The 135,302-nt window shown below is 40.7% G+C and overlaps 2 protein-coding genes across 5 annotated transcripts; both read right to left on the reverse strand.

Moving 5' to 3' along the window:
* Positions 1-16,626: 16,626 nt before the first annotated feature.
* LRRK1 (leucine rich repeat kinase 1) lies at positions 16,627-90,469 on the reverse strand. 4 transcript variants are annotated; one of them, XM_007423553.4, is made up of 34 exons: positions 90,206-90,469; positions 78,151-78,361; positions 68,183-68,346; positions 66,539-66,710; positions 64,154-64,333; positions 63,071-63,219; positions 61,931-62,157; positions 60,207-60,334; positions 59,524-59,687; positions 58,997-59,134; positions 56,612-56,724; positions 56,453-56,481; positions 55,594-55,723; positions 54,681-54,793; positions 53,548-53,762; positions 52,120-52,284; positions 51,189-51,361; positions 48,863-48,983; positions 47,543-47,702; positions 45,678-45,954; positions 41,751-41,922; positions 39,119-39,282; positions 37,524-37,663; positions 34,114-34,363; positions 32,740-32,906; positions 30,635-30,832; positions 29,924-30,201; positions 28,934-29,128; positions 28,110-28,258; positions 24,339-24,456; positions 23,527-23,643; positions 20,160-20,977; positions 19,312-19,413; positions 16,627-18,531 (listed from the first exon to the last, which is right to left on the reverse strand). In XM_007423553.4, exons 2-34 carry the CDS (start codon positions 78,215-78,217, stop codon positions 18,354-18,356), a joined length of 5,931 nt encoding a protein of 1,976 aa, XP_007423615.2. In that variant the 5' UTR covers positions 78,218-78,361; positions 90,206-90,469; the 3' UTR covers positions 16,627-18,353. The 4 variants fall into 4 exon arrangements, 3 of the variants coding, with proteins under 3 accessions (XP_007423615.2, XP_007423614.2, XP_025019385.1); XM_007423552.4 differs by having other exon boundaries at positions 56,453-56,529; XR_015795345.1 differs by lacking the exon at positions 16,627-18,531 and having other exon boundaries at positions 19,314-19,413; positions 20,160-20,339; positions 20,447-20,977; positions 56,453-56,529.
* Positions 90,470-96,082: 5,613 nt separating this feature from the next.
* On the reverse strand, positions 96,083-134,157 carry ALDH1A3 (aldehyde dehydrogenase 1 family member A3). Its single transcript, XM_007423551.4, has 13 exons — positions 133,480-134,157; positions 121,487-121,591; positions 115,361-115,501; positions 113,688-113,817; positions 111,566-111,627; positions 107,876-108,004; positions 105,353-105,466; positions 102,024-102,126; positions 100,815-100,999; positions 99,725-99,889; positions 99,261-99,418; positions 98,813-98,887; positions 96,083-97,448 (listed from the first exon to the last, which is right to left on the reverse strand). The coding sequence occupies exons 1-13, from the start codon at positions 133,579-133,581 to the stop codon at positions 97,376-97,378; spliced, it is 1,542 nt and encodes a 513-aa protein (XP_007423613.1). The 5' UTR covers positions 133,582-134,157; the 3' UTR covers positions 96,083-97,375.
* Positions 134,158-135,302: the final 1,145 nt, after the last annotated feature.

Consider the following 135,302-nt stretch of genomic DNA (forward strand, 5'->3'; position numbering starts at 1 on the left):
ACTTCTGCAAACCTTCAAATTCAGTGACTGAACTTATTAGACAACTGGAAAAACGAGATGTAATTTAACTCATTGGACGTCAACATGATGTGAAATTTTATTTTTGACCTGGAGCTATCCTTGATTTGGGGGGAGTGTGGACTCTGACAAAGTCCAAATGCAGCCCTCACTCTAGGAAAGGATGTGAAGCCCTGCTTTCAAAGTGTCTCGCTGTCTGGTTAAAAGACCAGGAACTGTAAAAACCGGGGCAAATAGTAGATGCTTTGCAATCCTCAGCAATGCCGTCTACCTGGAGGAATCTACCTCTCTTTGGGGAGATCTATTGTGTTCCTTTTTCAGTTAGATTATGGATTGCTACATCTAAATCTAGATGCAGATCCTTTTTGCTTGGCTTTCTGTACAGCCCTTTAGGGGTGCACCATTGGCTCAGGCTAACATCACGTTGTAAGACTGGCTGTTAAACAGCATGGAATTAAAATAACATGCTGTTTATTCCAGAAAAGGAAAAACCTTCTGAGGTGTAAATGTGAAGAAAAGCACCAGCTGGTGCTTCCCTTTGAATTCGGTAGGATCATGGGAGGGGCCATAGAAGTCATCTACTCCAGCCCCCAGCTCAGTGCAGGATTTGTGAGAGCACCTCTGACAATGGACCCTCCAGCCTCTGTCTGAAGCCCTTGAGCAAAGGAGAATTCACCACGTCATGTGGCAGCCCGTGCTTCACCCAGAATATACCTTAGATACCCAAAGGCTGTCTTCAAAGGGTATCCTCATATGAAAGGGTCAGGTTGAGCTCTCTTGTTGTTGTTCTGCAAATTGCAGCTGTTTCTAGTTTCCAGTTGGGATAGGGGAAATATTATGAAATGCATTGGGGCTCCTGTTGCTGGTTATGGATTGATGGATGAATCCTGCAGATATACACAATTTGGAGAGAGTTTAAACGCCTCTCTGTTTTCTTTTAAAGTAGCCCTCTTCGAAGCAAACAATTTGCAATTAACAGCAGAAAACATAAAACTTGCAAACCACAGGCTGTCACAGTTATACATTTTATACATTGATTCCTGTTGGAATGGCCACAATGTGGCTTTTGAGATCCTACCCCTCTTCTCCCCAAATGATTTTTCTCCTTCGATTGCAAAATGCTCTGGAATCAGCATTTTTGATGCACGCCATTTATTAAAAGGGCTCAGTTTGGCAGGTTAAAGTGACATCCACTCACACACTAAGGGAGTGGTAGCTCTGGAACCCCAACATTCTGGGTTCCATTCCAACCCAGATACTAGATTTTTTTTGGCCCAAGGAAAATCCCTGAAAGTAAAGCCACATATGGAGTTTGGAGGTTGCCCCTACCGTCAAAGATTAGCAGCTGCCCAGAATCACGATAGTGAGATGGGCAGCCCTATAAATTGTTTAAACACAAACACACAAATAAATAAATATTATACCACGGCGGTTGTTTTTAATTTGGGTCTTGGAGGAGCTACACTACTGGAATGGGTTTCTAATGGGAAGATGCAGCCCAGAAATGTATAAATAAAGAAGAAAGAGCTTTTGAGTATTTACAGAGGACTCTCTTTGCAACAGAATGACTAATCCTTTCTAACTGGAATAGCCCCCATTTCCTGGTACCTATCCATGAGAAATTAAAAATATTTGAAAAGGGACATCTTTTCAAAAAGAATGACCTGGTGCATATGTGTTTGCTAGGGAGTACGTCCCTGCCATCCCAATCTCCTAGGTATGCTTTTCAAAACGAAAAATACTGCTGGCTGCATTTCAATTCTAGCTGTTTTTTCTTAATTAGAACCAGATCCAATGTAGATTAAGCATTGCATTAATTTTTTAATTCTTTTTTTTTTTTAAAGAAAACTTTTAGCTCAGTTCAATTACATGCCTCCTTCAGAAGCCCCTGAAACTATTGAAGGGTAAACCATCAGCCAAAAAGCAATCATCATCTCCAGCAACATGCACTATGGCTGACCTAAGAATGACGTATTTATTATTCACAGTCCAGGCCTAGGACACATGCAGGCAATTCCTGCTGTGGTCACCAGTTTCTCCCACTGAAAGACCAGCAAGTGGTGAACATGAAAGCCTTTGTCACAGGCCTCTGCCTCCCACCTGCCTTCTCTCTGGAGGCTTTAACTCCCAGAATTCTCAGCAACAGCCAGGCTGGTTGGGGAATTCTGGGAGTAGAAATTGACATCCTTGGCAGTATCCAGGTTAAGAAAAAATGGACCATAGAACAGAGATGATGGCATTAATAAACAGGCACAGTCTGCCGGGTTGAAGGCAGGATTTTATAATTCTGCGTGGAAATGTGTATATTATTGAAAGCTCCCTGATTTCTTTGGGTGAAGAGGGAAAAGGTGGGCATAAGGACTATCACCCTTGCATTATAATCCACCTGGAAGAGAGGTGCTAGTAGTAACTATCAAGCCACTACATCAAGGCAGGAAGCACTGTTGCCGTATGCAGACTTCCCTCTGGAGGCCTGGTGTCAGAGTCTGCACAATTTCCCAAGTTCAGTAAATCCTCTGGACTCGAATTAGTTCCATTAAAGATTTCTTTATTGAGAGAAGTATACAGCGTCTATAGACTGTTGAGTCTAACCATTCCCAGGCAAAACCTTTCCTTTTAACACCCTTCCCCCCCCCCTTTGCCGCTTGAAATTCCTCGTGCCTTTCTCCTGGTCTCACGGTTGCTTGACCTTGTTGGCACCTCTAGCCAAGATAACGGTAGCACCTGGCGTAGGCATCTTCCTCCCCCTTCTCTCCTAACTTTGATGGCAGGAACAAGCAAGCGGGCCTCCAATTAGCCATTCTAACATTTAACCCTGTCAACTATGCATCACTAGTCTACATTTAATTAAGCTTTGATTTCTGGCTTGCACAGATCCTGACACCTGGACTTTAACTCCCAGAAATCTCAGCAATGGTCAGGCTGGTTGGGGAATTCTGGGAGTAGAAATTGACATTCTGGGATTCAGGGAGAGGAGGTTTGAGATCTCCAAATGTTCATTCTACAGGCTCAGCTATGCTGTTCTACTCCCTTTTAGGTCAATTATGAAAGAATGTCTTCTGTGTCCTGCTGTCTACTCAGCTATGCCACTTACTGGTTAACCTTAAATCAATGTGAGGCTAACTTAAAGGAGTGAGAAAAAGTATCTTTTCCTCTCTGAAAAACATAATGACATCAATGAACGCATTATTCAATCACCTGTAGACGTTTCCTGGTGATCCTGTAGGGTTTATTTCCATCAGCTTTGCCAATTTATACGAGTTGCCTTTAAAAGTCTTAGGAACAGATATGGGTAGTCATACTGTACTTGACTTTACCCTTGCTCTTCTCTTTCTTTTGTTTTTAAAGATTATCCTTGGAGGTTGGGGTAAGTTAAGGCAATCTTGCAGACTCGGTTTCAGAGTCAACTGTTGTACACAGTGGAGGGAGAGGAGAGAGAATATGGCCAAAACTATTTCAGGAAGGGTGGGGTAGGTCAGTGAACTGTTTCTGAAGGGAACTGATTCTACCTGACAGAATTAAAGGATTAAATTGATTATTGATGGGATTCAGCCAGGTGGAAAGCTACATTAACTGTTTTGCTGGTAGGTATGGTCTTATGTTTTGCATGAACCCAGTTTCGATAGGTGATGCAATCACAATCTTCAAATGCAATCTCAGTACAGGACATGTGGCAAGGCAGCCCCTTAAAAATCTGGACAGGATGGTCATCTCATCTCATCCCACTATGTTTCCTGTTCTCCAAGACTCAACCTATTTAATTCTTTAAATTTTTAATTACAGCCTTTTTGCCTAAAAAAAAAAAAAAAGCTAAATCTCTTGAAGTCTATCAGGAAGCAGAAGTTCTGAAAACTTCCAATTAAGGACAATGTGTCTCCTAACATCTCATCAGCTTGGGAATCCATTTTCAGTAGCAAAAATCAAGTCCAAGTATTTGCTTTGTTTTAGCAGCCAACCTGTTGTAATGATTGGATTAAGACTGCAAAGACCCAAGTTCACCTCACAAGGCTGTTGTGAGTAACAAATGGGGGAGGAGAACCTTGAGTGCCACCTCCTGGAGGAGCGTATCAATGCAATAAACAACCACATGAACTTATCTGCATCTATCTATATTTTTAAAAGAAAAATATTTATTTTATAATTCGTATAATTCCTATCTTTGGTATGGTGAGTCACCCAGATAATTCCTAGATAAGTTGCTGTGTCCACCTACCATGTTAAGGATTGGGTATCCTGAAAATCTCCCAATTTTCTGGCTGTCATGGTTATGTGGAAAACTTTTGGATACCTCTATCCAATACAGTAGCTATAAATGGAGCCACTGTTACACAGAAGTAGATAAACTCAGTCTAAATAACAGGCTTGGGCTCCAGACAGCAGTGGAATCCAGTTGTTTGCTTCCTTCTTTGGGGGAAAAAACATGAGAGATTAACATGGCTCTCCTACAGCTTATTTAGCAACCATAATACTAAGCTATCTCTGACATGGCTTAGTCCTGCAAGGCTATTCTTAATCATGACTTGTCCCTTCCCCTTCCTTATCTGAAAAGATCATACTCATTGGAAAGACAGTGAAGAGGAGCATAGATTAATAAGATTATATCTGTAATATTAAGCAAGTAGATGCAGGACACAGAATTAAGAAGCTGGGCGGAGAAATGCTTCAGTGCAGAGCATTCCAAAGGCATATTAAAAACTAAAGAGAACCCCCTTCTCCATGGATATTAAGATGCTTGTCTTTATTAGCAGGCCTAATAAAGGATGTTACTCTGTGCATTATTTGCGGGCATTAATCTGATTTCATTACCCAGTGGCTGAATCCAACTGTCCTGTTTCCAGGGAGCTTTAAAGAAACACTGGGGCTTTTGTTTGTCACCTATACTTGATCTGAGCAATTTGGGGGGATCCCTCAGAAAAGTTAAAGACTGATGAAAAGAAATTTCAGGCTGGGTATCAGCCTTACGCTGTCCTCAGATAATTCTCCTACTGCACTATTGCATATTAATTCATTCTCAGGGACTGGCAAATATATTGCAACTAATATGTATGCAGAGCTAACATTCATTTCAAGGACCAGAGATTTGGACTTAAAGCACATCTTTTCACTCTGTGATTGGCTGTTACAGTTATAAGGGGGGTGAGTGGAATAAGAATGTAAAAACAGCTGTGATGGGTCAGGTCGAGGCCCATCTTACTCCAGCATTTACTTTTTCACAGCAGCCAAATTGTATCTCCAGGGTATTCCCAGCAGGAGATCCTCTTGTTCCATTGTTCCCCCATAGCTGGTATTAGGAAACACTTTTTCTCCAACTTGGCATAATAATGAGTCTTCAAGACTAAAAGCCCTTGACAAACCTGTCTTCTTGATGAGTTTATCCAAGTTAATAGCCACCACCACATTTGCAGCAATATATTCCACAGGCTAATTATGTCTGGTGGAAAGATATGCTTTCTGTTGTCTGTTCTGAACCTTCTTCCAAACAGCTTCACAGGATGATCCTTGATCTTAATGCTTGGGCAGAGGGAGAAAAACTTCTCCTTGTCCATGTTCTCCATGCCATGTGTGATTTTACAAACCTCAAACATATCCTCATTCAGTCATCCTTTTTCTAAGCTAAGGAGTCCCAAATGTTCTAGCCATTTCTCATAAGGAAGAGGGTTGAGCCCCCTGATAATTTCAGTTGTCCTTTTCTGTACCTTTTTCACCTCTGCTATATCCTTTTTTTAGTGTTGTGACCAGAACTGTGCAAAATATTCCAAAAGCGGATGTACTATAAATTTGCATTAAGGTTCTTTCACTCTTGGCAGTATTACTTTCATCTCTTGCCTAATGATCCCTAGCGTGTAATTTTTTCCCCCCCAGTTATCACCCACTGAATCAACTTCTTCACTGAGTTATCCACTATGACTTTAGTTACAGTCAGCTCAGACCCCATCAGTGTATATGCAAAATTAGGGGGATTGTTCCAACATTTATTTAAATTAATGACGTTTGCTATTTGGTTGACTGCTCAGCCAGTTAACAGAGATCCTTTTGGAAGCCCTCACAATGCTGGATGGACCAACATGAAGACCAGAGAAAATAACGTTCTTATTTTCTAGGGAAATTTTCTATGGCTTTCTTCCCACATTTTGTACCTTCCAGATGTACTACAACTAGCAGAATTTGAGGCCCATAGGAGTCTCAGTTGCCAACCAACATGTTCCAACACATCCAGAAGGTACCCTGTTGGGAAAAGCTGAGACAAGCTTAATTTACGATCATGCACTGCAGAGTTCTTATGTGTTTTATTTCATTTTGGCTTAATATACCATGCAAATCCAGCCATTGTAGTCTGTAAAAAAATTGGACCTTTTTTTTTTTTTATGGGAAGGGGGAAACATGGGAGACTTAAACCATACGGAGGCATGGTAGCTCCCCACTTCTGCCTTTACAACCCCCCAAGTGGAAAACATTAGCTGAGGTTGGTGGATTTTAAGGTTTTAAAAAGGGTCTCTGGGTAATGTCCATTGCTCCACCCCCCCACCCCCCATTCATGATTCCCAAGAAAAAGGCTTCAAAACTCAGTTGGCTCGGATCCAACTTCTTAGCATAACGGCCCTGTGTAGAACTCTTCCAAACAGCCTTCCAGCCGGCTGCATTCCAGCCTCCACCCTGAAGCACAAAGGCCTGTTGTTCTCTTGGGTGATGCAAGTTAACCATTTTACGGCTCTAGTAGCCAATCGATATGCCAGGCTCACAAAGGCTCTTCTCTGAAACATCTGCCGGCAGTGGGGGAGATGAGTGGGAGAGGGAGGAAGTGGCTGGGGTGTAAAAAAAAAAAGGGGGGGAGTGCCATTCTCAGGAGTCAAGGAATGGGACCCCAGACAGTTCCTAGCTGCCACCCATCTTCCTTTCTCATCATTCATGGGAAGCAGCCGTGGTCGTGGTCCAGCTGCCAGGAAATCTCTGGCTTGAAATGAAAGCCATTCGGGAAGGGCTTTTCAGCTGGCCTAACCTGTGATAAAGGACGAGGAGCAGGAAACGAAAATAGAGAGTGAGAGAGAGAGCTTTGGGGCCTTGGACTGTATCCTGTGAAACAAGGCATGCAGGGAGGCGCGGGATAATTTTCCAGTTGGAGGAGCTGAGGGGGCTGATGCCAAGGTGGTGGTGAGATAATCACCTGTCTGGATCAAGCTGTTCTAGTAGCTCCCACAGTCGTCTGGTGTTCAGTTCCACAGAGTCAGGTTGTACAATCTTTCCTGCTTCCTAGCACAGCTGTTATCTTCTTACTGGCTGCATGTCAAGCAGAAATTCAATTGGCACAGGATTTTTTTTTTTTTAGGGTCAATTAAAATTATTTATACTATACTGAGTTCAGCCCTCCAATTTTTTTCCCCTCCTGCTAAAGAAGGTTCTGGTTTTCTACTTCATTCTTGGGTTGTTTTAGAATTTATTTTGAGAATGCTTACGGGTTTGTTTTTCTTCTAAGGCAGTAGCTAATGCTGTTGTTTTTAGTTTTGTGACATGGATCTCTATCACTTTGCATCCTCCCTGATTGCTCACTTTTTCTTCTCTGAAAAGGCTCCATAGGAGATGTTCCCTTGTGATGTCTTCCATTAGGGTTGAATGGGAGTGTGAGAAGCCAGGAAAACTGCAAAATATGAGATGTAAATATAATGGCCAAGAGCCCCAAATAGAATATTAGATGGAAATCTAATTGGATTAGATTGGATAATGAATGAGAAGATATCTACACATACCCACTTGGCCACCACATCACTAAACTAATGCAAGAGCACTCTACAACATTCAGAAGAAGTTCACCAAAATTCTCTTTTCCTTTGAAAGAAAGTTTAAAAGCTGTTGCTCTTCCATCTAACTGATTTTTTTAAAAAGCTGACAGAACACAAACGATGGCAAACAATACTTGAAAAAGTTGACAAGGTTTGCCTGCTGAATTTGAAGTGCAGGTATTTTTAAAAGGAGCCCTAAGTGATTTGGGAATGATAGGAGTTCCAACGTCTGGATGACGTATCATGAAGACTGTTTTCAGCTCTTAAGTAAAGACTTTGTTCAATGTCCTGCTGTTTATGTTTATCAGCTGGTCAACCATAATCAACAGGGCCTTCTCAGTGGTGGCCCCATTTTGTCAGCCTCTCTTCCTACTGTTGGATTTCAAAGTACGTCAAAGACTAACTTGCTCTAGATTGCTTCTTTTTTTAAGGCTTGTATGTACAATTTTCGTAACTGGTGTAGTCAGCTCTGAATTGTTTATTATTTATTTTTATGTATAGTTTTATTTTTATGCACTGTCTACATAGCAATGTCCAACTTTTCTTTGAAACTTTGTTTATATTTTATTAGAATTGGCTTTCAGCCTTCTTGTTTATAATGTTGCTTTTATTAGATGTTTTGTGCTAAGATACCTTGTAAGGTCTAGGCCCCCAAAATCCCTTGACTAATTTTTTCCTGTCAGACCCAGCCCAAAAACAACAGTGAAACAGTCCAGTTGAGTTAAGTTCCTTTATTAGGAACTTATATAAACAGAATCATTGCCAGACTAAATCTATACTACTGCAACTAGTGGACATAGCCTGGGAGATTCTAGGGAGTGGCTACCCTGAACCTCTTTCGCTTCCCATGCATATAATTCCCTGTGGACTGTGATGTCTTTTGTCTCCTTTCCCTTCCTGGAATGTAACCCCTCCTTCCTGATAGCCTTGCTTTCTGTTGCTATCCACCACATCACCCTCCTCTTCGTAGATACACTTTTTCTTTTTAAATAAATGTTCTGCCCAGCAATCAGATGTATTAAAAGCGCTATCTGGTCTCCAAGCACAGGCACCACAGTGAAGGTTTCTCATGCTCCCCTCTCCAGTTCCCTATCCCGCCCCCCTTCTCAATTTACTATTATCCCCTTTTTTCCCTGAGGAGGTGGGATCCTCCCAAAGAAATCCTTGGACTGCTTCTTCTTATTCTTTTAACAATGCCAAGAGGCTTCTCTGGGGCCATGAGGCATTCTTGAAAATAAAGGTGAGTTTAGCAGTTCTTCACTTGGTAAGCAGGCCACCTTCCCATGTTCTTCTTTTCAGTTAAAAAGGATTGAACCAAAGTAAATCAAGTGATGCAGGAAGGTCAACAAGTACTAAGGGAATAGTCGGCGAGCACATTGGTGCCCATCAGTAGCCTTCTTTCCAGGCCTCATGGGCACTTCTAGCCCTTCCTCTTGCTCCAAAGAAGAGGCTTAGTTGAACAGAGAACTTGTGATCTCCAGCAGTAGGCTTGAGCTGGTTGCGTTTGCACCCTCTCTACCTGAGCCCTTGATGACTGCTTCTTCTACTGTACAGCCATGGTTCCTGTTGGTGCTGTGGCTTGCAAACAAAACTAGGTTGATTCCCTGCATGGTAAATAGCCAGAATGAGAGTTCAGGCTAAGGGAGCCACTTGCCTAATTGAGATAACACCTTGTAGGTATTTCACCAACCTCACCTGCTGTTTCTCTAGGAACTTCTTGTACAGAAGGCTGGAAGTGAATGCATTAACTCCTGCTTTTCTAGTGCCTTTGTCTTGCAAACCAGCACTTCAGCTTCATTTTAGCTTCATGTTCTGCTTCGTTTCCCACAAAAACCATTAATGTGATTATGTTTTCATTATCTCTTGTGTTACGTTAGATCATCTCAATTTGAAATAGTAAGAGATGAGGATGAGGATGATGACAACAGCAACAACAACCATAATATTAATAGAAAGGACCATTTGATTCTTACTGATTGTTTTGCCAAGACTGGGAGAGTTAATCTGCAGAAACAGAACAGTTTGGTCTCCTTCATGCCAGTGAGACTCCAGAGATACAACAGAAGAACTTCTGGTTCTTTAAACAGAAAATGCCAAAGTCTGGAAAAACTGTATAATGAAATATTATAAACATTAATTATACAAAGTGAAGGGGCGGAAAGAAATTGTTATTTAGTTAATCAGCTATTCCTTGTCCCAAGGAGTTTGCATCACTGAGCACTTGTGAAAAGATTGGATATAAATGCTTTTAATTAACTTTGGGTTCTGTAATCTTCTGCAGAACAGGAGTGCTTTCATTAACCAAAGGGTGATAGCAAAAGGGTAAAAAGCAAATAAATTCCCAGCAGTGAGGAGGAGATAGACAGGAACCTTGTGTTACAAAAGAGCAGGAAGAACAGGAAGCTTCAGTAATGCCAACTGAGTCTTTCCAAATCACCTTACAGCCTGGTATGATGTGTGAACTCTTCTCCTGCCAATTATTTTAAGACACTCTATATGATCACTCTGCTAAGACAACAATGTCCAAAGTATATATTCCCATGAATTGGAACAGATGTTTAATGCAACATTTCTTGAATGAAAGGTATTAATAAATATCACTCACAAAGGTTGTCTATTACCTTGATTTGAGTTAAATGGAAATTTAGTGATTGACTGATTGCCATCAAGTTGGTGTCAACTCTTAGCAACCACATAGATTTTCTCCATGACGATCAGTCCCCAACTTGGCCCTTCACGTCTTCCAACAGTACTACTGTGATTACATTCATCCACTTTGCCACTGGTTCTCTCCCTGTTTCTCCCCCTCTTTCCTTACACCTTTTCTAGCATTATACACTTTTCAAGAAATGAAAATTTTATACATTTTGACTATTTCGTACTGTGCTCCCTTATATGCTTTATTTTACCTAATAAACAAGACAACTCCTAGGTTTCAGTTTTTGACTCATTCAACTTTTCCCTGTTCAACATGCTAATTTTCTGATTAAGGTTCTGATAGACATTTACGAAAAATGTTTGGTTTTGAAAGGTTTTTTTTTTTTTTTTTACCATCTTTGAGTCAATTTTTGACTCCTGGCGACTGCCTGGGCAAGTCCCTGCAGTTTTCTTGGCAAGATTTCAGAAGTGGTTTGCCATGGCCTCCTTCCTAGGGCTGAGAGAAGGTGACTGACCCATGGTCACCCAGCTGGCTTTGTACTAAGGCAGAACTAGAACTCACTGTTTCTCGGTTTCTAATCTGATGCCTGCATTTATTACATTTTGGGGAAATTGTGTTCATGGGGTTGCTGGATTAGGAATGAATGCCCATCCATTCCTAAATTTTAGCTCCCTAAATATCTGTCAGCAGGTTTGGAAGTACAACTGTTCTATGCCTGTTGCTCTCTACAGAAGTTGCTAATATACTTAAAATCAGGTTACTGGGTTTCTGTGCTGGTTTGGGTATCCAAAAATACTTGGCCCAGCTATCCACCTGTCTGCAACATAACACAGAATTCCAAAATAACACCAATAAAACTACTTCAATTTAGTCAACAGTTGATTCTGTACAATAGCAACTGCAGTTTGCCCAAAATCGGGACCCGTTTTTGGAGCAGCTGAATCCCAATCATTTAAAAGAATGCTGTAGTAACAATGCAGAAGACATTGCCCTAGCAAGGAGGCTCAGTGGGTGTGCATCAATTACCTCTGTGTGTTAAACCTTTTTATTGAGGCTTTAGATGGTCTTTTAAAAAGTCACCGCATATTCTCCACTTTCTCACTGACTGGCATCTGGTGAATTTCTATTTCCCAGCATCACTTTAAACCAGACATGCACTTGTCAGATCTCAAGGTCAGCCGCCTGGAAAAAAAAGCAGATGTGAACTGGCACTGACTGTAGAGGAATGTTCCTGATGGTTGATCAGTAAATGTAAGCCATAGCAATGCCTGATCAGAGAGTTTGGGAACTTTCTCAGAGGCAGAACTTCAGCGTAGGTTGGATCCCAGCACGTGCTGCACACCAGCTGACCGAATGAAAAGTTGTCTGCTGTCGTTCTCCAAGTAGGACAAGATGGGGTTCTACAGCTGCATGGATGTAAGACTTCACCTTTTGCTCTGTGTTATTTTTAACACTGTCCTTTTAAATATTTATGTTATTTGCTTGGGCTTAGTCAACCAATCACTTTTGCTTTCACCTCAAGGGTGTGGTTGTTGGCTTTGAATTCCAGGACCTGCTGCTGCTGATTTACTGCCCATGATTGATTTCTAATACTTCATTTTCACATGGGCAAATGTGTTTCAGTGGATCGATATTACTCTGTCTTCCCTCTAACAAGGATGGAAGCTGAACATGAGAATGTCCCAATGTGAAAACATGTCTCTTGTTCATACCTAGGAACTCCTAAAGACATTGGGAGGGGGGCAGTAAAATGTGTTCATAAGCTACCCGTCCATAAGTAAATGGGCATCAAATTCAGATCCTCTAGAAATTCATTATCTATAACAAGTTTAAAAGACAATTTAGCACTACCCAAACCCAGCCTCCTTAAAAAAAGGTAAATTTGCACAACTCCACTTCTTCCTGCCAGAGATGTCCTTGAAGCAGATTGAAATTTGTCTTGTAACACCTGAGGTGCTACACCACCCACACAAATTAAATAAAGCCATTAGTTTAATAAGTGAACAGTAATTAAATAAGAGAAACCTTGCTCAGTTGTAACCAGATCTGACCTCCAAATCTAAGGCAGCATTTGATAGACATTTGAAGAACTGCGAAGATAGCCCTTCAGAATTTTGTTTGCACCACTTCTAAAGGTCCACAGACTTTGTAGGCACGCAGTGGATCCCATACGTCATCATGCTGCTTTAGTGTTTGAATTGAAGATGATATATGGTGTCCTCTGCTCGTCTGGAAAGAGCAAAGGATAGCTTTGCTCTTGTGGACAATACTTCTCTGGACGATGTGTAAGAGAAATTCTTTGTCCTTTAAAGTATCATCATCGTCATTGTCATCATCATCATGCCTTTTCTTCAGCAGCAAAGACAGCACATACAGCTCTTTTTTCTCTTTCGCTTTCCTGTAACAGCCGCCCAGTAAAATAGAAGAGTGTGATAATGACTGGCCCAAAGTTACCCCCTTTTCAGGCTGGGGGGGGGTTGAGATTGGATATTCCTAGTCCCAAATACCATACCTTAAGCAGCATGACCTCACAACCTGTTAAGAAAGCCTAACCAACATGAATGCAATCAAGTTTAGTATGTTGGATGAATTTATGTGCTTGGCCTTCCCCTGATCACGTTTAATGTGCTGTGTGAAGATAGCCATGTTCTTTCTGGTACTTTTGTTTTTAGAGGATGAGTATCTTAAAAAAAAAAAAAAGGATTTCCTCTAATGTTTCATGCAGGAGGGAAATGCCTCTTCTGCAAAGGGGCTCATCCCCTGAGATTTTAGGAGATCTATTAAAAAGAATGCTATGACACGTCTTCCCTCTGTGAACTGAAGCCCAGACTTGAAACAGGCACTGATTGCTCATAAGCAATTCACTCTGTTAATATTTAGACTCTTCTTTTTGTTTTCAATCATTCCAAAACATTAAACCTCCTTGTTGCCTTGGCATAAAGGTAGTAAATCAACGTAGGCAAGCGATGGGTGAAGAAATAAAACAAGAAGCCAATTCATATATTCTGAACACATTTGGCTGGGATAGACATATGAACAATACTTACAATTAACAATCTGATACATTTTTTTAAATGGCAAGAGTTGTGCTACTTTTCAATACTTGCGTTTTTATTTATTTTACTAAAACAAAACTGCGTACATCTGCAAAACTAGCAAAAGGTAACATCTTCAAGAGGAGGTCAAACTCCTGGTGTCTTCATATTAGTATCTACTATATAATTCTTGAAACGATTCAGTCTTGGCTTGAGTGGATGGGGAAGCAGTGATGTCTCCATGCAGAAGTACTTTAGGGCAGTTTGAGAGGTATTGAATTCATATACTATGTTAAGCCATTGTTTGTTGAATAAGTCATTGAAGATGAGTTCACACTATACTCAAACAAAACCAAAGCAGTCATTGTGGCTTAGAAATGTCATCAGTCAACTTCATCAGTTCATTAACATCAGTTAAAGGCAAAAGGTTTGCATTGTTTCATCTGGTGGTTTTCTTTCAGTTGTTCTGTAGGTATCCAGCTGCTAATGGAATTGGAGTTTTTTCATTACTCTGTAGATCAGACTCCCCCTAGTGTCTTGATTTAGGGGTGTTACAAACTTAAGCAATTGTCTCCAAGCTGGTGCCCCAGAGAGGACAAGGACATCTGGATTTTGCAGTCCCTACACATCTGGATGGCACTAGCTTGGGGAAGACTGGCCATCTGGATGGAACACATCTGGATGGCACTAGCGTGGGGAAGACTGGTTCATCTTTCTGCTCCAGGAGTAACAGCTTTTTTTTTTTTTTTTTTTTAAGATTTTGTAAGATTGGTGCTTTAGCTTACCAGGATTCCTAAAACCCAATGTCTTAACTTAGTTCAATATAGGTTCTCATAATAGACTGAATTGTAAGCTAACAAAACAGGCAGCCTTGCAGAACACGGCCTAAGCAACAAAACACCCATAAGGCTTAACATTTAAACAAATTAATAAAAAGAGAAGCTAGAGACAAGGCCTTTTCAGTGATGGCCCTGCACTGAGGAACGTGCTGTCCATGAAGACATGCAGGGTTCCTACCTTTCTGATCTTTCCAAAAGCATTTAAAACTATTTTTTTAATGGACTGATGACTAGATTAGTCTGTACAATTTAGACAGTCTATGAATATTGTAAAGAAAATAAGAATCAATTAAAAAATGAATCCAACCAGGAAGGGTGTGCAGCTGTATCAGTCTGGTTAAGTGTGGCGGGAACCCAGCTGTGAATATCTTGGAGATTTATCTTCTGCCTTGTGTAGGGAATGTCACTTTGCCCTGCACTCTATTTCTCCGGTGTGGAAAACATCTGTTCCAACTGGAGTCCTGACTGCATAATATGCATTCTTCATGATTAACACAGGCTCACTCATCAAGAAAAGCACACAGGAGTCTACCAGTATAATCACTTCTGTTTCTACAGTCCCGGGAAAAAGGAAATTCTGCTTGAAATAAGCCACTGTTAGTCTGCAATGAGTTTGTTGTGTTATTTTAACTCCTTTACTAGTTGGGAATCAAATACTGGCAAGCTACAATTTGCCTTGATTGATTTAATTATGTACCAGCAAGTTGGAGTCCACTCTTAGTGACCACAGAGATGGGTTTTCTTCAGGAGGATCTGTTGTCAATCTGGTTCTTCAGGTCTTCCAACAATGCACCCATCACTGTTGTAATTGAGTCCATCCACTTTACTGCTGGTCATATTCTCTTTCCCAGCATTATATACTTTTCTAGAGAGCGAGATTTTCACGTGTGTCCAAAGTATGATAATTTGAGCCTGGTCATTTGTGCCTCAGATGAGAACTCTGGATTGATTTACAGTATTCAGTAATCCATTTGTTTGACATCTTGGCTATTCTCAGATTGCTTAATTATAATATATTCTGAAGAAGCCACTAAAAGCATGGATCACACATACCCATAGGCCATAGTTCGCAAACCTCAACTGTTATGGTCATGTAACATATTAAGCCAAGAAGCAGAGTGCATTTTGGCTGAGTACGTTGTGTTAAACCCTGCTGCTTTCCTACACACTTTTCTCAATCCCCAACACTTCTTCATAGAGCCTTGTTCCTTCATAAGCTCAAGATGAGTGAAACTAACATGGAGATCCCACTATCAACTTGAATTTTGTCTTTCTTTTACCAGGCAGGTGGTGTAAGATGGTGTTTTCCTTAGATGTCTGCCCCACTCTGTTTTGCAACCTACCAGCTTCCATGCAGGACTGCTGCTTTAATTAAAAGAATTTACAAATATTATAAACACATTGGAGAGAAAGCTGGGGAGCAACCCACTGCCATCTCACCTGGTTTGAGGAACAGCAGTCTACTTCCCCTGAAAGCCATAAGCTGGGTTGAAATTTGGTCCATTTAAATCAATGAGGCACATAATTAACAAGTTCTGTTCATTTCAGTCAGTCAACGAATGCGTCCAAGTTGTTTTATTGGTGACAATAGAGGAGTGGTTTACTATTATTGTCTTCCAGCATGTTTTGCTAACTTTTCAGTCTAGCTTACAATGCAAGGATGTCCTGGTTGCATCCTGCTATATTTGGTTATCAACAGAAGGATAATATCTGTGTAATGCTAATATCTAAAACTGATAATTTGTTGAAGTATAGAGAGAACAGTGAAATAATTTCCCATGCTACTGTCAGAAGTTTCTTCTCATTCTTAGAAACATCTAGAAGGGTTTTTTTTTTTAAATTGTCATGTTATTTGTTTTATTACTCCAGCACCAATCACACCATCCATTAAAGCTGCTGGAATTTTAGTACCTTATTTACCAATTATCTTCCTTCAAAATGGGCATGTACTTGTTCACATTTTTTTAAAAAAATGTGCAAATGTCAAAGAAATGGCAAGGCTGCTTTGCTTTCAAGCCAACAGCTTGCTGATAAAGCTCATTTCAGCCTCCTGTGACAAATCTCAAGTTGAGCTAGAAAGTGCCATGACACCTTCAGCAGATGGTAGCATCACCTACCAACTAAATGTCTGAGTTACGTCCTGCAATTCTTGGGTGAAGTACTCTGTTTTGAGAAACATGTTGTTTTGGAATAAGGTAACTGAAAAGCAGGCAGCACCTAAAGTCTAACAATAAGCTCCCAAATGCTATATATACCACACAGAACTCCAAATTTTCAGTAAGGTCTCAAAACACTGACACTGCAATAAACATTTTTTTAATTAGGATGGCTTTAAAAAAAAACATCGATCCATGCATTCACAAAAAGGTTCATTTTATATTTGCCAAAACATAGCCCTGGTGGCTTTTATATGAACATATTTCAAAGGGTTACATAAAATATGGTAATATGTATAAAGCCAGCAACGATCTCTATTTGTGGGTTGCAGAAGGACACCAAGAGTTAGTGCAAATACATAGTTTGAATAATGCTCAGGGCTACCTCAAAGAACAGCAGCCCTGCATCACGTTCTCTGTCTCTGTGACATTTTCTCCCCAGGGACAGATGGCCATTCTGAACTGGGAATGGTAGTTCAACAATCTGGAGGGCCATTGTTTTCCCCAACTGTGGACTACAGGAATGGTAAGAAGAGCATTCATGATGAGGCCTATTTAGCTTGGTTCCTACACTTTAGCAAGAGAAACACTCCATGGTGCTCCGTTTTTAATTACTGCTTTTAAGAGAGACGGTTTAGGAGGAAAATATGACCAGGAACTGTCTGAAGGAAAATTGATCTGTCTGCCCTATCTTTCTTCCTAAGCTTCTGCAGCCATATAAGGAGTTGGATGAAGCCAGATGAAGGTATGAAACCAGGCTTCTATGAATGTTGCAACAGAGCAGTTAAATATGAAAATTACTTTTTTCTCCCAGTCAAAATAGGAGTTGAGAGTTAACTAAGAATGGTGAGTTAGGGACTGTTAAGAGCTTCATAGTAAAACTGCAGTAGGAATCAGAAGAGCTAACATATAACAAACAACCCACAGTTAGATCAGAATGCATTTTCTAACTTAAAAAAAAATCCTTCTGTTGGAAAAATGATCTCAAAAAGACTCTTTCCAATTGTCAATATGTTCATAAAATATACATGATATGCTTCTTTTGTGTGCTGGCCGGGCCTGGTAATGCTGAAATGATGACGATAAAGTAATAACAACACAAAAAAACCTGCCTGGGTTCTCAAGACATTGGGCCATAATATATATATAAAAAAAGAGGGCTATATTTAAGGACCTCTGAAATCAATGAAACACATTAGTCACAATTAAGTCCCTGATCCCTAAATGATTTAAAATTACCTTGTATTCATTTGGGACCAACCTCAAAACTTTACGGACACTTTGCTTCTGTGGAATTGAGAGCTTGCACGTTTTGTAAGTGTATTCTCAAATATACTGGGTTTAACATAGAAGAGTAAGAAACATGAAGCCCCTTTCCACCAGAATAAGACATTCGTCATACAACCTCATTTAACCTGGTATAGTTCTATTCATACTGTAAGCTGGAGAATTTCATACAGAAATGACCTGCAACCATAATTGGACTCCAGTCCTCCCTGTCTTCCCCTGCAGTCTTTCGCTAGAATGGAAGCTGAGATGCACTTGTTGGTCATATTCTCTCCTAGAAGATAACACTTCTAAAGGGCTGTGTTAGCAACAGGCTACAAAACAAAACAGCATTACAGTGACCCTGCAGAGCTGGCATTGGTTGGCTTTGCACATTGCACCTGATTGGAAGAAGGGTGTGGACATTTGTTTGACAATTATGTGGCTGAGAATTCAGATGCATGAAGGGGAACAAGCCCACCTAGGTTTCCTTTAGCAGCAGAACCAAGGAGCAACCACTCCCTTTTTATAAACATTCTAGTTTGGATATTTTAAAGAAATAAAACGGTGTCAGTTTTCTGGCTGTTGCCTCTGATCGACAGGCACTACCTTCTCTTGCGCAGGCAAATTTCAAGCCTCCCCAAATCTTCTTGGGATTGGTAGAAAAGGTCAAAGTCTTTGGCTCCCCAACTCCTCCAGAGAGCCAAGCACCATTCCATCAACTCATTTCTGAAGCAACATACAACCCTGTCTTTGGCCAGAACAGCAGCATCAACCAGCGACCTGAAAAATAAAACACTGATTGAGTGATTGATTGATTTATAAATGAAAATTTCTTTGTAATAGTAGCTATTGCATAGAAATAGGCCTGCTTTAATGTCTAAATGGCACATCTTTGCATCTCATGATGATTAACTAATTTACAGTATATTCCTGGAATAAGCAACCTGATATCCTCAAAAAGGTTTAGATAATTCCCATAAATTGCAGCTCCACAGGAATTGATGGGGTCTTACGGTCCAAACATCCAAATGTCCATTGTTGCCTACTCCTAAATTATACCAATTTAAAAATCCAGAATAAATTATGCAGAGTGATAACAATAAACAACTTGCATAATGTATCTAGCTCTCAGATTACTTTCCTTGGCATAGAACTGAATCAACTGTGTTTAGAAATGTACTGTTTTTAGTATGGATATGCAAAATTTGTCAGTCTAGGAATGGACCATTTCAGAGAACCCTAGAATGTTCTGTTTTCTTCTGGACCATGTCAAGCCTCCTCCAAATCTTGCATCATGCTGTATGAGGGGGGTGAGGAGAGGTGGTGGGTTTCTGGAAGTAAATTCTCCAAACCAGAAGGAGTTCAAGTTGTTCCAAGTTTTTAGCATGATATATACATTTTCTATCATAACTTGCTATGAAGTTAAGTTTAGCTTAAGTTTTGACTTGGGTGCAGAACATGATCCTTGTTGAACAGCCTTTTCCTTTACCTGCCTAAAATTAATTGTTTTACTGTGGACCAGTCACTCCCAACATCACTTTCTTTTCAATTCCCCCTTACCCATAGGAGGCCAACTCAACAGCCTTCAGCACAGCGATGACTCTCCCCCGCTGAGAGATGGATTCCTTCTCCAGGCCAATCACAATGATATCACCACCTTGCCTAGAATGGAGAAACAAGCTGGCTGTGGACTTTGGGACACATCCGAAGGAAACTAGGCGGGAAGAGTCAAAGCTAGTGAGTTTGTAAAAGAGTCAAGATTTTAACTGGGAATTTCCAGTTTCATGGTTTATCTTTTTCTCTTCTCCAATGATTAACTCAACCATTAATAATGGAAGGATCAGATCAAGACTCCATTTACTCTACCATCTTGTTCCCCAAAGTGAGCAACTAGATACTTATACAGGACCCAAAAGTGGGGCATGAAAGAATAGCCTTTTCCCATGGATGTTCTCCAACAATCAGGATTCAGTAGTCATTGAGAGAAAGAACCATAGATTTATATAATCTTTTTAAAGAATTTGCCTAATCTGGATCACTGGCCACGGCCATATTTTGTGGCACAAAACCTTGAATATTAGTATTGCTCTGCTCCTTGGTCTGTGAGAATGTCAGGATGGGAATTTGAAAACAATATCACCGCATTAAAACCTTTACATAGTGAAGGAAGGGGATAGGCAGTTTTTCAATTAAATTTCCCTGTGATTCCCAACACAATTATCTGAGAATATGAGGACTTTCAAGTAACTGCTATGGCTCGAAATGCAATTTAGCTGTGTGTTGAAACTTTCACATGATTTCCCAATGCAATTTATCTGGAAGCATGAGAACATCTAAACAACTAGCACAGCTCCCAATTCAAGTGAGCTCTAAAAACTGTGCTCACAGTGGCTCCCAACACAATTTACCTGGGAATCCACAGGAGATCTTTCACAGGCAGGATCTGCACAGCTTGGAGACCCATTTCAGACTTCTCAGAGGGAAGGCTTGGCTCCTCAAGCTTGTTGGACTCCTCGTAATCAGTCAAGAAAGGTGTGCTGGAGGAACTCGCGGGCGAGCTTGGGAAGCTTGAAGAAGATCTCAGCATTCTGTTGGGAGATGACGGCGAGTAAGAGGACATAGAGCAGTAGTCTGTCAGGGAGTCCTGATTGTTTAGTATTTGAGTGCCGAGCTCCTGGCTCTGCAGGATGCTCACATTGGCCAAAGAGGTGCTTTCAGGAGTCACATCCCTGTTTGCAGTTAGTGTTGTAGGAATCAAGGCTGAGGGTTGTTGAATCGTAAACATGTCCCTCAGGGGGCTACGATCCCCACAGAAGTACCGGGCACAGAGCTGGTAGGTAGAGGTGTAGTACATCACCAGGAAGTTGGTGGTATCATCTAAACACCAGGCCACTTCTTCCCCATTGCAATCTGAGCTGCAGACAATGGATACCACCGTGGATGGTGGACTGTAGGGCTCCAGTCGCCTGGTGATTTCCATGGCTGCAGTGTCTACGATGAGGACGCCAGGGCCATTGCTGTACCAGACCTCTGTCCCATTGTTAACCAATTCCATTGCTTTCACAGAGTAAGGATTCTGGCGGGTGTCCTCATCGCTGATATTGAACAAGGAACGGTTTGCCGTGTGGGAGCAAAGATAGCAGCAGTTGTCCTCGAGGACGCCGCTTGTGACTTGGAAAACTGCAATCAACCCGTCAGATAAGCCAGCCAGGACCTGGTAGGAGTTCTAAAGGTAGACAGAGATAAACACTAGATGAATGTTTTGGTGGTCAGAGCCCTACACACTCAACCCTAAAGTTCTGAGCAGAGCAAATGAGATAAGTGGACACCTAGTGCTATCTTCCTAAAGTAGTTGCCAATTCCTGGTTTCTTCTTAATAATTCCTTAACATAGGTAACATAATATTACATAAATAAACAAAATAGCCTTCCTCTATCTGCTACCATCCAAATGTGCTAGGAAGAAAATTCAGGGAGCTGTAATCCAAACAGGAGGTATGTTTGCAGGTCTTGCCTTTTTGTCAACCCAGAATCCTGAATACGGTGGATCTTGATGCAAGGGATATTGTTTCCCTTGCCTATATGTAATTTGTATAATGATGCGGTTACACAAATGATGCAAAATGATGTCATTTGCATAATGACATCTTGGCAGATGATATGTTCTCTGATTAAACAACCAGCAATAATAGGCACAGATCTCTCGATCTGTTAAAGCTAAGTTTCACTGTATGAACCTTTGACAAGGCAAACAATTCTGGAGTAGTACACACAAAAACAGATGGAAATCAAGGAAAAACAGTTGTCAGAGTTTTCAGGATGAAAGCTAAAAAGAAGAGAAAGCTTGAATTTGAGTAATCTTTACTTTCATGTTATTTTTGTATAATCAGAATATAACTTAAGTATTATATAGCAAGTCATTAATCTTGCTATGTATCATTATAGTGCTATCATTTCAATATACTTTTAAATATGCCTTCCTGTTGTTTCACTGATTAATATCAACTGCTTTGAGAGGACAATTTATCCTGCTGAAAAGGAGTTTAAACATTCACCACATAGATAAAATGAATTAAAAGTGTGAAAAGACGATAAAAGTAGGCTCTGGTCACAAAAATAATCCATGAACCTCCATATAAAAACTCTGTGACAAATTGCCAGTGAAGAAAGGAGAGAGAATATACACAGTTGTAAGATCTGGAGTGGAAAAATAATTACCTTTGAGGCAGAATTTCCACATTTTCCACCCACCTCTGCATGATCCATACAGGAAAACAAATACAAGCCTTGAATAAACTGTGACTGCTGGGTGTTTAAACAGCTTTAACATTCCTAGTGAAGTCCAGCTGGTCAAATCTTTTTAGTTCCAAAGACATTTTTAAGTAAGATATTGTTCCAAAGATGCCTTCAAGAATTGTTTTGGAGAAAAAGGAGAAATGAAACTGGGACTGTTAAGATCTCTCTTTTTCTTTTCCTAATTCTGTTCACAGTTGGTGAACTAACAAAGGAAAAATGGGGAGAGACTGTTTGCTTAGAAAGCCCCAAGGGAGATACGCTCACTGCAAATTCATAAGACCAGGTTGTTAGCTGAGACAGAAGATATGGGAATTAGCGTGAAAACTGATACTTACTTACTTAATTTGTATGGCTGCCCATCTTAAAACACAACTCTGGGTGGTTCACAACCACAATAAAACCCAGAATTATAAAAACCACAAACCATAAAACCAAGTAGTTACTACTAGTAGTAGTAGATGATGATGATAATAATAATGATGATGATGATGATGATGATGATGATGATGATAACATCATCAAACAACATCTGCCTATCCCTGGTCCTTGGAAAGGACTCGACAGGTGGATAAAAATGCCAAATCCGGTCTAAACATCTGGCTGACTGTGCGACCAGCCATCATCATCATCATCATCATCATCATCATCATCATCATCATCATCATCATCATCATCTGATTCTGCTGATATTTTGGCAAGGTGTCAGCCAGGCCATGCATTATAGAGCTAAAAGATGCCTCTTCTGACCCATAGCAATTTGAGTTTCCATCAAGAATTACATTTTTAATTAATCAAGATTTAACTGTAAAATCCTGAGTGGGGCAAAATGATAAGGACACTATTAGATATTTATTTATTATATAGTTAAGTCTTTGAATAAACTACCAGCGTAACCAATCCAAAGAGAAATTGCTCATTGTGTAATACTGTAAACCAAGCTTTGAGTATTGCAAAGAATACTTGTTTTTCAGATGTGCAGGAGATCCATTATAGTGCACGGGTCTCTTCTTGTGTAACAGGAAACTAGGCTAGGGTCTCTAGAGGCTTTATCAAAGTAATAATTTCTGGTCAAAGTAGGTGAATCCTGATTCTAATACACAGAAATACATTTAAAGGAATTTCACCATGTGGCTTATTGATACATTTCAACATTACAATATCTTGTAGTCTATAGCTCCATTATGTCATACCCACAGCTATCCCAAACATGCTAGCACCACACTCAGATCTTGCCCTGACTTAATTCCAAAATATATATCTGAGATAAATTAACAGCACTAAATGAGCATTGAAATACGAGGCTTAATTATTCCTAAACCCATCAGCAGGTGGAGGTATTGCTTTAAGTCTGCCATTCAACTGACAGCCATTCTGATAGCTTCAGCTACTCTAAGACAAAAATAAATAACAACCTAAAACTTTATTTTTGGCACGCATGGAAGTTATGCATGCCTTGTATTTGAAATCTCTTTTCCTTTACCTTTTTCACAACAGGCACTGCAAGAAAACATGTGACAACAGCTGGAGTGTCTATGCCTTTCTGTGGAACCTTCAGAGGACACATTCCTTGTAAACTGTATATATAAATCTTCTGGTCCTGTATGAGATCAAAAGAAAGCGAAGTTCCAATAGTAATGGTGTTTAAGCTATCACTTTTCCTAGAATCAAAACATGGAGTAACAGTTTGCAAGAAGGAAGAGTTATGTACAGTATCTAAATATTGACAAAATCAAAATTTTAATGTGTACCCATTTCTTAAATTGCACTGAATATAATTTTAGGGAAATAACTCTTCCAGCACTTAGAATCTCTTAACAAGTCAGTGTTAAATAGAAAATATCAGCACTGATTAATGTAAAGAGGTCATTTTAAACTGTGAAAAGAATCACGTAGCATTCCACCTTACCCTCTTTAAAAATGATTTTCTGCAATTAGAATCAACAAATAGCACTGTGATGGGGAAACACAGCAAATGGGATGGTGTCAGGATGGGCTTTAGCATTCCACAGAGGAGGAAGGACATTGATACAATAAAAAGTCATCTGGAAACACCAAGAGAAGTCGCCATTTTTTTTCCCCTTTACCATCTCTTGTTTAGAAGAGAATGCGGGGAGAAAAGCAGCCTTGAACGTTGAGCTTCGTATCTGAAACTTCTGTTGGCCTACAGTACATTCAATCGTATTGTCTGACCAACCCGAGAAACAGGTTAGCAAGTTTCATGGCCGAAGCAATCCAAGCCTTCTGACAGAGAAGAAAAGAGTTCAAATCCAGGACGCTTGGGATAAGACATACCTCTGTTGCAGTCCATAGAGAATTCTGAAATTTCAGCTGGCAGCATAGCTTCATTCCTGGACAACTCATTTTGGCAACCTCTATGAATCCTTTCTCTGTATTTACTACAGTGTAGTTCCTAAAACCAGGAAGGGGAATTCAGTCAAAAGGCAGCATCAACTGCAGGCTAGTATCAGTGAGCGGCAAAGAAGAATCTCAACCGTGTGTGGGTTTGGATCTTTTTCCTAATAAAAAGGTCTCGTCATAGTTTATTTATTTATCAGATTTCTACCCTGCCTTTTCTCCCAGGAGATGACATAGGATTCTCTCCTCTCATTTTTCCATGCATCATTTCTATGAGGTAGGTTGTGCTGAAATAAGAATAAATGGCCCAGTGAACTTTCATGGCTGAGGGTGGTCTTAAACTTGGTTCTCCCCATCCTTAGTCCAACACCTTAACCACCATGCCACACCAGCCCCTATAGTTGCCATTAAGTTCTTAGTATTCCTCCTCCTGATATAAGAACACAATTCCCTCACTTTGGAGAGAAGAGGGAGGACATGTAATTTAACAAGCTAATTGTGGATAATGTGGTGCAGTGGTGAAATTTTCAGAGTAGAACCAGAATGATCCAAGTTCAAACCTGTCATTTAAGCCACTGAAACTGTGGGTCAGGCACTTGCTCAGCTTAATTTACCTTACAGGATGGTTCTGAGGAGAAAATAGGATCTGAGTTCGGACAAGGTGTGGGTTCCTTATGTGAGGGATTTTACAGATTTTTAATATAGGTTTATTCCACTGGTATGACCATCTTTCTGTTTATGTTTGCTGCTCTATGCTTTTATATGTAATTCTGTACACCGCCCAGTGTTGTCCATGAGTTGGACAGCCTTAAAAATGTGAATTATAACAAAACAGCAAACAAAGGAGAAGAACCATATATACCGTTCTGAAAAAAAAACCCTACATTTTACTGGCAAACGATATCATCTTGGCTGGCCAGTGCACTGAATGATATTGAATTGTTGAATGAGATGAGACAATTTACTATGTCTGTTTTGTGTTTCCTTCAAAAAGCAGCATGGGGGACTTCTGGATGAGTATGGCGAACTGAAGATGGCTCTGAGAAAGTGGAGCTGACACCTGTGGCAAAGACCAAGGAACTAGTGAGTATATGCTCACATGTGCTCTGGATAGCTGCTCCTTGCGAGGAGACCACAGGATAGGAGTTTTCCACAGGTTTGAGGGAGATGATGGGATTAGCCATCTTGCCTGCAACCATGCTGAAGACTTTTAAAGGACACTAAGCTTGCAAAGTTTACTTTCTAATCACTTTTGGAAATTGTCTATTAACCACTTTAAACCTATTAGAGACCTTCAGAATGACAAGTTTGAAAAGTCTTCATCAGGTGAGTTCAACTCTGAACAAAAGAAAAATTAATTATAAGCTTAAGAATTTAAAGAATCTGAAATAAACAGCAAAAAAGCTAAAAAGATTTTGATCTTAGAAAGTTATAAATGGACTAAGGGTCCAGATAAAATTGGAATATTGAAGGTTTTGGAATTAATTATAAAGAACGAACAGCTTCTCATGGGAAATAGATTCTGTTTTGGTTTTTACAAGACAAAACAAAGATAAGGAATTTCATGATTTCAAAAACTGGACACTAGAGGGGACTAAAGATTTTAGAGGACAGATTTGCAAGCCTGTAAAATGTTACAAAGTGTTATAACAATAAAAATACTGAAGAAGACTTTTGAAGAATGGAATCAGAAAATAGTAGCCACAATATCAACAATGTCAGTAATGATATCAGCTTCTATGGATTGACTATGTCCAAAAGATGTTATTGAAGAAAAGACAGATGTAGAACAACTTTTATCTGACGAGGTAGAGATGGTATCGAAAGTGGATTTGCAACTGACAGGCCAAGAGAATGACTTAGAAAAGGATGTTTCACTGGATCTACAAAAGAAACTAGTTGAAGTTTCAAAATTTAAAAGGGAAATACAAATGACAAACAAAGAGAGCGACCTGGATAATTTTTTCCTACTGGATTTACAAAAGAAGTTGTTAAAGCCTTGAAGAACTCTGTGCGATGGGACAAAGAAGTGAAGAGAAATCAAATCCTATGACAATGTTTGAACAAACTAAACATTAAGACTGTTAGAAGTAAAAGGAAGTTGGTTTATTTCATCAAGGCTAATACAAGATGTTGTTACTTCTAGTAACCCTTTATGGACTTTATGCTGACACTAGGACTGAAAAGATGAGATGGGATATGGGATGAAGAGATGTTTGTAGCCGTAGAGGGGATGAAAAGTCACTAAATTTGTTTATACTTGTGATGAAGGTTGGAAGTCACTTCTTTATATATATTTTGTTCTCTTGATTATATTCTTACTTTTCTTTTTTTCTCTTCTTTCTTCTTTCTTGCACTTTTTACTCCTTTTTCTATTCTTTTTTTCTTTAAGTTTAGTTTGTATTCGATTTTATTATAATCAAAATTCTTAATAAAAATGTTATGTATATATAATTATATATATATATATATGTGTGTGTGTGTGTGTGTGTGTGTGTATAATTTTTATTAAGAATTTTGATTATATATATAGCCCTTTCAAGTAATGATCTCTTAGCTCCTTCACATTATGCTTTGCATCTTTGGCCCCAGTGTGAACACCAAATCTTTGTTCTGTTGACTCAGGGGACTTGCCCCAGCAAATCTAGTATCATGCACTGAAATTCTGTACTATCCCAACTTTGATTCTTGTCCTGCTGCACGTCTCCCTTGCCTCCAATTTATGTTTGTAAATTAACACGAAGTTAAGTCAGACTATCCATAATTGGGTTGGAATGTTGCTAGACCCATCTTCAAACAATGTACCAAGAGAGCTTTTCCAAAGAGGAACAAAGAGTTTGTTTTTTCCATTATCCACAAGACGATACTGCTTATGTTTGCAGGGAAAAACCACAGAGTACTCATAAATTTAATCACTGAATACTGGACATCTTTAAAAGACTGGATACAAAAAAGACATTATGCAGCTAAAGATCTGAATCAGATGTGCTGTTTTGGTTTATTGCCCTGCCTGAAAACATACAAATGCAAGCACTGCAAAACAACCAAGAATGGGGATTGTTGAAACTAATTGAAAATGAATGATCCACTATCTTCAACCTGGTCAACTTACCTTAGTATATAATGGTCATTTTGTTAGCAGAGTTATATATCTCATACACAGAGCACTGATCTCAGGGCCTTTGTAATGAATTTATACAAGGCTAAGAAACCCTTTTCTGGATATCGCAAGTTGCAAAATATGGAAGGTTCAAACTCTGAACACTTTAGTCTTAATTCAAGACCATCTGGCTACCTAGATGGTTCTTTTTTTAATGGCCCAGTAGACCATGTTCTTCTACTAATGGAAACCAAATGGACCATTGACTTCTTTCCTATTTGGGCACATCCCAACAGATTTCAAATATTGCATCAGCTACTCCGAGTCGGATGCTCTCCAAATGGGCTGGGCAACAATACACATAATTTCCAGTCAGCTCAATATCATGTTATCTAGGACTTACAGCCAGTGTAGTCCAATCAATTACCATTTTCAGTCTTTGAGAATGACAGCAAAACAAACCACAGGGTTTGTGACAAGAAAGAGTGTAAAGGAAACCTTTGTACAGTACTTGAGGAGAGCATCATTATCAACAGCTTAAGAAACACTGAGCAAGTAATCTATTTATACTGCACAGGACACACTGAAAGGTTTTTTTTTATACAAACCTGCTCTCTTCCTTCTCATCCCAGAATACTACTGTGTACTCCTGTCCTCGAGAAGAGAAGAAGGACTGCTTCCCACATGGTAGCCAGTACATGAATGTGGCAAAGGAGGGACTTTTCATTTGTCCTACCACTGAGATGGCCAGTGGCCGCTATATAAAAGAAATGACAGACTTGGAGAATGATGTTTCTATAAAAATCTACTGATCCCTAATCAGAACTCTGTGTGCATCTACAGGCTGGATTTACACAAAATGCTAAGCCATAAACCATGGTTTGCACTCTCCAATGGCTGTGGCTTGCCTAATAAACCATTGTTTAAAGAAACCATTATGTAGCATGACATGTGCACCCAGCTTATGAAACAACCAAGTACCTTAAAAAGACCGAAGCATCCATTAATTTACAATATGAGTGCTGTAGCAACAACCAGAAAAAAATGGATTTAAATTAGCTTTCTGTAACTTAACATCTTGTAGATGTACTGAGCCACAATTCCAGTGTCTCATTCAGAAGGGCCAAATAGTTGACTGGGAACATGAGGCTTGTTATCTGACATGTTTGGATAGCTTCATCTTGGGCAGGACTAATTTTGGGGGTCCCCACTTGTTATGCTCTGTTTCTTGGTCTCAGAGATTGGAGCCCAACATTCAAGTTCAAAGCAGATATGATTCCACCTACCTATACTTTTTCTTTATGGCTTCCCCCTGAGCATTCAGTTGGTCATTGTTAGAAATAGGAGGCTGGCCAAGATAGACTCTTTCAGTTTCTTTAGCTCAGAAAGATATCAACAGGACTCTCTGCCCAAACACCCCATTCTCCTGTACCTTTTCTGGCTTGGTGTCCCAACACTCCATCATGAGTGCCTGCAATCGGTGGAACTGCACTTCTTCTGGCTGACCCAGGACAGGCCGGATCCCCTTGGAGAGTTTCTTTGAAATTTGAAGCTGGTGCTGTCCCAGGATGGGGCGTTGCCCTGACAGCAGCTCATACAACACCATGCCATATGAAAACATGTCCACCTAAGGTCAACGCAGAATGATAGAGAAACTGTGATTCAGCGACACTGCAATGGGGCAGGCAAGGAAGTGATTATCAAGTCTGCAGAGCCTTCAAATCCCATCAGCCTCAACCAGCGTGCGATTGTGGGAATTGTATTTCACTAAGTTGCTTGTCTTTTCCTTTACACATCACTGTTTGGCTTTTCTTTTATTCCCAAAGTCTGGAATAACAACCAATGCAAAAACTAATAGGGGAAAAACAGTATTAAGATGTAAAATTAAGAGATGCTGGGGAAAAACATTGCGTCACATTTCAGCGCTGAAATGGATGCCGATCTCATCTAAGATTGAATGGAATCTAAGTCAGACGCAACTGTGTTTTGTATATCTATGTGCCCTAACCTTTCATTCAGGGACAAGAAATATTGCTGTAAGAAGTAGCTTGCAAAGAGATTGAATAATCAAGAACGTATTGTTACGTTTGATGTCATGTGGTCGTGATGATGAAATTGACAGCCATATAAGTTAAAACAAATAAACTAATAAATAAAGTTAATGGAGCCCTAACCAACTTGTTCAGCTGGAAGGAAAGACCAGGAAATCTGAGTGTCCAATTTGGTCAGTTTGCCACTACAGTTCAGCATCATGATATAGTAGAGAAATATATTCTAAAGTATATATATTAATATACTTTAAATATAGTCTAATGTTTAGAATAGCAGCCCTGGGGAACGGAATTATGATTCTGGCTACTGTATGGGCCATGAATTGCATTTTGAATGCCAGTGGCGGCCACAGCACCTTTTCCACATGTACCTTTTCATCATAGACGATGCGAGGCCGTATCTCTGGAGCCTGATAGCCAGGAGTGCCCTCCACTCCCAAAGCTCCTTCATGGAAGGATTGCCGAGAAATCCCATAGTCAGACAGTTTGATATTGATGCTTTCCTTCACATCTAAAGACCACACGAGGATGTTGTCGGACTTCAGGTCACAGAAAATGATGTTCTTCTTGTGGAGGTACGCCAGGCCTGCTGCAATCTGATATGCAATTTTGAAGGTCAACATGTGCCCCAATGGTACATAGGAAGCGCCTAGAGCAAGAGACAGGAGAAAAGACCATCAGACTCTACACTGATATCCTGCTCTTCCTCTGGTAGCATCAATAGCACTTCCCATCTGACTGAATCTTCACAACAACCCTCTGAAGTATATTTTGAGCGTGATATTGTGACTGGCTCAGAGTCACCTAAACACCTGCAATAGCCTAGCATAGCTTAAAATGGTCTCCTCTGCTCCTAGTTTGATAGTGACCATCACACACCACTTGGGTCTCTAACTAAATGCCATAAGAATGGATGCCAATGTTTGCTTCCCCCGCCCTTTTCCCTCCCCATCTCATTTTCCCTGTAGGCTAGGTCTTTTAAATGATAAACCTGAGATCAGGGACTGTCTTAACTCAGTATGAATCCTTTTTGGCTATAGACCGCAGGGTGGGCATGTTTGGGCAGAAGATTTTTCCTTTACCTTTAGAATTTTCCGACAGTACAGTGGTGAGGCTGCCCAAAGGAGCCAATTCTAAGGCCAAGCTGAGTGGGTGGATGCTGATCCCAATCAAGGAGACCACACATGGGTATTGCAGTGAGTGGAGCATGCTGGCCTCCTGGCGGAACTCCGAGAAGCTTTTCATGGCATCCATTGCCTGCAGGTGCCTCAGCATCGTGTCTAAGCAAAGAAAAACAGGTGCGTATATAAGGACAACCCCATTGGATCATATCCAGAGCCCATGAAACCCTACATTCTCACAGGGGATGTCCAGATGCTTCTTGCAAGCTGGTGGGCCCAAGAGTTTCTTTCTGCAGCATGAATTTGTAAACAGCAGTCATCTCATGACTGTTGCCACCTTTGCACTGCACCACTTTGAGACATAACGGAGTCCAGATGTGTATTTGGGAACTGCACATCTGCCTGTTACTAGTGAGCAAGCCATCATATGGGGACCAGACTGATGGAGCAGTTGTACATCTCTTCTCCCTTCTGCTTTCACTTATAGTAGCTACAAGCAAGTGAAAGATGGTAGGAGAAAGGCAATGGAGCTGGCTTTTTGCAGAACTGACGGTGGTTCTGCCTCCCATCCCATCACATATGCATGCCCAGGCAACAGCAGAGCAAAGCACCTGTGCACGTAGATGGTGACTAGGAAAGCTGTCCAGAAGAGGCAGTTCTCAAGCCTTCAGGGAGAGACATTTGGCTTCTGCCAATGTGCTTTGCAAAGTGCCCATTCAAATGCTTGGCATAGCAGTACCAACAGTTCTATACATCACCTCCCACTTCTTTTTGAATTGTTAAATAAGCTGACTTTATGTTAATAAATGAATTGTGTAATAAGGTATCGATCCAGATGTACGACTAGTTTTGTTTAATAGATAGGTGAAGGATCTTTTTCTTCTTTTTTTTACCCTAAACTAAAAAAAAATACTATTATTTGCCTGCTGCCTTTTGACCATTACTGTTCTCAATGCACTTATCAACTCCAGTTGCACCTTCCTTGGGCTTGCAACACTGTTCCAAGGTTTCAAATAAAAGGACTTTCCCAGTCCTTGTATCTAGGAGCTTCCAGACACATTCTACACAACCTGGAAATGCAAGGGACTCAGTCTAACATTTTATACAGGCAAAGCAGAAGTTTTTGCTTCTCAACCTCATTCTCTGAATATTTTCAGATTTCTTTTTCTTTGTGAAACTCCTTATCTGAGTTTATTTTATTGTTGGTAGGAGGTTGCTGGCATTGACTTTTCTTCCCTGTTGAATGACCCTCTATCATTCTGCAGCCTTCCTGACAACCACACTTCCCATCCCAAAAATGGGAATTCCCAAAAATCCTATGGGAAGTGTTCTCTTACATCATCTTCCCTTGGGATTAATCATGGAAACCAGGAAGGCTGCAGGCCACTGGAGGGAGGATTATGAAATGAGAGATAGGACATTCACACATATTCCTTCAGTGCCTTGTAACTAAATATGTGTGAGAACACTCTACTTCATCCACAAGAATTTAACCAATGTTTCCTTTTCCTTTTCCTTTTCCTTTTCCCCAGAGCAGGATCTTTCAGCATTGCCAAATATTTCAGTGTTACTTTTTGCATCAATTACTGGTCTTGCATTCTGTCTTTTAATTATACTCAAACGCCTTCAATACACAACTAAGGAGAAAGGCAAGATAGAACTCAAATTACTTAATAAATTGTTTCCATTAAACTGAGTAAGAACAGATGAAACTTTTGCAGAAGAAAGCTTCAGCCCGGCAGAGGCACACATTCTTTCACACATCTCTGCATTCAAAACCGTTTTTCCAATCCACACCTCCACACCACATTTTTTTCCTTATTTCTCATTCTGCAGCAAGCGAGTTTGAGGTATCTGCTTTTAATTCCGAGTTGCACGCTTCCATAAACAGGGTTAAAGCAGCCAAAACTCTTATTCCTCTTTCCCATAATGCAGATCGTTTCTAGATAAGCTATAAAGGCTATATTTAAACAGGGGCTGTTGATACTGGGACGAGGTAACAACTGCCTACATGTGGAAGGAGAAAAGGACGGCTCTTCCATACCACTCAAATCTGGGCGTATTACCTGCTGCTGAATTGGCAGAACTCTTGTATTTTTTAATCTGAAAACGTTTGACAGCTACCGGTTTTCCTTGGTATTGTGCCCGATATATAACTGTTCCACTTCCTCCTTGGCCGAGAATGCTGTTTTCATTTTCTATGTATTCCAGTTTGCTATTTTCCAAGAATAATCTGCCAAGCATACAGAATGGAGTGAAGAGAGAAATGGGATTATTAAGCGATGCAGGTCAATTGAAGCCAAGATTTAAGATCGCCCATCTCTCCTCCTCCTAATCTCCCAGAACAGACAGTGCCCACTTCCCCTGGCCAAGATGATGCTTCCTCTCCAGCCATCTGCTGACTAGAAGATTATCAAGCAGAGAACATATTTCGTAATTACCATCATTTATAGTCAGGCTGCTTAACTGGCAGCATCTAATGTATCTTTTGACCGATAGCATCACTTCAAAGCGCAGGTAGGCTCCTCCATTAGGGAACCAAAGAAACATTCTTGGCACATACAAGATGATCATTTAGTTTTTTCCCCACCTTTTCCTGGGACAGCATGTCTGCTTACAGCAGAGACGCACAATTTTCTCCAGGCTGAGCTTCACACCCGGCCTTTACAAAGAGTGCAGAAGATGCTTTCCAAAAAATAGTGAGTGAGGCTAGGGTAGAAATTATATGAGATTTCATTTCATTTCTATTTAGAGGTCATTAAAGGCATTGTTAACCTTGTGTAGGTCACCATTTCCTCCAGCAGGGGATAGCCAACCTGGGCTGATGCCAAAAAAACCTAAGCGGGGTTAGATGTGGCTAGTACTTGGATAGGAGACCACTAGGAACACCCAGGTTGTAAGCTAGACTGTGAAGTTAAAAAAAAAAATCCCAGAAAGAAATGATAAGCCAATTCTGAACTGCTGACAAGAAAACTATGTGGATGTATTCATGGCGTCACCAGTAGTCAAGCTTTTTTACTTCTCTTCTATCACACTAAAAACTGCAATTTGGTAACAATTTTAGGTGGTCATCTACAACTTGGGAAGGTGGGACAGGTGGGACCAAGCTACCCATGATTACCCATGATTAAGTGTAACATAGAACTAGGTCACTCTTTCCAAACCTGACACCACCAGATGTATTGAAAATGTAACTCCGCAAACTCTTCTGGTGGAAATTCTGGAAGCTGAAGTTCTAACATACCTGAAGAGCACCAGGCTGGAGAAGCCTCCCCGGGTAGACTAAGGTAGGCAGAAATGTAAGGAATTTGCTGCAAGCATCTCCCCAGCATATATACTTGTTCATAATTTGTGATTGAAAAATGGTTATAGTAGGAAAGCCCAGGGAATGAGACTCAGATGCTATAATTTTGGGAGAAAGAATGGGAGAGCCTTATTACCTGGCTGGAAAATCCGTCATGAAAAGTTCGGGCACCAACTCCTGTAAAGGGACAGGTAGATCTGGATGCTGGGCACAGGTGATGCTGTCCTGCTCAATGGCCCTGAGAAAACAGTCTTCCATATTGAAGTACTGTACATCTTCTTTTTTCAGGCCGTCTTTCCCATCATGGGGCTTTGCAGCTGAACAGACGGGGCAAGGTGCATACTGCTCCATCAGTAGAGTTCCATCACTCTCGGTGGCGGTGAGGGCTGGAAAAATAACACAAACAGTTCATACTGAAGATACCTCTTTCGAAAGAGGGTTGCCCAAGACTGGACAAGGAGGAGAGGGGTTAGCACCAGCTTTCTGTTCCAGGAAGGAACAAGGACATGTATCAGTCTGCATGTACCCCCCACAATTCATTGAAAAAATGGACAGCCAAGGCCATAGAACTCCCACAGAGAGCCCAGAGCATTGCTTGATGGATATCAAAGGAGTGTGCGGTGGGGGTTGAAGAGAACCAGACAGCTGCGAATCTGCACTTGAATCCAAATAAGATCCTGTACTAGAACTGGTATTGTAGGAGGGGAGCCGTGCAGGTCTACGGTATCCAAAAACCAGAAGGAATCTGGCAACCCTTTTTCAGACTAACAAATGTATTAAAAGGTTCCTGCTGCCAGAAAATTCAAACCCTTGCTGAAGAGGTACTAGCTCCCATGCCAAATTCTCTTCAAGGTCTGAAAGGGCCACTGAAAAGAAAACTCTCCTCCTGCATGCTTTGAAAAGCTTGCTAGAAACCCTACTTACTTAAAAATACATCCCCTTGTAGGAAATTCTAAATCGCAGGAAGTTACATCTAACTCTATCCCAGAGTAGAGTTAGAGATGGCAGCTTAGAGACTTATTTATCAAAATCATTGATTTCAGGCCCTTTTTAAAATTCAAGCTGGGTTGTGCAACTTTCTTCAGGTGAAGAGTCATAATTTGCCTTCGACGTGTCATGCCACGGACTACATTCTCCAAAGTCTTCAGACTCAAGGGAAAAGCTAAATTTGATTTAATTTAACTGATGTCACAGTTACATTATATTAAATTAGTTAATACAGTTAATACAATTATTTTTCCCTTCTAGCCCACAAAAGCCAAAGACAATTTGGTTGTAACTTCTGACAGGGCTCTAGGGAGTTCCCCCAAGGCTCCTGGGGATGACAGATAGGTCTGGGCTTCTGGTTGTGCTCCTCTGCAGTAGAAATGAAGAACTCTGCTGGATCAAGCCAAGGCCCATCCTGGTCCTCCAGTCTGTGTATCACAGTAGCTAACCAGATATTTCTGGACGCTTTGCAAACAGATGAACATATGTTCCCTGGTATCTGGAGGCATGTTGGCCTAACTAGGAGATAACATTGAGTCTTCAAGACTAACAGTACTTAATAGACTGTCCTCCAAGAATTTATCTGATCCTTTTTAAAGCCATCCAAGTAAATGCTCAGCTCCACATCTTGTGGTGATGAATTCCATCACATGCGTGAAGAAGTACTTTCTTGTGTCTGCTCTGAATCTCCTTCCAAACAGCTTCACTGGATGACCCTGGACTTAGTGTTTCAAAAGAGGGAGGAAAAATGTGTCCTTGGCCACTTTCTCCATACCATGCATGATTTTATCCACCTCAATCATGCTTTCCGCCAGTCTCCTTGGCTGCCCTCTTCTGCACTGCCTTTATATTATATCCTTTTCCAAATACGGCAGCCAGAGCCTATTTACTCTGATGTAAGCAGACCATAAACACACTAATGCAACATGGGCATGTACCAGTGCCCAAAGGAGCACCCAAAGATGTTTATGTGCAAAAAAGAAAGTGAATGGATATCACTTTCCCTGAAATCAAAAGAGCAACTCCACCTAGCTATGATAAACCTTCTCCAAACTGTTGCCTGCTAGATATCTTGACTATCAGGTCTACCTTTCCCAAGACCATAGCTTGGGACTTGTAGTAGCCCATATCTGGAAGGCAGTAGATCAGGGAAGATTTCCCCAGGTGATACAGCATGCTACTGACAGATCTGAAAGAAACATGCATGCATTTTGCAAAATATTATGCTGCTTTTTAAATGAAGGAATTGCAACCAAAAATTTGCAGAACAATCTTTTCTTCATACCCCCACTTCCCAGTTTTCTGAGAGCTCAACCTCAGAGGGAGCACTGTGTTACACATCTTGACATCTGAATGCCAGTAAAGAAAATCAGCATCTTTTCCTTCTTTTTTCAACAGGCTGTTGCCGGGGTCACATAATCATGAAAAAAATGATGTAACTCTTAGTTCTGTATCTTTAGCACTTAGCTTCTTTATCCGTTCAAATATCCCAAACTTATTCTGATCAGAATTTGAATTTGGTTTTAAAAATGCCTTTCCTTTCTTCTTTTTCATGCATTACTAACATTTGGAAATGATCAAAGTGTTCGCCTAATTAATGGAATAATATTACTGTCAGTGATTAGTAGATGAATCAATTACTGTGGCTGTTAAGTGATCTGAATCTGCATTCAAACAAAAATAACATTCTGAAACTAAAAACACCGTATTCTTTGATTTTAAATGATACATGCATATTTCATAACTGACATTTTACAAAAGGGAGGAAATGCCTCTTTAAAATGCATTCTCGGGTTTTTTTTAGCCCACTAGTTCTTTTTGAGTACATGAGCAGAGGCGTGCACACACACACCCCACTTTGTATTAGATTATCATCCTCACATTTATGAACTTTGAGTGATCACGTTAATATAATATGACACGAGATGAAAACATTTATGCATTTTTCACAAACCCTTCTGAAGCAGTCAGTGCAATCTTTACAAATTATAGCTGACATAGACCATCTGATAGTGGGGTTGTACACATACCCCTGTTGGGTTATGGTTTCTTAAATAAATCATAATGGACTAACTGGGTTCACACCATATTGTAAGCCATAAATTATGGCCTATGTCCATAACATCTGTTAAACACCTGGCTCTTCCCACAAGTATTGGGCCAGAAATTTAAGTGAGCTCATTTAAATAGTTTATGTGATTACTTTACTACAGGGTTTATTAGTTGTGAATGACCTCTGATGTGGTACGTTTTAATTGTTTCATTATACTTTTTGTTTTTAGCTGATCGTTAGCCACCAAGAGTTGCATGGCGGATAGGCGGCCATATAAACTGAATGAACGAACAAATACATAAATGAATGAATGAGTTGGATTCATACAGCACAAGAAACCAAAACAGAACACATCACACCATAGCTTCTTCTAATGTGTGAATCCAATCAGACAACCCAAAACATCATCCAGGATGCTACATCCTTAAGGAGAACATAAAATAATATTTCAAGCTGGGGCCACTTCACCCCCACTATAGCAGAAATGACACGTCAATCCTTCTTACCTGGAAACCACTGGTCTATCAAAGAATTCACATGATCGGTGATAAAAGCCATGGCTGAAAAATCCCTCACATCTGACTGGCAGATGATTTTAATGCCACCACTTTTCTTCTTCTTCCAGTTCACATCAGAGGACTCCACACTGCCGGAACCAAAGCCAGGAGAAAGAAGGTTGAGAAACTGATCACAAGGAAGGAGAATTGGGTATATTTCTAACAGCTTTTCCAATGAGTCTCAGCTGCTAAGAAATCTGGTCACCTCTATTGTTCACTGTTCCTGATTTATTTTTATTTATTTCTTAGATCTACGGCTTTCATTCAGATGTACAGAATGCTGCCTCCTCCCACGTCATGTAGCATGTAGCCCAGGATTGTCACACTCTGTTAGACTCACTATCTCCCACCCTTTCACTCCTGGCAATACAATTTACTTGGAATTATTCCTAAGAATTAAACACTCCGGTTTAATCTCCAGTTCAGAAAGACAACAGGGTTCTTTTTACAAACAGAAAGGAGAAAAGGTCGGTAGTTGGAAATAAAACAGTGGGAGGTTATATATACAACTCTCTGTCTGAATCCACAGCATGAATTCTGAAATTGCTCTTCATTGTTTTAGGGTCAAAGACATTTAACATTTGCATTTGTGCAGTGAAAGACCATGTCTGGAAGGCAATGCAGATGAGCTCCAAGGACTGCACTGTAATCCTTCAAACTTGCAGGATCTTCTTTGCTTTCACTAGACCCACATATTTCTTCCAAACAGAACCAGATTCAAAATAGTACCTATGGGGGGGGAGGGCAATTCACAATGAGGATTAAGACGTTAGGAGAAAATTGCTCAGTCTGGGCAGTTTTTCCAGCATCAGAATAGAACTCATAGCTCAAAAAACTGTCGATCTCCAAGACCAAAAAACAAAGGAAAAAATGACAGTGCCACTAGCTGCCACAAGATGAAAGTTGTAAGCAGGAGAACACAAATATCTATTTTGGCCTCCAAGCTTCCTAGCCTGAAAAAATGTTCTGCCTTCATCATTTCCAAATCTGAGAACGTTTTTAGGAAACCTATAACCCAAAATGAGTTTCGAAGTACAAAGCTGGCCTTTAGAAAAATGTAAAAAAGAAGAGGAGGAGGAGGAAGAGATGGAAGCTGGCCTTGGGAAAAAACATGTGTCATTATCTGTGGTGATTTCATTCTTTTCCAGTGGGTCTTCAGAGAAGATGTTAGCTTCCTGCTTGTCCCGGTCGATGCAGTGGCAAGAAATAAAACGTTTTCAGTCCTAAGAATCAACGGATCAACATTTCTTTGGGTCTTTTAGACTGCAATTGGATTCACAGTTATTGGAGAGAAATCTCCACTGAGCACCGTAGATTTAAAACTAACAGCACAGAATTGATCTTGGCAACCTTAGTCAAAACTAAGCAGCTGGTGACACAGGGCCTGAGCCATCTTATATGGCTCTGTCATGGCGCTAACAATTAAGCTCATATCTCTACTTATCAAGAAATATAAAGGATGGGAGGCATTTCTAAAGGTCCATCCCACTTTGGGGTTTGGTAGGCAGTACCTCAGGACTACAACCACCTTCCTTAACATTTACCTTAAATAGCCTCCGTCAAAGGAGACAAACAGTCCTTCTTGCCAATAAATTGTGTGATTTCTTTTAACCCGGAATGTACTGCATCTGTTTCTCTGTGTGCCTGTGAAGCTGTAGATGGCAGACCTTTTAGTTCTATTCTTGGTCATCTTCTTGTTTTCAAAGAACTAGAAGAGAAAAAAATGGGCACATTGTAAAAAGAATTGTACCAGATAAGTACAGTCAAGAATTCTGTCTTCTTCATAGCCAACTAGATGCCTGCTAGTAGAATATGAAAATAGTAACAGCCATCTTGCTCGGCTCTTGGGCAAGTGGTTTTCAGAAGAAAATATAAAGCCATCATGAATACAGAATCCTAGAGATGGAAGAGGCCATTCCTACTTAGTGTAGGGATCCAATTAAAACATCTCCAAAAGTCTCTTCCTGAAGACATTCCACGAGAGAGAGACGATCACATTTCTCTGGGTGACTCATTCTCCTACTGAACTGCTCTTATCATTAGAGACTTTCCCCTAACTTTAAATTGGAAACTGCCTTCCTGTATCTTAAGGCCATTTTCCACGTCCTGCTCTCTGGGATGATAGACTCTGATCTCTATGTAATTTGCTTGCAAGTACTTGAACAGTATTCTCATGTCCCCTCTCAGTCCTCCCTTCTGAAGGCTAAACATAGCCATTTCCCTCAATCTCTTCCAATAACACAACTTCCTATCTCCTAATCATTTTCACACTTTTCTTTATGCCTATTCCAGTTTCTCTGAATCATCTGCAAAAGCGTGGACCTCCGAACACCATGCTTGAGGTGGAGTCTGTCTAGTTCAGAGAACAGTGAAATTATGATAGTTTCCCAGTTTTTGGAAACTATATTGCTACTGATGGTGTATTTCACTCTTTTTCCAGCAGTCAATCAGTCTTCCTGCAACTGAAGACCACTGTTTTGCATCCTTTGCTCTGGGATGGTACAGAACAGGCCGTGGCCACCATTGTCATTTAGATCCCGTTGCCACTGAGTGCTTTCTTCTCCAAGAATTCTATCTTCTCTTTTTTAAAACATCCAAGCTGGTAGTTTTTAACTGTCTCTCTCACGTAGCAAGTTCTACAGTTTATGTGTTGGGGGAAGAAGTCCTTCCTTTGTCCAGTAACTCCCACTTTTTGTTTATTGGATTCTAGGAAAACATTTCCCTCTGTGCTTTCTCCACATAATGGAGAATTTATACCTATTGATCACCTTCCCAGTGCAGTGCAAATCACGTACCTCCTGATTACAAAACATCACCAAACTTCATCATATAATCCTGGCCAGCATAGGGCAACCTTCTTTCTTGGTATTAACATTGTTTGGCAAAGATAAGCATCAAAGATACTCAACCTTATGGCTACCACCTACTGTCTCCCCTAAATACTGAAATGTTGGTCTAACAGTGCAGCTGGATTGCCCATCCTAGGAATACACAATGTTACCAGGAAATACTTTTAATTTTTTCCCCCCAAAATTGTATGTTCATAAGGAGCCTACTATGTCCCTGAGGTCCTGCAGAATTATTCCCAGCATCGGTGCTGATACAAATCAACTGAACGGTTTGATGTGATGACAGGATAATAACAAGATAACAAGATTGGGTGGGTAATTACACAGATTGCCCATGAAGTTAATGCCAATGTAATCAAGTGCTTAGAATTAACTAGTGCCAAGTGTATTTCTATTATGTCTTCAGCAAAACACACACTCTGATTACAGGCATGCTTGAATCACTTTTGCTTTGAAGAGAAACAAAGCTCTACTCTATAATTGTGCAGGACGATTTTGGTGCTTCTTGATGCCATCAAAATACCCTCTTTGGGATCTGACCAAAGTAAAAAACGTGGCAGGGAAAAAGCATGTATAGTGTAAAGGACTGAATCCAGTGGGATCTCCATCAGCAAACCCAAATTTGGCTTTCCCTCCAACACTATTCCTGAAAACCCTGGTTTCTGTCCTCTGGACCACAGCCATTGGGCAAATGGGAAAATATCGAAGTAGACTGTAGTGATGTGATCCTACCAACTCTAATTTCCCAGAGATTTCTTCTCCACAAGTACTGCTGATTGCAGACAACTAAACAGAGCTATTGAGAACTGTGCCTATAGCTAATTCTATGATAGGTCTGGTTCATGCTAGAAAGTGACCAATGTCTGTAAACTATTATGTTGTGATTATCATTTAATGCTGGATTCTGAATCTCAAAATTCCCAAGAGTTCTTGGCATTTTGCTCCCAGCTTTAGGCTGCCCTGCCCTTCTGTAGAATCAGAGACAATCAACATTCAACATGCCCAGTCTGCACCCTGCAAATGCGTTAATATTAATATGATCTCATTATAAGGCAGTTCTTGCACATAACTGAAATTGAAAGAAGGTTCATTTTCCAAGGATTCTGAGTGAGGCTGTGAGGGGATTGGAACTTAGGCCTCACTAATGAACATGTATTTTGACTATCTTTGGCCCACAACAAAGGAACAGATCATAAGATATTCACAGTAATGCTGATGCTTCATTTACATTCCATTCTAGACAAAGAAATGGCATTTGCAAGCAAAGTTTGTTGCTCAACCTTTCATCTCACGCTGAAGTTCTTTCCCAAGTCTTTCATCCACATACCTGAAGATCCATCTCCGCAAGACTGATCAGCATCCGGGCGATAAACCGTTGCCAAAAGCCAACAGGGACAAAACTCATCTTGAATACTCTTTGGATGGTGTTTGTTGTCTGGTGGCGTAAGCCATGAACATCAAAGGCTGGCTTGGCAGGAAGCAGGTGGGGCAGAAGATAACTGAAACCCAGTTAAACATTCCGATTATATAAGATGAAGTTTTTGAAAGCAGAACTTTATTTCCCTCTGCTGGATGAAACCTCTATGTATACAGGGGGTTATATCCCATTACCGTCTTGAATACTTCACTTTTGGAACACATATGTTCCAACTTATCCTCCTTCCTATTTTTTCCCCCCCAAAATCTAGATTCTTTCCCAACCACTTTTATTTATTTTTTTAAGGCAGTTGTGGCTTGTGTACCTTGCAGTATTTATGTTTCATCAAAATCAAACTGGGTATTTTCTCTGAGCATTTAGAAATTGACTAGAAGGGACTGAAACTGACTATATTGGAATTACTAATAGGAACTTTTCCTGAAAATGAGCAGAGCTGGGGCAAGAACACCAGGCACACTCTTAACTATGCTTTCCCCAAAGGATCAGTGGACAGGAAAGGATTCATTTAAAAAAACCTTTGATTGTTCCAACTTTTGCAGATAGAAAATTACACTCATAAAGTGCTCTACAGCAATCAAAGCACTAGTCACCTCAAATACGTGCCCTTTCCAGGACCTCCTATTTATCCCATATATGTGAAATATATATCTGTGAAATATGTGTCTTGTGCTCCAATCTGAAGCACAGTAGACACTGTCTAGCTATTTTGTTACCACGTTCCTACAGAAGTTGTGATAATTTGCCACTGCAGTGTCTTACACATCAAAAGGGCTTCCAATAAAGATCCTGTCTTGGTTTCACAATGAGAAGTTCAAAAATATAGAACATTATATGTCTTTAAAATTATAAATATTATTTAAAAAGCATTACAATTGAATGCTAGCAGATCTTGCTTTCTTTTAAATCCAGGAACTCCTTCCGGAAAAAGATATGCTGATGAAAAATTGCATTATACATTATACTGAATGATTAAACTGCTACTGTCAGAATCTCGGTGAATTGTGGTCAATGGTCCTGTATAATGCATTTCCAGCTATAGCCAAATTCCACTCCATATGAGACTAACAAAAGGAAACAGTCTCAGAATACCCCTTAAACTTGATTAAGAACATTCCAAAATACATTTTTTGGCTGATAAAACAATTATTTTTCTACCCAACCACAGGGTCGCAAACCACTTGTCCGACAATCCAGACTAATTGCTGATGATCCATCAGAAAGAGCTAATCGTAATAACAGTGTCAATAAATAGCAGCATAGTTTGAACAAATTTTTTTAAAATTTTAATGTTTTATGTATTTATACGTATTTATGGTTTTTAATGTTTTGTGTGAACCACCCAGAGTCCCCCACTGGGGGGAGATGGGCGGGAAGAAATTAAATAAATAAATAAAGTAAACAAATAAATAAAAAGGCTCTGAAAAAGGCTAAGAAAGGAGGACATAATGATGTGCTTCTTTGCTGTGATTGGTTTGGCAAGAAAAGAAAGGAAGGAGGAAAGAACAAATGTGAGGAAAAAAATCTGGTTTCTTAAGCTCCCAAACTGAGCAGCTTCTGACTCATAATTCAGAGAAGCTCATGATGGCAACACTGAAGAATCCATTTCCTTAAGACAAGTCCAACACAAATCTCTCCAAATTCCTTCCGGGGAATGCAAAGACCTGACACCCTATCTCCTTGGCAGAAAGATCTGCTAACGTGTCAGCTTCATGTGCAAAGTTTATTGTGATTATTTTTAGGCACTCCCTGACAGCCAGATGTAATAAATTGGGTTGAAAGGAAGAGAAACAGGCCTTTGCAATAATGACAGTGTCTATGAGTATTCTCCAGAAAGCGTTGGACTGCAGTTCCTATCAACCCCAGCCAGAACGGCCAGAGGCAAGGGATTGTGGTGTCCAACACCCAGAAGCAACTAGGTTCCCCATGCTTCCTGCGTTTCTTTTATGGTGTGATGCAAACAGGAGCCACAAAGAATTAGAGGAGTAATTAGAGGAGTAATTAGAGTCAATCCAGAGTGCCTCCCACCACCATGAAGGCCTTCCCATTGCAAATGACAGTGAGGCAGGGCAACGTGGTACCAAATGTATATCTTCCCTGCTCTGCTCCTGGAGAATGTTAATACTTTGCACCATTTTGCCTCCTTTATCCATCGCAATGGGCATGTCTGTGCTCCAAAAGGAGGAACATCCCTAAGTTTCCAACTTCTAGAAAACTTTTGTAAACAACTGCTTGAAGGTATTTGGAGGAAAAGCAAGAAGAAAGGGCTATCATTCCCCCCTGCCCACTTCAGAATCCCAGATATTATTGTTCCTTCTCCTCTATGCACAATACATTTTCAGTTGTAGCTTTGTCCCTAGAATAAATTATTCTTCAGGAAGGTAAGAACTGGAGTTGAATAGGAAAGTGTAAATGTGTGTCAGAAAATAAAGTGCAAATGGCTTTGAAAAGTGCAAGTATAATGTGGTAATGGCCCACTAGTCTGGTTTGCCCACACACAAGTCTAGGTCAGGGTTTTTAAAATAAGTCTGTTGAATAAACCATAGTGGCCTTGTTTACGCATAAAGCTAAGCCATTATGAACGGGTGAGCACATCATGCTGCATGAAAACCAACCCATGTTATGTCTTAGCCACCTTGTCAGAGTGTTTTTTGTGTGTCTAAGCTGGTTCCCTTCAAATGTAATGATTTTATGGTGACTTGTTCCTTTTAAAAGTAACATTTTATTTTTAAAGTTGAGCGCAACTTCTGATGACTACATGGACATGTCCAGATAGTTTTCTTGGAAACAATAAGGAAGCAACTTTGCCACCAATTTCTTCTCAGATGATTTTTCTAATTCTAGCTACATCCCTATAATTTTCTGGAGGTCTCCCACCTAAGTACTGACCAAGCCTGACCCAGCTTATCTTTTCAGCCCAAACAAGGTTAGCTAAGTGACAAACATCTTGAGATCTTATTCCTCTTGGCTCTAGTTGTTTGCAAAAGCGGTGGGAAACAGATGAACAGGAACACTGACCCCATCATAGCTAATAAACCACAAATATGACTCTGGTTTTAACCACTGCTTGTTATGTTTGAGCTCAGAACACTGGGCTCTTTTTGTTTTTTAGCCCCATGTGGATATAGGAAGGTGAAATGGAAGGAAAATAATCCAGGAACTGGCTGAATGAGCCATGAATACATGATTTATCAGACTGCCTCTGGGTTGGTCAATGAAGCATAGCTGAAATAAATTTTGGCCATGCGACGGTCTTGAAGAAAAATTCCCTTGCATTTTTCTTCTAGTTTTCATTCCATTTGATGAAAAAGACCTTCCTTTAGACATTCTTCCAAAGGAGAAATTTTGGGGGAAACTTTAATGGATGGAATTTATTTAGAGATAAGATGGCCAAGAAGAGCATGAATGTTCTATTTTTCATCATCCCTGCAACCTCTCTGGCTTCCTATCCTACCAGTGAAGTGTAAAGGGAAAATAACAAGTGTGGATTTCTGTCATGGAGCTTTTTCAGTTGTAGTGCTACTATCGCTCCTAAGAGAGAATCCTTCTTTTGGGAAATGTTGGGGCATTTCTCCTTCCCTGGAAAGAGTTTGGAGAAACTGTCCACCTAATTTGTCTCCACAAATATGCTGGAGAATTTCAGAAGGCTCTTTGTGCCTTTTGAGTCTGGCGTTTGGAGAAATTGTCCACTTAATTTGTCTCCACGAATAACCAAATCAGAGAGGAAGGAAAAGGGGGGAGTCTGGAGTGACTTCTTTTCATGCCCTTTTGGTTCCCTTAATCTCAGTGACTCCACTCTGATGACAATTACCAATGTACCTGTTGTTAGCTATCGGTAATGCAATTTCAAACTTGGCAAGGAATTGGAAATACTGCTCTTCTGTCTCTTTGGTGAAACCTGTCCCAACCATCAGCATCCGGAGGTCCTCTGCTTTGATCACACCATTCTTGGCAACTGACTTTGAACTTTTGATGTTGAAGATTCTCTGCAGACATTCAGACAACCACACTGGGTCAAGGAAATAGAGATTCCTCAGCCCATGGCTTGTGTCTGGGAAATGCATCAGTGTTCCTGTTTCTATTAGGAAATTGATGGCTGTGGGGAAAGGAAGATATCACAGTTAGGCTAGGGGTGCAACCACTTTTTAATTACTCCTATCCCTTCTTTTCAGATTGCCATTTAGAGATTGGTACTATATCTTTAAATTCCTCTGCACCAGGGACTTTTCCACTCCACTCATTCTCTTCAGTTTTCCATGCACAAACAGTCTGCTGTAGCAGAAAGAGTGCCAGGCCCACACACGGGATCGGAGGGAGGGGATGTGTATATTCACATTACTGAAAAAATACAAAAGTAAGACAGATACAAAGCTCCACAATGCAATCTGGACTGGAGCCAAATGCATTGTTTCCAAATATATTCCTCAACCACGAAATACAGTCCTCATAGAGTTGCAAAGGTCCATTTCCACTTTCAATTTATTTATCTGAAATACATCTTTCTGCTTTTAAAAGTCTTTAATTGTTCGTATCAGTCCCTTATTCAAATTCTAATAAGACTGGAACTAGGCTGTGTTTCCCTTGGGGCTGGATTAAGACTTCGTCATCTCAGATTTTAGCTCAAGCAACTCGATTGGGGTCCATCTAATATTTCTAGACAGGTTCTCCTCCACTCTAAGAAGACACATGAATGATGATTTGGCATACTGCAGTCTTTCCGTGCCAGCATTATCTGCTTTGGGTCTTAATAAAAATCTGGTTGAACTGGAGCAGAGGATTTGGGATTTAGATATCCACAATGATAGAGCCAATATTTCCCTTCCCCTTTATAACACAACTCCCTTTCTCCTTGGACTTTTCCTAGATATTTCTTCAAAATTCTATATGCCCCTCATAGGAGACTATTTGCTGTTGCCCAAATTGGGGCATTAGCTATTAGGGCAACATCTGGCAGATATGTAAGTCTCCCCTATGAAAGCCGTACTTGTTTTTGTTCAAAGAGACAGAATGTGTTTCACATGTGTTATTAAAATATCCATTGTACATCCAATGGCAGTCAATATTTCCAGTTGTTAACAACTTCAGTTGCCATTGTGACCAAGAGGCCAACGCCATTCTGAAACCTCTAAGAAGGTTGAAAAATTGATATCAACAGCTATAGTTCTTAGAAGCTATCTGATTCCTCCCTCATGCTATTAACTATTAGCTGTTAATTGTTTCAGAATTTTCTTGGATTTTTAAACATTCTTTTATTCTATTGTATTGTTGGTCTTTTTCTTGTGTTGGGTCTTAGAGTATAAATAAACTTTGATTGTTCATATTTTGTTTTAGGTGGTTAGCCCTCTTGAGTTTCCCACGGGTGGAAAAGCAGGTATAAATGGGCATCACCACTGTTATTTTCCCTGCCATTTATAATATTCATTGTTTCCTGAAATACTCAGAATGCCCCATGCAAATCACCCCAGGAATTCCTTATGATGCTATGGCCAACCTTGCTGTTCCCGCTCAGGGAGTCTGCAGCTATGATACAATTGCAGCTTAATCTTTTGGGTTTCATGAACACCAGAAAAACCTTGCCACCGCAACTTTGCACACACACACGAAGTTTGTGCGCAGAATATACTTGTACACTGCCAAGCATACCGTATGTCTAGCCTCTGAAAAATTATTCCATGAATATATACCAGACTGCATGTCTTCATAGTCCTTGATGTCATTGGCTGGAGTTTTCTCAATGATTTCTTGTATTTCCTTGTCAGTGAGATATTGCACGTTATCATTTTGGCTTCTCCTCTGTTGCTCAATTATGACAGATACTTGAAGGCTCAAATAGCTCCTTGGGACCTGTTACATGATACTGCAAATCAATCACTTGATCAAAGCAATGTATCTGTTCAGTTTTATATAGCACATTCTGGTTACTGAGACTAAGAAGGAATGAAATTGAGGATGTTGTTGTTATGAAAGGGGTATCCTTTTCTCCTCATGTATTACCTGGAATTTAGGATCAGCCAATAAAAGGGCCTTGGTTCTGGATGCAAAAAGTAAGATATACTTTGTCGAAGTTTTCATCAAAGGCTGATCAAGTATGCTAATTAACTGTTCAAAGATGTGGTGATGGTCGTTGATTTAGAGGGGTTCAAACTAGTCTCACACAAATTGGTCCTCTCCAAGCAGCTCCAAGAATTCTAGAAGCTGCCATTCCAATAAACCACTCCTGGAGGTAATTGGGTTGGATCAGACAAACTCATGGAGGATGGTTCTACTGCTGGCTATGAGAGCAGACATGAAGCCAACATGTCTAGAGGCAATATATCTTTTAAAACCAGATGCTGAGTATTTGAATGAAAGGGAAAGGCCATCAATCTCATGCCCTTCTTTCAAACAATTAAAATACATCTCACAAATCTATAATCCTATTTCAGGATTGTCTAAATAAGCAACTGTTGCTGAGATCATAGTAGGGCACTGACCCACCAAAATTGGAGGGGGGCGGGCTGGAGAAACAGAATGTAGAACTGGAGAAGAGCAACCGGAATGGTTTCAGACTACCCCAGATGTTAGTGAAAGATAACTCCCAGCTTCCCTCATCAACCGGCTGCAGTTTTTAGAAGCTATGGTTCACCAACATCTAGAGAACCAAAAATTCTCCCCACTTGATAACGAAGGCTAAGGAGATAAGGCTAGAGAAGTTATTCCCTGCTGCTGTTATTCAGTCAGAATTCCCACATGAGATTAGATGAAATTAGTTGGAACTATAGCCATACTCAGAAGTCACACCCAGTCACAAAGTAAATGTACATTGTGCAGACTAATCTGTCCCACCCTCCAACATCTGCATGTTCTGGGCACACAACTGCAGCTAAGGAGTCTTAATGTGTACAAAGCAGTGCCATGTTTACAATACTTCTCAGTAGGGCTTACGTGTCCCTTAAAAGTTACAAAGCTGAGAAACCCCTAACTGCCCAAAGCGACATAGCTGTCCCCTCTAGGAAATTACACACCAGTCTCCCAACAAGCCTCTGCGAGCCGATGGAACTTCCAACATCCTTCATGTTTGCACTGATGTGAAAGATCAACTGTCGCAACCCATCCAAGCCTTCCAGTGTTTTGCACGAGAGTTCACTGCAAAGAAAAATGGCAAGAAAAACCATCTTTTATTTACTTATGATTAAATTTATACGCCGCCCATCTCCCCCAGAGGGTGACCCCGGGCGACTTACAATTAAAAACCAAGACAATAAAAACAATAAAAATATAAATACCCCCCAATTAAAACACAAATAACAAATCTATAAAAGCAATATACAGATCAAGAAGATTTGTATGTAAATATGTAATGCTTTAAATATGTCAATAGGTAAATGCTTTGCCACTGCTGTCCTTCTGATTTCATAATATAGCCTACAGCCCTAGATTTCCACTGGTCTCCCACCCATGGACTAATGAGGTCTGACCATGCTCAGCTTTTTGATATAAGCCAAGATCAACTCAGCGTTCCTTGTTACATTTGCTCTTTAACCGATGGCATTACTTGTTGAAAATGGAAGGGAAAATATTTTGTCCATATTACACACACACACACAAACACATTTTGCTAGGTACCCAACCCTGTCCCTTGTTAGCAAAACAGGCTTGCTACCTTTACAGCCAAGACCAGGTTGCTACTCTAAGCCGTAAGGCTGTCTTTCTAATGATGCACCACTGTCTTGGGCACCAGGAAATGCAATTAATAAACAGACAAGGGACTCTGAAGTCATGTGTCCTGAAGAAGCCAGACAATCAGCTACTGTTGACCTCTAATTCCTTCTCCACCGAGAAAGCTAAAATCTCACATTCAAATGTCATGCTAGGCTTGGCTAACCAAGCCATAGATGGTTCATTACCCACACATTTTTGTGGGCAGTGACTGTATCTGCCTGAAAGCTTAAGCATGACATGGAAATGCTATCTTGTGCTCTGCTTGTGGTACATGTTGGATTGAGCTGTAGAATTAAAATGTTAGAGCTAGGCTTTGCTTTGTGGAAAAGAGTGTGACCAGCTCTCTGGAGTACAATTTTGTGAGGCAACAGAAGGGTTTAGGCCCTAATCTCAGACACTAAAAAAAAAATCTCTTGCTGTTTAAGAACTGCTTTTACTGTATTGCACTCCCCTCGGTCTTCACGTTATGAGGAGTAATTTTTTTTCTGTGCCTCACCACCAAGTCTTTTCTTACTCATCCTCCACATATTCTGTAGGCTGCAAGGGAAGGAAACTAAAGGGTATTTCTTCAGAAACAGTATCTTCTGTTGCTAAAATCCAGTCACCATTGACCAGGGTGGGGGGAAGGAAGGAGACCACCGCACAGTGACAGGATATAATGGAGCTTCTGTCTGCAGCATACTATAGTTTTCCTGCAGAGCACAAATCACCAAACAGCACACTGCTTATCCTGGCCTCACCATTCAGTAGCAATAGGTGAAGGAGTCTGAGTAAGAGGAACTGTCTGAGGGGGAAAAGGTTGACTGGAAAAGTCTGTTATAATATTCCCCCAGCTGAAAGGAAATTCGTGAGAAGATGGAATTGGAAAAAGAGCAAGGATTGCTGGGAGATGAACCAGGTTTTTAGGGAAAGGTTGTGAAAGAAGCATCAGCAGGGTTTGCAGACTACCGCAGCAGCCAGAAAGATGGGAATACCATGCCTTGTGTTATGGGGGTCATGAGGAAGGATGGGGAGCAGCCTCTGAAAAAGAGTTTTCCAAAACAGAACGAAAAGAAAACCGCCCCCAGCAATCAATGGAAACCAGACGTTTTCTTCTTTTAAAAAAGGAACAACAAAAATAAATGAAATGATACAGACAGGCGGAACTCTGTCAACAGATCTACCAGCATGGCATCAAGGCATTCTGTTACCTTTCAGGTCTGTGGACTAGGATTAGTCCATTCTGATCAGCTGTCCATTTTCAGACAGAGATTTCCAGTCTGGTTCATCAATCAATCAGTACGGAAAGTTTGCCAGATGTATGCAGGATGCATTGACTTTACAAACCTTAAGAGGTGAAGGAGTGGTCCTGTCTATTTTTTAAATGCCTAGAGAACTTAGGCTGTGTTTGGCCCTTAGAAGAAGAATGGCCACTTCCTTAGTGCTTCCTGGAAGGCCATGCGAATGCACAACTTTCCAGGAAGAACGTTTCACAGCAGTACGTCTGCTGCAGCAAAACTTCTCAGTTTGCTCACAGCTAGATCTGTGATGCATCTCTTTATTCCTGAGTCATATCTGAGTAGCTGAAAGGCAAACAGTTGGAAGTAAGGCCTTGCTACTGTGAGTTGTTGCACCCAATATCCAACTTACTGTAAATGCTTCAAGGTGATGTCTGGAAAACCAGTGGCTCTTGAACCTGAGGGAGATCGACAGATGGCTAGGACGTAGGCTCTTAGAGTGGCGATCCTCTCAACACGGAATTTTGTTTCAATCAAATCCAGATGAGTCCCTACCACCAGCACAACTGAATTTGGAGCCTTGGCCTGGAAAGAGAGATTGGCACTAAGACATGGTTTATTTCAACCACAGTTGGTTGGCAGAGCCAGAGCAAACTAGATTTGGTCTGGCAGGTAAATGAAGTGACCGTATCCTAGTTGGCTAATGAATGTTTTTTTTTCAAAGCTGCTCTTTCCTGGCATCTCTGTGGAAGTCTTAGGTAGGACAGACCAACAAACCAGGATAAGCTAGGAAATACAAGTGTCTACAACTGCCACCATTTCCTTAACACGCAATGGCGTATCACTCAGCATGCTGAGCATGGCATTAACTACAGTTTTTCAAACAACCCACAAAGCTTCCATTCAGACATCATACTTTGAGGTGAGGTAGATACCGGTATCCCATTAAGAGGACTGAAAAAAGGTTCTACTACAAGTCCTATCAGCTTTTGTACCTGGATCAGGAAAGGAAATTGTTTTATTCTTCCACTTGGGCTACAAAACAGCTTGGCCCTTTATCCTGAGGAACTGTTGAACTGGAATCTAACATATCTGGAGGATGACAGGACAGGGGAGCCTAGATTAGATGTTCACAAATGTGTTTCTGGAATAAACATTAGGAACGGATAAGAACAGAGGCACTTTGTTGTGGGGAGGAAGGTATAAGGGAGATGTCAACTCTGAAGAATTTCAAGTGAAGCTGTTAGTAATGAACAATGGCTTTTGCCAAATGTGTCTAAACCTGTCTGTACTCCCACTGGGGCACTGAAATTCTGCAAACCAGCCCATGGCTTTGCCCCTACCTCAATACTGAGTAACCAGAACTGAAGATTTGCCACAGCTTCTTCCCCCAGTGCTAAGTTCCAGATGACAATGTACAATGCTTTATCTGTGAAGAAGCATTGGTTGACTGTTGACATGCTGGCGGGGCCTCCGATATCCCAGACGTTAAACTCGACGGCATCAACCTAATTGGACAAAGAGCTACATTGAAGGGCCCGAACACCCCCCGTTAGCAAATGAGAGAGAGATAATGGTGAATGCATAATCAGCTTGCAACCTCCAATATCTTCATAATGTACGGCACCTAGGCATCAATGGGTATCAATGTTCAAATTGAAGAAAGAGCACTTGTCAAGGGGGATGATCCCTTCCCCACAGGAAATGTACATTAATTGCTTGCTTTTAAAGCAGCCACACATTCTCAGGGCTAAGATTTAGAGTGGAAGCCAGCTCTGGCAGAGAAGAGGCATCATGGTCAAATTCCACATCAGTCCAACCAGTTAATCTGCTGCTGAATTTGCAAAACAGTCCATGAAACAGAACAAAGGCTTCTTATTAGAATCCCACTGAAAACGTATGAGGCCCAGGTGTGAAAGGCCCCATATGGAAAAGGAATGGGTGGACACAAACAAATCTATTGTGAAATACACTGGGATCTATTCTGTAGTCACTAAATTCATCCCCAAAGTCCTCTACATCCTTGACAGTTTTATTCAGATGCTGAATGGGGTACAAACCAGATAATTAATTCTAGAATTCTATGACATGTTCATTTAGCAAGGATGTGGCCTCAGAAGGCCCACTCTGGAAGTGTTTCTAGATGGATTCAAATAAAAATGGGGGGGGGTTGTTCTGTTTAATTTTTGAGGTGCTATCTGAAATTGCTGAAGGTGACTAACTTTCACTTTCAGAAACATTTCCCTTTTCCATATACTCCATGTTCATTATTCTTTTGTTATGGATTCATGACAGAGATTTTTTAAAAGTCTGCAAATGAGATCATGTCAAAGTGTAGAGAACTTTCCCCCTTTTTCATATCATTATTTACTGTTTGGGGAGAGATCAAACTGATGGGTGTGATTCAGGAGTGACAAAAAGAAACCTGCATCAACCTCCTTCAACCTTGTTTTCTCTATGTGTACTAGCTTTGAATTGCCATAATTCCTTGCCTGGGTAGCCCCTTGCCAGAGAAACTGAGTATTCACCTACAATGTTGGAGTATCAAGCAGTCAGTAACTTGGGAAAAGTCCTTAAAATAAGCAAAAAGGGCTTGTGATTGACAGTGAAACAATTAACGTTGTTTCATTAGTCAACAAAACAGGTGGGCAAAATGAATTGTTAACTAGAAATCCAACTGGAATCAATGTAGAGCTATCAAATTTTGCATGCCTTGTCCTGCCTTTCAAAGCTACTTATGGAAAGTTGAAAGTTTCTCTCCTTCTATTTACCTTTGATTTCAATCCAGCAGGTCTCTGGAGCTCCCATTTTGTGGTCCGGATGGTGGCATTATCAGGCATTGATAGAGAAGGCTTCCCTGTCTGCAGCATCTCAACCAAGGTGGATTTCCCCTGCCGTGGAGGACCCACCACCACCATCTTCATCAGACTACATTTCTCTGCTTTGCGCAGCTGGGCACGTAAGTAAGCTAAAATGGTCTTGGGCCCTGTAGATAGAAGGGATGAAGAAATCGTTACAGAGATGGTAGCTAGTCCAAAGATTGAGAAAGGTTATTTTGTGTAGGGGGAGCAATCTGCAGTCATCTTGGTGGTCCTTGGACTAATTTTCAAAGCCCTCTACAGGCAATCAATTTGGGCCCTGAACAAGAGAAATCTGCTTCTTTTCTCTCTCTCTTTCTCCCCCCATCTGTTCCTTGGAAGTGCGGGAAGATAGGATGACAAAGGAAAACAATTCAGAGAGAATGGATAGGGTTTTTTTAAAAAAAAAACTTGGGCTTTCCTGATCTAAACTTTGGGCTGAATACGGAGGTTATAAATTGCAAAAATAAACCAACCAGTGTGCATGATCAATTGTTCAAGGCAGCAATAATAGGCTTATTCAAAATTAGTAAACACTAGAAGCTTGATTTTATGTAAGCCAAGGATCCTTAATTTCCAGTTATGGTTTGTCTTGAATGCTGCAGAACTGCCAATAAATTCAGTAACAACAGAAAAATCTCTCTGGAAAATACAGCCTTGGGCCAGGAAGTGACAAAGCTGACATCTCTGGATTGTGGGTGTCAAAAAGTGTGACGTTCTGCGAAATAATAAATATTGCCCATCATTTCTACAGCACTTACCCAGAAATAGCCAAGAACGTAAGAAAAAAAATGGAAACCATTAAATGGCTGTACTACGAACTGCCGTTTAAGGGAGGAGGTTGCCTGCAAACAAACTGATCAAGCTGAATTTGAATCGCATGGAAAGTTTTAGGTCTGCAGTTCTATTTCATAACAACAACTGCCTGGACAGAAGCCACTCCATATTGCCTACCATTCAATAATAAATAAAATCAGGCTTGGTTTGGATTCCCTCGCTGCTCAAACAGCTGAGATTAATAAGTTTCAGAAAGAAAAGAACCTCACCCTCTTTTCTGATCTCCACTGGAAGATTGCCAATATTTAGATCCTCGATATCCAGCTGCCAAAGATTAACCAGTTGTCCAAGCTCAGGAGGAAGTTCTTGGATGCCTGGGTTACTATGCAAAAAAGGAAGCACACTCATCAACCAATCAGCTGCCTTTCCCAGGAAGACATTTATATGGAAGTTGGCAACAAATCTAATCTTCAAAGGAACATTTGGAGGTATAATGTGAAATGGTTAGCTTGGACAAAACCGTCATGGAATTTCAATGGAAGAAAAAGAATGATAAAGTTAACTATGCCTCTTGAACAAATGAAGATTCTCTACTTTCTGGGTAGCTAAGAAGAAATGCAATCCATTCAGTCAAAGTCTATTTTATCTGCTTCTTATTGGTGCTGTTAAAAATCTGGGTGGGCAAACAGGTTCTCAGGGAAATGGATAATCCTGAGAATTTTAAAATTATTATAGCCTTTTACCCAATGTACTGTAGTTTATTTCTTTTTAATCTTTTCCTTCTTCCCAGGAAAACAGTGAGCATATATTGTTTTTCTTCAACCATTCCCTCCCCTTGCCATAAACAAACTTAAAGATAGAATTGGTTGAGAGATGGACATTGGAGTTTCCTGGCTAAGCAGGGAATCTGATCCTGTATCTCCCCATTCTTAGGTCTTTGGGTCTTCCAGTTGTGTTGTGCTAAAATTCCTATACCATCTGCACCTTGGCAATGCTGTCTTGGAATTATGGGAACACATTTGAAAATCTTTGGAGAACATCAGGATTTTTACCCCATACAGCACCCAATCTTTGTACGGAAACAGCCAAGTTCATCAAAGGAAGCCTCCAGGTTTCAGTGGCTAGTGAACTAAATGTTCACCTGATGCAACATTTCCAACTGCTTGGAAGAACTGAACTCACGTTCCTAAGTAGAGTTCTGACAGCCCTCTGAGAAGGCAAACTGATTGTGGGACGGAGTCTAGTTGGTTGTCATTCAGACAGAGGACCTCCAGAGTATCGGCCAGGAATTCAGGAAACTGCAGGGTAGATCCTGGAGAAAGGAAAATGGCAAATACGAGTAGGATAAGAGAAAATGAAGAACACATGCAGCCTGCAAAATAGCAATGAACTTTGATAGGACAAAGCCACCTACTGCACATCCTGTTTGCCTGCTGTCAAACACAGGTAAGAGGAAAGGGATAGGAGAACAATCTGCTATTTATTAATATTAAAACACTCATTTGGCCCATTTTTCTTACAGCAGAGAATTGCACTTGATCACAAGGTGACAGAGGATACACTCACGATGAAAATGGGACTGAGATCAAAAGGGATTCCAAAAAATATAAAAACCAGAAAATCCTTTCCGATCCCCTAACCCTATGGAGAAAAATGGCCTTTTAAGGAAATAAACCAGAACAAAGCAGAAGAAAAGTAGTGTGAAAGTAGTCATTTGCTACCAATTTGGGGAAATGGTCAAATGGGTTCAGAAGATTGCAAAGTCACAATAAAGGGGGCACAAGTGGCCCACGAGCTGCTTACACTCCCCCCACAAAGTATGTAGGTAAAAAAAGATTATGACATAATCAAAGAGCCTTGTTCACGTATCAGTTGGTTTTATGGGTCTCTTTAAAGACAAGAGGCTAGAAATTGTAGCAGAAGCAGCAGCCATCAAGGAAATGGAAGACTGTACTTGAACAGTCACACTCCTGCCCACTCAGTTCTTCATTTCACTCTGTGCGTCTGTCTGTCTGTCTCTCTCCTACACCCACACACTTACCGATCTCAGTGCCGACACAAGTCCTGTTCCTTGTAGTGAAAAATGGAATCCATTTAGTTTTGGTCCCTTCCTCAGTTCTGCAGGCAAATGTAAACAAAGACCCATGAAATGGGAAGGTTTCCTCTGTGGTGTTGCTTAAGAAAAACCAAAAGAACTCACTTTCCAAGCTGATTCTTGGAGAGATCCAGAGATTTCAGCGATCGGCAAGACCATTTCTCTGAAGAAGGCAACATGACTATCTGGTTTCCTGAGAGTTTCAGGGAGGTCAGATCCTGAAAGTGAAAGTCGATAACAATGGATTCTGCATAGCTGTCCGGGGGTGGGGGGGCTGTTCAAAATCTGCAAGATGGTGGATATGGAATCGCGATCTTGCAGATTTTGACATATGCACCCCGCACTTGACCACTTTGATAGTCACGCAAAGAGGAGATGCAAAACTCAAAGGAAAAAAAGAGATGTGGAATAATTGGGGAAAAACTGGAAAAAAAAGTTTTGGGGCTTTCTTCCCTACAGGGGCCTTTTTATTTGTTATTAGCACAGGATAAATAAATATTCCAGTGAAACTATTTTGCTTTCATATATGAGAATTGTAATCATAACAATAATGATTTTAAAATACTATCATTCATGTACTGATTCTTCTCAAGTGGGAAACCCTTTTTTTGTTGTCAAGGGGTGTTCTGACTTCTTTTAAAAAGCAAAATAAAAACACCCCCCCCCCCAACCTGGACATGCACAGAGATGTTTGCTGCCTGAAAATGTTGCTAATTGAAATAAAGAGTTACAGCCAGAATGCCCTTTCTGAAGTTCTAAACTGATTGAGTGTAGAGGTTTTATGAAATTTCTCTGCAGGCATATGGAGCCCCTAGATCCCAAGTTATCCATCTAATTTATACAGTGCCCATAAAGGAGACAGTGCATTACAGGCTCATCTAAGGAAAAAGTAACACCAAACTAAGCTTCAGCAAAGAGAATGGAAGGAAGAAAAAGAATAAGAGGAGATGAATGGAATCAGTGCTATTCTATGTAAGGTGGAATGGTGGCATAATTACATGCCTCCTAAATTCTAGGTCCAATATCTTCCATTTCCAGTTAAGGCTAGAAATTTCTCCTGTGTGAAATCCTGGACGGCTGACCCCTTCTCCAGAAGCACTGGATGAAAATGTCCATAGTTTTCAAACCAGCTGGCTCACGTTGTAGGTTTTGGAACCCAACACTTCTGCAGGAAGTCATGCTGAGAAAAGATACATAAACAATCCAGGCCAACGATCTGATTGGTATAAAACAATTATGATGCAGTGCTACGAATTTGGATTTTTTTATTACTATGGATGTCTTTACACTGCATTAACACCACCATAAAATGAGGAATGGCCCAGAGAAAAGATAAGTAACGGAGGGGCACCCCCTAGTGTTCAAACGGCTCAGATTACATGCATTTCAGCTCCATCAAGAAAAGCCAACTTTCACAACCTGAAGCCACAAGCAGATATGGTGGTGAACATATATATCTTTGAAACCCACACGAACACTCAGGAATCCAAGACCAGTTTATCCAGGCAATAAATGGCAGCCTCTTTAAATTCCTGAATAATGTACGAGTGTGTGTTTGTATGTAGCGTGGTGTATGGTGTCAATCAGGATGTATCTTCACAGTTATGGGATTAATTTCACATGCTGACATCAAAGTTCAAGAAGCAGCATGACCAGGAATGATTCTGCCACTTTCTATTCCAGGTAAGATTATTTCTTACAAGTTAATTGTTAAGTCTACATTTAGTTAATGGCAGAGCAGCTCATGAAGTAACAATGTCTGAAGAAGGGCCAGGTAGACCAAGAAGCTGCTAGTTATATTCAAATTCCATCCTGCCTTCCACATGGATCTGCTTCCCCCATTTTATCTCACAATGATCCTGTTAGGAAGGTCAAGCTAAGAGAAAATGATTGACCCAAATCACTCATTAAGCCATGGAAATAAGGAAAGTTTTCCTTCTGGGCATTTCCAGCATCACTCTTCCTCCTAGTGGCTGTCTTCCACCAGTACTCTGTAGTTCAAGCAAGCTAGTTTTTGAGTCTCTAGTGTAGCTAATCCAGAGTTCTCAAGGCACAAATGACCAGAATTAATTTGTATTTTGGAAACAATGTGTGAAGATCCAGCTCTCTTGAGAAGTCTCTAATGCTGGGAAATGTATAAGGAAAGAGAAGAAGAGGACAGCCAGTAGCAAGATGGTCTTCCAGTGGTACAGCAGTGATGGATGTACCACTGGAAGACCTGAAGCAGTCCTGAGGCTGGAGGCTGGAGAAATCTATCTATGTGGTTGCTAAGAATTGACTTGATGGTACATAATCAATCAATCAATCAATCAATCAATCAATCAATCAATCAATGTGGTTGGCTGGAATATCCCTCAAGGCCTTCAGATATTCATCAGACACTCCTTCTGATCTGAGACTGCAAATAACATAAAGAAAACTATCCAAAACTATTTTGCAGAATAAAGGAAGTGGCCCAAAGTAGTAAAAGCAAGTTTCTTCCTTCCTTACTTCAAGCTGGAAGAGACACTGTGGAACTTCTTTCAGGGAATTGTCAGAAAAGTCTACTTCCTTGAGATGGTTTTTCCAAAACACTGCCAAAGTATCAGGCAGAGATTCCAGCATATTTTTAGCTATTTTGCAACATTTCTGAAAATGTAAGGAAGAGAAATGTTCATCTTTGTCCATCATCAAAATCTCAGCTTTTATATATTTATGGATCTAACAAGCATGTGAAAATATATATGAGTTCAAATGACGGGGATACGCATTTCAGTTACATCAAAGAATGCCACATTTCTTCATTGTACACATATACCCACATGCACACACCACATTTCTAGTTCTTAAAGAAGTGAACACAGGTTTGAAAGAAAGAAACCACCTCTGATGAAATCTCATGGAGAAGTTTTCTAGTGGTGACACTTGTAAGTATCACTTAAACATGTATCACAATGATCCCAATGTGATTCTCACACATTCTAAAAATGACACATTATAAAATACACAGTGATCACAGGATGATTACCCAGACTCACCAAGGGACAGGCCCATGGTTGAGGAAACACTTTTAAGTTATTGCTAGATCCATTGAGGCTATGCAGTGATTTCAGACAGTGCAGAAAGGAAACGGGCAGCTCTGATAACCTGTTGTCTGAGACATCTAATTCCTGCAGTTTTCTTAATCCAATCCAGTTCGTTGCTAAGGAAAAAAATGCAAATAGCACATCAACAAATGTGAGAATCTTTGCTAGTTAGGTTTACTCTCGAATCTTTTCTCTGAATCATTTCTTTTCTTGGGCAATTTCGTTTTCACAGGAAGTGACAATAGCTGAATTCATACATTCTGCTAAGCCACCATGCAATTTATTTGGCTTGGAATTTCTACATTAGATGAATCCAATCACCATGATGTGTAAACAAGATTTGTAGCTTAACAATATTAAGTTACATATTTGCCCAATGACTTAGGGCTCTCGAAAAGAAATGAAGAAGGGGGTTTTGTGTGTGTGATGAAGGGGGGAAAGGTATCTGCACAGTGAACATGGCTTCAGGATATGAAAAGAAGGAAGAATCAGTAACTTCCACTGTCTTGAGAAGATGTGGAATCTGATCATAAAGGAGGACACTATAGGTTAAAGAACAGGGTGGGCCACAAGCAGAAAATGTGTTTTGTTTCAAACCCAAAACAAACCATTGTATTTTGAACGTATGCACTCACCATTCTCCTCATCAAATAATCTTTCTAAATAATTTTTGGCAGCAATAAGTCTTTGGAGTCTGGAAAGGTGCAAGAAACCCGAAGGAAGACTGAGGAATCTGTTGTTGGATATGTCAATCTCGAGTAGCCTGTGGATTAAAAAGAAAGAAACCAAGTGGAATATAAATATATAAAGAAGTTTTAGAGTCAGGAAGAAAAACTCTTTTTTGTCTCCAACTGGTAGATGAACCTTAGCTCCTGCCAATGTGGCCATTTTTAAAACGAATGGATTTCAACTCCCAGAAGCATAGCCAGCATGGCTACTGCTGAGAATCCAGGGGACATCTGGAGAGTGCCCAAATTGGAGAAGACAATCTGGTAATTTGATATGAGCAAGCTCTGCCCCAAATAATGTGTTCACCTGAAACTAACTTTAAAGAGCGGCTCTGCACCTAAATTTTGGGCTTTCTTGCACTGTTTTCATCCCTCGGTTTTTCAAAACTTCTTTGCTGATTAAGAGCTCTGAAGCTCTTAATTAAGAACTCAAAAGCTTGCCTACATATGCCATTTAGGTTGTTCCTAATAAAAATACAGATTTAGAATAAATAAATAGTAGAACTCAGAATACATCCTGGTTGATGTAATCTGCTGCTATGAGGTACTGGAATGAACCATCTATAAAAGATCCAGTTTTACCTTTAAAGTTTCCATTTAACTACTTATTACTGTAAGAATACAGAAAGGAGTAGTATATAACAAAGAAAGACCTTATTGGAGCTGTACTCCAACGTGTAAACAAAGGATGGATTTAGGCAGTTGTATCTTAGCTTCACAGGCAGAAGGTTAACAAGAATTCTGCCCATATATGTGGTCCCTTTATTCTTTTTGCACAGATGAAAGAACAATGAAAATGGAAATGGAAAAACAATGAAAAATGAAAGAAAGGAGCCAGTTTGATCTAGTGGGAAGGCAGCAGGCTAGAAACCAGGAGACTATGAGTTCTAGTCCTGCCTTGGGCATGAAAGCTGGCTGGGTGGCTTTGGGCCAGCCCTCTCTCTCAGCCCAACTCACCTCCCAGGGTTGTCGTTGTGGGGAAAATAGGAGGAGGAAGAAGTATTAGGTATGTTCGTCACATTGAGTTATTTATAAAAATAATAAAGGAAGCATAAAAAATCTAAAAAAAAAAAGGGAAAAAAGCAGGGTGCCTTCCATTTAAAAGAATTTCCAATTCTGCCCAAACCAAGTAACTTTTTTTTAGATCTGGAATAAAGAATAATAAAGCTGTTATTTAGATTTGGCTTAAAATCCTTGTTTGTTTGTTCTCTGTAATTTGTTTTTATTGTTTTATTATCAAACATAAGTAGTACAATATATTATTTGAGCATAGTGGTATTTATACAATATTGACTAGAGATGATTAGCGCTCTAGTGTTTAGATAACTTAAGCTTAAATCCTCGTTGGTTTTGAAGTTGTTAACCATGATCTTGGTTTGGGCCATCTTTGGACACAAGGCTTCTGAGCGTCATCACTCCCACCATAAAAGGGCAAGCAAAGGAAGTAGGAGTCATCCCAAACATGGTCTTAGGGAACAAAGTAATTCAAAAGAGCTCTCGGACTGAGATTGCATAGAGCTGAGTCAACAGGTGACGTCAGCATTCTTGCCTTACAGCCCTTGCTTAATTCGGAGTACACCCTATTCAGAATTACTCCCAGGTACTTTTCTCTAAGAATAAGGGCCACGTGCTTTGTGCATATGATTCCATCTGATGACTGTACATCAAGCAGCTGATTTAATCGGTTGTCAGAGAGGTTCAGTTTCTGAAGGTTGATCAGTCCCCAAGGGATGATGGATGGAAGGGAGGCCAGATGATTAGCAGAGAGGTCGAGCTCCGTTATTTGGTGGGAAAGATCTATCAGCCAGTCAAAATCCACCCAAGGAAGCCTAAGTTTCGACCAGTTCACAGAAAGACCCTGCAGATAAAGAGATGAGGGACATTTAATGGGGATCATCAACAATTCTGACTGAAAAGCAGATGTGACTTTCAGAGAGAAACTGAAACAAGAAAACCACAGTATGGCTAAGCCTAAACGCTCACAACCTATGGATCTTCCACAGCATGCTGAACTATCAACTCTTTTTAGCCTCACCCAGCGTGCTGCGTGAACATCGCTGCTAATTAGAGGTTGATGCTTAAGGATGCATCCCGAGGATGAAATACTGCAAAACTTCAACTAGCTGCCTTTTCTTTTCCCCCCACTCCATTGCAATACATTGATTTTTTAAAAAAATCTCTCTGGGTTTGCAAATGCTAATCCAGTAACATACAGCCTATTTTTCATCTCTGTTTACTCACAGTACTAAACCATAAGGTGAATTTTTAAAATGCAGCTTAGTGTATTGGAAGAAATCAGTTATTACAGTTTCCAAACCATGGTTTACAGCTTAGCATATCTCCAGCCCATAGTATGTGTCTATCTATGTATGTATTGATTTGATTTGATCTGATTTTAGCCTGCCAGCATCAATAGATTCTTGAAGGGTAATAATCAGGAATTAATGATTAATGATCCACACTACAATAATCACAACTAAGCAATTATCTGAAATTAACCTCATAGTAAATAAAATATCATATAGTTATGAATATAAATATAAATTTTAAATATGTACTTATCTCAATAAATATAAAATCAAAAGACAGAAAAGACAGGGAGAAAACCACAATAAAGAAGTAATAAGGTGCATTTAAGATTGATTCACAGTGGCCTTTTGCATCTGTGTATTTGTATTTTTGAACTTTACAAACTATTAATAGGTATTAATATAATTTTAACAGATAACAATTACAATAGTTAAACAATTTCTCCCCCTGATATGACTCACTGGCTTTGCCTGGACATTTCTGCTTAAAGGGACTGGTTCAATGAAATGTTTGCAAAGAAGGCGTTTGCTAGCATTGGGACAATCCATTAGGGTGTAGGAACAAAAGAACGAACCATTCTCCAGCAAGAAGGCAGCAACATCATCGTGCCCTAGCAAACACAGATAAGGGCAGAAGCTATGTTAGTACTTCCAATTAAAATACCTGTTTTTCTAAGACTTCCTTTTTTTAAAAAACGTAAAACTGAGGACTTATATTTTGAAATTACTCAGTTCTGAAAGGCATTCCTTAAAACAAGGATACAGGTAGTCCTTGTTTAGTGACCACAATTGGGACTGGCCACTCGGTCATTAAGCAAACAGCTGCTAAGCGAAACCATGACTGTGGTTACAAACTTACTCCAGCTTTTCTTTGCTTTACAGACCTGGGAAGGTCGTAAATGCGAGGACTGGTCATAAAGTTACTTTTTCACCACTATCATAACTGTGAACAGTTGCTAAACAAGGCAGTCGCTAAACAAGGACTACTTGTATATCTAATACAGCCTCATTCTCCAAGCCGAGACCCAGCCCAGCCACTCCAGAGTGGCCACCAAACAGTAATTGTTAATATTAACTAAAAAGCAAATGATTAAAATAATGTGGCAAATAAACATATTTGCTGTTTTAATATAAATGCAATTGATTCCATTTTCTCATTACATTTGTATCCTGCCTTTTGGTGAGATACTGATAGGTAGGTCTCCCGCATAGGTAGGTCTCCCCTAAGAGCAAGCCCATAAATCAGGTTGGGCTGAGGGATAGTGACTAAGGATTTGAGATGACTCTCTCTAGCTTTAATCCTACACCTTAAACCAGTGTTTCTCAACCTCAGCAACTTTAAGATGGGTGTACTTCAACTCCCAGAATTCTGGGAGTTGAAGTCTACCCATCTTAAACTGCCAAGGTTGAGAAACACTGCCTTAAACACCTCACCATGCGGGCTCTTGTGCCCCAGTTCTCACGGCCATGTTCTCTTTTGGGAAAGTGGCCCCCAACAGCCCAATGAAGAGGAAAATTGGCCCAGAATGAACAACAATCATACACCTGCTTGCATCGCAGCATAAAGTGGCAATCGAAGGAGGACTGGAAACTCATTTTTTTTCACGGCATAGCTGTCCGGATCGGCTTTGTATGCCAGGACCAAGAGCTTAACCACCTCTAGATGGCCTTGTTGACAAGCCACCGCCAGCATCCAGCTCAGGAGTTGCGAGACGTTCGTTACACCTTTGAAAACAAGCATTCACAGACCAGTATTGTGACCATACGCAGCAAAGACAACATGTGAAGAGTTGCAAGAAAATTAAGAGCAGGCCACAAATGGCTTTTTGAAAATCCCCCATCCAATTCCTGCTGATGTATTTTAAATTTTGTCCTTTCTTTTATGCATGTTGTACTTTGTCGTTGGGTTTTGTAAGGTTTTCTTTTTACAGTCTTAGTCTTGGACCCAAACAGAAGATCTATCCATGCAATTTGCAGGCACAGAAATAGGGTGGACCATTTCTTCAAATTGTTCTGGGATACTCCAATAATTTCTCAAGGGTGGAAGTCTTCCTTAGTGGTGACAGGAGCACCATTCCTGAAAATGCTCCTGGGAAGAGTTCCTCATCATGATCTCCTCCCTTGGGAATCCAATGGAAATCCAAGAAGCTGCTGGTAGCCAGAGAAAAGGTTCTCCAATGAAAGACAAGACATTCACACGTACACTTCTTGACCAAGTCAAATCTCTATGTGTGCAAAAATGCTACACACCATATAGAAGAATCTCTTTCAAATTTTCTTTGAAAGAAATTTCAAAGGCAAAATTCTCTTTCATCAAATAGAATGTGTAGAGGAAAATTTTAGTAGCCTTTTATATGTTCTAATGTTAATTTTGATTGCATTTAATAAAGCCAAGTTAGCTAAAATGTGGCCTGTAGGGCAATAACAGGAAATAAATAAACTTGCAAGACTAAGCAAACTACTGATGGGAAAAGACGTGACAAGGGAAGTATGGTAAAGTATGGTAAAGTATGGTAAAATTAGCACCAAGGAAGTTATGATTCAGTTGCAAATCCTGAGAGTCATGATTGTGGTTTGCGGTTTTAAAGGATAAAAAGGATTGCATCTAAGTGAACGGTACCACTTGGTCAAGCTGTCTTACCTCATGGCTCAGTCAAGCTGGTCCGCATTGCAATGTAAATCTAAGTGAGTACCTTGTATGCTATTGGTTGAATTTTGCTTGCTTATTGAACTAACATTTAATAAAGCTTTTAGAACTTTGAAGTGACTTATGTTCTGGTGTGTCTGTCTCCCGTGGTTAATGAGGTTTTTTCCCTGACAAATGAAAACTGATAGGAAAAAGATGTAGAAAAAAATTATTTGCCCAGCATTAAAAAATATGTGACAAAAAACAAGTGGGCTGAAAAATAAGGTCTACAAATAATAGGTCAGCTAATATTGCTGTTATAGATCACATGAGTACAAGATCCATTTTCCCAGTCTGGTGCCTTCCAATACAGGTTGGAGGTGATATGGGTATAGGATTGTGAAAGGAAGCATAATATGTGATTTATCTTGTCTGTCTTTGCAGAACTGCCAGTTGACAATATCACAGTTTGATTTCCTGATTCCACATCAAGAATTACTGTTTGAACCTCCAAAAACAAAGGTGAAACCAAATATGATTTCCCTGTATAAATTATTTTGAGGTGGTTCCCACACTGGTTCCCTTCAGCCGGGAATTCTGAAGGTTAGAAATTTTTATTTTAAAAACAAGCACTTTTCTATGAGAAGCAGGTCTCTCTTGAAAATCTTTCCTTTTCCTTTTTCCTGCTCACCAACCATGGAGTTTGGAATCCAGAAAAACTAATTTTCAAAAATTAAAAAGCGTCTAGTTTTTGACCTTACTAAAACATGTGTCAAGTACAAACTTCTCCAAAGGGCCCAGGGAGTTATCATTTGCAATACAGATCTTCCCTATTTGTTACTAACTTATTCATAAACAACCTGCCTTTTAGAGCAAATCCACACCAGGCAGATTATTTAAAAAGTGTTAAACAAGAAACTATAGAACATACATAATTAAAAGATGTCAGTTAAAAACTATATAAAGAAGACAGTGATAAACCAGTACACTGCTTGGAGGAGTTCATTAAAAAGTCTGCTTAAAGATTATGAGAGAACATGGCAAATACAATTTCAGAGAGTAGGTGTCATCAGTAAAAAGATGTTGGGAGCCTTAGAAGTTGGCCAGTCAGCAGTGTCTGTGGATAATCATACAATCTAGGCAAGCTTCTATGGATACAGCAGTTCATCCCTTAATGGAACCACCATTTCCAGGGCTTCAATTTCAACAAATCAATGAATTCAAGAACAGAATACTGTAAAATAATGTATTGGAGGAAGCAAAAGAGGTATGGAAGAAGCAGAAGGGCTGGAAACTTAACCTACCAAGAAAAGAATCTAGAAGTTCTTGTGCTACGTCCTTATGTCCAAAATACGCAGCTACCACCGCTGGATTATCATCACTGGGTTCAAGGGATACGGTCACGCCTGCTTCTTTTAGCAAGTATCTTACTGCCTGCAGGTCCCCATAAGCGGCTGAAAGGCTCAAGAGATGACCCTGATTTGAGAAAGGGAAGCATAAAGAAAACGTTTAGTGTTTAGATCAGGGGTCCCCAAACTCAACCCCTTCACGAAGATTCAGTTTGTTCATCGACCCCCTAACATTTATTATCTGAAAATAATTTAATAAATACTACTTTAACTAACCGTACTATAGTAATAATAGTACAAAAAATAATAAAAGCAACAACATTGACCCCTTGGATAGTCCCATTGACCCTTGGGAGTTGATACTGACCACTTTGGGGAACCCTGGTTTAGATAATCTAAAGCTTATGTGCCCCCAAGTATCCCATTTTTAATCCCAGATTCTCCTAGGAGTGGAAGGAACTGACCCTTTTAAAAAAAGTTTGGGGACTTAGAGGAGAGTTTAAGGGGAGAAATAAATGTCTTAAGCCTTACTGAGGCTTAGGACACTCATTTTGCCTCTTAGAATGCAAAAAAGGTCCAAATATGTTGGCCTCATCCAGTCTGGGGATGTCACATCATCACTAGCACTAGCAGAGATACTTGTGATGGAATGGAATTATGAAGGCCAAACTCAGGGAGATAAACATTTTCTTAGCTCGTCAGAACCGCGTGAGAGGAACAAGAGGATGAGACTGGGACCTCCCTGAGGAATTCACACTGTTGTGGCTGGAGGACTTTGGGAACTGGGGTTTTAGTCTGGGAAGATTCTTGCTAGAGGTTGTAGCTAATAAACATAGCTGGACTGAATTGGCATTGTCTCTTGGAGTTCCTTGGGATAGGCCTGACATCAATCTTCCCAGACTCAAACCCCAGTTCCCAAAGTCCTCCAGTCACAACAGTGTGAATTCCTCAAGGAGGTGCCAGTCTCATCCTCTTGTTCCTCCCACACGGTTCTGACGAGCTAAGAAAATGTTTATCTCCCTGAGCTTGGCTTTCATAATTCCATTCCATCACAATACTTCCAGTTTTACCTCCAGGTGCAAAAAACAGCTTCCAAGATCAAAAGAAATTGGTCATCCCTGATCTAAAGAAACTGGAATACTTATTCTATTTTCACTTGATACATGTAAATACATATTTGCCTAAGGTGGTTCTACCCCTAGTAAAGGAAAACCAGCCTCATGAAATGGATTTCATTGCCTTGCATTCTCCGTCCAAGAATTTTACAATATGTTTATCTTAATCTTAGCAGATATATGGCTGAGAAGGTCCTGTCCAATATATCCATTTTGTTTTTCAAGACTCGCTTTAGGGGGAAAAAATGAAGAAACACCATGAGCAGATGTTTCAACCAGGTCTCCTAGTCACTGATTCTGCCTCCCCTTCCCCAAAAGTGCTTTGTGTACACAGTCAAAATCCAGCAGTCTACAGAATTGTATGGCTTATGGAAAAAGTGCTAATTTACAGGTTCATTTGACCTCCTCATTTTGAGACTTGCAGGAGCAGGCATAACTTTTCCCACTTTCTGTAGTAAAGATGGTCCAACTCCTCTGCCCTCACCTTTTCCTCCTGGGAGAGGCTCCTCTGGCTTGGTGATCTGACCAGCTGTAGAGCAGCCTCAAAGTCTCTGCTTTGGTAGAGATTCTGAATGGCCTTGGTCACAGAGGACTGGCCAACGGAGAAAGACTCTGTTGTGGACTGTCGGCCACCCATGTCCCGTGTATCTGCACACAAAGGGTAAAAGGAAGACTGGTGTTCTACCTTTTTACAGGAATGACAATAAAACGGACGATAGGTAAGAACAGATAAGTAGAGTAACAAGTAAAACAAGGTACAGCTGCTGAATGGGGGTTAGCAATTGTGTTAAATAAATAAATAGGGTGACATTTCCTTTGTCCAGCTTGACTACTTCCAGTAGTTTTCTCAGCAGCAAGAGGGAAATAGTTTGGCATTTCCTTTTTCTGGGATGATCTCTGATTTCCTAATCTAGTTTATAGCCTTGGGATTTCTTAGCTGACTCCCACCCAAGTACTAACCAGACCTGACCCCACTTAGCTTCCAAGCCCAAACAAGGATGTCCAGGTCCGGTCACCTGCTATAAAAGAAAAAAAAAAGTAGATGATCCTTTGGCATAACCAAATGACCATGGTCCCAGGGAAGTGTGTGTTGCTTCACCATGCAGGCTAGGAGAGTTAATAAAATTTGCATGTTTTATATCCTGTCTGCCAACTTTCGTTCTGCCTTGAATCTAAAACCAAACCAAACCAAAAACGAACAATAAAAAAACCCTAACTAATCAGCATTAATCTGGCACATAACAGGGAAAAGTGGAAAGTCCTTCCAAGGCACTGCCTGAGTATGTGTGTACTTTTGAAACAAAAGGAACGAAACAACTTCCTATTTCTGCTAATGGTACTTTCCATGGGGTGATTCCAAACGAAACAAAGGCAGCCCTTCAAGGTAGACAAGGTCAGGAAACAAGAGTCTCTAGGAGTCTTAGAAAGGACTTTAATGCAGTTAGGGTATTGTAACAGAATCTTGAAAGCCTGTCAAAACCCCTCCCTACTTCAACTTATATCTAATCCAATCAAGGGGGAGTCGTCTTGAGTTTCTTTCTCACACTTTCTACTCTCCTAGGACTTAGGTCCTTCTTTCATTCCATGTTCTTCTGATGTTCCATCCTACCCTGTGCCGTTTTCAAAATCAGGTAGCATCATGTTTGGTGGGTGAAGGCAACCCTTGTCTCTTACTTCAAAATATCCCCGTAATTGTTCTTAACATGCTGTATTTATATTTAGAGTTTACATTTACTTTGTAAGCATTCGTTAAAACAAAAGTGATAATCCTATAGAAAGGACTTGGGAAAGACGAATTTAGCAAATCTATGTCATCACTCACTAACCTTTTAGATTTCTTTGAGAGTGCTAATACCATCCAAATACAAATGATCCAGTAGTTATTAGTTATTGCTGAGCAAACTTACTGATAATGGAATAAGAGTGAAAGTTCTCTTGCAGATCAATTGATTAAAGAACAGACAGAGGACTGCTGGAATAAATGGGCAGTGCTTAACAGGATATATCAAGAACAGGACCTCCCAAGAACTAGCATAACTTCACTACTTTTTTTTAATTTGCTCACAAATGATCTGGAAACAAGGGGGCTCAATTTGTGGATGACAAAAAATCATTGAGATAAAACAGTGTGGAACAGTAGAAAGTTTCAAAATTTCTGCAAATTGGGGAAAATGAGCAAGACAATGGTAGATGCAGTTCAACATAAACAACTATAAAAGGATTCACATCAGGGTCCAAAACATCTGATTCTGCGCGTACAATAGTGCAGTCTGAGCTGACAATGTGCAACCAATAATAGGATCTGGAAAGATGATGTTCCACAAAAGGTTAGCTGAAAACTGTGTTGTTGTTAAAAAGGCTCACTCCACATTGGGAGCCACCTGGAAAGGATTAAAAAAAATAAAACTACCAATATCATGATCTTTTTATTCAAGTCTATAGTGCCCTTGGAGGAACTCACAGCTCCTGACAATATATACGCATATATGGAAGTCATCAGCCAAGAGTATACAACTTTTGGAGGTTGAATGCTGCATTTCATTTCTGAATGGCATGAAGCCCCACTCAGGGAAACAGCAGAGATGGGAAGAAAAAAGTAGATGAGTCCTGATCAAGCATTACATTTGATTTAATTAAAATGACATTAAATTAATTATACTTAATTGGAGTATTCTTTCTATATTTAATAATTTCCCCCTTTCATTAATTTCAAAGCTGCAATTTGGTGGCAATTTTTGAAAGACGCTTGGGGGCAGATCTAAGAGTCTGAAAATAAATTAATAAATAAATAAATATAAATAAATAAATGAATGAATTTTGGAAGCCACATGCAGTCCTAGGATTTCCAGTTGTGCATCCTTGCTGTGAGGAGATACAATGTCCCATTCATTGACAAAAGGACAACTGCCATACAGGCGTATCTCAAGGAGCTTCAAAGTAAAGCAGAGACTTTAGAGTCATCTACAGAGGTCAACAAATACCCTTGAAATCAGACAGCTCCAGCTACCCATCAAATCTTCCTTGTCAATTATTCAGAAGAGAGCTGAAGTCACCAAGATATCTGAGATGGCTTTGGGGAGTTGCAAAGGCATCGGTAATTTTTGCAGAGTAATTCTCAGGCCTTGGAGGGTGTTTGAAGGATGCACAGACAAAGGCAGGAGCTCTGAAATCCAGGCAGGCAAAAGCTGAAGGTTTGAGCTGAAGATGGGCTTCAGCAACTAGCATGTTCTACATCCAGCACCTAGACAAAGTCACGCCTGCTCTCCTTTGGCCCAGCAGAGGATTCCAAACAGCATCACACTGCCTATAATGCCCTTGACCTCATCTTAATATAACTGAAGGTGCTGTTTCAGCTTTCTGCTGTCACCATTTGAGAAACCTGTCCAAGAAAGAGTCCCACCAGAGGATGCTTGTCTGGGAACTCACACTTCAACGGTCTGGTTCTCTGCCTAAAATTAATAGGAAATCACCTCTTCTCATTCTCTTCCTCTCCTCCCCACTTCTCCTGGTTCTTCTCCTTGTGATCTCCCACTGAATACGGAACATGGCACCATCAAAAGGTTCATGAGAAATACATTGCCCTGCGTTGTCCATCTACAGTATTTTTAATTTATATTGAAATTCAGCATGTGGAACAAACCATTGCTCTTTACTGTAGCTATAGATTTCTATGTAATTCCACCATTGAGGGCTTTTAGTACAACTAATAAAATATGGAAAACGAAAACAAAACAGAAAACATGCATCTCTTCCCCCTTTCCCTCTGTTCATCTTTTTTTAAAAAAAAATAAAAGTAAGAGGAACTGTCCAAAAGGTTGAAAATGAAAGCTGATGGCATCTGGACAGCTCTCTCCTCCCAGAAATTTCACAAACAAGGAACGGTAACTGCACAGTGCAAGCCCCATCTGGAAGCAAGAAGCAAGTAACCGTGTTCAGATGCAACTTCTGAATCACTTTTGTCCCCTGCAGTATTATCCCATTTTAAAATCAAAGGCAAGTTTGCCCTGATTTTCACCTAATTTCTGCAGTATAAAACAACTGAACAGCAATTGCATGAATCTAAGCATAAACAAAACCGAATCCGAGAGCAATGAATGGTATTATGCAAACTTAAAGCAGGTAGGAGTGAAATAAGTCTACTGCAGATGTTATTAAGCAGAATAAGTAAGCAGATACTTTAAATATAGCTTCAACGGACCACTGAATGTCTGTCTACCGGCCTGAGGAAAGGATTACTATGCTTGGTGGCATCTTCTGCAAGCTATTCTAATTCCAGTGTCACAAAACATTTATGTTAATAGCATCGAAACAAGAAGTTTAGTATTTGGGGAAGGAAGCAAACAGTTTGATCTCTGTAAAAGATTTTAGACTTCCACAGCTTTTAACCTTGTACAAGGAATTGTACAATTGCCCTGAAGATTCCTGACATGCCTATTTTCACAACGTACAGCTTGATCTGACAACTTTACTACACAGGAAAAGATTGATTCAAATATAATTCTGACATTCCCTGCAACCTGCAAATGAGAACTGAGTGCAGGAATTTGAAGGTAGGGAGCTCTTGACATAATTCACATAAAATTATCACTGCATGCATAAGACTCACCTTCATGTCATTACTTGAGAGGATATCTCCAAACAGAGCATTACGTCCCTTTGGAACCAACACACACTGCTGTTTCTAACACGAGTGCAGAAAGATTATTAACTTGACAAAGCCTGTCCATGTCTCTACTGAGCTGTCTTAGCATCCTGCCACTCAGAAGGAACCTCCTTTGTCTGAAAGAAGGAGAGAGTTTTCTCTTTGATGGTAACAAACCTCTTCAACGTCCCTTAGGAGTGAAATGCGAGCTTCAGGATCATCAGACGGAAGCAGGATAACCAGTTTCAGAGCGATTTCATTTATTAAATCCCAGCATGATATCGGTGGGTCTAGGTGCCATTTAGAAGATGTAACCTTTCTCCCCCTTTTAAATTTATTTTTTAGAAGATAAAAGGAAGAAAAAGGGAACTGAACAGAAAACACAAACTACAGTGTGTACAACAGGAAAGAACCCAATCAACCCTAGTCCTAACTCTGTTAATTTTACTGTACAGCTTTAAATGGAATGGGCTGATCCACCTCATGGTTTCAAAGAATGTACCACACTTTGGGTGAGATTTTTCCCATCCATACGCGGGTTCTGGGACAATGGGCTCCTTTGCCTTAAGCAGCTAGTCTCATGGTGTTTTATAGAAATTTCCAGTGAGATGAGAAATTCAATCATAGGTCTCCATTTTCTGGTCTTTGACCCTTAGAATGCCAATTCATGGAAGACTGTTTTCATTTCCCGGCTTTGTCTGGCTCCAACATCACAGCGAAGCAAATGCGCTCAGATCTGAGACATGCTTTGCTCTGCCTGACCATTCCTAAACTCTGAATCAGCCACCTCTATTTGCTGGGAACACCCCTCATCCTCTTGGCCTCGGACTAAGATGCACCACTCATGCCAGATGACAGTTGATGAAAATAAATGATTCAGCTTCTGTATTTAATTTCCTGGCTCACATCCAGGCCTGGAGGTTGGAAATCCTCCACTGAGGGCAGGGAAGCATGTTCTGTTGCCATTTGATTTCAGCTGCCTTTCCTTCTCCTTGACTCAGGTACGTTCATGAAACACGCATAGTGGTAAACAACCCTTTGCCTCTCAACATTTGCTTCCATGTTAACTTTCCAAGGCAGAGGAGCTGAACAAAAGGAAGAGAGGATCAAAATCCTGGACATGGAGCCAGGCTGGAAATGATGGATGAGGTGGAAGCAAAGGATTACTGTGTAAGCCCCACTAGGTAAACCAGACCAGTAAAGGAACTCCACAGGAAAGCTAAAATGACTTCCATTGAGATTGGCCATAATAATAGACTCCTGCAAGCCTGACTGTGCTATCCTTCCCCTCCTTCTTATACAGTAAATTAGGGAGGCATCTGCCTGAGTCACTTCCAAATGTTATCTCATTGTTTGGGACTTAAAAAATGTTTTAGCCCATTTTGCCTAGATAACAGTTTCTGCGTATCTCCTTCAAGGTCATCTTCCTTGCTCTCTACAGGTTGTCAGAAGAAACTGTAGCTGGGCAATCAGGAGAGATTGTAGGAAGGCTGGGAGAGCATTGGAAGGAATGTTAGATATAAACAAGAGACAGGAGGGGAGGTCCACTGGTAATTTATTTCATAAACAATAACTATGTCCAGTTTGCAAGAAATCTGGGAAGAAACAGCTCAGAATGTTTCAAGAAATCCTCCCTCAAGGAATCCACAAATAAGTGAGGGTTGACCTGGGACAAAAAATGGACTCTCAAGCTTACCTTCTTCAAAAGATTATGGTGTCTGAGTGCATATTACTGGAACTGTCTCCACCTCAATCTAAGCCAATAAAAACAGCACCTCTTATAAAGACTGCCAGGATCCCGCTTTCTTAGATGCAAGCATTAAACCGCTTTCTGGAATGTCTTCCAATTCTTTGATAAGATGCAAAATAGAATTGCTTATCATGTTCTTGTCTGCAGCAATTACCAGCACCCCCTTTGCATCTGAATCGGAGTTGTACTCTCAACTAAGAATTGATATAACACAAGCGTGCTAAACATACTTGAAAGCGTGCACGATACTACAGAGTGCAGGGTGAGAAAAAAGACCAGCTTTCAGGCTTTTTCAGTTAATGGATAATAAACTAGCAGATATTGACTTTCTGTTAATTCTAAAACTTCAAAACATCCTCACAAAAATGAAACAAGCATTTCACAGCAAGTGAAATGGATTTCTTCAAGTAAAGCTGCCCAGTTCAGATTAAATCCTGTCCTGGGTGTTTCTTAAATAATCCAACATTTCAGCTTGAGTGCTATATTCATCTTCCATATCCAGATGATGAAACCGACCAACTTCACAAGGTTGTCGGAGAAATGATTTAATTTGATTGTGAAATTCACTGAAGGACTCAAACCTCTTTACAGTATTATATCATATAACACAATGGACTACATTAAATTTGCCAAGTTTGCTTATTTAACAAATGTCTGCATTTTCATGGGGGCTTTGTATGGAGCTTCCCATCTCCTGGCATTGGAAAGTCTGCTTATATTCAGATACTGATGACATCAGATCCTGTCTCAAAACGTATCACACCTGTTTTTACTATTTTTTGCTATTTTTATGGACTAATAACCTGATCTTTATTGAATACACATCCCTGAAAGCCTGTATCTTATACGTATCTGACAAAATGAGCTATGGCTCACAGAAGCTTACACCTCTTAACAAAATATGTTAGTCAGAAAAAGGGCTACCAGACTCCTTCTGACTTATTTATTTACTCGATTTATAGAGCCGCCCATCTCACTTTTACGTGACTCTAGGCGGCTTACAATAAAATAAATAAAAACACAAAATACATAATAGAAAACAAAAATAAAAGCACATAGCAGCTGGGCACGATCTAATCCATCATCCATACAACCAGGAGACGGACTCGGGCACAAAGCCAAGTTTTCAAGGTCTTACGAAAGGCCAACAGGGATGAGGCCAGTCTAATCTCAGGGGGAATGATGTTCCAAAGGGCGGGTGCCATGGCAGAAAAGGCTCGCCTTCTGGGCTCCACCAGCCAACACTCCCTAGCTGATGGTACCCCGAGTGTGCCCTTCCTGCCAGATTGGGTAAAACAGGTAGAAACAATTAGGGAGAGATGGTCCCATAAATAACCTGGTCCTGAGCCATGAAGGGCTTTTAAAGTGACAACCAGCACTTTGAATTGCTAAATTTTGTTCAGGTATTTTTGCACCAAGGCATTTGCTAATCCACTAATTATTTGGCATGAATATGTATGTAACACCACATTTGGGGCCACTGAGATGGTGTCTCCATGCTACTTTAGCGTAGGCTTAAACAAACAAGAACGCTCCCAGCTATTACAAAATAACTTCCTAACAGGACTGTAATGCCATATTTCCCTTGCTGAAAAGCAATGGTGGGCGACAGTGAACAATTGTGGTCTGAGGCTTACAATTTTTCTATAAGAACCTGTTCCAGTTCAGATGTCAGTGCAAGTGACATATATAACATAACCTGGGGGTCGCAAACAGGTAACCAATCTACCTTGTTCCTTTTCTTCTCTCTCACTAGTTTCCTTATTCCTTGCCCAGTAAGTTGGAACCATAGTGGGGTGGTGCCCCTCCAGCCAACCCAATATCTTAGCAAAGGGCTTTTTCTCTGGAAGAAATCCACCACTGAAACATCAGCTCAATGACCATTAAATCTTTGCCTAAAGAAATTTCACAAAAGAGAATCCACTGCCTCCTGAAACAATGTGTACCAAGAAAACAGTCCTCCTAAGAAAGGCAGATCTTGAGGACTTTCTTTGTCTCTTTAAGTGAGTCGCGCCAGCTACTGGATCTGCTCTTTGATCACGCTCCCATCTCCTTGGTGAAGTCAAGCAAACCAATGGAGGAATAAGACTGAAAGGCAGTGCTTGATGTTCTACAGTGTAAAGGGCAGGCTAAGGTCTCTGAACCAGGATCTGGCTACAAAAACACGACACTGGAGAAATCATGCTAGACAAACAATGCATCAAAGGAAAAACTCATGCTACGTAGTGCTAAATTGGTAGGGATCCCTTGCAGTGCATCCATTCTCACAGCAACTTCATGTGGCAAAGAAGGGGTATAAATTTATACTCTTGCTAAGAGTCAACACTGACCTTATGGCACATAATCAATCACCTATTATGCCAAGCATTTCATACACACACACAAACAAACAAAGATTTATAATAAAGTAGAAAGAGAAAAGAAAATACGCACATTTCACCCATGCACAGACTGGTACTGGAGCTGCCCAAATGCATGTGAAAAGTTTCTCTAATAAAGGGCAAAATAAAACACCAGTGTTTCTTTGTGGTTCCACAAAAATCCAAATTTGAACAGCTGCTTAATACTTTGCTTCTGCCCAACTCTCACAGCAACGCCCCAAACACTCATCCTTGTTGGTAAATATCCCTTCCTAATGAATTGTTGGCTAAAAAGGGACGGGGATGGGCAGAGAGGAAGCAAATCAAATTGTAACGCTAGAAGCTGATGGAGCATTTGCTCATGACTCTCTTGTAGGATCATCATTGCTGCAGATGCAAGAAAATCTGCCACAATTCCATGTCCCCATACTTCCATTAAACTCTCCAATGAGATGCAAGGTTTCATGTCTTTTACAATGAACATGGAGGGAATGAACATGGAAGATCACTGTAAAGCTGGCTGGGAATAGAGATGGTGGGGGTGGTATATTAAAGACATGGGACCATGACCTGTGGCTTGAGAATCACAAAGAGGCCACCTTCTAAAATCTTTTGGTACTGCCCAGAGCCCTATCCACAGTGCCACTGATTTTCTATAAACTAAAATTAAACTGAATGGATTTAACATTGATTAAAATAGAAGGGGGAAAATCAGGTTACAAGAAAAACGTTTTTACTCCACACACGTCCACTTTCTGCTTTAACTACTTCTACTGCCACTGTGTTCCCAACATGAGTCCTGCCTCCATTCCCCAAAATACCAACCCGTGGCCTGACAGGTCTAGCTTCAGCTTTGGGAAGCTCTACAGCCTTTCCAGACTGTTCTCCAGGTAAGATAACACCCCAGCTCTCCATCAACAGATCCCTACAAGCATTCCCAAGACAGCCCAATCCTGCACTGAATTCATATTCTGCCAGCAGGGCTGACTCAAGACATTTTACAGCCTAAGGGGATCCAACAAAGGGTGTTCACCTTCCTACCTAAAACATGACACACAACCAGCCAAGTTACTTAGGCACATGGCACAGAAAACCCCAGAGATACTTCTGTGCATCTGTAGCAATCATAACAAATTAAGTAAAGGACAATTTGTTAACCTAACATCCAAATCTACTACCTGGGGAAACTGTTTTTATTTTCCTTAATGACAGGACTGACTTGCTCTCAAAAAGCCCTGAATGTTTGTTGAGGAACCCACTAACATTTTGCCAGTATGAGATGGAAGAATTTGGGCCACTCCTGAATGCTCCCACAACATGTTTAAGAAGATATTGAGCTGAGTTTCTGCAGTCTACCGAACCATGAACAACCAAAAGAGTTGGGCTGGCACAGTATGCAAAATACCCCCCCCCAAAAAATCCTAACTATAGTTAACAGCAATCAAGGTTTGTATCATCTGTGAATGTACCTGCTAGGTCTTAAACTCACTTGGTTGAGTGTGCTGTATAAATAGTCTATACGTATCTCCCTTGGGTTGGAGAAAGGTTGGCATGGTGGGGAAAAACACAAGTAGGGAAATCCAAGTCCATCTACCCCATACTTGTTCACACTGGTCTATGTAAGGATTCAACCCACTTGGCCAAACTTTCCATAAACTAATGGATAAATAGAATAACAGGCATGCTGGTATCACATTTACCTTCTTGCTGTTCTGTGGTATTCTCGCCATGGTCTGCAGATTCCTGTCTCCCGACACACCAATACATTCTGGGCTCTTGACAGAAAGTTTTAAACCATCAACAGATATTAGTCCAACGCATCTAATATCTGATACATTGTCTGCAAAGCCAGGTTAGCATATCCACCTTCAAAGCACCACACTATTCATCACAACTCAGAAGAGAATGGCTCTGTTTTAAAAAAAAAAAAAGAGTAAAACAAAGACAATAATCTAAATTAATTGTCCTTTATTAAACAAATCAACAGAAAAACAGTAACAATGATTGTTAAAGACCTATTTTTTTTAAAAAAATGCAAATCTAGTTTAATGTTTCCAGTAGCATGGGATTTAAATATACTACACTTTCTCTAAAGCGTTTTATCCCGATTGCATTCCTCGAAATCATGTTTACTGTACAGGATTAATATTAATACATTGTGATTATTTGGTTTTCCTGAAGTACTGTATGGGTTTTATATTCTATAGCTGCTGAAATAACTTCCAGTATATGTGAATTTGTTGTAACTCACATGGAACCTGTGGGACCAGTTGGGTTAAAAATAAAAATAAATATGCTAAGCATTATGATGGAGAAAGGAAACCACAGGATAAATTAGGCTAGATATTCTGATCTATTGTATATGAAATTTCAAAAAGTAGAGTTTTAATAGAAAAGAATATATGTAGCTCAGGGTTGAACTGTGGAGTTCTTGTGGTCTCTGAGCCTGGCTGTTGGCTTGCAAGTGTTTCATTACCCCACTAGGTAATATCATCAGTGCCCTGATGACGTTACGTACTTGGAAAGTGAAATGTTTGCAAATCAACAACCAAGCTCAGAGAACACCAAGAACTCCAGAGTAGCATTTTGCAGATCAGGGTTTGGAAATTAATGATCAAAAATCAATTCTCAAATGTTATATTTTTCATTCATCAGAAGCCATGATTTGCCAATCGATTTCAAAATCCAAGACGATGTTTCATTTGGAGCATCTATATCATCTTCCTTCCAAAACTGGCTAATTTTTTAAAAAGCAGTGAACAATCTCTTTTACATTTTAAGATGCAGTGAACTTTCAGGATTTCTGAGCATTCATCAGTCTTCCTGGGATCTAGCAAAGTACTCCCTACTCCAACTCTAGCAGATTGGTTTTGTCAGTGCCCAGGCAACTTGGCTTATCTCAAAAACAGCCAGGCAATTTTAAAACTGAAAAAAAAAGTGTCTCAAATTTACTAAGCTTTATTTAATATCTATATTATTATATATATTTACATAATGTTTCTGTACTAATACTTTATGGTTAGATCTTTCGTGTCTTCAAACGTTACTCATTTCATTACTATTTTGTAGATTCTTTTTTGATCACTTTAGCCATGTTGCATCTTGGGTTGCACTTCATCCTATCTTCTAGTTGTTATACGTTGCCCATCAGCTATTTAAATGCCAATCAATCATTCAATCAACTGGAAATCCTTACAGTCTAGAGTTGGCTGGGGGAAATATTTCAAAAGAAGCCAAAGGCAAATCATTGCTGCCATGTTGCCAAGAAAACCACATGGACCATTCTTGTTCAAGCTCAGGTCACGAAAGATGGGATCGTTTCTAAAGCTGCCCTTCAATCTTAAAAGGACTGCTCCTTTTAGCAAAGTTCCAAGAGTCTATCGAACGGGTGGCCCGCAATTATTTTTGCAGAGAACCCATAAAATGCCAAGTCTTCGCCATCCCCTTCGGGAGCATAGCTTCTGCATTTCCTACTGCTGCTGAGCTCCTTCACTTCCCCTTTCCATTATGCAAATACCAGCACACTTCATCAAGCAGCAGAGCAATTGCTAAGAGGCCCAAAGGTTATGCAGCTCTTGGTTCTTCAGGTTCTTCAGGCAGCCTTGCTAGGGCATGAACTTTTGCAGAGCAACATGCCTCAAATGTCAAGCTTAAAAGAACTCCAAGTTATTCCCTGTAGGACCAGTACAATAGTATATGTTTGGTAACCAAGATTTTTCTCTTGGTTTTGGCTGGAGGGAGCAATCTGCAGCCCTCAAACTATTTTTCAGTGGCTCCCAAAGAACCTCTAACCACAGCAGCTCAAAACAGATGGCAGTTTCCTGCCGTTTGGAGAGGCACAAAGGTCACAAACTGGCCTTGTAAACCTTAAATAGGGTTACTATATTTCAGAAAACAAAGAAACCCCTTTAAACTCTCCACCCAATTCAAAGGGGAAAAACAGAAAGTCCTGATCTTACTTGCTTTGCACCATAATTCCCTCCCCCCCCAATGTTACATGTGGCCCTTGGCCATCACCTCTGGATTTGAGGAAGGTCTGGTGCCCTCCAGACCTTTGGCCTGAATTCCTCAAACCCTTCAACTAACAAAATGGCCAGTGAGGGTTAACAATAAGAGGAAGCTCCTTTCTGGTTCTGGCATCTATTTTGTGGAATGCTGTCCCCAGAAAGGCTTGGTTGGCACCCACATTATGATCTTCCTAGATAATAAGCTTTTTATTTTTCCTGGTACTAAGCAATCCATTGCAGATCCTGAATATTGTTCGATCGAACCTGTATCAAGTACATTAATGAATATTTTTGCCAGTTATTATCTGTCTAAATAACACGGCTGTTTCAACCCATCCAGGGAACGGTAGCTATTTGGCAATTTAGAAATGTAATAAAATACATACACACACACTTACATGAGCACATCTGGAGGGTACCAGATGAGAGAAGCTGATCTATAGGATGCCCAACATGGTTTACACATTCACAGCTTTGAAAAATGCACTTCAGAATTACTTTGACTGTAAATCAGGCCCAAATGTGTTAGAAATAAATGTAGCTGGGCATCTTCTCAAAATTGTGTGCAGCAAAATGGAAGATGTTACCTTGGAAATGACATGCAAAATCATGTTGGTAAGTTGCTCAGATGCATTTTAGGCCATCCTACGTACAAGTAATTTGATATGAGTGCCCTACTGAACATCTTGATGCTCCTCAAGGAATGAATGATAGCCACCTTTGACTTCTGTGAGGCTAAAATCTGTAAACAATCTGTACAAATAAGCATCACTTCCAAGAGGATTCAGCCAGTGTGTGTTTGTACATGCAGCTGCTGGTGATTCAGAAGAACACAAGCATGACATCTATCTTAGGTCAACTCCATTTTTCCAAAGTGCCAATGAGTGCTGTGGTACTTTGCATTAGAGAGGGGAGAAAATGGAGAAATCAAGCAGAGGCCACCTGGAAATGAAGCAATCTGCAGCTGTCTGGACACACTTCCAAAACCATCACAGAATTCTCTGAAAGTGTGGCAGGAAGTGGCAATGCCCAGATGGCCCAGAGAGGAAGTGAAGGAGTCCAGACTATGTACATGCAAAAGTAAACCACAATAAGTTTCCATTCCTTAGGATAGGAGTGGACTATGGAGATCAATACCTGATGGTGGAAGGACAAGGTCACCACCACCTTTAACTTAATGGGTATCCCCATCTTTAACATCTGTCCACGCTAACAGAAATTCACATGCATTTTGCTGCCTTTACAGGTCCTGCAAACTGCCCAAATACAAGAAAAAGAGGGCAATCTCCAAAGAGCCACAGATATGGATGTGGCTTAGTAGCCAGGCATAATTTCTTGTAGCCTCTGATACCCTTTGCTACTGTGACCTGCATGGAGACAGTAGGAGACACTCAAGCCAACAGCAGAGAACATATGCAGTTCAGGGTTGAACTGCTGGGTTCTTGATGTTCTCTGACATGTTACCTAGCCTGGAAATGAAACATCTGCCAGAAATCAACCTAGGTCAGAGAACCCTGAGAACCCAAATGACTAAACCATTTACCCATGCATGTTATGGGCAATTTAAGTAACCGTGGGAAGTCTCCCAGCTTGAAAATGAATTCTGCCATTTTCCATGTATTTGACAAGTTGCAGAAGAGAAGAGCTGCCTCCAAGCTCCAGCACACCAAAGGGGACTCCTGCTTCCCTGGGGGCTGGAAAGTATATCTGGGGCTGCCAAGCTGCTCAGACAAGAGAGTTGCAAACTATTAGGACACATTTTTGTTCTAAAACAGAGATAGGAAAGCTTTGAAGTTGTAAACAGCATTGAGCAGATCCATGGGGATTCTCTTTTTCTTTCTTTCTTTCTTCTTTGGGCAAGGATTAAGCCAATTTTAGGCTCATGCTACAATCCTGTTGCACTTCATCAACAAGATAAGGAAAGCAGGCAAAGTGTGGCTTCCCAGATTCTTCAATACCTCCTGTGACAACTGCCGATAAAAGAGTCTGTATAAACTGTATAAACATTATGTTCTGGGTAATGAAGTAACATGATGCATCTGACTGGGTGTTTCTGTCCTCATCTTGTGTTCCATCTATGCTTACATGTGTGTCTGGGTCTACTAGGAAGAATGGGGAAGGTTGTATATGGTCCACCCTAAGTCATGTGACCAGAGGGAGGACAGAAGGAGGCTTATGATGGAGCAGTCAGCCACATTTTGAACCACTGCTCAACTCCTCTCCCATAGGGAAGCACTGGAGAAATTTGGAGACAATGTTTTTCTCCACTATCCCTGGCTAGATATGACCCATTTTCAAACTCAGTCTTTCTTTTGCCAACTTCTCTCCCTCCCCAAATTTGGTCCTGTTCTTGTTGAAGCACAGAGAGTTTTTCTGCTGATGGGCAAAGCCCCAAGCCCCTTTACATAATTTATTTCCAACATTATTTGGGCTGGAAACAATACAATCCACGACAACAATTGAGAAGGAAGTCTGAAGCCTGCAAATGGGAGTTTGAAGGTTGCAGGCAGGCATTGGGCTATGTTCGCCCACCCCAATTGAAAGTAAAACTGGAATTCTTTCAGCTCTACCTCCCTGTTAACAATTAAAAATTTTGTTTAATTGTTTTAGCAGACCATCTACGGGTCTGGTTGCCATCTCCTTTTATTGCTGTTCCAATACTTTATCAGATAAAATTTTAGCATATAGAACTGAAGTAATGGAAGCTTTTCCTGGAAAAGTAATAAAATGCTGGAGGGAAAACCCGACTGCTTCATTTATGTCTATCAAACTGCTACTAAAGGAGTAAACCCAAATTCCCTCGCAAGGTAACTTAACAGTATTCAAAAAGAAGACATCAGCACCCATCTATCCCCCATTAGCCTATTTTCTCTGGTCTAAGGTGAAAAGTTTATCACTTCAAAGTTAGTAGAACCATGTTAATTTATGGTAACCAAAAATCAGGAGGAGTCTAGGCAGCACCTTTTCAGACTAATAAGTTTTGCAGTAGCTCACAAAAGCATATGCCTTTTAATAAAACATGTTAGTCTGAAAAGGAGTCTGAAAATCAGACTCCTCCTGATTTTTCATTTTTCATATTGAACTTTACTGAATATTCATTGCTTCATATTAAAGTAGCGTAGTACTTAAGATTCTGGACTGGGAGCGGAAAGACCCAAGTTGAAATTCTCACTTGACTACTGTGTGACTTTGGGCATCTCATGAGCGCTCAGTCCAACCTACCTCATTGATAAAATTAAGAGTCAGCCCCATAAAGATCTTAAGCTGTCACAGAAAAGATAGGATATAAATGTAATAAATCATCATCACTGGACTGAGAGCTCCTGAGATGGTAAAGCTACAGTAATTCTCAATTGTCAGGGCAGAAGTTCTAGGTATATCTACCTTCCCACAAATACCCAAAGTTTCCTGGCCACCACATTCCCTCTAGCCTGTTCCTGAATTCCACCAGGATTCTCCACCCAGGACAACAGATGGTTAAAGCATAACTGAGTCAATCCATAGAAAAACAATTCAACTTTGGACGCTACGTTTATTAAGAGCAATCAGTAAGTCACAAAACAACTCTTCATCTTTATTAAGCAAAAGAGGATTTGAGAAAATGCAGCTGCAATATTACAGCCACAAAGTCTGCTGTTGTTAAACTCCAAGACTGGAGTGACTAAAGATGTTTAGTGAATTAGTGGTCACATGCTTATGGGTTCAGGTTACAATATCACAACAATGAAAAATAACTACAACAGATTCCTCTATTTATATATAATCTAGTTGTTACTCTTAATCCATACAACAAATGTATATAGTAGGCCTCTTTCATTATCACCTTTTTGCAAATCAAGGCCAAAGACTGAGAAAGAAAACCACATCATACCTGGGTTCATATCTCATGGTAAGTCAGACTGTGATTTGTTTGGTTCTGGGTTGAACAAAGTCAATCATTCTGGTTTACTGAATTCACTGCTAAAAACAAACTTGGGTTAGCCTGATCGGCATGAATCAATTTGGTAAATGCAAGTTACAGATGTGGTTTCATCCAGGTTTCTTCCCATACAATTCCTAGCTTAGGGGGAGTTTTTAGCAACCCCAAGATCTGTTTGGCAGAGTTACAAAAGGCTGGATTACTATCTTCGCAACCAAGTGATGCCAAGTTTGAGAAAGCAGTGAGTGTACAAACATACACCTCTTGATAAGAAATCCACCTGTTCTTTATCTCATATATACACTGCATCATGAGTTGAACTATAACTTCAACGTCTGTGACTCAGAGATGGTTCAATCAACAGGAGACACAGCCTGGAAGTAGAAGACAGAATTTCCAGGCAAATATTCAACCTTTCTCCCAGTCCAGTTGCAGCTCTGATAATGGATGCAACTTAACATAATCAAAAGTCAAGGCAGAATTACAAGGGGACAAAAGTAAATCAATCAATCATAGTTTGTCTCATGAAAGAGATCATTGTTTCAACTATTCTGGAAGAAAAAAGAAACACTTTTATTCTTTGCAGCTAAAGACATAATTTGCTTCCAAACTGACCAGTCAAGATCGAAGTTAGAGGACCAAAAACTTGTAGCATTTCCTTCTCTTACTAACTGGATTGCTCCTGTTGCAAGTTCCAGCTTGCTTTCCATCCATGTTGCTCCAGCCTTTTCTCACCATCTTTGTTTCTCAACTGACACTTTGTACAAGTTCAGTCCTCCCTGCACTGTTTTTGAGTTAAACTGTTTTGTTTTTACTCTGTGCTCTCTTTGCATTTTTTTTTTAAATTGTACTTCTACAAAATTCAGTTCCTTCAAACATGCCAATACCGATATCTCCCTCTTCTTTCTCATTGGTCTGATTTTTCTTGCCACTCACGACCTAAATTTTCTCTTAAAGGGAATGGCTTAGAAGGGAGTTTACCAATTTACAGGAAGACGAAGTGTATCACTGTGCACAAAATACTCTTTCATCATGAGAGTCGTAAAGTGAAAGCACTGGATATGTTTATCCTGCTGGAATTTTTTTTTTTCCCTAGCAAACTGCTCTAAAGAATTCAGCCTGGATTTCTTGGGAGTTTTATTTTCCTAAAATGATCTGCCTCGGACAAATTTTACCCATCACATCCAATATTTTCCTGCAATCCAATCTGCAGGAATTGCTTCCTTTGTTCTGAGCCTATTCTGCAATATACAAGTGTGTGATGGCTAATAAGACATTTAAAAATGCAGACATCATTTTAAACCAAGATGTTGCAAAGAGGAGGAATAACAATTATTTGCCTTGCCCGCTAGTTGAAATGGAAATGTGTAAACACAACTAGAGAAAGCATCAATATTTCAAACTATTCTTGAACATGCAAAAATACAACTTCCTGGACTGTACTATTTTAGAATCAGATGCACGTTTATACACACTCACCCATCCCCAAAATTTCTTCCTTAAACAAAGAAATGTAGCTTATTAAGAAGCAGCTCGCAATATATTCTACAATTTCAAATCTGTTGGGAAATCCTGAAACCTTGGATTTTTAAGCAATGAAACAAGATTTCTGGAGAACATGCTTTTTTTTTCCAGCTTTGAGAAGCAGCAAACAAACATGGAGTTTGCAGAGAATGTCTGGAAGCTCTTGGTCTTAATCCAGTGTTGTCCAAACTTGGCCACTTTTAAGATGAGTGGACTTCAACTTCCAGAATTCCCCAGCCAGCATGTCTGGCTGGGGAATTCTGGGAGTTGAAGTCCACTCATCTTAAAGTGGCCAAGTTTGGACAACACTGTCTTAATCATACTTGGAGTAGGCCTACAGAAATCTGTGAGATTTAAAAACATCTTGACTTACTAAATCCCACTCAAACCCATAGTTTACTCAACAGAGCTCCTTAAGTATGTTTTGGACATCTCAGTAAACCATGATGTTCTGACTATGATTTAATGAAACTACACTGCTGGGTTAACACAACGTACTAAGGTAGAACCACCATATCTGGGCTGCAAAAATCAGGTTAACAACAAGATGGCAGCAAAGTGGTCCAGAAAACTAACTCTTGGCTGTTGTTTAGTGGTCATTTGGAGTTTTTCAGTACAGACATGGGTGCCATAGCTAAGCAAGAACCAGACACAACACCTTAAGGGGTTAACCAGACCTAACCCTCCACTGAACCTGACATTTCTTACTTTGTCCCCCAGATGGTTCACCAGAGGCTCAAAAAGGCTTCCTGAAGATCTTCCCCATTTCTGAACAATTCCCAAAGCCATTCTTGAACAGATGGTTACTTCTCCCTGCCCTGCCTCTTTAAAAACAATTCAGCATGCAACTCTGCAAACCCAAAGGTTTTCTTGAGTGGAAAATCAAAAGGAAGAAAAGAAGCGCTTGACTGCTCTATTGAGAAGTGTCAATATACTGTCACCACACAGCGTGCCTGATATCTTAGGAAATCAGCTTGAAGTACTGTAGCTTTCCTACAAGCTGGGCATTTCCAAACAGGTCCAATTCTGCCTTATGGAACTTTCCAATGATAAGATTGGCTGTTAATCAGCACGTTGGTGAGGGAAGGTGTGGGCGAAGGGTTCCAAAGAGTTACAACTTGAGTATCTGCCAATTACAGCAGGTAGAAGGGAGAGCAATGGGGTACAACCTCAAAAACGACAGAATGATCTCAGTGCGTATCCAAGGCAAACCATTCAATATCACAGTCATCCAAGTCTATGCCCCAACCACTGATGCTGAAGAAGCTGAAGTTGACCGCTTCTATGAAGACCTACAACACCTTCTAGAACTAGCACCAAAAAAAGATGTCCTTTTCATCATAGGGGATTGGAATGCTAAAGTAGGAAGTCAAGGAGTAATCGGAATAACAGGCAAGTTTGGCCTTGGAGTACAAAATGAAGCAGGGCAAAGGCTAATAGAGTTCTGTCAAGAGAACAAGCTAGTCATAGCAAACACTCTTTTCCAACAACACAAGAGACGACTCTACACATGGACATCACCAGATGGTCAATACCGAAACCAGATTGATTATATACTTTGCAGCCAAAGATGGAGAAGCTCTATACAGACAGCAAAAACAAGACCAGGAGCTGACTGTGGCTCAGATCATGAGCTTCTTACTGCAAAATTTAGGCTTAAATTGAAGAATGTAGGGAAAACCACTAGACCACTCAGGTATGACTTAGATCATATTCCTTGTGAGTACACAGTGAAGGTGATGAATAGATTTAGAGGATTAGATTTGGTAGACAGAGTGCCTGAAGAACTATGGACGGAGGTCCGTAACATTGTACAGGAGGCAGCAACTAAAACCATCCCAAAGAAAAAGAAATGCAAGAAAGCAAAATGGCTGTCTGATGAGGCTTTACAAATAGCTGTGGAAAGAAGGAATGCGAAAAGCAAGGGTGAAAGGGAAAGATATAAGCAACTGAATGCAGATTTCCAGAGAATAGCCAGGAGAGATAAGAAGGCCTTCTTAAATGAACAATGCAAAGAAATCGAGGAAAACAATAGAATGGGGAAGACTAGAGATCTCTACAAGAAAATTGGAGATATGAAAGGAACGTTTAGTGCAAAGATGGGCATGATAAAGGACAAAAAAGGCAGGGACCTAACAGAAGCAGAAGAGATTAAGAAGAGGTGGCAAGAATACACAGAAGAACTATACAAGAAAGATCTTAATGTCCCTGATGTCCACGCTGGTGTGATCACTGACCTTGAGCCAGACATCCTAGAGAGTGAAGTCAAGTGGGCCTTAGGAAGCATTGCTAACAACAAAGCTAGTGGAGATGACAGTATTCCAGCTGAGTTATTTAAAATACTAAAAGATGATGGTGTTAAAGTGCTGCACTCAATATGCCAGCAAGTTTGGAAAACGCAACAGTGGCCACGGGATTGGAAAAGGTCAGTTTACATTCCAATTCCAAAGAAGGGCAACGCCAAAGAATGCTCAAACTATCGCACAATTGCACTCATTTCACATGCTAGCAAGGTTATGCTCAAAATCCTACAAGCTAGGCTTCAGCAATACATGAACCGAGAACTACCGGATGTACAAGCTGGGTTTCGAAGAGGCAGAGGAACTAGAGATCAAATCGCCAACATTCGCTGGATCATGGAGAAAGCACGAGAGTTCCAGAAAAATATCTACTTCTGCTTCATTGACTATGCAAAAGCCTTTGATTGTGTGGATCACAACAAACTGTGGCAAATTCTTAAAGAGATGGGAGTACCAGACCACCTTACCTGTCTCCTGAGAAATCTGTATGCGGGCCAAGAAGCAACAGTTAGAACCGGTCATGGAACAACCGATTGGTTCAAAATAGGGAAAGGTGTACGACAAGGCTGTATACTGTCACCCTGCTTATTTAACCTATATGCAGAGTACATCATGAGAAATGCCAGGCTGGAAGAATCACAAGCCGGAATTAAGATTGCAGGGAGAATCATCAACAACCTCAGATATGCGGACGATACCACCCTAATGGCAGAAAGTGAAGAAGAACTAAAGAGCCTCTTGATGAGGGTGAAAGAGGAGAGTGCAAAAGCTGGCTTGAAACTCAACATTAAAAAAACTAAGATCATGGCATCTGGACCCATCAATTCCTGGCAAATAGAAGGGGTAGAAATGGAAGCAGTAACAGACTTCATTTATTTGGGCTCCAAGATCACTGCAGATGGAGACAGCAGCCATGAAATTAAAAGACGCTTGCTCCTTGGGAGGAAAGCTATGGCAAGCCTAGATAGCATATTAAAAAGCAGAGACGTCACCTTGCCGACAAAGATCCGCATAGTCAAAGCTATGGTTTTTCCAGTAGTAATGTATGGCTGTGAGAGCTGGACCATAAAAAGGCCGAGCGCCGAAGAATTGATGCCTTTGAACTGTGGTGCTGGAGAAGACTCTTGAGAGTCCCCTGGACTGCTAGGAGGTCAAACCAGTCAATCTTAAAGGAAATCAACCCTGATTGCTCATTGGAAGGATCGATAATGAAGCTCAAGCTCAGATATTTTGGTCACCTAATGCGAAGAGAGATCTCTTTGGAGAAGACCCTGATGCTGGGAAAGATTGAAGGCAAAAGGAGAAGAGGACGGCAGAGGATGAGATGGTTAGATAGCATCACTGAAGCAATGAGCATGAAACTGAGCAAACTCAGGGAGGCAGTGAAGGACAGGAAGGCCTGGCGCAATATGGTTCATGGGGTCACGAAGAGTCGGACACGACTTAACGACTAAACAACAACAACAACAGAAGGGAGAGCCGCGGAAGCGAAGAAGCAAGGTGGAAAGGAAGAGAAAGGGAAGTTCCAACCCCCCGGGAAGGCGGAAGAGCAGAACCGATTTCACTTCACCTGCCTTAGGGCACCCAAGATCTGAGCTAGGAAGATCCGGACGAGCACGCGACGGCAGCAGACCCAGAAATCTGGGTCTCCGCTGCATCGGGCGTCCGTCTGGATTTTCTGCAGCGCCCAGCCTCTCGTGCCAGCAGCCAGCGTCGCTGGACGGCACCGGAGCGGTCGAGGCTCGCTGCAGCTTTTGGCAACGGGCGAGCCAGCCTCCGGCCCCCCAGCCTCGTCCAGATGCGCGGGACACCAATGAGGGTCCGGGCGCGCCGGAGTCCGGCGAATCTGGAGGGTTCCCGCTCCAGCCGCTCACTTCTTCCTTCCCCCTCGTCTTGAGCGCTGCGCTCAGCCCCTCCTCCGATCCAAACCAGCGATCGCAATCCTTAATAACCGTGCCTGACCACGGTGACCGCGCAGCGAGGCTTCCACCCTGCCGGCACTTACCGGGGCCTCGCTCCCCGCGCCCTCCATCTGGGCCGGCTTGCGCGGAGCCTCGGCGCGCCTCCACCCTCGACGCCTCGGGGCTCTGGAGGGAGGGAGGGAGGGAGCGAGCGAGCGGGGGGCCGGAAGGGCCGATCGCGCGGGGGAGGGGGCGCCGACCGGCGGGGCGCCCGTTCCTGTTGCGCGCTGGGCAAACGGAGCCAACCCCGAGGAGGCGGCGCCGCGCGGCTTGCCTGCTCAAGCAGCCCCGCCACTTCCTCGATTGCCTGGCCGAGGGAGGGGTCTTCCGGCTCGCCGAGGCGGGTCTGAGCGGCCGCCTCCGGCTCGTAGGGCGGCGCAGGCGAGGACGGGCGGTGCAGCTCCTGCAAGGATATGCAGCGGAAGGCGGGCGCGGGCGGCGAACCCAGCTGGAAGAGGAGCCGGAGCGCCGGGAACCGCAGCGGCGGGTGGCCGCGCAGCGGGCTTCTGCTCAGCGCGCCCGCCCGCCCGCTCGCCCGGCTTTCCAGCATGCACGCTCCGTCTCATCCTTTTCTCCATCCGCTTGCTTGAACCGAGGCAGCGTTTCCGAGCGGCTTCGCATCCACGCTCCGTCGGTCTTCATGCTTGTTTCTTGTTTCTGCGGACGGGCGGTGATGGAGGAATCCTTCGCTCTACATTTATTTCTCCAAACTTGAGCGCCCTCGGTTGCTCCTCAAAGAGTCTACCAGCTTGGGATCTTCCAGAGAAGGATAGCCCCAGGGGTATCCGCAGGGCAGAGTCAATATCTATCTATCTATCTATCTATCTATCTATCTATCTATCTATCTATCTATCTATCTATCTATCTATCTATCTATCTATGATCTCACCCCTTTAAAATGTAAGAATCCGTGTGGAGAATTTGGAATGTGGGTGTCTTCTCCACCCAGGAGAGAATTCATTTCCCTGTGGGAGCTGCTATTTCACCAGGTCGCCCACATTTGATTAAGAATATGCAATGACACATGGAAGGCATATGGTGAGGTCGGTTTGCTAGATTTCTTCAATGTAGTCAAGATCACTGGAACAATGATAAGAGCTAATAAAGATTCTGGTCCAGGATGGTCCAGAAGTGGAACTATAAGGTTCTTCATTAAATCTCCTGCTCAAGGCTGAAGCTCACATCAGTTAGCCTAAGTAATACTTCAGTAATACCATTTTTCTTTATGTGACTTCTGAGTTGGGCTACACAAGTTTCTTGGTGCACTGCCCACGTGGGCTACTTATTTATTAATTATGCCTATAAACCATCAGACTGAAAAAAAGAACTCCTGGTGGTTTACATCATCAAAAACCTAGGAACCCTGACCTAAAAACCATTAAAGGCACAAATGCAATGGTGCAGTGGTGATCATGCATGCTCCCAAAGACCTCCAGAACAATTCTGACTTCAACAACTTCCAGAGGGCCAACAATGAAGGTGCTAATCTAATTTCCAGAAGGAGGCTCTTCTATAATATGGAGGATGCAACTGAAAATGCTCTTGCCCCCTTCTCTTCCCTACTCGGGTGACCATGAAGATATGTAATGGCAAGGGTGCAATGGACAAGTTGGTAAGTTGCTTCTACATAGAGAAAATGGTCCTGTGTGTCACTCAGTGCCAAACCATATAGGAAACCATGGAAGATCAATGAAGTTCAAGGTGACAAAGAACAATTAGATGTCTCTGATTTAGAAATGCTGAACAGTAAATGGATAAAGAAGCTCTTTAACTATCACATGAATTTCTGTGATATACACAATCCAAAGCTTACCCCTAGTTTCAAAAAGATCAATGTATTTGGAGGTTAAACGAGTTAAAGAAGCGCTAATGTTGTAAAATGAAAGGCTGAAGGTTTTAAGCACCTTCTCAAAACTGGGCTGGTGTAACTACATTGGAAGCAAAACAACTCGTAAATAGAACTTGAAGAAAATATTGGATGTCAGAGACCTTGCAAACCTCAGGTCAGGACACTCTAGAAAAAAAAATAAGTTTATTCCCTGGGAGGGAAACTTTTCATATGTGTTGTCAATATAAATCAGTTAAAAACCTTTCAGTCAACGTGAATCCATCTTTTTCTTATTTGTAATGCATTGTGTGCAATTAAAGGAAGAGAAGTGAGAAGAGTGGAGAGCATTACAACTAAGTGCAGGATTTATTATGAGCAGAGAGCAGATCAAGTGTACCACTGCAGTTCATTTCTTCCCAGATTAAGTCATTTACCACATTGCTGCTCTTGACAGCTAACAGATGTTCGGCTGTGGATGATTGCTCAAGGAAAATGTAGGCTGGGGCTTTGGAAATATCCTTGAGTGATCATCAACTTGGCAACTGCGTAATGACTGAAATGTCAAGTTCTCTTTGTGAATTCTTAAAACATTCAAGGGATCAAGCTGGGCTGCGCCCCCGCCCCCGCCTCACCATCTAAGTTCATGCTGAAGCTCCTAGATCCCGCATCACTGACCTCACGCTGAGAGGTTTGAAAAGATCTTGGATTCACCTTAGGAGCTTAGAAGCAGAACCTGCATTATTAAGTGTGTGTGATCAGAAGAGCCAGAAGGGTGCCACGCTTCTCAAACTTTGTGAATGCTGCAACCCCCTAACCTTCACTGCAACCCCCTAACCTTCAGAAGAATTCGTAGGACTTCCCTGATACCAGGCCAAGCAGGCATGAGTTTTGACAGTTGTCCTACATTGCCTGTACAAGCTGGATCAGCTTTAACAACAGCAACAAAGACACCTCCCCTCTTCCCCAGGGTATTGTGATCCACATTTGAAGAACCCAGTATTAAACTAGGACCAAGAAGACCCACAGCCAGGGAAACTCGCTGGATGATGGTGGGTGAGTCACATTCACCCAGCATGTCTCACAGGATTGTTGAATAGATGAAATGATGGGATGCTTGGATGTTAGCCACCTTGAGTTCCTGGAGGTAAACTGGGATAGAAATCTAATAAATCAAATAGTTAAATAGTATATCAGTAGTTGTTGGGACTTTCTTTCCATGTTTATATTTATATAACACCCTCCACTTAATTACTGAATGTCCTTCCTCCCTCCCTCCCTCCCTCCCTCCCTCCCTCCCTCCCTCCCTTTCCTCTTCTTCCTTCCTCCCTCCCTCCCTCCTTCCTTCCTTCCACTAGCTCTGTCTCTTCTACATCCCACTATCCCCATTCCCTAACCCTCCCTCCCTCCTTTCCTTTTCCTCTCCTTCCTTCCTTCCTCCCTCCCTCCCTCCCTCCCTCCCTCCCTCTCATTCATTCATTCATTCATTCATTCATTCATTCAGCCACCCACTCATCACAGGCACACTGAGACTTGCAAGACTGATATCAGCTCTTCAAGGTAGACCAGACTAGGAAACCAAAGTCATGAAAGCTAATGCATTACTGCTTTTATTATAGGGTTACAGTAACCGAATCTTGCAACTCTGAATGCGCCTCCCCCTCCTTGCCTTTATCCTCAAGAGAACTAGGGAGGGTCAAGTCTGAGATGCTTTCTCAAATTCCATTCCTACTTTGGACTTAATTTTTTTTTTTTTTAAATCTGACCATTGTCTTGGTTGCAACTCTTCCTCATGTTCCTCAAGGTTATTCTTACAGCCTGTTACATCATCCCTCTGGAACATGAAATGGTCTATTAGGCACCAGATCAAATAGGTCCCACCTTCCTGCAGTAGGGAACGGCTATGGATAACAGAGAGTGACCACGACAAGGGACTGATTTTTAATGTCCCCCATATGCAGAACATGTCACCAATCCCCCAAGACAAAAGAATATATATATGAAAAAATAGATCTAATGTGTGACTAGCACTATGAACTGAGCCCTCAATGACTATAGTCAGGCCATAGTCGCCATGGCGGCCATGAGCTCCTGAGCCACCTCCATCCCTACATTCAGAAGCGGGGAGACTTCTTTGGATTCAAATTTGCTGCCACAGAGCTTAAAAACCAGAAATGGTAGCATATAGCTTGGGAGGGAAGAGAACCTTTCAATAGTTATTTGGGCGGAGCCTTGCTTTTTTAAACACTTTATCCAGCAACATGGTGATGTTTTAAAACACATTTTCATGTGTGAGCCAAAAGTGGGATCCAAAATGCATGTTTTGGAATTATGACAATACTCTTCCTATTGGGCCCAGGAGATGCAGATCGGTCCATTCATAGTAGAATTGCTGAAGATTTCATTTCCAAGGTTTCTTTAGCTGAAATCAGAATTAAATTCTATTCAGTTCTGTTTTGCAGTGGACTTCTGGGTGAGGAATGACAAGCTAGCATGCCTCCAAATGAGCAGAGACAATGTTGCAGCCATGACTGAAGGACCGGTGAGTAGACTGGTCCCATGGAACTTCTCCAGATAAGGAGATGATGGGAGGCTGCCCATCTGTGCTCCAGATGACTGCTTCTTGCAAGGAGATTGTAGAATAGCAGTTTTCTACAGGTTTGAACATTGGGAGGCAAAGGAAAGCCATCACGCTCTCAACAATGGCGGACCCTTTTAAAGGACACTGATCTCACTTTATAATCACTTTCGGAAATTACCTATTTCTGAATTTCTTAAGGCTATTGGAGATCTTCAAAACAAGAAGTTTGCAAAGCCACCTGGTAAATTTACCTTCATTCCAGAATAAAAGAAAAATTAACTATAACTTTAAGAATGTAAAGAATTTGAAACAAATGGCAAAAAGCTAAATAAGACTTTCATCCAAGGAAGTTATAAATGAATTAAGGGACCAGATGAATTTGGAATATTAGGACTTTTTGCTATGAGATTTTGGAAATAATTATATAAATAAACCACATCTTCATGGGAACTAAATTGTTTAGTCTACCTTAAGTCGTAACAGCAATTCAAGACTTTTATGATTTCAGAAATTGGACACTAGAAAGGGCTAAAAATTCCAGGCATAAAAGGAAAAAGGAAAAAAAAGAAAACAGGCTTGCCTTTTGTCTTTGGTCAGCACTGAGACAAAATGACAGAAAATGGTATGACATTTGAAATACTCCAGGAGATATTTGAAGAATGGGGGCAGAAACTAATAGCTACCATATCAGCAATGATGTCTGTTTCTATGGATAGACTATGTCCAAAAGATGTTAAAGAAGAAATGACAGATGTGAAAGAGAATACCTTGGGAGATCTACAGGATGCTGATGCAGAAGTATTAGAATATAAATATTAGAATATAAAGAAATTGTTGAGATACTGGAAAATAAAAAAAATCTGGATTATAAGACAGAGATGACAGTTAAAGTGGAAATACAAATGACAAGCCAAGAGAATGATCTGGATAATGACCACTTACTGGATTTACAAAAGAGGTTTGCTAAAGCCTCAAAGCAGCTTCTGAGATGGGAAAAAGGAAAACTGAAGAAAGATCAAATCCTACAACAACATCTGAATCAATTAAAGATCAAGATTGCTAAAAGCAAAAGGAAGGAGTATAAAGTTGGTTTATTTGACTAAACTTAAACTAAGACATGTTTCTATAAAATTCTGGGAACCCTTATGGACTTTTTGCTAACACCAGGACTGAAATATTAATGATTTATGGATTTGCATATGGATAAGGGATGGGTTATGAGAAGAAGAGATAGTTGCATTCAACCGTATAGGGGTAAAGAATTACTAAGTTTGTACTTGATGTGATGAAGATCGGAAGTCACTTCTTTCAATATTTCTTTTTCTTTTCCTCTTTCTCCTTTTTTTTTCTCTTGCACTTTCAATTCTCTCTTTCTCCCTTTTTCTTTCTCTTTCTGAGTTTAGTTTGTATTGTCTTTTATTATTGCTTTTTAAAAAAAATCAATACAAATTATTTTTTTAAAAAGTTCTGTTTTGCAGGATATGGAATTGCCCCTTAGGTATAAGCAAGCTGGATCATAAAAATTATAATATTTTATTACTGTAGTGCTACTATTACAAGAGATAACTTTTAAAATAGGCAAATTATTTCCATGTACAATCAGCAATAAAAATACATTAGATTAATTGCATTCTAATTTATAAATATATTATATATATATTTATATTTAAACATTTAATGATAATACTTCATACCAAAAAACAGCACTAACATGCAATGAAATAGTATAAAGACTCTACAGGGTTGTACTTTACAATTAGTGCCTAAGATTTTAATTTCCAAAGTAAAAAAAAAATTCAGTGTGTACAAAACCATAATAAAATCTGGTTATCGTCAGTAATTACAAGACATTGAAAAAGCTTGAAATCACAGCATAGAATATATTTATTTTAAAAAGCGAGTCATAAAAAATAAACCAAAGATTCCAGATTGCACTGTGGACAGTGGTCATGAAATGCACAAGAGAGAGGCAATTATTGTAGCAGTCCAATAATGCTCTTGTTCACCATCCAGAGGGGGAAATGTCTGTGCAAGTGCTTGTGAGAAATTAATGGACAAGAAACTCATGAGAGCATCTGGGATCCTTCCTTTTTCGTCTTCATGGAACATTTCAAAATCACTTTAACATTCGCCAACAGTAAAATATTTGCCGGAAAATCCCAAAATGGAGCCCCTTTGCTAAGTTGCAAAAATCCCTACTCTAAGTAGTGTGGGCAAGGAAAAAAAAAATGTTGTGCGTAAAAACTGCCTGCCATCTAGCCTTCAGCACCTGATTAAAGTATTTTCTGAAGGCCTCCATTTTTAGGGATTTGGAAAACAATCCTAAGTGAATGAGTATAAAAATGTCAAATAGCCTCAGGGCTCCACCTGGAAATCTGTTCCCAAACCTGGATATCTCTTTGGGTTGGTTGGAGTCCGGCTACTTGAAAATACTTCCACGCTTTTCTTTCATTCTTCACCTTTCTCTAACTGGTGCCTTCCAGATGTTTTCTGAGACTTCAGCTCCCAGAATTCCTAGCGCCATGGCCAAAGACATGGGAAATCAAGTCCTAACCCATCTGGAAGACACCAGATTGGAGGAAAGATCCTTGCAGCTGATAGACCAAGCCTGTTTCAGAAAACCAGTTAATTAATTTTGAGTTGGTAGGAGCAGCTCAACATGACCCTCTAAAAATTATTTGGTTTCCTTTTTAAAGAAAGGAAAGTTGGCAATTTTCCCCCTTTCCAATTTTAGCACAGGCCCCTCAATCCACATTATACGTCAACATTCAGAGTGTCAAGAGTTTTTAGCCTCCTTGCGTCCGTCGCTCAATGAGTCTTCTGAGACAGTTTAATGGTGACCGTCTTCACTTCTGTGTATTCCGAGAGAGCGTATTCCCCTCTGCAGGAGAACAAAATGTTTAAGATATGAGTACTTCAGCGTGTCAGGGAGTCACTCTATATTTCTTTCCCTCCCCATGCCCGTTTAACGCACTAAGGATAAATGTCAGTCATGAATACAAGATTGTAAGCTTTCCAGACATGACATTAAAAAAGCAGATGGGCCTTGGAGGGCCATCCTTCAGAGCCAAAGATGAAAATAAACTATCTTGGTGTCATATTTCAGTCTTCTTTTGTCTTTAGAAAATCTGAGTGTCGAACAATGGTTGCGTCCTTAAAAATCTATCCACATATCCTTTTGGTCCCAGAACATTTTAATTAGAGCTCAGGACTGAATCTTCACATAGTTGTTCCCTAGAAGACTCCTTTTGGCTAAGGACAATTATTGAATATTCTAATTATATTTAGATTTCTAGGGAGTAAGAGGTAATTATAAAAATCTTGGCTTGTGCATCCAGCTCAAAATATAATGTTTAACTTAAAAAAATCTTACATGCCTTGGAGAACAACTATGTGAAGATGTGCCTCACTAAATCAACTTGCTTCTCCTTGTTTTTCCCACCCCTGATGTTCCCCAGATGTGTGGATGTCAACTCCCAGAAGTCTTAGCAATGGTTATGCTCACTGGGGAGTTCAGACAACCCAAGTCCACACATCTAGAAGAGTCCAGATTGGGGCAATTGCTTTAGCCACTTCTCCAAGTACTGCTGGTACCTTACAAGGTGACAAGGAAGAGAGTTTTCTGTTTGCGAGTGCCCATTTGGAGAACAGCAGGTTAAAACCTTATCTCTTTGCCTGAATATTTTAAACTGGCTTGTTTTGCTGGATAATATGAGCTGTTTATTTCCTGCCTTTGTAAACTATATCATGAGAGATAGCAAGATTTTGGAAATGGTTTGCCATTGCCTCCTTCCTAGGGCTGAGAGGGAGGGACTGGCCCAAGGTCACCCAGCTGGCTTCATGCCTAAGGTAGGAGTAGAACTCACCATCTCCTGGTTTCTAGCCTGATGCCTTAACCACTACACCAAACTGGCTCTCACACTATATCATGAGGAGTTATTTTTGTATATATCATGTAGGTTAAATGAAAGTGGAATAAAAATAAAAAAGCCTCCCCAAGGATCATAGCTTATGGCCTAAGTGCAGGTTTAATGAGAAATAGGTTGAATTCTATGGGAAGATCTGCATATTAGAGGCTCATCCAAGTTTCAAGGTCAAGGGGCCCATGGAAATAAGGAACACTTGAAGTCCAGACAAGGAAGTTAGGAAGCAAGAAACCCTAAGCCAACACAAAGGAAAATTAGATTCTTGTTCCTGCCCCTCCCCAGTTTTTCTTTTTCTTTTTCAAAAAGAAACAGAACTTACAGTTCTCTGCCATTTCCTGACATTTTAAAACCACCGAAGGGAGCTTGTGCAAAGAAGGAGTTGTAGCAATTGATCCTGTGGAGGTAGAAAAACAAACAGCTTAGTAATACTGCTATACAGCATGGGAAGAGCTTACTCTTTAGGCTAAGCCTTGGTGTGCTTAACTATGTTTCATTGAAAAAGCCATAACTGGCAACCTATTAAGCCAAACAAGCTACAGTCTGAGTTAGCAGGATGCGTTAACCCCACGTACAACTCCCTTCCCCTTTCCAAGTAGCTCCATGCATTAAACTGGGGAAGGGAAAAACATCTTAATGCACTCTAAGATCAGAAGATATGGAGGACAGGACCCATTCCTATATTTCATCTATGATGGCTACAAGCTGAAGATTAAAGTGTCATGACTTAATGAAGCTACTTTCTGCAGTAAAGAAAAAGGTCATCTCACCAGACAGTGCCAGATTGTAACGCTGAGGCTAAGGTCAAGGCTCTGTCTAAGTTCTTTGTAAACACTGCTGCCGTGAGTCCGTATTCTGTATTATTGGCTCTCTGTATGACTTCTTCTAGGCTTTTAAACTTCGTTATGGGCTGCACAGGTCCAAAAATCTGTTGACATTAAAATCAGGGCCATCAGACAATTAATTGAGTTACATAACACATCTGCCTTTCACACTGGATATTCAGCAATCACATCAGTTTAGCTTTCCCATCTGGTGTCCTTCAGTTGTGTTGTCACAACAAGCCCAAATTCTGTGAACCCAAGTCTCAATACGTTTTGGAGAGCACCAGGTGAGGGACACCTAACGTATTACTTTAATCCATGTGCCTCTTTGGTTTTTAAAGTGCAAATTGGCATGATTATGAAGAAAAATCAGTTCTTTGTTAACCACCCCAAATCTTTGTCTATAATACCTCCTCTTTGGCAATTCGCATGTTGTCTGTAACCTCTGAAAAAATGGTTGGTTTGATGAACAGGCCACAATCGCCCATTGCTAAACCACCACACTCCAGCTTGGCCCCTTCTTTCTTCCCGCTTTCGATCAAGTCCAAGATCTTGTCAAACTGCTGCTGATCAATCTATCAAAATAAAAATGGAAGTTGCATTGCTATTACAAGGTACTAGAAATGGATGCTAGTAATGCGACAAGCAGATCTACCTGGACCTTATTTCTCATCCATGCATTAATAGCCTCCCTCATGGAAGACATCTAATTATTTGTCTCAGGCTACTTCCGATACAATTATTCTTCCAAAATCTATTTCTTCCTTGGATTGTCTGAAACAACAGAGGCTTCCATGCACTGCTGGTAATATTGTATTACAAGCTTGTGGAACTAGTTTTCCTTGGGAGATGCTTGCTAATGGAAAGGAAAGTGTGTGTGTGTGTGTGTGTGTGTGTGTGTGTGTGTGTTAACATAAGCAGGAAAAATCAAGCAAAGGAGCTTTGTAGTGTACGGGCGAGATTTTATTGCAGAATGCAATCAGGTATGGAGATTCACTAAAGAACAGAGAAAACACCAAGTGCCTTGATTCCTCCTTGCCCAAGGAACTCATAGAGAAAAGTTGTTGGTTTTTTTAATCAAACTATATCAGATGAAGTGGAAATGGAGAACTGGCAAGAGGGCTACACTGTATGTAACATCAAAGATGCTCTCTCCTAGTGTTTTAAAATAATATTAATGTTTTTATTATGGAATAATTTTACTGTTCGTTTCTTGTTACGGTCTGCTTTTATTGTACACTGCCCAGAGTCATGTTTTGTGAGGTGGGCAGCTATAAAAATGTGATGAATAAATAAATAAACTGGACAAACAGGAGTTTGCGAGCCACACACTTTCACAGACAGAATTTGGGTTTTAAAGACAAGCAAACAAAAACTTCAACCTGCAGGGCTGTACATCAGCATCCAGTTAAGAAGCACTGCTTTAGGACCACATTATAAGCCCAGCTGATATTTAACAAACTGGGATAAACCGACAATTCTTCAAAGGTAATATTATACCTGTGGCCCCTGTTCAGTTTGGAAATCAAATGGGTCCCCCACGAGTCGTTTCTTCGCATATTCCACGCTGCGTTTGACAAATTCTGGGTATATCTGTTCCTCCACAAAAACCCGTGAAGCAGCTGTGCAGCATTGACCTTGGTTGAAGAAGACACCCTGGTGGGCACAGTCTACAGCTAAGTCCACTGGAAATTGGTCAGAGAGAATGAGGTAAAAATATTAGCCCAGGAAGCTACAATATACCGAGACCACCTGATGTTGGTAGCTGTTCCCCAGGATCTTAGTTGGTGTCCTTCCAGGCCCAGTTTAGACTTGCCAGAGATGTGTACCTTTGAATAAAGGGTAGAGATTTTCCCATGGGAGACCCAGTTTGGTGTAGTGGTGAAGGCATCAGGCTAGAAACCGGGAGATTGTGAGTTCTAGTCCTGCCTTAGGCACAAAGCTAGCGGGGTGACCTTGGGCCAGTCCCTCTCTCTCAGCCCTAGGAAGAAGGCAATGGCAAACCACTTCCAAAATCTTGCCAAGAAAACTACAAGGATGTATCCAGATTTAGAGAGCCAGTTTGGTGTAATGGTTAAGGCACCAGACGAGAAACCAGAAGACTGTGATTTCAGTCCTGCCTTGGGCACAAAACCAGCTGGGTGACCTTGGGCCAGTCATTCTCTCTCAGCAATGGCAAACCACTCCTGAAACCTTGCCAAGTAAACTGCAGGGACTAGTCGGGAGTCAACACTGACTCGAAGGCACAAAAACTCAACTCAACTCAACTCAACTTCCCATGGAGACACACCTCCTCCTTACAGAGTTTTAAGTAGGATGTCTACATAAAAGCCTTTGACTGGACAGCTACACTACAAAATTCAGAGACATGTGAATTTCAAACCATACTTTCACTTCATGACAATGAAAACATGCAAAATTCAGGAACTGCCCATTTAAATGTGAACAGAACCAATGTCTTCTGCATCCTTAGATGGAACTTCTAAGGTAGCACAGCTCCATCCTATACTCACTACAAAACAGGAGCCATAGTGCACCCTGAAGTCTGAATGATCTTGTGGTTTTTTGTCCTCATTTTTCCCCTACCCACACTATTAACTCTCCTCCCCACCCAACATTAATGCTCCACAGCTTCTGCTCGCTGTCTTAAAAGGCCGGGAGAAACTTATTGCAGTGGTGACAGAAATGTCCAAATCGGACCCCACTCACGGTCAGCATCTGCGCAGACGATGCAAGGATTCTTCCCGCCGAGCTCGAGAGTCACTCTCTTGAGATTGCTTTTTGAGGCGGCTTCTTTGATCAGCTTTCCAACCTGTGCCAAAAAAGAAAAAAAAAAGTCAATTTTGCTCCCCACCCTCCCCTGCACCAAAAGGAGAAGACTCTGTTTCCAAATATTTTTGCTCAGCTAGGAGGCAGAGAAAGAGAATTCATTTCCAGGGAAATCTGAAATCCTCCATGTATATGTCTGACAAGTGGCCATGTTAATTTTTTAATATTAGACAGAAGCGACTTGAAAACTATCTATGGCTTCTCCTGAACTAGGAAACAGGGATATCGGTATTTTGAAATTTCCCATAGTTGGTCTAATCCAAGCATGACCAGTTCCAATCCATTACCTCCTTTAAAAGAATAATTCTTTGCGTGCTTACTTAAAATGCAATGCCCAAGAATTCTCTAGGACATTTGTCTAGTACTTTTGAGGACACAAGTCCCATTGGACTTTTGGAGTGTCCTTCCAAGCAGACATATACAGGGATAAGTTTAAGTTCCTCAACTGAAGGGACGAGTCATAGGGATCCTCAGCAGCATGGAACCTCTATTGAAGGTTTAGAAATAGGATGGCAAGGTGGATTTTTCTTGCTGGGACTAATGGATAGACAATTTGAAAAGAGTTGTGGAAGATTGTTTTTATGTATGATAACTGCTGCGAGATTATTACTATATATGCACAGAAATGAAAAGGCTCTGAAATACCCACAACGGAGGAATGGCTAGTGAAGATGACAAAATTAGCAGAGACGCCAAACTTGACTTATCTGATTAGAGAAAGGACAATAACCACATTTATTAGCAGCTGAAAACTCCTTATGGACTTTTTGCTGAAAAAAGAAAGAATGAACTCGGGATTTATGAGTTTGATGATTAGAAAGGGTAGACTATGGAAAGAAGGAAATAATGTTGTAACCTTAGAGAAAAAGGGTAAAATAGAAAGGTTCTTGTAACTGGTGTTAAGAAGAATGGAAACTGCTTCTTTCTTTCTTTCTTTCTTTCTTTCTTTCTTTCTTTCTTTCTTTCTTTCTTTCTTTCTTTCTCTCTCTCTCTCTCTCTCTCTCTCTCTCTCTCTCTTTCTTTTCTTTCTTTCCTTCCTTCCTTCCTTCTCATTTCTTTCTTTGTACTTTTTTTCACTCACTAATTACTTTTCTTTACTTTCCTTACTTTTCTCTTTCAAAATTTGTATTGTTTTTATTCTTTTAAAATTTTGTTAATAAAAATTATATTTAAAAAAATAGGATGGCAAAACAATCCAAAGAAATGGTGAGAAAAGATTCAAAAGATGTACAGTGCAAGATGTCAACTGCTTCTTAAGCCATTAAAGATTTAATTTCACATTCTGCCTTTTAATCCCATTTGTTAGTTGAAAAAGGTGCTTCTAGACTTCTCATTTTTTGCCACCATAGCCTAACATGGCTCTCTCCTACAATGCCTTAAACCATTAAAAACTCATAATTCAGTCATTAATCTTATACAGTGGTTCCTTGGGATACGAACGCCTCTACTAACGAACTTTTCGGGTTACGACCAGCTCCGGCCGCAAAAATTTACCTCAATGTGCGAACTCCGCCTCAGGGTATGGTCATTTTTCCGCCCTGACACGTGGTCTGCGGCCATTTTTCCGCCCGACACGTGGTCCGCGGCCGTTTTCCCGCCACACTGAGCGGCGCCCGGCCGTTCTCCCACTGCGCCGCACCCGGCCTTTTTCCCACCGCGCCGCGCCCGGCTGTTCTCCCACCCCTGACGTGTGGTCCGTGGATGCCAGAACGGATTAACGGTAATTACATTGAACCTTATGGGAAAATTTGCTTCGGGGCGCGACCAAATTCAGAGGGCGGAACGGATTAACCGGATTTACATTGAACCCTATGGGGAAATTCGCGTTGGGTTACGACCAACTCGGGATACTCCCAGAGTCACGGAATGCATTAAGTTCGTATCCCGAGGTACCACTGTACATTCTATTAAAACATATCACATATTCATCTCAAAAGAAATGAAAAAGATTCCTGAAGAAAAAACACATTGCCTTCCACACATGCTCATCCAGATCTATGCTCATGGTTTCAACATTTTTTAATTAAATCCAACAGAAATACATGCACCCCTTTGAAATATTTAACTGTATGCTCCATGGTGGATGAATCCAGCTAAGTGGCTGCCAAAAATCTAAAAAATGCTAAGCAGGGTCAGATCTGGTTAGTTCTCACATGGGAGAAAGCTAGGAAACCCCAGGGTTGTAGTTAGACAGGAAGGAAGGAAGGAAGGAAGGAAGGAAGGAAGGAAGGAAGGAAGGAAGGAAGGAAGGAAGGAAGGAAGGAAGGAAGGAAGGAAGGAAGGAAGGAAGGAAGGTAGGTTTGCAAACATCATCAGCCATTATGGGTTCAAACGTGGCCATGTCAACTCAGGCATTTATACTAGGCTACTAACCCCCATCATTGTCCTCTCAGCTACCAGACCCTAGAAATTTGCCTGAGGTCTAGTATCTGCCTTGAGAAGCCCTCACAATGCAATGCCCCAGAAACAGAACAAACCCTTTTTGCAAGAATCAAGGATTCAGGGCGCAACCAGTAGGTGGCGCTGTTACATGCCAAGATTCCCAACCGTAAGGCATCTGAGAGACCTTTGGTGCTGACAACAATTTCTCATAATTACATGAGGGCACCTCAAGCATGCAGGGAAGACCATAACAGATGGAGCTGACGGGGTTCCGGCAAGGACATTAAATCCTCAACTGCAAACACGGTAAGTGGGGGGTGGATGAGGTTTCTGGAAAGGGCATTTGAGAGCCCCCACTTCTCAGAGCCCAGGCTAACCTGAATAAAACCAAGTCAGCTTATCTCCAGATGGATTCAGTGAAGCAGAGACTTGATGGGTGAATGACCTCTTCCTAGATCAAATGCAGAACATTTTGGGGAGATAGTCTCCATAAATGGTGAAAGAGGAGGACAAATGGGCTCTCACTGTTGCAAAACACACTTAAAGCAGAGCTTCTGGCGAAGTACAGTAGATCAAAGCAGGTTTCTGATTTCCTATTCTTTAACAGCAACGGATTTGATTTATTTCACCTTCATAATTACTCTATAATCCTTAAACACAAAAAGGTGAGGTTTCTCTATTACAACCAGACTATCTGGCAATACTTGCAAATATGCCTGGGATGAAGCATTTTGCAGATTAACTCTTATTAAAAAAAAAAAAAGTTTGCCAAATAACGGGTTATGGAGTAGAAGAGACACGAAACAATAAATGTTTCAATTACCTACCTCTGTTGAGCCTGTGAAAGCTATTTTGTCAACTTTGGGGTGCATAGAAAGAGCAGCCCCTGCAGTTGGTCCGTATCCTGGTACAATGTTGACTACCCCTGGAGGGAACCCTGCCTGAAAAGTAATGAAATGTTTTATTCTAGAGTTGCAATGAGAAAAAGCAGCCCATCTGAACTGTTAAGGAAGGGGCAGAAGTGAAGTGGATGTGGCAACAGTCCTATTTACTAAAACCGCCACCACTTCTTTGATTGAAATTCTATGTTGAGTTACCTGGAACTCAAGATTATTACTGGATTTACTTTTCAGCAGGCAGATGTAGGTTTGCACTGTCAGAAAAACGGATGCCTCTGAATCTGTAATGGGCTGTGGGAAGGACCTTGAGAGACAGGAGGAAGAGCCACAGACTGGACAACTGTCATGCAAAAGGTATCTCAGCCCACAGAAGAAAAAGGGGCGTCGGAAGCATCTCAGAAGGGACCTTCCCTAGTTTTCTGGAAAGTAAAAGTAAAGGGGGGGGGGAGAAATGTTTTGAGACTAGCAAGATTGATATTAGTCCTTTGAGGTAGTCCAGACAAGAAGCACAAACCACGACTACTAACACTACTTTTAGTGTAAGATTACAGTAACAGAATCTTGCAGGTCTGAAAGCACTTCACCTTTCCCTTACTTTTATTTATTTATTTATAAATTAAATTTATACACCACCCATCTCACTATCAGTGACTTTCCAGAAAAATAGGGAGGTTCCCTTCTGACACACTTCCCACATCCCTTTTCTTTCTGTGGGCTTTCCACGATGGTTGTCCAGTCTGTGGCTCTTCCTCCTGTCTCCCAAGGTCATTCCCACCTACCGTTACAGAATCATGGAGAAAATTGTGACGAATGTCTTCGAAAACAAGAACAAATAATTCAATACTAGATGAAGTAAATCCAGACCACTCACTGGAAACACTGGTAATGAAGCTAACATTTAAGTGTTTTGGACACATAATATAAGGAACAAGATTAGAAAATATCCTGATGCTTGGAAAAATGGAAAACAATCAAAATAGAGACTGACAGAAGACAAGGTGCTTAGCTACTATCACAATGACACAAGCAGGACCTTGCAAGTATTTAAAGAATCAGCGACAGAAAAACCTGGCAAAAAGATGCCCATTGGGTTACAAAGAGTTGGAAGTGACTGAACCACTACAACCATCAACTGATTTTAAAAAAAGATACAATTTAAAAAAAAATTAAACTCTATATAACATCTGGTGAAATATTCTGCTCCCCCCCCTTGCATATGCCTTTCTAACCATAATCTGATTGCATTTCATTCACGAATCCATTCACCCTCATTTTTAAAAAGCTTTATATCCAACCTCGTCAACAAATTTGTAGAGATTAAGTATATGTTTTGAACATATCTCCCATAAATATTTTTGCATCCCAAAATTTAGAGTAGTGCAAAATTTAGAGAAATTCACCATCATGTACTGGCTTGCAATTAGTTGTGGGGAGGAACAGTGTCACACACATCAGAATTCACAAAATAGAATTTCTTGAACATCCCAATCTATGAAATGCAGCCTTTATTTAAAAACAAAGAAGCCTTTACTCAAAAATCTATTTTAAATCCAATGAAAATTCCAGTAGAACTCATGATTCATCCATTAGAACAACTTTAATTAGCTCCCATCCCTCCCATCTATTCATTAGAAACAGTAATTGCTTATTCTTGCTTTCTTCTAAGAAGCTCAAGCAATCAGGTAGACTGGGCTGAGGAAGAGAAGCTTGCCAAAAGCCACTTGGCAAGAACACCCTATTGAACTGAATTGAGAGTTCCCCAAAGTTGAGGTGTTTCAAAATGCCCCATTTTGAGTCTGAAGTCATTGTTTTCAGTCCCAAACTGCCATGCCATATTTGAAATGGGCCATTCCGATCATTCTGAAGGTGTCGTGAGGCTGTTTCAAGCACATTTTAAATTTGATTTTGCCCACCTTTCATGGCCTTTATCCCCATTCTAATGGCAAAGGGACACAGAAAGTGTTCTCACGTTTGCTTCTGCAAAGATTGTGATGTTCCAACTCTCCCATTCATTTGGATGGCTTCCAGATAAAACTGTAGGGAGACTGTGCCTTTCTAGGGACCCTCTGGAATGTGAGTCCTGAACCCCAGCAACCTTTCGCCCCCCTCCTCACATAGGCAAGTGGAGACAACATCACCCAAGAAGAAAGTATCCAGGCATGGCCTTAAGAATCCCACCCCTTCACTCAATCAACCCAATGGCCTGAGAATGGCCAGGTCAAGAAACCGACTCCATAGGACTCCAAGAATGCTACTTTATTGTTGTAAAGTATAGCAACAGAAACCTTGAAAGTCTGTCCAATCTCCTCCCTTATACTAAACAAATCATGGCGTTATTTTGACCTTCTTTCTCATACTTCCTTCAGTGTAATCTCCAAGACCCCCTTCATGGCTGTTTCATACCTTCTCTAAAAGCCAGCACTAAATCCTCGATTCATTCATGGCACTTACCTCCTTGACTAAAGAGCCAAGGTGGACTGAGGTGAGGGGTGTTTGCTCAGCAGGTTTCACAACTAAGGTGTTGCCGCAACACAAAGCTGGGGCCATCTTCCATACCAGCATGAGCAAAGGAAAATTCCACTGAAACAGAAAACGGTGACATTGAGACAGTAAACAGGATGTCCCTATCATTTTTTCAAGTTTTATTTATTTATTTATCATATTTCTATAGCTGCCCATCTCACATAAAAGTGACTCTGATGCTCTTCCTAGACAGCCGGAGAACGGAGGTTGCTCCCCGATATCACCAAGTCTCCCCGTTAAACCACCACCATAATGAATAGTATTCACCACTTCAGTTACATATTCCACATTTTAACATCCATGTTTATTATGACAGGTTTGTTGGTTGTTAAAAGGGTATAGAATTTATACATCCTCCTCTGAAGAACAGGAACTGCATGTTCTAACAGAAGCATATTCTTTTTATGGTTGTTATAATTTATCCCATCTCTAGGTGTTGCTGTGGGGCTATGTGCACTGATTTTTAGCCATAACTAGAGGAGAAGCAACCACTGGCTGTTAAACACTGACTTATAGACCCTTTTTAAAAAGTTACATTTAGGGAAGAGCTACTGTTGAAAGCTTTGTCTAGGATAAGCAGACCTAAAGGTGATTTCCTGGACACATCCATGTGGTTTTCTTGGTAGCAATATAAAAGTCTCTGTGATTACCATTTTTTTACTTCCCTAGCTAGCTGATGGTGGTCTCCCATCCAAGTACAATCCACCTTTCTTTTTTAAAATCAGCAAAAGTCAGCTATGGGCTGGCACATGTGCTCAGGAAGAAAACTACGGGAAACCAAAAGGGTCTAAAAAAAGGAGCAGTCCTGCATGTGTTGGCCAAGTAACTTTCAAACCTCAGTGATTCAAGTTGAGCTTTGCTTAAAAACAGTCAGTCCAGAGACATTCATGTGGATTTGTGTAAGGTACCTGCTGGACTGCATTTTCCCAAAATTTGCCCTGACCACTCCGATCATGCCTGGAGAATCAGCTGGCTGCCCACATTTCCAGGACGTAGAGGGGCATGGCATTGTTTTCTGGTGATGGGCATGGATCCCATTACAGATATGTCCGCCTCCAACATTATCTGCCTTCTGGAAAATGTCGAAGACAGAGCTTTGGGGCCTGATGCCATGAGTTGTGTCTGGGTTTTAATTGTCTTATGTTTCCTTACTGTTATTGTGTATGCTTATTTTGTGAACCACCAAGAATTGCATGATTGCAGCAGGATATACATTTAATTAATACATTAATAAAATAAATAGGTTGACAAGGGAAGAGATCTGAAGACATTCACGTTGATGATTTAAAAACACTCACAGAGGATTCACATTTTCTGTTTGGCGGGCAGGGGGAGGAACAGGTAGTCACTATTTGTTAAAAGGTTACATGATTGGCTTGCCAACAAGATCCACCAGAATTAATTCCTGGTATTTCTATTTAGAACAAGGACAAGGGATATGTAGCCCTCCAAGTGAAGTATGGACAATGTGAATGACACTGGAAACTCTCTGTGTGTGTGTGTGCGTGCGTGTGCACGTACGCCTTCAAGACAGTGTTGACTCCTGGCAATAAGTCCCTGCAGTTTTCTTGGCAAGGTTTCAGAAGTGGTTTGCCACTGCCTCCTTCCTAGGGCTGAGAGAGAGTGACTGGCCTCGTGCCTAAGGCGAAACCAGAACTCACTCTCTCCTGGTTTCTAGCCTGGTGTCTTACCACTACACCACACTGGCTCTCTGGAAACGATACAGTAACTCTAATCCCAAACCTAATTAGAAAGATCTCAGACAGAAACAGGAGGGATCCCAGGCTTTCTGTTAGAACATAGCACATTGTTCTGAACTAACTGGATGGTCCATAGCACGTTCTAAACTTCTCCTATCGGTAGAATCTCTTGTGCAGAGATCAAATGGGACATTTTTATTTTCCTAGAGACATCAGATGTCATATCTAGTCAAGTTTAATGTGATGCTGGCTAAACCCCAGCAGTGGTAAGGAAATATCCCAGAGTGGTATTTTATTCCGACAGCTGTGTAAACATTCTCAGCCTAGTTACAATCATCTTCTGCCAATGAAAATACCTGCTGTAGATTAAGGAGAGTTAATTGCTAGCGGCAATCTTCCCCTGCAGCGTAATCAACAGAATGGGCCATGATATGCTGGGATTAACCATTATGTAAAATAAACTACAGAGTAGCACCGCAACCACCCCAACATTCCTGCTGTGGCATAATTAACTGGGAGTTTTCATAACACAGAAGGGATAACTAAGGCCCTCTGAGCCCTGGACTTTTCATGATTTCCATCAGATCTGGATATATAGGAACTTTCCCCCACAGAGAAAGAGGAGAACTCCAACTACAATGAGTTTATTGCAAAGAAAAAGTATTGGTAGTTTGTGCTGGGGGTCTGTTTAAATTACTGTAAATACAGGCTGGGTGAAGTGCAATGTAGCTTGTTTTTCTCCTAGCGTGGCGTGTGAACCTAGATACTGTGATTTGTAAACTACGGTGGATAGCTCTCATGGGCAATCCACAGCTAATATGTGGTCCCCAAACTTCTTTTTTGCGCTCCCAGGATCAGATCTTCTAAAGCTGGCTGAAGTGAAGTGAAGTGAAGATGATGCACTCACTGTTCAGAAACCTAAAATGGTTGCCGGTGCTGGTTTATGGCTTGAACCCAGCCACTATGATTTACTCACTAACAAGCTATGACTTAGTGCAAAGTATGAGCAAACATGGAATTGCAATCTTAAGCTCCACCCTCCCCCAGAAAAATCAGGAACAGAATTCTTTAAAAGAAAGTCCACTTCAGTGAAAGCAATTCATTTCCACATAACTACTTTTGGGATTTAGGAAAGGAGACAAACTCCTATCCAATCCAAATATGGATCAGAACTGTTCTTATGTCCAATGGCTATTTTGACACCTTCAATTCTGCAAGGACGAGGTCAGCCTTTGGTGTCAGTGGGCATCTACTGGCCCTTCAGCTGACTTTTGCTTTTACATCTTCTTGCTGACTTTTGGCAACTCTTGATTATTTTCCTTAACAATAGCAAAGCAATTGAGCCAACATCCAAGTTATGTTGGGGAGAGAGGGAGAGATATGAAAATGATGCCGTACTAATATCTGGCCAGCCACTCAGTAACTTTCACCAGAGGAACAGCTCAACCCTAGAGTGGTTTAAAAAAGGTCAATTTTCCCTGAAATTGTGATGGAATGGAATTATGAAGGCCAGGCTCAGGGAGATAAACATTTTCTTAGCTCGCCAGAGGAGCATGGGAGCTACAAGAGGATGAGACTGGCACCTCCCTGAGGAATTCACAATGTTGTGGCTGGCTGACTTGGGAGATGGGGTTTCAGTCTGGGAAGATTCTTGCTACAGGTTGTAGCTAATAAACATAGCTGGACTGAATTTGCATTGTCTCTTGGAGTTCCTTGGGCTAGGCCTGACAGAAATCATGTTCAATTCTTGGTGAGTCGGTGGACATCTCTGCATTCTAGCTACTCTAGAACCTTTCCCTGGGCCTACATAATTTTCTACAGAAAGTGAAAGTGGGGGATGTTAGACCATCGAGATAATAATTCTTCTCTCCACCCTCAGGATCTACATAGAAATCAGAATACAAAACATCCTACTCACTGGTGTGATAGCTCCACAAACTCCCACAGGCTCATGCCTGGTGAAACAGACATAGTTTTCATCTGCAAAAGATTTGAGAACATGATAGGTTATCAACCAAGGATGATTTTGATATGAATCATCCTATGGGATGGAGACAAATGGGATGGCTGGAAAACTTTTTCTGAGGGCTCAGCAGAAACAAACATTAGCGTTTGGCAACGATAAGTGAATTTAGCGTATGTTCTCACATGGTAACAAGAGATGGCAAAACCTTTTTTAAAAAATAAAGGAAACTCCAAACAGAAGTTGAATATCAAGACTTAAGAATCACGCAGCTTGAATATTTGCCTCTGACTTTCCACAAATACTTTTCCTGGCAAACTCTTTAGTCATACAGGAGCAGTGGAAGATAAAACAATTTGTTTTAAAGTGTTAAAATGTCTGTGTTAGTCAATAATAGGCGATTTAAGTGATTGATTTTTTCTCTCTTATTTAAAGAACAATGATGAAAGAAATGAATTATCACCTATGCCTAGCAAATAACTATTAGGTATATTTCTTTTCCTCATCAAACAATGAGGAATAAAATAAATTGTTTCAATAAAAACAATTCACCTCCAACTGAATCAAGACATGGCCTGATGTTAGATATTCGTGAATGTGTATGCATGACATCTGTCTAATGCATACTGGAATTATATAACAAAAAGTGTCAATTATATTCTTAAGACAACATCCACGGAAACAGATGGATGTTTTATCTTTTCTTTGCTGAATTATTACAGTTTGAATTGCTCGTCACATCATGCTTACTTCTGTTTCCAAAATCTTGATATCAAGGAAACATGACTGAAAACCTCATCACTTTCGAACTTCAGCCCAACTATGTGGAATGTAAATCCCCCCTTTAAACTTCAATGTAATTAACCTGGTTGCTCTGATTTTGGAAAAATGCTAAATAAAACTCATCTCAGGTTGCACTGTTAGCAAAGGCCACCAAGCTGGGTAGCTTTGAAAAAGGGATGAAATTCAGGGAGAATAAGGCTATTAATAGCTATTTGTTGTAATACTGGCATTAAGGTTGCACTATGGTTCTGGTCTGAGGGCAAAATGGGTATGCAGCTCCTCAAATCAAACACACCTTTTTCAGAATAGCACTGCGGCTGCAGATGGTAGCTGTGCGATTGCGGGAAAAGATACAGCTGCTTTAAAGAGTTATTGGCAGGCACTGGGCGAAGCAGCTTGTATACTCAGAAGCACCCTGCAGAATACTTGACTATGTGGTCCTGAGGTCTGATCCAGCTACATTTATTACATTCCGAAAAGGCAGTTGCCTTCACTCAGAAGATACTCTAGAGAGGCTCTGGGTTGGCTTCCCATTGAAAATCACTCCCTCTTGCTGCTTTCCGTTCTCCTAAATGCTGCTTCCTTTTTCATTCATTAATTTATTATTTAGATTTATACCTTGCCTTCATTTGCACAACCCAGTAATGTTCCTGCCTCCTATTTTCCCCACAAAAATAACTCTGTGACGTGGGTTGGGCTGAGAGCAAGGGACAGGCCCAAAGTCACCCACCCAAGTGGTTTCATGCTTAAGAGCGGATTAGTCACCATCATGGCCTCCCTGGTTCTAGTCCAGCCCTTTAATCATTACACTAAACGGGCTCTCAGCTTTCAACTTACATCCTTATTTTAGGGCAAATAGCAGCTACTGTAAGCACGGGATAGTTCTCAGCCGAAAACCACTTCTGGCCATGGGAAAGGGGATGATCACCATCAGGAATATGTTTGGATTGGGGTTCTTTTAGTTCTCCAGAAGGAAAGGAGCCAGGTTAAGCATGAATATTACTGTACTTTGACTCTATGCCAAGAAAGTTTACAAAGAGTCATCATCTGGTTTTCAACAAAAAATGTTTAACTCCTCTTTTGCAGGGTTTCTAAGAACTAGGCTGTGAGGCAAGAACTGGAGGAGGAGAGGGTGTATACAAGCCCAGATTTATTCCTGACAGCCAAACCATAATTAACCATAGCACCTGAATTAGGCCTTTAGGACTTCTCTCCAGTCTGTAGATTCAGGTTAAATGTATTCGGCAGACATAAGATAAGAAACTCAGTAGAGGAGATATCAGTTCCAGCTTACCCACAGGAATATTCTTCCCCTGGATTTTATCTGCCCATCCAGCATAGTATCTCAGGGTTTTTATGCAACCTTCAAGGTCAACAAAAAAAGCTTGGAGAAATGGTTTTCCTGTGTCCAAAGTTTCCAGTGTCTGAAAACGAAAACAAACAAGAACATTGCATTTGATTCTTACACATAGAGTTGATCCCTACTGGGATCCTATTTTCTCAACCAAATCTTCAGGGGAAACAGTGCATGGCAAGAATCAATTGGTCAACCAAGCAGATTGGAGAACCCGATCTGCAAACGCTTTCCTGTACTCCCAACATCTTCCTGGAGTGACAGTCAATCCCAACTGAATTGGTTTTGCTCAGCAGGCCTGAATGGGAGGCCTTGGAGACTACAGTCACTCAAGGGGCTGCAGACTCCCCATGCACGTTTTCTGTTACCAATAAAAGAATATCTGTAGCTCACGGTTGAACTGTGGAGTCCTTGGTGCTCTCTGAGCCTGGTTGTTTGATTGCAGACATTTCATTTCCTAACTAGGTAACATCATCAGTGTGAGTGAGTGTGGGGTTTGCTCCCTATTTATATACAGTAGCTTGCCCTGCCAGTGTTGGTGAGGATGTGGTTTTCTCCTTGGTAGTTCCTTGATTAGGGCATTGTTTTCTGTTTGATTGTTTGTCTGGTGTTAATCCCTGCTTATCCGGGTGTTGGCTGCTGGAGAGGATGTGTTTTGGTCTTTTTCTTTCCTTCTTAGCTTTTTGTTGTCTCTTTTGAATGGTGTGTAAATGTGGTTTATCTCTATGTGTCTATTGAAGGCTGATCATTAGACATTCCCTTGGATTTTAACTTCCCATCCAGTATAGTATCTCAGGGTTTTTATGCAACTTTCAAGATCAAAAAAGAAAGCTTGGAGAAATGGTTTCCTTGTGTTCATGGTTTCCAGTGCCTGAAGTTTCCAGTGTCTGTCTATTGATCAGCCATCAACAGACACACAGAAATAAACCATAGCTACACACCATTCAAAAGAGACAACAAAAAGCTAAGAAGGAAACAAACAAAAAGACCAGAACACATCCCTTTAGCAGCCAACACCCAGATAAGCAGGGATTAACACCAGACAAACAATCAAGCAGAAAACGATACCCTAATCAGGGAACGACCAAGGAGAAAACCACACCCCCAACAACACTGGCAGGGCAAGCTACTGTATATAAACAGGGAGCAAACCCCACACTCACTCACACTGATGATGTTACCTAGTTGGGTAATGAAACTTCTCCAAACAACCAAGCTCAGAGAGCACCAAGGATTCCACATTTTCTGTTATATGTTGGTTTCCTGCATATTGTTCTTCAGCGCTGAAGATGAAATTTATTGTAATAACAAGGGCCTTCTGTTGATTTTACTTGGCCTCCTTTTTGATGGCAAGAACGGTAAAGCCAGATTCTACTCCTACCTTTGTCCATTCACTGTCCCTCATCAATACTAAATTTTGTTCTCTGGCCTATACGAAGGAAGCAAAGAAGTTTAAACTTCCAGCCTCCTTTTAATTTCTTTCTCCTTCTAAACAGCACCACCGACTGATAGGTCAGCCGCAGAGCAAGAAGATCAGGGTTTCTAGCTAAATAGGATACCCCAACAGTTTTTGGTTCACCCTTCATGCCCGCTTATGCGCCAGGTTCACTTACTGCCAACACCTCCCTGTCTCGCTGAATCAGATCTGCCAGTTTATTCAGGAGCTGTCCACGACTTGCAGCATCCATTTGTCTCCACAGAGATCCATTTTGGAAGGCTGCTTTTGCTGCCTCCACAGCTTTGTCAATATCAGGCTACATCAAAGATAAGAAAGAAGAGGGGGGGGGGGGAAACAAGTCATTAATACCACTGAGAACGGAAATATAAATGGGCACAATTTTTCCTTGAGTGAGAAAGTCTGAACATGTAGATGAAAGGCCAAGTGTGGTCAATAGTAGACAATCGCAAGAATTATCGTATTTCTATTCCTTCTTTTGGAACAGAGTACTGTTTCTGGCCTCAATGGGCTTACAACAGAATAACATTAAAAAGCTGCAAATAAACACTTTTTAAAAAGAAATTCCAGATACATTATCCTGGGCAATTAGAAGAATTTCCAAAACTGTTAAAAGAATGAAAGAATGGGGTTGAGTTGAGCTGAGGCCTAGCAAATATGTTTGTGGCACCAAACAAGCCAATGGACTACAAGAGACTTAAGCAAATTAAGTCTTCCAAAAACCACCAGCACATTTGTGAGTGATGCAGTTAGAAGGCGTGGTTGCTCAAACACTGTGGGAGTCCACCAAGAGAGCGGCAAAATCAAAAGTCAAGACATGCTCTAATGTTGGCAAAGCAAGGAAAATGTCATTCATCACTATTTACAGTACATCTGTGGGGCTGCATCCATCAAAATCTCTCTCCTCAGTTCATCCACAGAAACACTGGCTGAAGAAGACTATACAGTATTTGTCATGAAACTCTGAAATTCAGAGATGTTTTTGCACACCTCTAGTCTCAAAGTGGATGAAAAGTTCGGAGTAGATCTGATCTTCTTCTCTATATGGGAGTGCTAACCAGTCAGCAGTTACACTTCCTGACCAGGTTTAATTGACTTCAACCTACCTCCCAGGAAAGCAGCAGTGCATTCAGTGCATTCCTTCTCTATTCATTTTTAATGTGGGTCTGGTTCAAACATCACACTTAAGCCGTAATGCTACTTTTGTCTTAGAGCTTTCTGCAAATCAACCCATTAGGGCTCAGTGTTACATCTCACCTCGGCTGCTACACCTTGTTCAAACTATGGTTTCAAAATCCTTAGGATCTGGCAACTATGCACATTTTGCACTAGACATCATTGTTAGACTGAACTCCAACCCTCTAGATTCAACCCATAAGCCCACTGATTACTATGATGTGATACTATTTTGCCTATTTGGCTAAAGACTTTCTCAATCTGATGGCCTCCAGATAAAACCAAGCACCCTTCGAGTCTAGCCATGCTATGGTATATGACCACATTAGGGTAGGCAAATGCATTCAGTCTATGCGACTCTCTGAAAACTATCTTAATACCTCTTCCATGTGATCTGAGATATGCACAATCATTATTTACGCAAGTGGAAATACTTGGCTGAAGCTTTTCCAATGGAAAGGTCAGTTGAGGCCCACGTAAACTCTCTCAGTTACAAGAATATTGAGAACAAGGAAATTCTATGGGCAAGGCTGAAATTCCAATCTGAATCCACCCCATGCTTAATCAGTGTTACATTACAGAGATTTTGTAATACAAATGCATAAAGTGCAGCTAAAATTTAAGATCAGGAAGAAAGAAGAAATAAATCCATTACAATTGTTACGTATCACAAGTCAAAGATTCATGTATACTTTTAAGAGAGGGAGAATTTTTTTCTTAAAAAGCCTTTTAGAAGATGTTTTCAGATAAATCCATGATCCAATCTGGACAGTCCAGAATATCCACCTCATTTGTAACGCCAGTGCATCAGCCCCAATTTAACTGCCCATCTATGTAGAGGCAACCTTTCTGAACATGATGTAGTCATATAAAATCCCACCATAGTTACTCCAGATTTTGATCCAGGAATAGTGTGATTTTAGCCAAAGTATACAGTTTCTTGATATGTGGATTGCATCTTGATATTCTCTCTTTGCATGATAAACACTAAGTGTCTCATATGAGTGTGGGGTGGATTGGACCATTGAAGCATCATATCTGCAAACCATCAAACCTAGCTAATTATAGACTTGGACCAAGGTAAAATATTCAGGCAGACAAGAGGTCCACTTGGAGTAGCCCACCTTACTATATCATGGGGACGAGATGAGACAGTGCTCCACATTTCCTACCTGAGTTTCTGTTTCCCTCCCTCTCTATATATTCTATATAGTGAAAGAGTTATTACAAAACCTGGAGCCATCCACTGCTTTGTTCTATTTGGGTTTTTCACATTATATGAACCTGGGCGTTATGACTTAACATGTTGAGTGAACCTAGCTAACTGTGTCTTATTCAATAAAACATGGGTTACCACAATGTGTGGAATCTAGTTAAGAAAATACATACAAAAATCTCAAGCTAGAACCAGTCAAGAGACGGGAGTGCTAAGTCCTGTTTTAGCTTTCTCTGTTATGGTCTTTCATGTCAATCATGACTCCCAGTAACATTTCAGAAGTGGTTGACCATTACCACCTTCCAGGATGTTTTCTGATTTCCCAGTCTAGGGCTAAGAGAGAACTGCTCTAAAATTACCCAGCTGGCTTCCGTGTCTAATGGAGACTCAGGGTTCCCTGCTCTTAGTCCAGCAGCTTTAACCACTACACCAAACTGGCTCTCTCTACCTATAGCTTTCTCAATTCTTGCCCATTATACAATAAAAGAATATGGGACATCACATGACTCTTGCCCTTCTATACCAAGTTATGGCTGAATCACATACTGCTCCAATGAAATTCGGCTAAAGACTTGCTTATGAATCAAGATCAACAAACACTAGGATCTTTTTCTCACTTTTGTACTGACTGATGCTACAAATGATACCCCAACCCTCCCTTCTGATGTTATTTTTGCCATGGTTGTGTGTTCCAGTCTAATGGCACTGCACCTCTTACGGGTAGGAACACTTTAAAGTTATAGAACCAGTTTTGTAACATTTTTCCCCACTGCTGAGTCAAGGAGAGAGATCTGTGAGCAGGAAACTCACCTCCTCCATTTCCTTTCCTTTGATGACGAGAGAAGTTGGTCAACCTCTGAACCTATTTTAAATCTTGTATAACATTTTTATTTAAAGACCTGTACAGCCCCACATACAATTAACATCTTTTATGAAAGGAAGCTGAAATAATATGTACTGGCTTTGTACTTTTTGCAATAGCAGTCCTGAATGTGTCTGCTATAAACAGAAACATCTGATCTTTGTAATCCACTTATTCTTCCCTTAATTATAACACTCTGCTTTGGTGCATGATAACTCTGGATTCTGCTGGTAAACATTACAGATCCTGTATTGTGTTTATTCAAGGAGGACCACAGAACTGCTTCCTCCAACCCAATGCAGTTCCAGACTAGAATTTACACAATCCACATTTGGTTATGGCTGGTGGGCTTGGTGGCAGATGTAATCCAAAAGAAAGGTTGCGTACAAAAGCAAGAAGAGTGTACGTACATCTATGTGTGTGAAAATTACTGACACAGTGGATTGGCAAAAACAAAAGAACTCCATTGTAGGTTCTACTTCGCAAATCCAAGAATGATCCTCTAAGAGTTCTAATGGGGACACACCTGGCAGGAAGAACTGAACAGTCTCCAAGAACTCATCTTACTGGTCACTATATTTAAAACCCGTTTGGCTGGAAAGGGAGAAAAGCAATTATGTTGGAGACACACAGCAATTACACACCCAACCCCCCAGGTCCCATGATTTGCAGCCAAAGACAAAGAGAGATCATCTGGTTATACTCTGATGACTGCTTGTGAAACAATGGAGCCTGCTTGCACAATTAACCATAGTAGAGAAAGCCACCCCAGAGTTCCACAATATTAACATGAGTTTATGTCTCTTCAGCTACAGGATTATGGATAATTCCGTGGCAAGCCCTGGGCTCAAATGCACAGAGTTAAGGTGACTGAAGATAAAGGAGAGGGAACCGCACTGCTTCAGACTGGGGTGGGGGAAGAGAAATAAAAGACAGATAGCACGCTTTTTAAAACACAAACACACTGTGGCTGGATAATATGTTGCATTAAGCCATAATGTGATTGGTTTGATTTGGGTCAGCGAATGGCCTAACCCAGCCATTGGGGTTTATATCAAATATATTTAGGAAGTTGTGCAAACCAAGCTATTGTAGTTTAGTCAAACTACAGATTACGATAGATAATTACTTAGCATGATGCGTGAACTGACTCTTTAAGGAAAAATACCTTTTAGGACAAAGAACTTTATGCCAGATTCTTTTTTGCTGTGCTAGCTTCTTATTTACTTTTTTTTTTCCCTTTTGAAAACATGTTTTGATACTGAAACTCCTCCAGGGAGACCTTGGGCCATTTCATTTGGGCTTGGAAACTAAGCCAGGTCGGGCTTTGGTAAAATGTGTTTGGGAGACTTCCAGAAAATCCCTGGTTTGTTACTTAGATTAGGAAATTCAATAAATATCATGGAAGAAGGCAACAGTGACTTGAAATTGCTCATTGTTTCAGGAAGAGGATAAGAAGAATTTGAATTTACACATTTCAAGTGAGAGAAGAACAGAAACGGAGGGTACCTCTCTTGCTAAAGATTACTGATTAAAGGACACATAGGAGTTTTCTCTCAGAAGGTACCAAGCAGATCACTCCCAGTGAGACACTTTCAGCACTACTCAACCCATTTTTTTTTAATTGCAAACCATAAGACAATTGTAATGCCAGTCAGTCATGTGATCCAGATGGCTGAAAGGGAGTCATCTATCTTCTATAACAATGTCCAGGAGAGGTTCTGCAAAAGTGTGACCTCACCTGGCAGTTTGTCTCCATGGCCATATCAGTTTTCTCTCTATTGCAGCCAGATGGGTTAGGGGGTAGGAAAGGGCTGCCCCACCCCAGATATGCTGCGTGCATTTGTCAGCACACACTCTCCACCCCATTTTTTCAATACATATTGTATGCACTTGTCTGGCCATTATGCAAACAATTTGCACTTTTATGAGGAGAGACCTGCCTGTTTGTCAAGTTGTCATTCCTTCTGCATATCCATTGCTATTGAAAAAATTGGCATGACACCATAGGCTAGCAAATTGCCATCACAGTACAGAACAGAACCCCCATGTACCCAAAGGTGCCTCAAGACAAACTGATATTATAATGCACAGTATAGAATTACTGTGTACAATTCTGGTTGTTCCATCTCAAGAAGGATATTGTGGACCTGGAGAATCTGCTGGGAAGGAGAACCAAGGAGATCAGGGGGTTCAAATACCTTCCTTATGAGGATAGAGTGCACTGATTGGGCTGCTTAGAAAAGACTCCTACAATATCATATGACTCAGTTTTATAATATTATGCATGGTAAAGAAAGACTGAAGAGGGAGAAGTTTGTCTCCATCTTCCATAGCTCTAGAACTAGAAGCCATCCTGAAACCAACTAGTAGAATATTTAATAGGAGGACATATTTCTTCATACAGTGTATTATCAATCTGTGGACCATGCTGACACAAGATGTGCTACTGGCTACTAGTTCAGATGACTTCAAAAGGGAACTAGACCAATTTCTCAAGGACAGGTCTATAAATAGCTACTAGCCTGCATGAGTAGCTATTGTACCTCCAGGCATGGGGACAATCTGCCTCTACTTACCTGGTACACAGGAGCAAAAAGGCAGGCTGCCTTGATCTCCTGTTTGTGGGTTTCTTGGATGCATCTGGTGGACCACCATGTGAGGTAGAATGGCGCTAGATGGGCCTAGACCTGACCCAACATTCTCATGTTCTCATGCCATGTAGAAATAGTCCTTGTTTCTCCTGCTATCCTCTTCCTTGCTCTTTCACTTGACTTGATGTTCAGGTCATTGGAGAAACATACCTGAAAGCACTTTCTCTCCATCCTAAGAAAGGGGACTTCACCCTTTCAACTGAACAGCAGCAGAGCAGGCAGAAAGCAATGTGTCCTTTCCAACTGATTAGAGCAACTAAATGAAGGTCATTTCACTCTATTTTTTTCACCCAATCATCCCCAACTATTAGAACTTTTGCTCTTTGATTAAGACAAACAAATGGTTGTACAATAAAAGAACTTAGCAAGACAGACCTTGTCACCTTCTTCGATTTCGCAGATTTTCTCAGCTGTTGAGGGGTTAAATGTAGGGAATTTCTTTCCACTTTTTGACTCATGCCATTCATTATTAATAAATATCTAAGGAGAGAGAAAACAAATGAATGAGAAGAAGCACGGACAAGACTATTTTATCCCTGATTTGATTTGTCTCCTTTGTTGCATGAATTGCATTAATATTTCTCATATTCAGGAGCACTGTATCATATTCACCCTGCCAGAATATGGCCCAGGCTTGCTGTAATAGTGAGATGTAGGCAAGTACTTCTCAGTGGACATCCTATAACATGGAGGAACTTAGAAGCAGGGTGGATCAAAATAGTTAAACTTCCAGCCATCAGCTGCACGTCACAGTGGGAAGCAATATGGATGTGGCAAATGCTCAGAATTATTTATTGACGCAGTTCCAACAGAAAAGGTAAATCACCCTGAGGTCCGAGAGACCAATTCACAAATACAATTCCATATCCATGGGAGAAGGCCTACCAAATTCTGGGGAATTAATCTATTCTTTCATCGCTGCAGATGAATCCCACTGCCTATTTAATGTAATACAGATTTGCCCCTTTCCATTAGTGATTGCTCTTTACAATAAAAAGGACAAATACAAAAATCACAGAAGCTAAACAAGACAAGGACAATACAGACATTACAAGAGAACAAGGAAGGGGTCTAAAAAGGAAGAAGTAGCATTCCTTAGTAAAACCTTAGTTAAAATAAAACAATTTTGTGATCCACCTAAAAGCCATCACCAAGGAACTAATTGGCTCTCCCTAGAGACAGAGATTCGCAAGCAGAGTGGCCACATTAAATGGCCCATCCTGAATTCCACCCAAGTCCTTTCTCTTCAAGTGGAACACACAACAGAATCTCACATGAATGTAGGATTCCTGTGGTAGGCTGCAGCCTTTCAGATCTTAATTTGGGGCTTACTGCAATAAATATGAAGCAAACAAGTCAGAAGTCAGCAGAGTTGTCTTCATTCTGGAATCCTGCAGTCTATATAACATGCTCCACGTAATCTGGCTAACATATTTTGTACTTCTGAATATCCTTCAAGGAAAGCAGTATAAATGAAATGTTATGGTAAACTAGAGGACATTATTTATAGAAGGCATCATGGATGGCTTTGCAGAAAGATAGGGTAGATCTCAATTCACTGAGACCACTGCATGAGAAGCATGGATTCTCTCTCTCTTCCTGTCCCTGTGGCACCTTTTGCATCAATTAGCATACAGAAAAGGATTAGCATTTCCAGAGTGTCTACTTCCCCAATACTAATTGCCACATGGAGGTTGGAGCAACGTTCACCAAGATTCTACTGCAGTTGGAAGGATAAGTCTACATATCTACATCTTGCAATCTTGATTAAAATTAGACATGTTCCTGCTTAATATTATATTAAAAAGTGGGTGTCTGTGCCAACTAGACAGTTAAACCAGTATCTTGTTTAGCCTTTATATGGCCTGGGCATGTATGTATTGCCAGTAATACATACACTATTACAGAAATTGATCATACTTGGTGTTGTTCTGTTTCTGCTTCAAGTTTTTCTACAATTGCAACCACAAGATATCAGTCAACTACCAAAGCTTTGGAATTTGACAGTTTATCAGGAATTATGGATGTATCAAGCATGAGGGGTAACTAAAACAATCATATTGAGAAATTGGAAATGTGATATTATTCCAGATGTCAAGGAATGGTTGTTGGAAATGTGTGATCTACCTATTCTGGAAAAGGCAATATTTTCTCCTAATCAAAGGATGCAGCAATATGTATTATGGCAAAGATTTTGTGATATTTTACAATAATATTTTGTACTGATCATATTATAGTAGGGTATTCCTTATTAAACCAGTGATTATTGATAAGTATAAAATATAAGGTAGATTTCTTTTTCTTTTTTCCCCTTTTTCTTCTTCCTTTTCTTTCTTAGTTTGTATTTTTAGTTTGTTTGGGGTCGCCTCTTCTAATTTTTTAGTTTTTTTTTAGTTTAAACATGTTTTAAATTATATATGCATAAACTAAATTAATTTTTAAAATGGAAAAAGGATATCGGTTGACTGCATTAAAAATGCTGCTGAATTGTTTATTTTCTTTTTACTACTTCTTTATTATGGCTACCGACCAACACAACTGAGCAGATGCCAAATACTACAGTTTGCACAGTCAAAAAGGAGGAAAAACATAAAGTCACTAAAACATGATATAAGCCAATTAGCATTTTAACTTAGAGCATGCTATAATAGTTATACTTTCCCACTAAGATGATCAGAGAAATGAATCAACTCTTAATTGCAAATGAATTCTACCATTTCCGAAAATTTAACTACATTAATGGACATAACATTCATCAGGTGCCCAGGAAAAATAAGTAATAAAGGGAATTATCAGTGGATTCCAGGAATCACAATACAGTGGTATGGCCCAGTGATTCAGTTGTTCCAGCTTCAGGAGTCATTTTATTCGCATAAGGAATATTCCTCAGTCTGCACTCTAGTGTTTATTACCATCCAATTCCAAGGAAGCAATCATGACCCCTGAACCTTGTCCAAGTTCAGTAATGGGCTGGATGAAAGACAAGCTGACATTAACTCCAGACAAGACAGAGGTGCTGTTGGTGAATAGGGAACTGGCTTTGTAGATTGAGATTCAACCTGTTTTGGATGGGACAACATTTCCCCCAAAAGACCAGGTTCATAGTCCAAGAGAGCTCCTTGACCTTCAACAGTCATGGAGTTGCAGGTGGCAGCTAGAGGAAGGAGGATTGCACAATTATGTCCCAAGCAGTATCTATGCCCATTTCTGAACTGGTTGGATTTGACTATGGTTGATCACGCCTTGGTTATAACTCATTTTGACCATCTTGATCATTCCAAGATGATCTTTGGGTAGCTCCTCTCAAAACACTTCTAGAAACTGCCACTGGTGCAAAGTGCAGAGATGATTGGCTGCCTAAAAGGTCTGTCCTAGATGCCACTTGCTTACCAGGCATAGTGTAAGGGGTTAATATTGGCTTAGGCTTGACTATTTAAGAAGCTGCCTCTCCTATTATGAATCTGTGCCCTTAAGATCAACAGAAGTCTTCTGAAGATGCCTCTGTCACCAGAGGCTCATCTGTCTGGCACACATGGGAGAGTTTCTCCTGCATAGAGCCCAGGCTATAGAACATTCTTGTTCAGTTGTACTTGACCCCCCTTCTTTCATCTTTCAGGAAATCTGTAACAATGCACCTCTTGTACCAAACCTTTATTAGATTATTTTAATATTAATTTTAGTTAATTTGAATATTAATTTTATCCCCAATTCTAATTTGTATTTTTAACTTCTTATCTTCTGTTTTTTACATTTTCTTATATGCCTTGACTGTTTGCTAGAACAGAAAGATGGGGTGTCCTTGAAATAAATAAATAAATAAATGTTAAAACAATAGGAAGTAGAGGAAAACAATCCGACTTCCAAAGAAAAAAATATATAATTCAAAGGGCACCAAAGAATAATTCCTTTAAAGTCACAAAAAATCTAATTTGTCCTTCATACAGCTGAATTTCAGCCTTTGGAGAGAATTGTATTGCACCAAGAATTTTTGTGACTCTCTCCTTAATCTTCCACCTCCAAGGGCATTTGTAGCAGCAGAGAAATCAGTTCCAATCACTCCGGATATGCCATAACATTATGCTTTTGCACTGTGTTTTAATTCAGTCTACAGCAAAGCTGAAGATGCCACTCTCAAAATGAAGGATTGGATGGATACTCCAAGAAAACCAAGGAGAAAAGTAGGAGAAATGACCATTTCAACAGTTTCACACAAGCCAGATTTGCTGGGGGTGTATTTCTCAACAAGGGTGGCTAGCTCTAAATTCTTTCTCCTGTTAGGGTATGACATATGTTCCCCAGGAAAAGGCTGCCTCAGTCATGGTCCCTAACTTCAGCTGCTAAACGTGCATCTGCTCAATAACCTTTTGTTGCAGGTAAAAACAATTGATGCTCCCAGGCTTTGAATATTATTTCTCTTAGTTGCAATTGAGCCTGCTAATGAGCCTTATTTTTGTGGCCCAGGAGTAGATTTAATTACTATTATTATTGCATTTGATTTGTATGTTCTGTAGTTTAAATGGCTGTTTTGGTTGGAATTTTAAAGGGTCTGTAAATCACCATGGGGAAAGCATTTGTTTTAAAGGGTAGCCTTATAATTTAAACAAAACCTCCATAAACATATCAGGAGAGTTACAGGTTGCAGAATACTGTTTTGCCCATCACAAGGGACAGGCATCAACTGGATTTTCCAGAGGCATCACGCATCATCCTAAACCAGGGATTTTTAACGTGTTAGTTTGGTGGAATGCAATAACCTTGGCCACATGTAACACTAGGCTAGGATTGTTGGGAATTAGAGGCCAGAAGTTTTTGGAAGGGCACTAATCCTTCGCGTTCCACTATAAACCATGGTTTACATTGTGCCATATTATCACTCAACCCTATGGGTGAACTAGCTAATGAGATAAACTGCTTCATCATATTAGCAGATTATATAAAATAAATAATACAAAGCAATTTATCTCAATTGCCTTCAGCTCATTTATAAAGGCGAAACAATACAAGTTTGTCTGTTTGGTGGTTTAAAGATGCCTGCCCAACTATTAGGAAAAATGAGAAAGTGTTTTTGGTTGTTCAGCTGTGATCATCATGAAAGAGGAGAACATTATCTATTATCACCTGCAATGAAACAGGGAGATCCTTGTGGGATTTTCTCCATCAGTTGCTGAAATTGCTTATCTGGATGAAAATATTACTATCTGCACCATGACTTTGGGAAAGAGGGCATTGTTCATATTTCTGCATTCAGAGGCCAACCTGTTCACAAAAAGAGAATGGGAAACTCCACTCAAGATCAACAGTTTTAATGAGGATTTATGGTGGAAATTACACAAATACACATGAAATCAGCAATCCAGAAAGGCCATCCCTATTTTTTTTTTAAAAAACTGTTTTCTACAGTTGTCAACAAAAGATTGCCTTTTAAAGAGGGATAGGCTATAGCATTTCATTGATCCAACTGCAGACCTCAGCACCATTTGGCATTTTGTTTTTTCTCATTTCTCCTTCATAATTGGTGCTGATCCTAACTTTTCCTTTCTTCTTTTCTTAATTTATTTTTTAGTAATAGCTGTGTTATAAATTATCCAACGAGTATCTTCGTTCCAAAGAAAGGAATGGGGATTAGAGATCTCTCTGAAATGGAGAATATAAAAAGCAATAAATATGAAACTAGAAGTCAGAAAACTATAAAGAATAGCTACAGAAATTAAATTCTCAGTTCTCCAAACAAAATGTTGGAATGTACAATTGATTTTTGAAGGTTGCATTTAAAACTGCCGGTTGAGGTACACTTCCCTTTCAGTTTTAATTTAGTTGGAGATAGTTCAAACTAAGTGACCATTCAAATATTTATATAAAGATAGATATTTACAAAATTAAAGAGTTAGTTTTAATGATAAAGCTTGTTTTGGCTTGTCTCCTGGTTACTTGAAAGACCTCGTTTCTCTATAGGAGTTGGCCTGACCAATTTGGGCATGCAAGGAGAAGAGCTGGCTGCTCCCACTTTCTGTAAGAGAGCTGCAACTCAGAAGTGTTATTTTTCTGTAGTAGGACCAGTCCTTTGGAATGGTTTCCCATTGGGGGTTCAGTTGGCTCTGACAACATTCATCTTACAGAAGAAGTTGAAGACAGAACACTTTCGGAGAGCGTTTGACTCTGTCAATGGAGTATTTTAGGTATTTTGTTATATTATGTCCTTTGTGTTTTATTCTCTGTTGTAAGCCACTGAGAGTCAGTTTAGATTGTGGCAAGATATAAATTTGACAAAGAAACAAACTTTCCAAGTTATTAAAGCAGGCACCTTAAGCATATATTCTGAAATATAAAAACAGAGTTATATTTGATAATTCTAATTAAGGGTACAGTGGTACCTCTAGTTACGAACTTAATCCGTTCCGTGACTCTGGTTGCAACTCGAGTTGGTCTCAAGTCGAGGCAAATTTCCCCATAAGGTTCAATGTAAATACGGCTAATCTGCCCTCCAAATTTGGTCGCACCCCGAGGTAAATTTCCCCCATAAGATTCAATGTAAATACGGCTAAACAGTTCTGAAACATATGCATTTTATTTTTAAACCTCAAAAACCTTCCAAACCCCACAAAAACCTTCCAAACGCCACAAAACACACCACAAGCCTCACCGAACATCTCCTTGCTACCGCGATCTCACCCACAGGAAGCCGCGACCGTGTGGCAGGAGGGAAAATGGCCACAGATCCAGTTCGTAAGTAGAGGTGGAGTTCGCAAGTAGAGGTAAATTTTTGGGGCCGGAGCTGGTCGTATCTTGAAAAATTCGTAAGGAGGGGCGTTCGTAACTAGAGGTACCACTGTATTCAGATCACAGTGAACAACCCTGTTTGTTCAATGTTATTTGGACTAAAATGCAACTAAAGGAACAAAAATCCTATTTAATGTGCCATATTTAGGTTGTATTAAGCAGACGGTCATCCCAAAGAAAAGAACGTTGTTAGGAAAACATTTCAAAATTCAGCAACATAACTGCAGAATTGCAAATGGTAAAAGAAAAAAACCCTATTATTTAATCTAATCAATCTGAAAATAAAACAAAGAGATGGTGATGGCAATCAGGAATTTTTACAAATGTGTTTATAGAATTATTTGTTTATAGAATAATTTGTATGGTAGCATCAACTTCTTTGATTTCTTTGACCTTAGCAAGGCACGTAGGGCCTTCGGAATGCACGATACCTCATTACATTAAAAAATGGGGACAGAAAAATGTGCCTAAATGGAAGGTGGATAAAAGATATTTCTTAGAAAAAACTGCCCAGTTACCTACAAGAACTTGCTCCTATAGAATCTAGACAATAATCAGTAATGATTAAAACACTTTAACCACATTGAAACTATTGCCCATATTAGGAAATAAAAAATTAGAAAGCTTATATTGCATATTAAGGAGAACATCACCAATTAGCCACTTTTTGTTCCTTTAAAGAAGGTCTGGAAAACTTTCACAGAGATTCAAAGCAGATAACGCACTTAGCCTTGCCAGAATTTGCTTAGATTTTTACAGACACCCAGCCAATGCTATCCTTACTTGTTTAAATGCAAAAGCAATTGCACTCATTTGGACTTGTGACGATATCCACAATGAAGGGAATTACAGAGACTTGTGATGAAAGAAAATTCAAAAGATCTGCCTAAGTATTTGGTTTTGACCTCACATCACATCAATTCAACTAAAAGAGATTCTGATTTTCAACCATCTAAGCTACAGCATCTCCAGGCTTCCCCAATATATATATATATATTTTTAATTATGTGCCATCAAGTCATTTTCAGCTCCTAGCAACCACATAGATTTTCTCCATGATGATTACGAGGGAAATAATGTCACAAAACCAGACTTTGGTTTCCTACTCCACACTCTTCCAATTCATAAATTGTTGGTTGTGCCAAGAGTCAAGAGTCTAACTAAGTTCACTTAGTGGGAAGGATATAAATCCCCAACCTCCCTTCTTTCTTTGGATCAGATAAGTTCCTTTTCTCATTATTGCCAGGTTAATGAACTCTGTGTGTGTGTGTGTGTGTAAGGAGAGATGCCACGTCTGCCTTATTTTCAAATTACTACTATATTTTGAAATTAATAGCATTTTAAAGATTCTAGTGAAAGTAAAGTAATGCATGGATTCAAAAGTGAGAATCACTAGCTCTAATGAAATGCTAACAGCATCACTCTAAGCACACTTAATCAAGCCATCTTAGCCGATGATGTGCTGACAATCAGCAGAAACAATTCAGGAATCATAAGGGCCTGAAAACCACAAACACAGCAGCTGAGCTAGCCAAATCTGATAAAATTTAATCTCAAAATGACTTTTTCCTTCCATTTTGGAATGTGGCAGAGTACTTTCAGTCTGAGAAAAATTAGTTTCTCTTTCTCATGGTTAGAATCTCTGCAGCTACAACTAACAATGCTGAACTCCAATCCAATTGAATAGATTTATATTAACATTTATTAACATCACCATTTTTTCCCAAGCCTGCAAGGCAGTATGTCTCTACAAGACGTTAGTAAGCTTAAGGTTATTTTGCTGGTGGAAACTGAAGAATTATGGATAATGGTTTCTGTTGCAAAACTCCATATTTAATTTTTTTTTTAAATTCTACATTTCTATATAATTATAAATGTGCATCCATGTGTCAAGGAGGGAAGTGAGGGAGTCAAGGAGGGAAGTGACAAAATGTGAACCACAACATCACAATGCAAATATGAAAGGGCATAGCATTACAACATCACAATACCTGTTTTGTCATTTTGGCGTCTTTGTGATTAAGAACAGACGCCTATGCTCTGGAGACCTAAAATCAAGAAAGCTTGTTACATTGTCGCTTGCTTAATGTGATCGTTAAAGGAAATCCTAGTTAAAAGATGCACACGAACCTTATGAAAATGGAACAGTGGGAGAATATGTGGATGAAAGGACTGAAATTTACATTATGTTATAATCATAAAGAGAATTTTTATAAAATGATGTACGATTGGTATATGACACCGGAAAAATTATCTAGAATGTATAAAAGTACTTTGAATTTATGTTGGGAATGAGAACAACAAGAAGGAACGTTTTACCATGCTTGGTGGACATGTAAAAAAGCTAAAAAAAAAATGGATTCAATTACATATACTAATTCAAAAGATCTTAAAAATTAATATACAATTGAAACCAGAGGTGTTTCTTTTGGAATTGATCAATAAACAGTTGGAAAAAAGTCATGGAACTTTGTTTTTATATATAACTGCAGCAAGATTATTATATGCACAAAGGTGGAAAGACTTGACATTAGCTACAATGGAGGAATGGATAGTGAAGATGATGGAACTTGCTGAAATGGCCAAACTGACATCTTTGATCAGAGAAAAGACATGAACTAATTTAATGCTGGCTGGAAACGTCTTATAGACTTTTTGCATGAAACAGAAAAAAAATGAACTTTTGATATATGGTGTTGATGATTAGAAAAAACAATAGATTATAGGAAAAGTGAAAATCATACTGTAACCATAGAGTAAGAGGTTAATTTACATTTATACTTATAACTTCTGTAAAAGTAAATCAGAAATTATTTTTCTTTTCTTCTTTTCTGCACTTTGGCCTTTCCTCCTTTCTTGACTTCTTTCCTTTCTTTATTCTAAATATTCGTTTCTGTTAGTTTTTATCTTTGTTTAAAATCCTAATAAAGTTATTTAAAAAAAAAAAAGATGCACACAAACCTTTAAAAAAATGCCATCTTTTGATGTATTTTCATCATTTCCAAATAGATGGGGACATGCACGCACATCTGATGGTTGAGATTTTGGTTTATATAGTTCGATTTATATATATATTATATTAGTCTTTATTATTATTTTTAGCTGTCCAGAGTCATGGGGATCAGATGGCAAGATTGTATAAATAAACCAGTAAATCTGATTTCACAGTCAAAACTAGAGATCCCTTAAGCATATTTTAAATAGAAAGGAAGAATATAAGAATCTGCCTCAATAAATAGAAAGAAAATGCATTTACACAAATGTGATTTATATTATATTATACCATACCATATCATATCATATTCCAGTTGGGCCAATAACTGACCTCTCCATTTCTTTCTTGCATATTTTTACTTTGCTTGTTTCTCTGTTTATTCATTACATTGATTTATATAACCACCCATTTTGCCAGTTGCAACTCCAGGCAGTGAACATAAACGTAACACAGTTAGGCTAGCTTTATTTTAAGGCTTCTGTTTTCATACTTCAGATCATGTCTCAACGGGAAGGAAGAAGAGCAGACCTCATCTTCTGAATATTAGTGTTGGATTTCAAACACATCCCTGACTTCCTATCTTCCAAAAAAAAAAAAGTTACATGAAATTAGAAAGACTGAAACCTGCCAGATAAAGTGGAGCAATCTCAACTAATACACTTTTTAAAATTGTCCAAGTTTTAGAAGAGATGTGGGAGAGAAAGCCCAGCGGTGAATCTAAATGACCAATGTGTTTTTGGTTAAAACAGCCAAGATGGCGGAATATCTCAGAAGGTACAAACATCCATCACAGACTCGTTGTCAGCAGTCTTAAAACATTGTTGTTGTTGTTTTAAGAAGCACAGGACAGCTGTGTGCGTATTACCCAAAACAGTGAAGTCCCAGCTATTCTTGAAGAACTGTGATAGGAATAAACCATTTTCCCTCATCCCATGGGCTTCAGGATGCAATCTCCAAGAAAGCTATTCAGAAAAAGTGCAATCAGCACGCTCACCAATGATTTCTTCTCGTTTCTAGCAAACAATATTATGCATTTTATGATTCTTTTTGACTCCCTCTTCTCACACACCCATGTACAGGAGCATTGTCGTGCAAAGGTTTTTAAAAAATTGCATTTGGGGCTGTCCAAGTCAGGTCATATCCCTGCAAATCCTGGGACCCCCCCCTCCCCTCCCCCAGCAGCTGAAATGTCTCCTGAGTTGTTCAGTTCTGTTAAAGAAGTCACTTTATTCTCAGCCCCAACATCACTACATCATCGATAATCGGAGGCCTAATGAAAATGCTCGCCTCCTTCACAACCTCTCAGCTACCTGGATCACATGAACGTTTCACTTTGGGTTCTGGAAGCATGCAAAAGCCTTTGATGATCTATATAAATATCTATAAAAGAGCAGCGCAACCTTGATACTATTCCCAGAATTTATGGAAGGAGAACCCGCACAGCTCAGCAGACAGGTGCTTTGAACTCCAAGGACCAAGTCTTGGGAAATCCCCACTCCAGGGCTGAGGGATCCCAACGAAACCATGCTTCAGATTTCAGATTTCCCTCGTGGTTTCAGGGCGGCAAAACCTTGCCCTGAGAAATCCGCGAAGCCTCCTCTTCTGGCGCTTCCACAAATCAGCCAAGTTGGCCGTTAAGAATTCTCCTCTTTAAAACCAACTCTATCTCTGATACTGTGACATGTTTTAGTTGTCTGCAGGCTTTTAACTTGGTTCAGCTAATGTTATTTGGCAAGTATGACTCTCTTTTAACATTACGGTTTTTCGAAGGGTTTAATGCTCAAATCACCCAGGCTCCCAACCTCAGTTTGTCCTGATATAAAACAAATACAGTTGTAAGGCAGGTACTATTACCCACAGTGAACTAGGGAAAGGTAAGGTTTACAGTGTGTGTTTTTAAAGCATATTTCATATCCATAGAAATAAGACCCTTCCAGATATGAAACATGATGCAAGCTAAACATTTTTACTATTAAATTACTTTTTTATATAATACGTTTTGGACCCTCCACTGCATCCTCAGTGGTGTAAATGAGAGGAAATCGCAACTTTTTCTGAAACGATTTCTGACATTCTCTTTTAATCAATTCGTTTCTTTGCCTTGCATGAAAAATAGGTAGGGCTTGGCTATTTGTGGTGCCTTGGGGATAATTACCCTCAAGTTCTCCTCCTCCCAAAAAGGCAGCTGGAGCAGTTGAATAAATTCCCTCTCCTACTTTCCCTTTAGAAACATTTGGAAAGTGTTTAGAGAAAAGGATGCACAAAACAAACTTAACCCAAACAAAAACTTTCTCAAAGCTCGAAACGCTATTTAAAAAAAACACAGAACCCTCTGTTTTAGTTAAAGGATCGTTGAGCGGCACTAACCTAGAAGGAAAAGCCCACACACGTGTACCCAGCCGGCAGTCACACAGCACGCTTCGCCTGCTTGCTGAATTAACCTGTTTTCTGCATTGGAACCATTCACGACGGGGTGGGCTCACGCAGCCCGCGGTCCCGGGCATCTAATCAAGGCTCCCACCCTACAAGCCGGTTTCGCCACTGCGACTGAGCCGGTGGAGCGAGTCGTGTGAACCTGTCGACCCCACACCCTTACCTTGGTGTACTGGATCTCCAGGTTCCTAATCGGACGAGGTAGGGGCACGGGAGCCTTCTTCTCCGTCGGCCCGTTCTCTAGGGTCCCATTCAGCGCTGCCATCTCGCCCGAGAGCCTCCGAGCCGGTCCGGACGCGCTTGCCTCCCGCGCCCCGCAAGACGCACCGCGGCCGAGAGAACCGAAGCGCCCCGCCGCGGACGGCCTTTAAGAGCGCTTCGCTCCCCGGCGGGGGCCGGGCGGGAGGCTGGCCAGCGGGAAGCCACGCCCCCGGGCCCGGGCCGCGCTGGACCAGCCGCGGCAGGTAAGCGAGCGCGAGCGGGAGCGGAGGATGGCGAGCCGGCGCCGGTCGGGAGAGGCGAGAAAAAGCGCGCCGGCGGGCGCGGAGGGCGACCCGCCCTCGGTTGCTTTCCCTCCGAGCGGCGCAGCTGTCCCGCTCATCCCAGCTGCGATTCCCCGGACGCCCCTCCACTTCCTTCCCTTCCCCAAACAATGACGGCGATTGTGCGAAAAGCTTGCGTGGAAGTGGCCAAGAAGGGATGGGAAAGGGTTAAGTTTCCCCCTTCTTCCTCCCCGTGGCGAGGGGGCCGAAGCCTGAGACGCGCGCAGACGTCCAGCGAGCGAGCGAAACCTCGGAGGAGATCATCTGTATGGCGAGGCAGCCTTTTCTCTCCGTGTGGAGAGAGGGAGGCTCGCGGGCTCCTCGTGAGAACGAATGAGCTCACATCAGATTAGCTCCTAATCAGAAACGGCCCTGTCAGGTTCAGCTCTCGCCTCATCCCTCCTGGAATATAAACGTGTGTGCAGACAGAGACATCCCCAGGCAAATATTTTCTACCGGGGGCTGATGGACAGAGGAAAGAGAGCTGGATGCTCTACAGATTCTGCATGTGCGCACGCACCCTCCCTGTTTAGCCTGGCTTGCTCGCCTGCCTTGGCTCCAGGGGGAACCAGCTGGAGTGCCTCTGGCTCCAGTGGAGGCAAGGAGGACCCCTCTGGCTTCTTCCGCCCTCCCACCCCCCAGTTTGTCAGCCAGAAAACTCCGGCCATGCCAGCCGTGTCCACAGGGTACGGCTGAAAAAGTCACAACAGCAGAATGATCACACCACTCTTGACTTTTTCAACCACAAAACCCCTAAGCCACATGGTCTGCAGCAACAGAAGAACGAAGATGTGAGTTCCCGAGGAACGTCCGCTGTTCCTTTCAGGCTTGGGCTGAGCGGACAGCCCTGGAAATGGACTTAATCGATAAAATAGTTCCCTTGTATGTGTAAACGCTCTAGAAGGGGGGGGGGAGTTCCTATTTAGTCAAGAGTTGTGTTCTAAATGGGGATTAGATGGCTGATTTGCCCAGTTCACTAAGCCAGCCCGTGCCTGGGGGGGGGGGGCATGTCAGTTCAGCCAATGTTGCATATTAACCATGGTTTACACAGCCCAGTGTATCTCCCCTTCCCTTGAGGACACAGTGCAAGTGCCTGCACAAGGCAGAAGGTCGCATGGCCCAGTTTCGGTCTGGCCTCTGGAAGGTGCTCCCTGTTGAACTCAGGGAATTTGCTGTCTTGCTGGCATTCTCAAGCATCTTAAATCACATTTTTTGAGCAGGCTTTTCATGGCTCATGATCTGATTTTGATGGCTTGATTCAGGGGTGTCTGCAGGGTGGGGTTAAGGAAAGTCAAGATGGCAGCCACAATGGTGCCACTGAAGCTGTGCCCATTTTTTTATGCGAGGCACATAAAAAAACCAGGCAGAGCTTTGATTAGACTCTCATGAGTGCCATCTTGACTTTTTTTTAACCATGCCCTGCGGACACCCCTGGATTGATTGC

The sequence above is a fragment of the Python bivittatus genome, unplaced genomic scaffold (genome assembly GCF_059951505.1).
Source record: "Python bivittatus isolate LINGU-HERP-01145 unplaced genomic scaffold, Pbiv_v1 ctg000140_np1212, whole genome shotgun sequence".
Classification (NCBI taxonomy): Eukaryota; Metazoa; Chordata; class Lepidosauria; order Squamata; family Pythonidae; genus Python; species Python bivittatus.

Excerpts from the sequence above, each read along its gene's own strand:
- ALDH1A3 (XM_007423551.4), bottom strand. The coding sequence starts at position 133,581 with ATGGCAGCGCTGAATGGGACCCTAGAGAACGGGCCGACGGAGAAGAAG. Across the intron at positions 105,467-107,875 it reads TTGGCTCTTTAGTCAAGGAG|GCAGGGTTCCCTCCAGGGGT; the intron begins GTAAGTGCCATG and ends ATTACTTTTCAG. Across the intron at positions 102,127-105,352 it reads CTTTCACAGGCTCAACAGAG|GTTGGAAAGCTGATCAAAGA; the intron begins GTAGGTAATTGA and ends TTTTTGGCACAG.
- LRRK1 (XM_007423552.4), bottom strand. The coding sequence starts at position 78,217 with ATGTATTGGTGTGTCGGGAGACAGGAATCTGCAGACCATGGCGAGAAT. Across the intron at positions 59,688-60,206 it reads ATTATTTGATGAGGAGAATG|CAACGAACTGGATTGGATTA; the intron begins GTGAGTGCATAC and ends TTTTTTCCTTAG. Across the intron at positions 48,984-51,188 it reads ATCACCTTGAAGCATTTACA|TGAACTCTCGTGCAAAACAC; the intron begins GTAAGTTGGATA and ends TTTTCTTTGCAG.